Source organism: Prinia subflava, chromosome Z (genome assembly GCF_021018805.1).
Source record: "Prinia subflava isolate CZ2003 ecotype Zambia chromosome Z, Cam_Psub_1.2, whole genome shotgun sequence".
Taxonomy (NCBI): Eukaryota; Metazoa; Chordata; class Aves; order Passeriformes; family Cisticolidae; genus Prinia; species Prinia subflava.
This window is the reverse complement of record NC_086283.1, coordinates 2,627,831-2,749,726: the sequence shown is the minus strand read 5'-3', so window position 1 is coordinate 2,749,726 and position 121,896 is coordinate 2,627,831. Positions and strand designations below refer to the sequence as shown.

General features: G+C 39.1%; 3 protein-coding genes across 4 annotated transcripts; all 3 read left to right on the top strand.

Annotated features, from left to right (window-relative positions):
• The first annotated feature begins 1,203 nt into the window (after positions 1-1,203).
• Positions 1,204-59,673, top strand: LOC134563824 (uncharacterized). Its single transcript, XM_063422141.1, has 20 exons — positions 1,204-1,453; positions 1,701-1,801; positions 2,127-2,196; positions 3,230-3,360; positions 5,021-5,109; positions 6,269-6,368; positions 7,679-7,722; positions 8,870-8,947; positions 17,574-17,770; positions 20,023-20,087; positions 20,360-20,466; positions 23,579-23,690; positions 26,984-27,083; positions 37,810-37,849; positions 38,823-38,874; positions 45,069-45,180; positions 49,831-49,914; positions 51,441-51,564; positions 56,494-56,584; positions 57,465-59,673. The coding sequence occupies exons 1-20, from the start codon at positions 1,288-1,290 to the stop codon at positions 57,537-57,539; spliced, it is 1,938 nt and encodes a 645-aa protein (XP_063278211.1). The 5' UTR covers positions 1,204-1,287; the 3' UTR covers positions 57,540-59,673.
• Positions 59,674-61,500: 1,827 nt separating this feature from the next.
• Positions 61,501-95,143, top strand: RBM46 (RNA binding motif protein 46). Of its 2 annotated transcripts, none has more exons than XM_063422734.1 (6): positions 61,501-62,520; positions 81,667-81,828; positions 85,468-85,935; positions 87,148-87,927; positions 92,260-92,319; positions 93,626-95,143. In XM_063422734.1, exons 1-6 carry the CDS (start codon positions 62,238-62,240, stop codon positions 93,649-93,651), a joined length of 1,779 nt encoding a protein of 592 aa, XP_063278804.1. In that variant the 5' UTR covers positions 61,501-62,237; the 3' UTR covers positions 93,652-95,143. The 2 variants fall into 2 exon arrangements, with proteins under 2 accessions (XP_063278804.1, XP_063278805.1); XM_063422735.1 differs by lacking the exon at positions 61,501-62,520 and adding an exon at positions 79,320-79,430.
• Positions 63,085-66,417, top strand: LRAT (lecithin retinol acyltransferase). The gene is made up of 2 exons (XM_063422736.1): positions 63,085-63,885; positions 64,379-66,417. The coding sequence occupies exons 1-2, from the start codon at positions 63,343-63,345 to the stop codon at positions 64,529-64,531; spliced, it is 696 nt and encodes a 231-aa protein (XP_063278806.1). The 5' UTR covers positions 63,085-63,342; the 3' UTR covers positions 64,532-66,417.
• Positions 95,144-121,896: the final 26,753 nt, after the last annotated feature.

Sequence of the window (121,896 nt, the reverse complement as noted above, 5' to 3'; positions counted from 1 at the left end):
GTACTCAAAACCTGCAAATTATCACCATAATAAGGAAATACTTTCATAGTGTAATAATAAAAATCTGTATAGGGAACCAAATTTTCTTTCTTTATGACCTCCTTGGTTCTGCCTGTTTAATAGATTAGGACAGGAATTGTTCATCACTCAGGCACTGAGAACATAAAATGGTGCATTATAGCCATTCTTTGCAGTAGGAAAACATTGTACCTCCCTAAATAAACAGCCAAATTGTGAGATCACAGCATGACTATTTCCTATCTGCTCTCAACTGCATTATTTCTAATCATAATTCAAAAATAATCTCACTGGAAGTCTTATCAACAATTTCCAGAAGTACTTACTTATTTTCAACATGGCTATTTTTTTACATCAGTAAAACCTCTCATCATCACCACATACTTAGCATTTCCAGTGTTACTCCAAATGTTTTATTTTTCATCACTCCTGCAAAGACTCCCAATTTCATTACTATATCATTTGCAAGGTATAATTCAAACCCACTTAGAATAGAAGTGTACTTATTAAGGAAGGCCAAGTTGTTACGGTATCAGAGCAGCACATAAGACTCTGCTTCAGGCACAGTTCTTGTTCATGTCAGACACGAAGGATTTGCTCTGGAGCATCTGTACATGATTAGCTCTCTGTGGAGATGTCCAGAGACAGCCCTCCAGCTCAGACGTCAGGACTAGGATATTGTTCCTCCTTATATAGGAGGGCATTTCCTGGCTTGGTGACATTTTCCTCACGCCCACAACCTAGGAATTCAGTCCGGGACCTGAGAAACCCTTTCTCCCAGAACAGAGAAGTGCACCCCCACACAGAAAGCCTTATTTTTTAACAAACGCATTTTGTATTTAGGAGAAGAGGAAAATGTTTCGTAAGGATTCCCTAACCGGACTATCTGACGCGCTTCCGACGTTATCCCGGAGCGTGTGACGGCGTTTCCACCGCCCAGGTTTTGCCCGCTCACACGGCCGCACGCCTCGGGGGATGCGCCCGCCAAGCCCGCAGCTCCCGGGGCTGCGACAGCCCCGCACCGCCGCCACCGAGCCGCGTCCGGCCCGGGGCCCGGGCACGGCCCGAACGCGCCTCGGGCTGGACCCACCAGTGCCCCACAGCGCACTATAGCTACGCGTACGCCCTGCGCTCTCTCCCGCGCACTCGGCGTTTATAAACTTTTTCCCGCCCCTTTTCCCAATCGCCTCCGCAGGCCCCAGCTCCTCCCCAGCCCTGTGTTATGCGGCCGCAGCCGGGGCGGTGCCCGCGCTGCCGCCTGCCGCCACCATGAGCTGCTCCGCGCTGCTGGCGCTCCGGGGGCCGCGGCTCCTGGGGGCTGCCGCCCGCCCGGCCCGCTGGAGCCGCCGGCGCAGCGCGGGCTGCGAGCCCCCGGCGGGCGCCGCGGTGCGCATCGGCTGCGCCTCGGGCTTCTGGGGGGACACGGCGGCCGCAGGTGGGCGCGGGGCGGCAGCGGCTGCCCGGAGGGCGGCGGGGAGACCCGGCGGGGGCACCCGGCGGGGGCAGGGGCACGGGGGCCTGGCGAGCCCGGCGGGCGGCGGCCCCAGCGCCATCGGCGGCCCCGTTGCGCAAGCGGCCGGGCCGGGGCCGGCGCCGCACGCCCGGGCGGGGCGGGCTGGCACCGGGGTAGGGACGGGCGGGGCTGCCCCGTGCTGATGGTGCCTTCTTGCCTGCCCCGCCAGTGCCGCAGCTGCTCTACGGGGGGAAGCTGGATTTCCTCGTCTTCGATTACCTCTCCGAGATCACCATGTCGCTGCTGACGGCCGCCAAGGCCCGGTCTCCCGTAAGTAAAGCCGGTGCTCGGCCCCAGCGTGCTGGGAGTGCCGGGGCGGGTGCTTTGCTTTACTTTTCGACCTCCCGAGCTCTCCTTCAGTGCAAATCGGGCGCGAAGCGTGTTTAAGTATACTTTCTACTCGCCTGTATTTATTTGCATCTATTCAGTTTCATATAGTGATCTGTTCAGTTGTATATGGCGGAAGTGTTCATGCCATTTCCCATCGTGTTACCCAAACATTTTCAGACGTAGTTGCTCTTCTTGTTTTCTGTGTTAAGGAAAGGGATTGGGACGACCTACCTATAAGAATGTTTACAGTTCTTAATTTTTTCAGGTTTTAGGTTACACTCCGGATTTTGTCTCCACTGCCATGGCTCCCTATATAAAAGATATTCACAGAAAAGGTATGCTACTCTTTGCATGAGTTTGTATGTAAATTCAGTACACCTGCTTATGAAGGCAGGCTGACAGAGTTGGGACTGTTCAGTCTGGAGAAGAGAAGGCTCTGGGAATGCCTTACAGCACTGTCAGCACCTAAAGGGGGCTTGCAGGACAGCTGGACTTTTTACAGGGATGTGTGGTGATAGAAGGAGTGGCCATAAGGTGAGGTGTATTTAGATAGGGTGCTAGAAAGAAATTCTTTACTGTGAGCGTGGCAAGGCACTGGAACAGGTTGTCGAGAGAAGTTGTGAATGCCCCATCCCTGGAAGTGTTCAAGGCCAGCATGGATGGAGCCCTGAGTTGCCTTGCTCAGAGCAGGGGACTTGGAACTAGATGATGCCTAAGATGCTTTTAATCCAAACCATTCTAGGATTCTATGAAAAATCACGTTGTAATTGATGTGGGGTACAGAACAGGATGAAATTGGGTTGATTTAAGATAATTGTTATAATTCTAAATATATACTTATATTTCCATGTATGTCTTACTATAGCTTTAATTTGTGAATGGCAGATTGCTTTACAGATCTTTTATAAAATGTGAGATCTAGATGTTTTCAAGGTAATACAAGTTTTTCAAAATACCCACAGTTCTACAATATGACTTTTTACTCACTTGTTTTTTGGTTTTTTTTTTTACATTAGTAAACCTTCACAGTGTGGCCTACTGTTCCTGTCAGAGATGTTTGATGCTGTCTGTCTGCCTTGTTATGTGTGTCTTTCTGGTCACTTTCTCTTTCCATTCATAAATAATAAATGAGAACTATCTATAGCACTTATTTTCCTCTAAACAATTTTCTGTTGGCTTATTCTGATCCTTTCACAGGTCAAATGTGGTTCATATTTTATTGTGGTTTTTGTATTTTGCTGAATTGAATGTCTGTTGCCTTGCGAAGGTGATACCTTGCTTGTGTTTCAGCACACATTTTGTAAAGTACAGGTGGTTGATTATTGATGCTGCTGAACTTTGTCCTTTTTTTTTTTTTCTTCCTATTAGGTGTTCGTGTCATCAGTAATGCCGGAGGAATTAATCCACTTGCTTGTGCAGCTGCCCTTCAGGAGGTGGCAAAGAAAGCAGATGTTGATTTGAAAATAGCTGTCGTTACTGGAGATGATCTGATGAGTGAGGTATTTCACTTTGTTTTAAGCCTTAGTAGCACAAAGCTGTATAGTATGAAGGTGGCATTTACTGTCCCATAGGAATTTTGTGTGTCTTCATGCAGTAGTCTTCTGCTGTCAGAAGCATTGTTCTTCATTAGCTTTTAGTTTTTGTAAATGCATAAATACAATTCTTGGCACATCTGGTGTTTGGTATGTAGTAGGGGTGAAATTTATAAGCTTCTATTTAGCTTTTTGAAGCAAAATGTAAATCTGCTATAAGGTCTGTCTGCTCTTCAGGAGAAGCTATTACATGCTGTTACTTACTGGTTCTGTCCAAACTAGATAATCATGTGTGTTAATTCTTCTGAATACGGTGTAGCTACCACAAATTCAAATGTTTGTCCCCTCTAGCTTTTTTTGTGGTTTACAGGCATTTCCTGATGTTACTTTGTTTATAGATAGCTGTTTTCTGGTTTTAAGTAATTAGTTTGCAGCTAAGGTAAGGTAATCTTCAGTGAAAGGATTGAAGTTTAAATATTTAAAAAAAAAAGGAAAGACTAAATACATGGGATTTTTTTATTACCTAAAGAATTACACTTTATCTATGAAATCTGCAGAAAAAAATGCTGGCCATACCTGGAAAGACTTTATAGATAATAGTAGTTAAGAGAGGAGAGGTTTGCACTGTGGTTAAATCTCTGCCTGTAACTTGTAAAATTATTTATCTGCATAGGATCTGTTACTCCTTGCATGCTCTTGAATGTGGAAGATCATCAAGTAAGAATCTTTATTTGCAAGTTATGTGTGGTGCTTGGACTTCCTTTTAAGAAACTTCTGCCCTACTGAAATTACTTTACTGTCTGTGGGCCAGAATTTTATTGCTGGTACAACAGTAAAGTGGTTGCTATTTGAGCTTGTTATGGACACGTCTGATCTGAACTGCATTCTTTGCTATGCTGTTGTCAGTACGTAACTTACAGGAACAAAAAGCACACAGCTTTTATGGTCTACAGACAGCTTCTACTGTTGATACATGAAGCATGCTAAACATTACTTGTGGTTTGGAGGATTTCAGTCATTACATAGAATACCAAATTAGTTCAGACTGGAAATTTGTTCTCCACCCTACAGATCCCACTTGTAAATCAGTATTTACAGCTTACATGGACATTGTGTCTGTGGAGTCACTGTCCCCTCGATCCACTGGATTGCCAAGCTGCCTAATTCATGGTCAAAAACACACTCTCCCCCCCACCTGCTTTTCTGGAAAAACAACTTAGAATAAGTACCATATGAAGCTACAAGACTAGCCTTGTTCTCTGGCCACGACACCATAGCAGATGTGGCAGATACGTTTCTGTTTGTAGTGCTTGATTTATTTAGTTCTACAGCAGTTAAAGACAGCCGAAAGCCTAGGAAATACACCAGTTCATTGTTGTTGGTCATATATAAATGAACATTACATTCTTTAAAGACTTCCTTAATTTTCTCCATGCTGGAGAAGTTGTTGTTAAATGTGTATCTAAAGCTTTCAGCCATTCAACCGATTGGTATTGTTAATACTTCTAATAATTATACTTGACTTAGAGTTGCTGTGAAGTGGATCTATTGTTTGAAACTAATTAGACACTTACAGTAAAAACTTCAGAATACTCATAGCTTGGGTGTTCTGCTTGTTTTCTAACAGAAAGAAAACTTAAAAGGAGCTGGTATCACCGATTTCGAGAGTGGCAAACAATTTCCAGAGAATATTCACAGCATGAATGTGTATCTTGGGTGAGTTATTTTAGCAAGTTGTATTTATTATGAACAACTAAATCTAACACGTTGAATACAGGAATTTGTTTTGCTTTGCAATTAGAACTACTTAGTATATGAGGTTCACCTTTGAATTACTCAAGCAACTAGAAAAAAATTTGTTTGTAACTTGTAAATCAGGTTTTAGTTATAACCTTGTAAGTTATGACTCCTTAGCAAGACACCCTCTGTGAATCATCGGGGTTTAGTTCAAGCCAAAACAGTGTTAGTTCAATTACAGCAATTGCAAAAATGGTTTTTCATATGCTGAGTATTCTGTTGCAGAATGGAGTAGTTTACTGTGTTGTCCTAGAGAAGTGCAAGCAAGGAATTCAAGTACTGAGATGTAGTCAAAGTGCCATATGAGGTTCTGTTATGTTGCGCTGAGCTCCGTGCCGGACTTTGTACTCTTGAAATTTTGGAAACCAGTTTTTCAGGGTGGTCACTTGTTCTGAAAGAGCTCCCTTCCCTCCTTTGTGATACTTATAGTTTCCATAAATCTCTGAGTGCAGGTGTTCTAGCTACCTCCTTGTGAAGTCGCATCTTCGTTGTCACCATCCACTTCAGATGAATCAATGTTAGTCAGGTCTGGTAAGGGGAAGGACTGAGAAATGAGACAATGGTCACCTGTATCTCTTCCAGTTGATGATCTTGGTGATCCTGTTCTTGCACACTGCTCTTGAAGTTGGACAATATTGCGAGTTCTTAAATCACTTAGGTAATTGACCTGAAAGGTTTAAAATTGGAGGGCTAAGTCACCAGGATTTATCCATGAAGAATGTTCATCTTTACACAGTCATGTACAAATTAGATGGTTAGTGAATCTCTGAAAAGCACTCTTTTCTGTTGATGATAGAGGTGTCCCTCTCTGCACTTCGCTCAAGAAAGTTTCCATAGACATTAAAGTGAGGTGTTTCAGTTATGTTATTTAGGTACCTGAATTTGATAGTGCCCTGATGACTGCTCTTTAAAATACTCATTATGTACATTCCTAATGACAAGTTGGTTGTTAAAGTAGATTTTATTGATTTCCTAGGCAATTTTTAAGTGGTTTTTAACCTGTGTGTGTCAAGTAACTGTTTTTTAAATGATGCTTTAAAAGATGAAAGTACTTATTGCTGTGTTTTGTCATTTTTAGTGCAAGACCAATAAGCAGAGCTCTAGACCTTGGAGCTGATATTGTTGTGACGGGCAGATGTGTTGACAGCGGGATTGTATTAGGACCACTCATTCATTCTGTAAGTATGAGTTAATTTCTAAATGATAATGAACATATGTGAGTGAATGTTTAGCAGTCATTGTCAGACAATTTTAGTTCCTTATGACAATGTAGATACTAAATTAAAGTAATGAGCATCTATATTTTTTTTTCTTACATGCATGAAACGTTGTCAGCTTCCGCTTCTCCTAAATTGGTAGCAGGGATATTTGTTAACTTGTATACCATTAAGCTGGAAAGCACAGGTGAAGTTTAGGAAGTCTTAGCCTCTTTCACCAGTATTTCAGTCTTATCATTGTTTTGGGTTTTTCCCCCTTGCTTTTCTGCAAAATTGGTGTGCAAATTCACCAGAAGGTGTTGATAGTAGAGCTCACTCTGGTTGGGGGTAGCATGTGAGGTGGTGTAAAACATTGGGCTTTTTTGTTCAGTGGGTAAGCAGTTTCATTTAAAGTAGTCAACTTTCAATGCAACATTTCTGAAATTCTCTGAAATTCAAAAAATTATACAAGCATGGTATGTAGCTTGCTGAAGTATTTTTAATAGGTTGTCATTTTGTGAAGGATCACACATGGTGAAATATAGATGCTTTCTTTTGTTGGATATTTAAAAAATAGGGTATGTGTCTAGTTAAAAACATGCTTTGAGACGTCATACTTTGTGCATGTCAGACGTTGCCTAATTTAACTTTCCATTTATGATTTTCATTATGGCTTCTTATTTTATTCCTACTTCTTTAAATTCTCAAAATAACAACTGTCAGTATTACCTACTCCAGCGAGATCTTATCTATTTTATTTAGGAAAGATTAAAATTTCTCCAAAGTGCTAAATAAGAAACAATTATTTTAATAAACTGTATTGCTTGCAGGTTGAACTCAGAGAAAATATTCTAGTTCATATTTCCAGTAAAACAGAAAGCATACTTCCAGTTTTTGAGGGTGACTGCTAGTACTCCAGGAACTCAAAAGTTGAAGACACATGGTGGTTTGTACAGGTGACACAAGATAGGTACTATGCTTTTAAACCTGTAGGTTGTGCGGGTTTTAAGTAATATGGATGTTGCACTTACAGGTTTTTTTTGAGGAGGGTATGACTTTCAGACTTTTTAAATTTGTTGGGCTGTACCAATAGGAAAACTGAACTGTGTCAGAGGCTTTTTTCTTAATTTGCTGTAGAGGAACTCAAATCCATGTACAGTGCCTGTCAATTATTGTTATTTAGATTTGAGATATCCCCAGTGCATTGTTATTCAAAGCAAAGAACATACTGTGTTCAATTTTTTGTACTGTATGAAACTTCTGTGTTTAAAATATTTGTGTTTTTCTTCTAGTTTGGCTGGAATAGGGATGACTATGACTTGCTAGCTGCGGGAAGGTAAATGATATAAGACGAAATGGGGTAAATCTGTATTTCGTATCATAATGTCAAGATACCAACTTTTTCAGCACATACTAATTTTTCATATTATCCTTGTATTAATTTATTTTCATGTTTTTGTTAGGTTTTGAGTTCTTTTTCAAGGCTTAGTACTCTGACTTGGAATTGAAACTATAGAAATTTCTTTCTGGAACCAGCTTAAAATAAGAAAAGGAAGAAAGGGTTGAAAGATTTTATGTAACAGTTTAACTTTCTTTTGCTGTTCATTTTGTGTTGAGAGATGAAATCTAACAGTACAGACCACTGATAGCCAGGTTTTTCTGTTTGGCTGCCTCTGTTGATAGTTGGGGTGGTCACAGGGCTTAGTCTGAAAGATGGGCAAAAGGAGGTTTGGTCAGAAGGCGCCATCCTGGGATGGTTTTGTTGAAGCTCAGTGTCAGTGCTCCCATTTACAAATCCTTGTTATAGGCCTGAGGTTAGGAATCTGATTCAGAAAGGGGTAGAATTATGCCACCAAATTTAACATTGTGCATCATATGTCTGAATTGAAGCCCTCATAAATGAGTGATTACTTAGATAGCCTGAGCACACTCTGCTATTAGTGTTCTTGAACCTCTCCTTGAGGAAAAAACATGGAGAGAAATTCATTCAGGCTCCACTGAGTTTGGGATGATAGAGATGAATATTTTCCTCATAATTCTGTCGAATATTTATGGACTATAACAATCAAAATTGGAAAATAGTAATACATAATCATAATACATTGTATCCTTCACACTGGAGGTGAGATTTTCTATCTCTTCGTTTAAAAATGGTCTTTGTCTATTTAGTTACACACAGCATAGACTACAAAGATACTGAATTTAGATCAAGATTTGAAATGACTAAGGAAACTTGGGTTTAGGTGTGAGGTAATCTAGGTATTCATTTTTTGTAGGAAAATTCTTCTTGTAAAAGTTAGTGCTTTAAACACTATTCATCCTTCAGGATCCCTTGTTATGCTTAATGTGTAATTTATAATTGTATTAGATACTTGTGGAGGAGAATGTTTTGTTATTTAGCTCTATTTCCATGGTATTTTAAAGCAGGATTTGTGGAAACTGATTTTGCATTATACTTACTTACTTTAACGCCATTTTTCCAGTCTTGCAGGTCATCTCATTGAATGTGGTGCTCAGTGTACAGGTGGAATATTTACTGACTGGCACACAGTACCAGACTGGTAGGTAAACTTGATACCAGCATGCGTGTTTGTAGTAGACAAAAGATGAGGTTTTCTGCTTCAATCAGTGTTGTGAAAACTGCTTCTACCTTTCTCTTTCTGGGGGCATAATATGTGCCTCTTGATATTTTGCCACCTCAATGTTACTTTTCTACCAATTCCATTTTTGCTTTTGAAGTTTTCCATTTTGCTCAGTCTTTCTTTTGTTAACTTCAGCAGATTTTGAAAAAAAAAATAGCTCTTCGATTATTTTTTCCCTTTTAAACTATTTTTTCCTGTTTCCTTCAGTGTTCTCTGCTTTTTGGAAAGATTTATTACTGACTTTCATGTATGATTGTATAGGAAAAGACAGTATTAATATTTTGGATGCTGTTACAGTAGCCTTCAGTTAGATCAGAGAGGCTTGGTGGTCAGTCAAAAAATTCACATAATTTGCTTTGGTAGGGATGAATATATGCCATAGTTCTGTCCTGCTGAATAACCTGATGAACACACATGTGTTGGATGGTCAGTCCTTCCAGAAAGTTCTGTCTGTCTCTTGTGTTCAGAACTATTGAATTAGAGTTACATGTAGATGTGTTGTTCTGCCTGCTGAGGGACCCTGCTATTTACCAACCTGTTTTAAGAGTAGTTTAAAAATAGTTGAGGAGAACATTTTCCGTGTAGTTCTGGCTGGAGTTACTGCTGTATTTCTTGTGATGAGAGGGAGGAATCTTGTCCTGTGCTGTATCATGAGAAAGGCAGCTCTTCTTTTACGTGATGGAGGAAAGGGCTGAAGAGCAGCAGGGACATGCGGGAGAGAAGGGTGCTTTAATACATACAGCATGTTTCTGCTCCCAAGCTGACTCTGATGGATGAACCAGCAGGACTGTGCCCTGCTGTCTGAAGAGTCATAGGGCTGCCTGGATTTTTTATTCTTCTCATGTAGTGACTGCTTCTGATTCAGAGTGTGATGCTAAAAGATGAATGCTGCTTTTTGGGGTTCCTGAGTACTGCTGATGACAGGTGAAGGCATGTATGGCACTGAAGCTAGCAGGATCAGACATTTCTTCTCACCTGCTGGAAAGCTAATGAACAAACTACACTCACTCTTCACTCACTCTTTCATGGGAATACAAAAGAGTGAGTTTACAGTAACAAGTCACTCTGTTTGGTTTGGAAATTGATAATTTCTATTCTCATGTCTCTCCCAATAATTTAATTCTGCTATATTATGAAACTTCTTATAATCTTTTGTAACTGTGACTCCAGAAGACCTTGCTTTATAAAAGCATTAAAACAAAAAAACCCATAATACTAATTTTCTTATTGAAATGTTTGAAAGATCTTTATTTTTAAGGATTTTTCTTTGAGGAGTGTCAATCTGGCTTTAAAAAAGAAAGGAAACTTGAATATATTAAGTTGTGAGCTAGTGGAGTGGGAATAGTTAAATTTACAGATGCATTTGCGTATGTGGATATGCATAGCTAATAGTTCTGTATAAAATCACAGAACTGTCCAAAATCATAGTAGATTTGTGGCTTAGAGCTGACTGGTGCTCAGCTGAATCTCTGTTAAAGGACATACAAGTTTAACACCTGATACTGCTCTGTTACCTTGTCCCCGTTGATAGATGCACATACACTGAAGTCATACACTGTACTTGTGTTAATTTAACAGTCATTTATTTACCTTCGGTTTAGGTTTGCTAAAGAATTGATCATGGTGCCTTAAAACTAATCAGTTTGTAAATTTTGAGTCTTAGACATGTAATTGATGAAATTCTTGAAATAAAATAATGGGACACTTCAGCCTGTATGATAAGCCGCTAAAACCGTTCAAAACCAGAATAATGTGTGAGCTTTGATTTTAAGTTTTGAGATGTAGAGTGGAGATCCACTTCACGAACTGAAGTTGTGATCCAGCACATCCATTTAGGATATGGGGAGAAGGAAGGGAGGGAGATGATTAATTGGATGTATTTTTGTTTCCTGATAGACAGTAGCCTGCTATATTTAGGCCCAAAATCATGGAGGGCAAGTACCATGAAAGCTCTTGGGATGCAGAAAAATGTGTTTTCTGTTTAATAGTTCAGTAGTAACCTGTTCTCTCCGTAGTTTAAAGAAATGTGATGGCATGAGATTTTCTTCGTGTAGACAGTCTGAATGTGTTTTCAAGGCATGCAGATAATGCATTCATAATAATGCACAATAATAACTTTGTACCTCAGTCTCAGTAGTGACCAAAGCATGCTATGCCTGCAGCCACTAACACTACCTATAAGTCAGAAAGGTCAACAGAGCTCTGACAGAGTTTGCAGAAGTTACTTGATTGTGTGTATTAACGAATTCTCCCTTATTTAAAAAACCCTGCATTTTTAGCAGTCTCCTGAAAATAAGTGCATAATTTAGATCTCGATAAATAATTGTGTCTGTGGTACCTAATGTTAAATCTAGATCAGCCCAGCTAAATCAGTAAATAGGAGGGGGAAGAAGCCAAGTTAAATCTGTCTTTGTCATTAATGCGCCATTCACATATGAGTTTCCCAGTCCGTGGGTGCATTTGTGCAGCCAAGAGCAGAAAACCTATTCCATGCTTACTAGTGTCTGGTAACTGAACACTGGAGGGCAGTCTCTCTCCTCCCCACACCTTACTGCAGAGGGTGAGCTTGGTTAGCCTTAGACTGGGGTCATGTTTTTGATTTGCTTTGGGGTTGTTTTTCTCCTTAAGAACAGTAGTCCGTGTGGCTCTTCTGTCTAAGAAGGACTGATGGTTTTTGGGTTTTTTTTAACTTGTAAACAAAACACAAAGAATTTGTTACATTTGAGGTTTATAAATCTTATCTGTCTATTGTTCATGCATAAGCAAAAATAATTAACTCTGTAAACAAGAGTACTTCAATTAATCTAAATGATGCCAGGCAAGTTAGAGTTTACATTCTGTGCATATACTGTCATGTCTCAGTGAGAATTGAGGGACTGGATTGAATCCACTTCATTCATCCAACATAGTTTAGTTGGTGGGGTATCGGTGTTTTGTGAGGGGGAGGTTGTTTGTTTTAATTTTCTTGAAATGTTTGATGCAGATACTTCTGGGAACTCAGTGCCACTTCAAAAGGGTGCTTCAAATCTAGGAATATTTGTCTGGGTATATTGTGGCCATTTAATGGTTAATTATTAAAACCTAAGCTATTCTTTAATTTTCTTTGTTGTCTCATTAAAGTTTTTAATGTAAAACAAGTGAAGTGCATGTTCCAGCTTGTGACTCTCCAAGTTACTTCAGCTGATAGAAGCCAAACTTACTTGCTTTCTGTGTATTGATCTAAGGCACTGGGATTTGCGCTGGATGTGTCTCCCTAATGCGTTTGACTTAAAGGTGGGAATCTTGGAACTGCAAGGTTTTGTCCAGTTTTCATGAAGACAGAGAGACAGGTAGAGGGGATAGGTGGTATTTTTCCAGTGAGAAGGTGGCTGCTTGACTGTTCTCTTGTGTGGATTCTCTGCTGTTTAGCAAAGAAAATGCAAGAAGCTGTTAGTTCATAGTCTGTAGAAGAGTCATGTGCATTCTTTAATGTTGATTTTAAGTTAGTGTCGTCAAGAAAGGTACTTACTCCTTTTCTGTTATTTGTATAGTAATACACATCAGCAGATGGTCAGCACAAGTGATAATACATCACTGCTCCCTATTTAATGTCTATTGCACAGCTTCCAGTGGGGAATTCATGCCATGGGTGAAAATGAACTGTACTGCCAGAACTACATTGATAATTCACAGCTCTCTATTTGACTTCATTTGTCCCCAGACATTGCTATTATTTAGTGCCAGTAGGTGATAGTACATTGTTTTGTTTTGTTTTGAAATGCAGGAGAGGATAAACTAAGGCTGATCAGTAGAGTAATCATTTTGAGGAGATGATAAACACTGACATTTTGCCCTAAGCCAAGAGTGTGCAATGGTTGAGACTGCATAATCCTCTGTCCTGGGATGACCAAAAGGGTAAGTCAATAGCTGTAGTCTCTTAATGGCTGGATCCAGATTTCTTCATTTGGGACTAGAACAAAATCCAGCATGCAAGTCCCTTTCAGCGGTGTGGAATATCTTCTCTGCAGCACCCCTACTTCAGGCAGCTGGTCTATTTAGCCTGCAACTGTCTGGCCATTACAAGTTGAGGTGCAAGGCATAGTCTGAAATGCCTTAGTCAGAGGAGATAAGGGATGCAATCAGCAAGTCTTGCCTAAAGCAGAATTGCATGTCAGGAAACATTTTGGTACCTACATGTAAAGAGATGCTTATACCTTTCCTTTGTAAGTTTGTGCTGATCTTGCCTGATGTATTAGCAGTTTTGAACCTGTTGTCAAAACTCTGCTAGAAGTGGTAGGAGCTTCTGCTTTCTGGCTAATAGCATTCTGGTTAAAATGCATCCCTAAGGAGTTGGGAAGTATGGCTCAGAGCTCTCCTTAGTGTGACATTTCACTGAGTCACGTCCCAGGAAACTGCACTAGCTGTAAAGCTAAAAGTTCATATCACAGCTTACTCAGATCCTGGGTCGTTCCACATACATGAATTGCTGTGTGTTCTTGTTTTCATTCTTGCAGCAATTTCCCCTGCAAGTAAATGTACTGCGCTCAGAGTGCCGTATTCTGTTGCCAGTAACCTTGATTGAGCAGTGGTGGCTAGAACGAGGTACTTGAGGGATTTGACACTTTTGAGGGGAGACATACATGTTCTGTCTCAAGTAATGTCTCTCTCCCTGAGCCAAAGTACTGGTCATGGATTTTACTTTTCTTGTAGTTCAAATGGTGTAAGAAGTACGGCAAAACAAGAAGGAGGTTTATCTGATGGCTCCTCAGAGGCTTCTGAATAGTGTCCTAGAGTAGACAGGGAGGAGATCCCTCCTTAGACAGCTCACTTTATCACCTGTGATGTGCCTGTAAACTCTTAACATTTCTGAGAGCCAAGCTGAAGAAAAACCAACATTTTACATGGAAAAATTTAATCCAAGAGTAAGTTTTTGGCAGGTGGAGAACTTGACAGGAGACTCAGATTCTTGAGTGCTTTAGAGTAGATTGATGAGATGATGGCTTCAAGTTTTGTAACTTGTTACTCCTGTGCTGTAGGACTTCACTAGGACCTGCTTTAACTGTTAATTCCCATCTAGGCCCAGCTTGGGGTTTTTTTTTAAGGTGTAATCTTAGCTTGATCTCATTCAGTGGTCTGGTTTATTAATGTGTATATTATATATAGATTTATATATAATAGAGTATAATATATTTACTTGCTAATTAACAACCATGCAACCTGAAATGGACCTTTTGGATTAAAAAACAGTAGTTGTCATCTCCCCTCACAAACTGATGTGTATTACTTGTGTATATTGTCCCTGTGCTAAAAGAATTGCTTTACTATTTTAAAAATAGTACTTGATATTTACCTCTGGTACTGTATTTTATTAGTTCATATAATTTAATTAGAATTGATTATAATAATTTCCTTTCGAAATTGTTTGCATTGCTTGCTACTGCCTCATCCTACATAGGGATTTTGTCACTAAACTGATAAAATTCTTTCATTGTTGAAGGATGGCACTTAGCCATGGTACCTTTGGATACCATGACCGTAGTGGCTGCTAAAGTTCATAGTTCTGTGGTTACCCCCCTGCTACTCTATACAAAAGTACAGCTTGGCTATGGGTTATGGACAGCCCAAAGTTGGCATGTTCCCCACAGAGCAGATGTCATGTGGTGTGTTGTCATTCAGCAAAACCTACAAGCGAATCAGGCAGAGTCACTGTTTTAAAAGTGGAAGGGCTGGTCAAGGTGGTAATGTGATTATACTACCTGTGGTATACCTGAACCAGGCAGCTACTACTGCTAAAGAGCTTTTTGTGCCAGGTTTAAGTAGCTGTCATTGGACTGTATTATAGGAGTGACAGACCAGTTTATTTCCAAGATAAAAATTAATTTTAAGTAATGTCTTTTAGCAATTTACAAAATACATATGTTTTTGTCGTAAGTGTGTGTATGTTATTGTGGGTTATTACTGCCATCTGTTACAAGATTGTACTGGGTATTTGTATTTTCCCAGTCATCCAGTTACAGTTAGAATCCAGGAGCTTCTTACCCAGATCATTGCATCCCTGTGTTGTGAATTGTTAGAAAAGTGAGGAAAACTTTCAGAGCTGGTGTAACCTGGGGGAATACACATCTCCTGCAGCTAACACACCACACAGAAAAGTTCATTGGGTGGTGGTGTACCCTGAGGGGGAACAGTATTTGCCATATTTTGACCATATTAGGAGAGGAAATTTCTCACTTTGTCTCACTGTTGTATTTGGGTTTTGTTTTTTGATGGTTTGGGGGTTTTGAGAGTAGAAGCTGGGCGAAATGAAGTTGAATCAATGCTAGGTTCAGAGTAGGAAGTTGAGTATCTACAGTTTGCTTTTTCGTTCAAAACAAAGAAGGCTGGGCAGTACTGTAGGAGTTGCTTGTGCTGATGGCTGAGATCAGAGTGGGCTGCAGCAGGGACACTGGGTGTCAGTGCAGGGAGAGGGACTGCTCTGCGTGCTCTGTCTTCATGGAAGTGGTCTCTCTTCTGGGTAGGTGGTCTGAATTGATCTGCATTGAGCCTGCTAGAAGGACACTTGGTGCTGTTGACTTAGGATGGTGGTAGGGTTCAAGCACACAAACGTGGCACTGAGAGGGCAAAAGCTTCTTAATTCTAGCCTTGTTCAGTCACTGATCCTGCTTTGTTACACTGGCCAAATCACGATGTTTCCTCTGTGAATCTCTTTGCATCTAAAATCGGGATAATTGCATGTTAATCTGTTTACATTAATGTTCAATACATTAATGTTCAAAACCAAGAATTGAGGGGTTTTTTGAGTGTTGTTTTTTCTGTCACACTTCAGAATTTTGGATAGTACATACATCGTACTACCACCTTTTCTCTCTCTTCTTCCTCTCCAAACCCCCCCCACTAGAATAGCCTGTATATAAAATTTTTGATTCCATTCATTTCTTTGTGTTCACCAGGGCAGGCTTTTTTTTGTTTCCTATATCTGTTTAGTGGTGTAAATAGTTTCAAAGACCAGTCAGATGAAGTATTACCTCTACTGATTTGATGTGGCTTTTCCAGGTGTCCACCAGCTTTTCAAGTTTTCAAGTTTTTTTCAACTTTTCAAGTTTTGTCTGTTATAAGTGTTAAAAGTTGCTGATCTCTGGTAACAGATCTTGTGTCTTAATCCTTTTTTAAAATAGTGGAGTTATGTTTGAATATTCGTGATGATAAGGAATCTGCTCAATCTCCCATGAACTTTTACAAATGTCCCTTAAGAGTTCACTGGTATTTTTGCTTACTTTCTTCCAGACTTTGTGGATTTATGTTATACAAACTGTTTTCATGTAACCTTTGCTGATAACCAGTTCAGTTGTATGTTCAGCACATTGTTACCACTATCACCCAAAAATAATTAAATTGAGGGTAGACTGGTTTTAAATTTGTATGAAAGACCTGAAGGTCATTGGCTTTAATGAGCGTGGTAAAGTTCACCACCTTTCATTATTACGACTTTTTTAGAATGGTTTAGCTTTTGCAAGCTTTTGTATCTCCTTAACTCCTCTTTTTGTGTTCCTTGTGTATCTGTGGGATACTTGTGCAAATTTCAGACTTCCTAAGAGAGGGAAGGGAGCCAGGTCGCCTCTTTAGAAGAATCTTTACACTCTTATTTTCATTCTCAGGTACTTCCGAAAAGTTTTACATTCTTAATTTTGCTCAAATTCTATGTAAATAAATGAAAGCCTTTCAGCTAGGAAAGCAGATGTCTGGATCTTGTCCACATAATCCTGTGGACAAAAATTCTGCTGCTGTAATGATCAGTATGTGCCTCTTATGAGTTATTTGATCACTTTTTGTTTATTTTGCTTGTGAGAATGAAGGGAGGAAGAATATTTTAATTTATGAATATGTCCATAATTTCACTGGTTTTTAGTTGTGCCTTACAATTTTCTATTAGTTTTATCTTCTGTGTGCTGAAGATCTTAACTTTTGTATGTCTTTCTGTTTTCAGATTATGAGTTTCCTGTGTAGAATTTATTAACATGTGAAATTATCCTTTGTAGGTGTGATTATTCCATTCTTTACTTCCCTTCATCTCTGAGGTTCCCAGCACAGTTTGTTCTTCCATCTTTGAATGCCTTTTTACAAATCCCAAATGCAAGATGTATTTAGGTATCTTCACATCATGCTGTGTGTGCTGCTGTAGCCAAATAGGGCTAGAATCAACCATCGTTTATTTTACTCCAAATTTACATCTTTAGTTAGAGTCCTCTAACTCTTTCAGCTTCTTTTTACTGGAACTGTTCCCGTTAGTGTCCTTCTCCATTCCCTTCCCTACATCCATGTTTTCAGGTGATATCTCTTGTTATACCTATGTTTCTCTGCCAGACAATAGACTACTAATAGACTTGTATTATTTCAGTTGAGCTGTTTGTTCAGGGCTTTTTTTTAGTGTATGTTTCTGTAGAAACAACCAGATAAATCATAACTCTTGATTAATTAACCATTACTATAAAATTCTGGTGTGTTAATATTTCTTTTCACTTTTCCTTTGTACTTACAGGGTTTTTTCTTAATGTTTTTCACATTTTAGGCACAACATAGGCTTTCCCATTGTAGAATGTTCCTCTGAAGGAGACTTTATTCTTTCCAAACCACCAGACACAGGGGGACTAATCTCTTTTGGCACTGTAGCTGAACAGTTGGTGTATGAATTGGGCAATCCTCAGCGTTATCTTTTACCAGATGTTACGTGTGACTTCTCCCAGGTTTCCATCACCGAAATTCCAGGTTAGTCCTCTCTCATGTAAAGATATCTGTGTCAATGAATTGTTTTATCAAACAAAAACAGCTACTTTAATTTCCATGTAGCCTTTGCATATTTCTTTTTAAACCAGTTCCTTAGAGTCATGCTGTATTAAACTGATACTTTCAAGGACTTCTGCTAGAAATTGCTTTAGAAATTTTAAACATAATCTTACTTATCTTGCTGGGTGACTAATTTATATTTTCTATCACTACTCCTTTTGCTTTACTTTTTAATGCATGCCTTGCACTTGTGAAGTCCTTAAACTATGTATTCAGTGTGAACAACATCGACACAGATTCACTATGATTTTTGGGTTTTTTTAAACTGCAACTGAATTCCTTTCTCAAAAATAATATTTTGTACATGTTTTTACTTAGGGCATTTGAAATGTTAGTAACAGTGAAAGGCGGAGTCTTTAAAAGCACTACTTGGTAATGGTGGTTTTTTTAGACATTTAGGTGGCTCGTAGTAAGTGATAGAAGCATGATTAGCTACAGGATTTCCACCAGAGAATCTTTCTTTAAAAAGTCCATTTGCAATCCTCAAAACACTTAACAGCCAATAGACTAAAGATGGATATAATGTATATTCAAGATTTAGCTTCAAAAGGAAAACAAAAAAACCCCAGGCTTAACAGATTTGAAGGGCTGTAATTTGAGTAAGCTTGAAAAAAATTTTATCTACTGTCATCTGAAGTTTGCTTTTTACTGCATCTGTATTATATTTTTTCCTTCTAATGGACCTTACTTGTGACAGGATGCCAAGTGTCTTTCTGAAGCTTAGAACAATTGAAATCTCAAATTAAAAACTTGGTGGGATGAAACTGAAAATGTGGCAACATAAAAAATATTTTGCTTGAGTAATAAAGTACCATAACATGATACAGTGAGTCTTCTGCTCATGCAACATAACCGTATGGCAGTCTGATAAGGCCAGCTTGCTGCTCTTAGCCCCTAGACTTCTTTTTAAAAAAAGAAACCCTAACCTTCCTATGAACTTTTAGCTTGCAAATGACCTGATATGACATGTTTGAACTTAAAATGAACTTTCACATGAACTTTCAGTTAGTCCTCTTAGAAATATAGCAGATGGAAAATGGGCAGATTGCTTAAATATTTTAGTTTGAAGTGCTTTGACATGTACACCAGTAAAAACAGGCAAGCTATCTAATTTTGCTGTTTATGTTGCCAGTTTTATTGTCCTGCTGGATTACTTGCAGTGTTTGAGCTGAGAAGTGCATGTTTTCTTTTTGTCAATGGATGCTATGCATTTGGTTTTGTGGTATTTTTTTCTTTGTATTATGCTTTCACCTGGAGCATCAAATTTTTCCAGATCTTCACCCTGAATGGAGGGATGTAGGTCTGTATTGGGAGAGTTAAATTATCCTCATGTCAATCTTGAGAGAGAGTGATGATGTAATTTAAGTAGTGTGTAAAATTTGTACTAGTGACATTTGCTTTTTTAGTTACATTCTGATCTGATCTTTTCAGAGTATTTGTGTAAAGCTTTGAATTGCTTCTTAAATATTTGCAAACACAGGTTAGGCACAGGTGAACTACACTATAATTCTGTCTCTCAGACGTGAAGTGCCAATCCTGTACTGCTGATTTTCAAGCAGTAGCACCTACTGATTTTTTCCAGCTGAAACTTGAACCTGATGCCATCACAGCAGTTTTCGCCATTTATTTTTGGCATTAATATTCCTAATTCTGAACATGGTTGTTGCCCTGGAACATATATTCAGACTGTTTCTGTTATTGACAAGAAAGCTGAAGTTAAGTCACCCTTCACTTGCTAAGCTCTCAGCCGGTAGCTCTCACTCGTTTCTCACCTTGCTCTGATTCTTTACCAAGTGAGGGATTGCAATCCACTCCAGCCAGCTGCAGTAAATTGTATGCTCTGTGTGTGTGCAATAACTGGATATTAAGAGGAAAATAACTATTGAGTCTAATGTCCTAAGGCTGCTTTCTTTGTTAAGTATTTTTTAAGTGCATGAATAAACATTTCAATTGCCCTTTTAAAAGACTCATGGAAGTCATAAATTCAGTCACCAGTTTGCTGCTGTCTGTTCTAAGGCAGGAAGGACTGTTTTCTGAAAGGTTCTCTCTTCTGTGGCAGTACAGCTATCAATGATTTGCTTTTTAATTAAGCACATTTGATTAATATGTATCACAAAAGAATGTCTTTGAAGTTATATTGAGGAAGCTGAAATACTGATTTTTAATCACTATAGGTTTTGATGGTGGAGCAGTGAAAGTTTGTGGAGCAAAAGGATTGCCTCCTTCAGCATTTTATAAGGTAACACCTCATTTTGTGGCATGAAAGATATATTTTGATTTACAAAATCTTACATTTTGGAGAAAATGCTAAAACTTAGCGTGATCCTCATCTTCTCTGCCCCAAGAGTAAAAGAAAGAGGTGGAAAATATGAAAAGGCAAACCTTATTTGATACATAAAAACCTGTTACTTTGTTAAAAAGTGTGTATTTGTGTAGATAATGATTGCCAGAGGGCATTTATAGCCTGTCAGTACTGAATTCCATGTAACTTCATAATCCCTTTATCATTAGGTAAATGCCACTTATCTTGATGGCTTCAGAGCTACTGCTGTCTGTCCAGTGGGTGGCCCAAAGGCAGTAGAAAAAGCAAAACGCACTGCAGAAGCTATTCTGCAAAGGTTGGTATTTGAGTCTTGGAAGGGGTTCTGGCTTTTTTTTTTTTTTTTTTCTCTCCAGAGGTGATGAAAATAGAACAGTGGCACATGAACACATGATGGCAACATTACTAACCTTGTAAGAATCCTAGAAGATTATAGTTTTCCTGTTGGGATGACATTTCAAGACTTAAGTAGCCTTTTCAAGAAACCTGTTTTCAGTGTATAACTGCACTTCAGTTACATTTGACAGAGTGAGAAAAGTCCCAAATACATTGGAAAATAGATGGGTGGAGAGAAACCCAAGTTAGTGAGGAACAAGCTGTGATGGAGATTAAATTTTATTAATGCCAGAGATAAACCCACGTGAGACTAGTTTTCAGCAACTTTCACAGAACTTTTTTGTGAAAGGTCTTGCTGATACGACATGTAGGAAGTTTTCTGAGCTTGTGTTTAAAATACATGTATTTTACTGTCTTCTAAAATGTGATCCAGTGATTGTTTTTTGGTTTTTTGCTAGAACAGAGTTACAATTCCAGGGCAGAGTGATAAACTTTCAGTTGTATTGTCATGCCAGTATATTTTGGCAAGGAGGGATTCCTCTTAAATATAATGCCATGTCAGGAATCTTTCAGTGCTTACTCCAGTAGCTCCAGTCTTTCTAGTTAAGAGATCTATTTCCTTGTGCCATGTTCTATATAAAACTTCCTCCCCATCCTGTTGTAGACCCATGCAGAAACAATACTTGGAAAGTCAGAAATCCAAGGTTTTCTGTGAACTTGGAGTGATTGTTCACATGCCTGTGTGCAGCACAGTGGTGAAGGAAGAGTTGTCTAATTTCCCTCAGGAGACAGGGCAGATGAGAGCAGGCTGATAGGGGCTGTGTAATTGCAAATGCGAAGAGCTTGTGTCCAAGAGCTATCGAGAAAATCAAACTATGGAAAAACCCTTCAGGAAGTGTTAAATACAAGGACTCAGAGACTCAGAACCTCTGAAAAGCCATCTTTCTGGAAGCTAGGTGATTATTTCAGAAAAAAAAAATTAGAATGGTGTGTTTTCCATTTCATATTTGCTCTTGGACATTATTTCAGACTGGACTATGTAAATCTTGGATTGAAATGCATTGTGGTGCTGCTGCTGTTGCTGTGACATCTGGAAAATCATTTCAACCTGTTTACTGTGTGCTCTTGAGTAATCATAAGAGAAAAGCTGATGTGAGGTAGTTGAAGGCTGATTAACTGATGTGATAAGAGGCCTCTAGCCCATTCAGTATGCGGCTGGGCAAGTCTCTGTTTTGAAAATTACAATATACAAAAACACATGCTCCATCTCAAATGTAGTCTTAAAAACTTAATGTGTAAAATTGTTTCTTTGACATGTTAAAAGATTGGTGTATGTCAGCCCACATAGAGGATAAGAATTAACCTGTTCTGATCCCTCTCAAAGAATGCTCTGTCAGCAACTGTAACTCTTTTGGAAACATTGACATATTTTTTTTTACCAATTTCTGTTCATAAAATCGTAGAATCGTCAAGGTTAGAAGAGACCTTGTAAGATCAGCAAGGCCAGCTGTCAACCCAGCTCCATCACTATAATCCCTAAATCACATCACCCAGTGCCAGATCCAAACACCTCTTAAACACCTCCAGGAATGGTTACTCCCCCACCTCCTTGGGAAACCTATTCCAATGTCTGACAGCTTGAAGAGTGTAATTTTTTTTTCTGATACCTAATCTGGATCTCCCATCTCAGCTTAAGGCAATTTCCTCTGGTCCTTTCACTGCATGTGCGGTAGAGGGAACTGGCCTCATCCTCATACACCCTCCTTTCATGTGATTGTAAGAGAGTGATGAGGTCCTTCCTGAGCCTCCTTTTTCCAGGCTAAGCAACCCCATCTCCCTCAACCATTCCTTGTAAGATGTGTTTTCTAGACCTTTGAAAAGCTTTATTGCCCTTCTCTGGACATGCCCAAGCACCTCAATGTTCTTTTTAAAATGAGAGGCCCAGAACTGGACACAGCATTTGAGGTGAAGGCCTCACCAGTGCCGAGTACAGGGGGACAATCCCTGCCATTGCTGATACAGACCAGGATGGCACTGGCCTTCTTGGCCGCCTGGGCACAGCTGGCTCACGTTGAGCTGGGTGTCAGCCAGCACCCGAGAGTCTCTTTCTGCCAAGCAGCTCTCAGGCCACTCTCGCCCAGACTGTGGTGCTGCCTGCAGTTGCTGTGACCCAAGTGCAGGACCCCAGCACTTTGCCTTACTGAGTGAGCTTCATGAAGTTGTCTTTGGGCCATTGATCGAGTCTGTCCAGGTCTCTCAAGAGAATATCCTAAGGACACTGTCTTTCAGCTACCCAGCTTCCCGTCTGTTCTAGGTTAAGTTTTGTCCAGTAGTCTAGTGGCAACAAGTGCAGAAAAAGGTGCACAGATTTAATGTGCTTCATTTATACAGGTCAAATTAGTTGCTAGCCTAAGACATTGAGCAGTTTTAGCAGCTTGTAAGATAACTGCTTTTGCTTCTTTCTTGTGTCCTTCTCCTTTACTTGTTTATTCGTTATTGAAAGCAGAAGCGATTTGCCAGTATGTGTGTGAAGAAGCCTTTCTGAAATAGTCTCTGGTGTCCTTTTATTTTGATGATTCCTTGTTGCATTACTGACACATGAAAGGTCTAAAAATGACCCACAGAATGTATTTTTAACTGTAGTATCTGTAACTGTAATGTTTGCAGATAAATAATTTAAAATAACTTAGTACAGACACAGTTTGCAAATGTAGTTACCTTCAATGAGGTTTTCTGTCTTATTTTTTTTATCTCATCAAAAATAAAGGTGACCTCATTTGTAATAGACACCTTTCCGTCTCTTTACAGCAATTAAAAAATTGTATTTTGCGTTAATTCCTGTGCATTGCTTCACTGTTTCAAGTTCTGTGATTTATGATAATAATGATACACATTAGCAGTGTCTTCTAAGTGTTCCGCCAAGCAAAATATATCTCCTAACAGAAGTCTAATTTTTCATCTGATAAAATCTTTTATACAGCTACTTGACAGAGTTAACCTCTGTAGACCACACAGGGTTACTTCAGAGAATGATTTCAAGACAAGTTACTAATAAAAAAAATCATTTGTTGCAGGACTCGTCTTATTTTCAGTCAGCTTGGGTATGAAGATTACAGTGCAGTTAACATACAGGTTTTAGGGTCTGAAGATACATATGGACCCCATGCTAGAAGGAGTATAGATGGTGTAAGTATGCAGTGGCGTGTTCTTAAACTTTTACTGACCTCTTAATCTTTCCATATTGTTATCTTTTCCACAACTTTAAAGGAAGTAACTATCATCTTGGGAATTTCACCCCTTCACTCACTGTCACTACTTAATGTACAAAATTAACACTGACAAGGTCTTTGCAGCATTGGGTCTTCCAAAAGCACTGATACCAAATCTTACAAAAATGTTGTTGTACACTGTTCTGATGTTCTCATAAAGAATTACCTTATTATAATAACTTCTGTGGCATAGACTTAAATTCCGTTAGATGTAGTGCTAAAAGACCACATTATAAATATTGCAATCAGGAAATCTCGTCATTAATGTTGCCTGCGCAACTTTAAAATTGTCTGTGAGTACTACTTGAAAATAATCTTCAACTATGTAATTTGCAGTGTGACTGCATATATAAGAATGTCAATGATGGCCATAGCCACTGCAGCTGTGATATCCATGGTCTGCTTTCCTAATTTAGAGAAAGTCCTTTTTAAAAGACAAAGACTGTAAATCATGTCCTCACTTAGATGCAGTTTAAATATTTAGACAGTTTAGTTTGTTCCAAAACAGTAGCATTTAATTCTTCTTAGTCAATGGCAGTTTCGCAAAACTCTTAGGGTGCATGTGGCAAAACTCAACTCTGAGTTTGTTCTTACAAGTGCAGACATTTAATAGCCAACAGTTTGTATCTAAAGGAAATAAGAATGTGATGTAGAGAAGGACTTGTTAATAGTGAAATAGAAATTGGTCAGGTTATATCTGCAGCTATTCATTTGAATACTTGAGTTTCAATTTCCTTCAGCAAAGCAGCAAGAGTGGCTTCCTGAAGATTGATCTTTATAATGTGGTCTGTTTTATTGTAGGGCCATAAAACCTGCAATTTTAAGTGTCTTACTAAGAGTGCAGAATCAAAATTCTGAAACATAGAAACAGATGTTCCAGATGTTCAACTTGTCTGTGTTCTGTTTGTACCAACTCCTTATCATTACACATTGTAATATATTCTTTAATTGAATTGTTACATAGGAAGTTTTCTGTCTCATTGTACAAAGTGAATAATGAGTTGAAGAAGAGCATTGCACTTCCATGAAGAGAGCAAAAGCACTCCCTCCCGATTGTTCAGTTTGCCTCTCTTATAGTACATTAAGAAATACTTTAAATGAAAGACAGTATTTGTAGTACTTTCTCTATTTCCAGCCTCGGTTCCCAGGTCTTATATTAAAAGTAAACAGTGTTATCACCATTGTATGTGCTTCTCATACATGCCTGAAACAGGATGTGAGAGCTAATGCTGAAATACAGGAAATCGCTCTGTTGCCTTCCCCCTTCATATTTCCTCCAGCATTTTAGAAGAAACTAGTTGAGGGAGCTTTTAGCTGGAAAGCAGCCATGGTAGCTTGAGAAAAAGGGTTGGGGAATGGAGTTTGGTTTTCCATCTAAAATACAAAGTCATAGAATTCCAAGGAAAACATTTACCATTGGGGCTTCAGGTAGGAATAATGTAGTCCCTTAAACATTCTTTCCTACCATGTCTTTCCATGCAAAATTAGACCTGGTTATTTGGGTTACAAATCATAGTGCTCAAAACCAGAGCGATACTACACCAGACACTGTATTAACACATTAAGGAAAATAGTTCATGCTTTGAGAGTTCTACTACATAAATTCGAAGCAAATAAGCAAATACGTAAGTGAATACCAAGATGGTAAGTTGAGCAATAGTTGGAGCTCATTGTAGATATATGGTGTGGCTCGACTATGTCCTGTGTACATCTGTCAAACTGGTGCAATGGTTAGCCTTTGCATCTTTGAAATCATTGTGTCTCCCAGCCTTAGGTAAGCCTGTATACTATAGTCTGAGCTGCTGTGTGGAGTCGTGACTGTTCCCGACAACACAAAGTAACCTTGAGAAACAGGAAAGAGTGGCAAGCACTTTTTTCTCAGGCTTCTCAGCCTGTTGATGTGGTTGCTGCCTGTCACTGATAGTTTGCTTTGTCAGCACCAGCCCAGTGTGAGCTAGAAAGGGACCTGAATCAGCACTGAGTAATTCTAGTGGTGTTTGATTTTTAGTATCTCCTGTTCTGTTGAGGAGAAAGGAGTTAGGACATTGACACAGCATCAGTGAGTTTGTGGTTTGGAAATCTGGGATGTATTTCATGTAATAGCTATTTATAAATAGTACATCCGGCATGAGAGTTTGCTACATAAAATCTGTATGTGCTCTGTTAGTTTTCTGCTAACCCTTTGTCAATTGATTTCCAAGACATTGTTAAGACCTTGTTTTGCTGTGTTTTTTTTGTTTTAATTCTGATACTGTAAGATTAATAGCTTCAACCTATATACCCAGTTTTAATACTGGGTTCATCCACTCAAAACAGGATTCAGCTTATTTTCATAGATCATTGTATCCTGCATTTGCAGGCAAGGAGGTAAACATGGAAGTTTAAATGGAATGGTGATTATATGGTACAGTTTAGTACCAGAAAGCAGATGTGAATGCATGAATATGTTTTTTGCAAGAATATTTCTGGTTGGTTATTATTTGTAGTAATTTAATGAGTCTTGTGATAGCTTTGGGAACACTGAATGTTTAAATTGTGCATTTGTTGGGTTTGTTGTATGGCTGCATATTTTTTGTGTATTGATTCCAATGGTAGATCCTTCAGTGGCTGGAAATAGAATTTTTGGGGAAATAAAATTTGAAGTCAGAGACAGTGCTTATCTGCAAGGACAGGTGCTTTGATTAGAGTAGGGAGTACATACTGATTTGGTTTACCTTTAGAGGGAGTATCTGCTCTTCTCTCTGAAAATGTGGTGGTTTTTACAAGTTCTGTTCTCACATTTATCTCTCAAGGATTAGGTTTGAATTCTTTTCTGTGGACAGTTCTGCATCTTTCATGATGCTAAGAGAAGTGAACCTGGCTCTAATTTGGCCCCAGAGTACTGGCAGTGCACTTAAAATAAGAGCAAAGTTTGTTTGCCAGTTCCACTGACAGTGAAGCCAAGTATTTGGTATTGTTAGTACAGTACTTGATTCTTGGAGAATGCTGTAGAAAGGACACAGTGCCCTAGTGACTTGAAATGCCCAATAGTTGATTCCATGGTATGCCAAAACAAAGTTAATGAGAAGTTAACAGCAAATTATAGTGTTGGTGGATAAAAAGTCATGGAATGATTAGACTTGAATGTTGAGCTACAGTTATTTTTCAGTTTTGTAGATTTTAACTGATGTTCTGCATCTAAGCAATCTAATTTCAGCCTTTTTGAAGCAGGGTCCTCGGGAAGCTGTTATTTGGCTTGCTGTACACCATAAACAAAGAGAAGCCGCAGAAATCTTCTCCAAAGAGATTGCACCAGCTGGAACTGGCATGGGTAATTATTCATATCATCTTCCAAGAATTTTAAAGTTGCTTTTTATTCTCTGAGCATGACCAGCACCCAAAAACTTAGTCATGTTAAGCTTCCTTGTGTTGTTCATAGTGAAATAATAATTTTTAAAGGTTTATAAGCTTGGTGTAGAAATGTGACAGACATTACCAGAATAGTAAAATGAAAGTCCTGGAAGTTCACCATTTTATTCCTTTTTGATTCTTTATTCTTCCCTTGCTGCTACTGTTCCTCCCTGCTTCTTTTTCCTTCTCTTCATCGGTGCATTTTTCTTCATGTGACTGCAATGATGTGCAGTGGTGATTTACTTTTTTACCATGTTCCTAAAACCTAATAATGCTATTAGACTTCTCTGGCAAAAAACACTGAATGTAACTCAACTGGCAGAAATACACCTCAGTGTCCAGCTATAACACTGCAGTTTATGAAGAGATGTGCAGTTTGAGAGTTTTGAAGAATCTCTTCATACTTCATTTTCTGGTGTTACTACAAAGGATTTTTACTGATGCTACTATAGTTCTGACTGTTTCATGTATAGCTGCTTGTGTATGTAATTACAATGTTCAGGTAAAATTTAAAAAATTGAATACTGCAGTGATGGTGCTGACCATCTGCATCTTAATTCATAGTATGGATTAAGTACCCAACTTAAATTCTCATCCTGCAGTATTAAGTCTAACCTCAAATTATTCTGTCCTCAGCATTTGATTTTGTTATGTATTGAAACTACTGCAAGATTTATGTTTTAACTGATGTGTGAGGTAAAATCAAACCACTGGAATTTAATTAAATTTGTCTTAGTTTTGAGGGTATATGCATATATGTATATGTATTTGCTTAAAGGTCATGTAGTGTGAAATGATCCATGCTTCTATTGCTTGCCAAATGTTTGTTCCAAAAGTAAGCACATTTGGTTTTTGTAAATGTCATTGGTTTCTCTAAATTTTCTAGGGGGACCTACTGTTTGATTACTTTGAGCAAAATTTTTTTTTGTGTTCTACTCCCATGTCCCTTAGGTGTCACCACTATAACTATGTTCTAAGCTCATTCATGTGTTTTGTGCATAAATCATGAGTACTCATCCCACTTCTATTATCTATTCTAAATTAAATAATAAATTTAAATTTTGACAGCCTAATTTGAGAACTAGAGCTTAGATATTTTGCAATGGCTTCTGCATACCTTAATGAACACTGTATCTGGGATTTATATAGATCTTCAAAATTAAATTCCATGGCCTTAACCTGAAATTCTGAAGTTGCATAGCAAATCTAAAATCCTGATTAAGAAAGGAATAGTTAGGCGTTGCCTTACAATTAAGGAACTAATTTTTTTTTCCAGTGGGTTAAGAATTGTGTAGAAGTGTGCACATTCTTGCATTCTGTGCTGTGTGTTGTATTCTTTACAGTATTCGCAGAGAACAGTTTAATGCAGGTTGGTTTTTTTGTCTTTATTAATAGTTTTATAAATAGTTGTATTTACTGAGACAAGGTCATCTTTTTTTTTTTTTTTTTTGCTGTCCCTACAATATAGATATGATCATGTAGAACTAAGTGTAAATATTCACTGAGATAATATTTTAAAATTCTGCAATTCTGAAGGTTGCTCAGTGGTCAGGATTTACCGTAGATGTAAGTTGCTTCTAAAGACTTGGAGTTTTCCTTATGAATGAAGGATAGTATTTTCAGGTGGACCAAACTATCATTTCTGTGACTAGTTAGGGAATCATAATTGAAGTAGTTTTCTTAGTGATTTGTCCATAGCAGACTACAAAAAGTAAAAATCTATTCTTACTATTTAATCTGTGTGTGCATAGGCAGTGCCCTAGAAAACATCCTTTTGAATTAAAGAAAGCTGGGTGGATTTTAAAATCATTGCTTATTTATAAGGTCCAAAATTAATGGACCTGTACTAATCTCTCCATTCTTAATGTGTTCTTCTTTTGTAAAGCAATTATTGTGTATATAAACCACGTTCGAAGTCTGAAAGTGTTGGTTTTATTAGAGGTTCATTTTTTTTCCCTTTTAGCAGTGATCTTTTTAGAATGAAAAAGTGAAAAATCTGCTCTAGGTGGGTTGGTGGAATATTCATAGAATTGAAATTGAGTTACTGTAACACGTGAACATCTGTGCCTTGAGGTGGCTGGCAGACTTTCAGTTCTTGTTATCAGGGCTTTCAGTGATGAAAATATGCATTGAAATATGGAATAGGGTTAGGCAGTCTGTGTGGATGGTGGTTGGGATGCTGGGTTTGTTTCCTAAAGGAACATTTTAAGCTTTTTAGAACATCCTGTAGAAGTTTTTCTCAAAAAAACCCAAATCTGTTTCAATTCATAGAGCCGCTGCTAATGAGCAGCAGTGGGAGAGAGGCTATTTCTGGAATCATCTGAGGCATCTGGTGATAAATAGCACTTTTCCTTGCCAGGTATGGGACTGCAAAAAGGGTTTTGGCCTCCATGACATAAATTACTTACTGTCAAAGGCTATCAGGGCTGTTTACTGACATGCTTCCAACTGCTTGAACAACCACATAGTCTTTTTTTTTTTTTAATTTGTGGAAGATATACTGGGACTGCTTCATAGAGTCACTTCTTTCAGTGCTGTTGTGTGGTGAATTTTTGTATTACCTGTGCCCATGAACTCTTACATAAGCAGAGAAGGGTCAGATTTGGGATTTAAATGCTTAGTAAGCTACTTGTTGATGTGAAATATGTTTACAGCCGTGATTAAGAAGAATGTTTTTTATTTTCTTTCTTCAGTGAGATTTAGAATTTTGCGACACTGCCAAAGAGTAATTAGTGGTGTACTAATAACAGCATCAGCTTAACAATGCTTAGTTTCTGACAGTATTGTAGAATTCCAGACCTTGCTGTGAAGAGCAAAACAAGGAATTCTTGATGCGTAATTGTCTTAAAACAGGCATATCCACAGATAAGACTTGCAGAGATGGGAAGTGATCTTGGGGACAGAAGCCAGAACTAAGAGTGTTGAAATTGTTGTTGTCCTAGGTGAATTCTCGAGTAACAGCACTTGGTGTTCATTTACTTCCTCCTTTTCCCTGAGCTTTTTCCCTCCCCTCCATTTCACTGGGACATTTCTGCAAATGACTGCAGTTCCCCAGAGTGTCACTGCTTCAGTGATGGGCAGAGCATGCTCCATGGTAGTGTGGTCGCCCTCGTGGGAGGGTCAAAGCGTCCCCAGGCAGAGAACCCAGAACCTGAGCCCTGTGTGCCCTCTTGAGTGCTCTGGGCAGTGAGTGCCTGAGGTCTCATTCTGCACCACTTTTTCTCACTGGGCACTGAATAAAAATAGCTGTGTTTGCTGTCTCTTATATGGATAGAGCATGCCTATCAAATGTGGTTCTGTGCTTCGCACATGGATATGTATCATGTAACTACATGTGGCTTTGTTCTGCCCAACTGGCAGCAGTTGTGGGGATACACACCAAGAGAGATTTTAAGCATGAGTGGCTTTTGCTGCTGAAAGTCCTTGGAACAATGAAATCCTGTGTTTCAAAGATGGTCAGCTCGGTCACACCTCTCCCAACTCTCCTGTGTTAGTTCACTTCCAGGAGGTGAGATAGTGACCATGAGAGTCATTGCAAATAACCCTTCCTTCTTGTTCTACATGTTCTTTTAATGAAGAACAGAAGAAAAGAAGGAACAAATTACAAATCTTTCATAATGGACACCAGGGAGGAAGGAGAAGTTACTGACTTGCAGAGTGATGTCACCTGAAATGAAACACTTCATTCTGTTATTTTTGGACATTTAAGAGTGACCTTTATAAAATAAAGTAGATTTTTAGATCAGTATTGGACAAAAAGGAAAAAAAGAAAGGGACGTATTTTCTCTTCTGCTTGGACTGTACCTAGTGCTTGAGGAGTGTTGTTTTTAACTATATTCTTCCTTCCCCTCAGTAGCAGTCTGGTGCTTACTACTCTTAAATGATGTGTAGGTACAGATCAGATGTCAGCAGTACAGATAGTAATCTTCATATGTAGTACCTTTCATCCAAGAACTTTTAGCAAGCTCTGTAAAGATAATCAGCTAAACTTTCAAACATCTAGTAGCATTGGAAAGTATTCTGTCTGCTTTACAGATGGTTTCCTGAGATAATGAAAGAAAGCATAGCCACAAAAGAAGGTAGATCAAGAGTCCTTGGTTCTGCTTTCCCTGTAAGAAATACTGAAGAGCAACTCCACCAATATTTAGGGGGACCAAGTTGGCTAAAAGTTAGGAATGTGGAGTAGAGGAGAAGAGAGATTGAGAGAAGAGATTTGATGGTTCAGAATAAGGATGGAGAGTCACAAGAGCTCCTGCTGCATCTTTTGGAGTGAAATCCAGAAGCACTGTCACTTCTGGTGTTTCATCAGGTGATTTTAGCCTTCTAGTCACTAATTGTGGAGCTGTCAGCTGGAGTTGGTTGGCAGTTTTATTTTGTCAATATCATAATACGAAAATTACAAATTGTACGTAAAATAGGTGTTAATTTCTTTAATAATCAGTAATAAAAGCCTAGTTTTGGTGTTTTCACTTAGGCTGAATTTAAATTACTTGAGTCAAAATGTTTTACCTATTTGCCTGATAGCCTTTTGAGAGAGTTTTCAGTTGTGGGTTTTCAGATTTCACAGAGAGCAGCAGTAAAATGAAAATACCTTATTTTCCTTCCTGTAATTAAAAATCACATCACAATAATTTTGTTGAGGAGGGATCTTCATAATGCTTCACTTCAGAGACTTAAAACTTTGGATGTTACGTCTTGAGTATCAGATGTGCTTTTTAGCAAATTTATAGTCTTAATGTCAGTATTTAATAACTTCTTCCTTTGCAGCATATGATTTTTGGATATGATAAAATTCTTGGGCATTTGTATATGTCAAGGATAATAAAATTTAGCCCTTGTAAAGGGAGAGCATTGTGTAGCTTCTGATCAATTTGAGAACTCTGATTCCTCTCCCCTCCCCTTCATATCAGTAGAAGGACCACCTTCTAAAGGAATTGTGCTTTATGCAGTTCTTATGAATCACATCCTCTGCATAAAGAGAAGGAATGCTATCTATATGTTGAAGTGGACTGAAGGCTGTGTGTGTTTGTGCTCTGCAATGTGCAAGGAGTTGGACCTGCAAGAGAGAATTTCGAGATGTTTCAGTTTTTAAGAAGCTTCCATAGTCAACAATGATTTGACTGAGATTTTCATAGTTATTCCCTGGCTTTTTTCCCTAGTGCTTTTTAAGTTTCCATTGTTTTTCTTGAAGGCCCAGCAGGACACATTAGCGTACTTCCACAGAAATCGGTTTTAAGTATTATTAAAACTGCAGATGAGATTCTTAAGCCCAGAGAAGAATTTGAAGTTACTGTATATAGATATGCCATGTTGGAGAGTGATTTGTTGTTTATTTTCTGTTTGGAATGGGAAGCATTTACTGTAAACTTCTGTTGAGTATTGTATTTAGTTGACAAGTTCAAACCCTTATTCAGTTTTCATTTGGATTATGCTGTTCTGATGAACTTAAAGGGGTACATACTCTAAAAAAAGGCCAAACATCTCTTATGTCATCTTTTAATGTTTTTTTACAATTAACACTTGAGTTTAACCTTTAATTGATAAAATTATTCTTTCTGTTTAGTACTCAGTAGTCTGAAAGTTGATAATAGCCAGGATTTTTTTTAACAGCAAGCAACAAGTTTGCTTGGCTTTATGCATGTTGGTCTCCTGAAAAAAGAATAACTTTCTATCTGTCTGTACTGCTCGGTCCTAATAGTGGGGTCTTCACAGCTGTTTTCCTGTTCTGTAAAGTGAGATTCCTGTGCTTGGCAGTGAAGAATCCTGGACACATAGACTCAGATTTTTAAATCTGTAGTAGCCTATGAGAGTTCACTGCAGTTCTGCAGTGTTCACCCTCACTTCATAAAAGCTAGCAAACACGGACCTGGTTTGTATAACTCAGTGAAAATCTCTTCATTATGTACAGTACAGTCGGCCAAATGGTTAGAATTTAAATAATTTCTGTTGATTAAATGTCTTTATGTTGTCTTCTTTAATTCAGATACTTTATTCTGAATGAAATGAGGAATAGGAGAGGCTCCAGAAGAGCCTTACTGTGGGAATTCAGTGTTTATAGTTTGACAGTATAGTTCAGTAGCTAGGAAATGTTTTACTAATAGCTGAAATCATGTGCTGACCCTTATTTCACATGAAAATGACCGGAGTTTGACACTAAGATGACAGCTGGTTAATACAACTTGAGATTTTAAAGTGCTTGAGTATATGTAAATATTTTGACTGATGTCCTAAGTGTGTTGGAAGATACTTTTAGAAATGTCCTTGTTGCAGCAGATCACTGCAGTCCTCGTTTTTTTGAGAATAATACTTCAAAAGATAAACTATCTGCTGTTTTCAGAGGACATAGATAGAATAATTAAGAACATACAATTGACCTCTGTAAAAAAAGGTTGCATGCATTTTGTACTGGTGCTCAACCATATTATAAGAACTGCTGAGTATAAAAACTGAGATTTCAGATTTCTCTCGTTTGATCACTTAAAAAATAATGCTTGATAAATGGAGTACTTTGTCTGGTTTTATGTATAAAAACATGTATCATTCCTTAGAATATGCAGTAAATACATTAAAAACCTATTGGCTGAGTTAATTGAATCACTAGAAATACAAGAATCAAAAGCTGAAAGCTGTTCAGCAAGAGACATTGCTGTACCTTAAAATTCTGTGAAACTTCAAGAAAAACCCTTAAGTTTTATTAAACTTAAAGTGCTTAAAGTTTTTTAGGTTTCAAGTAGTTGGAGCATTTTTCAGGCTTTTTACTCCAAAACAATTTCCAAAAGGCTTCATGCAGTCGAGCATTCTTTGTATATTGCATAATGGTTTATTCTGTTGAAAAATATACAAAAATGTACAATGGGGGGGCGGGGGTGGGGTTGACAGAAGTAGATTAAAGAATAAGAAGTAATAATCCAAAATTAGGTGTGACCATTCATGTAGGATTGGTATAGGATAGAGGGGAATATTAAGGAGGCAAAACATCAGGCTTTTCTACCATTTGTAAATCCAGTGGGGAATAATGATGTCTGGAAGGAATTATTTTGCTGGAAATTTGCATCTCATAGGTTCATGGCAAGTTCCAACCAGGGTTTTTTCTGCTGTGGGGCATTTTACAGGGTGTGGTATATATGATATAGATTATAATGTATTAGAACATGGTGGTTCTGCATATTGAAATAGGTGTTTATTTGGGCTGATTTTATGCATCTTTTACCAGGGCTGGTTTTCAGTGGATCCATTCCCTGAATTGCCCCAGCTGAGAGCAAATTGCCTGTAGTCTTTAATTTGCCTGGTACCTCTACTCATGAAATTTATCAGAAACTTGCTGTCTTTTTCATTATATCATACACGATTTTTAGAAGAATTTGTATTTGCAAGTTCATCCACAGATGGGTTTTACAGGGTGAGAAAATAAAAGATCAAGAGGCAGCTGGAGAGATAAAACATACATGGGAAACTAGAAATGGTCCAGCTGCTTTAGCAATGAGTGTATCCTGATGGGGCTTTACCGTGTATTATTTATATGAATATCTGTTCCTATGCTCTCCTCACAGGAGAGTGCCAGTCATGGGGTGTTAGTGTGCTTTGGTATTCTTGAGATTCCTCTCCATCCTTCAAATTTGGATCAAATTTGTCACTGGACCCAAAATTTGGGAGTCTGCAGGTGTGCTGAAGGATCATGGACACAAAGGAAGAAAACCTGATAAATTAATTATACGTATGTGTATATATAGAAGATGATGGTTTGTTTTTCGTAGGATACTTGGGCTGAAAATAAGTAAGACTTAAAGTAGGCTAGAAGAAGGGGTCATAAAACGAAAAGACAGGATAAGACTATATGAAGAATTGTGTAGTTTATCAAAGAAAAGCACTTTCTGACTATTTAGTTATTTAATAGATTCAGTGTAGATTTAAACCTTTAAACATAGCTTCTGAAGGAAGGGTCCAATACCAGACCTTAGTCACCTAGAAAGGAGTAGATTTACCATTCTTAGTGCCTGAAGTTTTTCCAACCATGTCATATGTTTGGGAGTTAATAAAAACAGTGGAATCCCTGTGCTGCTCATTGGTTTAAAGTGCCCAGCCACCTGGAGAATTTGCAGTTCCCAGCTTAGTCCCCAGCCACTATGAGGAGATGAAAGGCCTTTGGATCAAATGCTTGAATCAAAGTAAGTGTCATGCTTATTCAGTTTGACAACAAACAAATACTGTACCTACAGATGAACAGGATATAGATGCATTGAAAGGAGAGTGTCCCATCTAAAGGTAATCACCCCATTCTGCAGTGCATCAGTTTTATGCCATTTTGAGGCACAGAAGCTGGCAGAGAGTGGTGGTAAGTTCATTAGCTTGAAGTGAAGCAATTGTTCAAGAAGTTCAGTGGTAGCAGGTGAGACAATATGTTTATCTGTTATTGAAGCACTAAGGAATGGAGCTCTGATGACAAAAAATGGTCATGTGAAGTTTCTGGGAAAGTAGATCAAGAGTTTCAGTTTAGCTGAGAATCTTTGTGATCTGAGACTGTAGCCTGATTGATATTTTCTGCAAGTATGACAAATTGTTTGTGTCATTGTAGATAAAGATAAGCCTTCGAGAACAGAGAGAGAGCATCTGTACAGATATTTAAGCAAGCAATGCAATGTAAGCATAAAGTACATAAAGTATAATTTTTTATAAGATGTTTTCTTGAGACAGTTGTTGATCCAAGGAAATCATAATTTAGTTAGCAGAAGGTAGGTTTGGCCACAGTGACAAATTCACTATTACTTGGTTGTACTGCACCTTCCATTGTCTTCTTTTGGTTTACTTGAGAAATGTTATATCTGAGCCCTTGGTTGAGGTCAGGTGTAGTACTCTTGAGCCATCTACAGAATTAACAAACTGGTTGTGGCTTACAATCAGTAATTTAAGATTTGCTTTGTCTTCTCTTTTTGAAGCCTAACTAGGAATTTTGTAGAGATAAAAATTAAATTGGACTTAAAATTGCTTCCATCATATTTATATTCACATAAACAATAATCACAGCCTATAGCTTAATAGTGTTGCAGCTGGGATGTTGGTGTAGCTTGGCTCTGCAGTTGCAGGGATAGCTGTAGTACTTCCAAAGACGGATCGGCTGTTACAGTAGCTTGTGCTCGTGAGGTTCTGGAAGGTCAGCAGAAGTATATCTTAGCCGCAAAGTGTGAGCAATTGTTGCTTTTACTTGGATTGTGTTCTTGTCTATGATGAGAACTACTTTGTTGTAGGAATCAAGATCCCTAGTGTGAAAGCAAGCGAATGAAGAGCTTTTTTTTAAAGCTTTCAGGAAGTTGAAATTGATGTTGGAGGAAAATCTGGTATCCTTAATGAGCAGTTCAGCTGCTTAGCAGGAAGTGGCCCATATGACAGTCCACAAATAATTTAACTAGCTTTATGGACCTATATTTTCAACATGACCTTACCAGATCCACCCTCCTTCCCCAGCAACCTAAATAAACAAACTAGGCACATAATTCTATAAAATCGCTGCAGCTGGTTTTCTTGCTGAGCGGCAGTTCTGTTTGAATGAGTGCACAGGTAAGATGTATAGGTCTGAAACCTCACTGCATCATCTAAAATTGTGTAATACATACGTAAGGGATTCTTTCATATTCTATCCACCACCATGTTTTTAGCAGTACTTAGTGAGTAGGGGGGTGGTTATTTGTGATGCTGTTTCTTTTGAAGGATTTTTTTTCCGGTGTGCTATAAAAAATCATAGACTTTTTTGGGGAAGTCCCTTCTGATAAGCAGGAATATGGCAAAGGTGTGTAATCTTTGCTGCTGCTGGTATTTGTGCACATTGACAAGGTACAGAATCCGAGCTAGAACAGCCTGCTATGGAGTAGAGTTCATCACTGCTAGCTTTAGTGTCACAGCAGCACAGTTACTTGGCTTTTAGTTTGCTTGTAGCACAGACTGAGGGAATTCACACCTGCAGAAAGCATGAAGCCCTTTTTAGAATTAATTTGGCCAGATATGCCATGTGGGCAGCTTTCTACAACAGTTATTTTTAAAAGGGACTGCTTAACATAGTTGTTAATTAATTCCTAGGCAGATGTAATATATGCATTTTACTGTTTCTTTCTCCTGCAGTACTGTTTGGAGCTGTGATGCACCTGAATTGCCTCTGTATCACAGAGAGACAATGGGATGTGCAGTACCCAGCACCTTAAAAAAGCAGTTAGGTTAAAGGCTGGAGAGTGTGATTCAAATTAAATGGTTAATCTAAACAAGCAGAGTTACATTAAACAAATATTAAAAGAAGCCATTGTCGATCAGAATTGTTTTTCTGCTCTCTTTGAAAGTAAAGAAGAATGACAAAAGTGAAGTTCTTTTTCTATCAAATGTATTACCTCACTGGCGTTTGTATACAAAGTATTTGGAAGAAGATTCTAAAGATGTAGTTCACACTTTGCATGTTAATTTTTTTTTTGTTAAAATGCATCGTTAGGTGTTTTGCCTTTTAACTTGTATAAAATGTTCAGTTTTGTTAATTTATGAGAATGTATGTAATTTTCTAAATATTACCCTGCATTTATTAAAAATAGATCAATTCAAGCTATGATAAGTCGCAAGCTCTGATGTTTTGAAGAGGGCTTTAACCATTCTTTTGTGAATTTAACTTCCAGCTCCTGGTCTCACTGGAATTGTTGGAGGGCGCCCCAGAGTGTAAGTTAGTGCTTGATCATTAACTTCTTGTAATGTGTGACGATAATGTTCCTACAAGTCACCATCACAAGCTTCACCAGCTTGGGACAGCAACCACAGAAGCACCTAAATCTTCCTTTGTCACTCTGTGCTTAGTAACTGATAACAAGATAATAGTGAGAGCTATATGAATGCATGCAAACAGTAAAATTCTTTCTTGAATTAAATGTGAGTTATGCAGGTTTCTGATCAGTTCATAGCAATCTTTGCCTGATGAGCTGTAGGAAAACTTGAAATGCGACTTCATTCCCTGCAAGGCAGAAGCTTGACCACATTAATAAATGCAAATTTCTGGACCACTTTTCTCTTGTAGCTGTTAGTTTGGAATATGAGCCCACCAAATTTACATCTGTATGAGCTCACATCACCTAGAAATGTAAAATTTTAGCATGAAACCATTTCATACTGAACATAGCAATGAATATGTTTTAAAAAAACCCTGGCCTGATGGAGTTTTTTTCTAGATAGGCTAAAATCTTGTGGTGATTTATATTGTCACCTTTTCGTGCTTGTTCATCTAAAACTCTCCATTTAGCAAATAGTGCATGAAGATGGGAAAAGAACCTGTGGCTGTATTTCCAGTAGCCCTCTGTAGCTGGTCTAGGTATCAGTGTGTGGCTACTGACCATATAGTAGACTTCAATGTCAAGAAGCACATCCTTTGTCAAGAAAATACTTTTGCTGTTTTGGCTACCTCCTCTCAGTAAAATTTTCTTCAGTTTTTTAAACAAAATCTTACATTCTTAATAATGCAATTTAAGGAGTTTTTACACTTTCAAGCTTTCCAAATTTGTTTGAAAAACTGTTGCTAGTCGTGTTTGAATGGATTTAATTTCACAAATGTTTGCTGTATGAATAGTCCAAAGGTGTGTGGTCTGCCAGTTTCATTAATTTCTAGGTAAATGCATTTATGCTTGTTGTTTTGTGTGTCTAGGTCTCCAGTTTTCAAGCCATTTTTCTTCTATTATCCCAAAAGCAATGTTCAGGTAAGTCCTACTGCTTAAAGTCTGAGTTCCATTTTCCCGGCAGTAATTTGAAAAATCCTGCTGATTCTGGCATTTTTTTGTGACTTTCAGTAATAAAACTGCAAAGTAGTCTGATCACTTTAAAAAATAAAGGGTTTTTTTTTAATATGTCCTGAGAGACTAATGTTATTCACACGGGATGTTTTACAGCAGTTGAACTTGCCAGCCTTCCATTTTAATTACTGCTAATTTTGAAATATCTTACATCAAAACTGAGCTTCTCTTTTCAGGTTCCTGGAACTGTAGGTTTCAATTATTTTTACTGCATTTGCAAAGAGTGTTTAAGAAAATTGCAGACTTTTTTGAAGGTTAATGGAGTCTCCTTAAAGAGTAGGCGGTTGGGTGTTCAGAGAGTGGAACATTAATCTTGTCAACTTGAATACATCTTCTGAGGTTTTGGGGAGTGATGTATTTTGTGTATACTACTGGGAATAAATACTAAAATCATTGAATTTCCTCTGATTCAACAGATTTTACTTAACAGGGAGTTGGGCTTTTTCCTTCCATACACCATTTATAAAAATAGAAGTAGTCATTTCTGTTCTTGCCTGTATTACAAAAACTGTCAAATTATGAAAGCCTGTGGAACTCTTGAGCTGTCCTGGAGGAACCTGTGATTCTGTGGCCCTGTTCAGTTCATAGCAATAGTTTGTTTCAGTCCAAGAATTGGCAGTTCAGATGTCTAGGCAGCTCTAGGCGAGAAATTACAGTGCCAGGTGACATGTTCATCTAGAGCTTACTTCTTTTCTGTGATGCATGTATGCCTGTCTAGTTCAAAGTTTTCAAGATAGACTTGAAGAAACCGGTTTTGCTGAAACCATAAAGTGTTTGGATTTATAAACATTGTCTCTGCTGTTCTGACTGCCATCAGATATTGAATTTGTCCTTTGGAAACTGCAGACAAGACTGCATATATGCCCTTCTTTTTTAAATAACTTGTAACTACTGCATCTCTCCCATACCAAGGCATCCTAATACTCAGTAAAAGCCTTCTCACCCATCCACCATCAAGAAAGTGGTCAAAGGCTGGAATGTTGGTCTGTGTTAGGCCACAGGTATTATGACAGGCCTCTGCTTAGGGTGACTCAGGGAAGCATAGGCAGCAAGTGCAAAAGTGGGCAAGGGGGAACAAAAAAACTTAATCAGAAAGGCACTGTTTTGGTTTCGTTCTTTAACATTCATACAGTGCTTAGAACAACGAAGCCCTATTCTTTAAGTAGTATTCTTCATTAAAGGAAAATATTCTAATTTCACAGTTTTACAGAGAAGATGCCATTTACTTATTAAATCTAAGTTGATTGCAAACTCTTCGCGGTGAAAAAGCATTTATAAAAGCCCCACCTTTTGTATCTAAAGTTGAAGTACTTGCTTTTATCCTCATTTACATTTTGCAAATGGCTTGTCTTTGCCAAGTTTAGTGTGAAATCATTATCTTTATGGAAGTTTAGCCTACCACTGTGTTGTTCAAATTCAGTATTAACTTACTTAATTAGCACTGTGTTCCAGACTTGGTAAAGTGCTGTTGAGATTAAACAGTAACCTAATTTAACAAGAAAAGAAAGCAGTGTCTCATTTACTCTTTTCAGTACAGAAAATCAAAGTCCTTGCTCTGTGTAACTAATCTGATAGGGGCACTGATATGCTGTCAGCACAATGCAGTGTGTCCTATCCCTGTTGGCCTGCAGTAATACTGAGGGTAAAAATGGTGTGTGATTCAAGTCCTTAATTCAAAATTTCAGCCATGTTTTAAAACTATTGTCCACTAAGAGATTACAGATTGAGTAAGGTACGAATTAACTGATTTTCTAAATTAGAAGTTCAGTTACAAAGAGTCTAGTTGCTCTGGGTCAGCATTTGACCTCAAAACTAAAAAAATTCCATAAGCAGATTATGAGTTATGTTAACATTGCCACAGTGGGTTCATTTCTTCTATGTTTGGTAACACCTTTCTGGGTGTCAGTTTGGATTCAATGTCTTGTTTGTTGTTTCCACTGCTTTTATGCAATTGTACTGATTTTATCATAGATCACCAGTGGTTTTACAGTTCAAACAGTAGTTGCTTTCCATATTTGCTTTGAAGGTAACCAAAAACTTTTATCTAGGGAGAAATTGCAGCAAACCTACTGAAGGCAAGTCACTATTAGTTATTCTTTAATGGCAATCTTAAGAAAGAGTGCTGAGTAGAGTTATTTTGCATTTGCTGACAACTGAGCACTAATATCTGCTGCAGCTAAGTTAGTTTATATTGTTTTGTTCTGGAAGCTTAACTTGATTATGTCTGAATCTTTCATATTGGGAATCCTCCAATACAGATGAAATGGATGCCACTCTTCCATCCCACTTCCTTATAGCCTGTCAGTGGTCCCACAGGTAAAACCGAAGGGTAGCCTGCTTTGTGTGTACTTTCTACATCCTTCCTGTTGATCAAAAGATTGCTTACTGTTAAAAGCTGAGATACTGGTCCATGTATAAATCAGGGAGCAAGACTTTTTTTCGTCCCTGTTATTGGAGGAGTTGAGCCACTTGATCCATGGCTGCTGACTCTGTCTCTCCAGGTCATTGCTGCCAATCAGTTGGGATACAGTGATGATACACCGCACACAATTTGGTGTTGTGTGGGTCACGGGAATTGGGCTTCATCTGGATCTGTGGGTAGCTGCACATTAGTCAGGTCATAATAAATAATTTCCAGCATGGCTAATTCCTTCAAGAACTGGATACCTCCTTGCATTGTGGTCCTCTTGTCTGGGTGACATACGGCATTTTCCTTGAAGGGATACCTTTCCTTCAGACTTAACAGGAGTCATCTTCAGAGGCTGAGGACCTAGGCCCCTTTTTCAAATCCACTTGTCAATGCTCCCTTCTCTAGAAAGTGATATAGCTACTTGGCTTCCATACCTTCTAATTATAGGCTACTAGCTCCATTATGCCAGTATCATAGCAGCCAGGTGATAATGTGCTGACCTGGAAGACAGGTGAAATATTTTTGCATATCCCACATCTGATTCAAAGATAGCTATCTTGTTCTGCCTCTTTCTCCTGTTCTTGTGATGACCCTGCTTCATCCTCTTTTGCAAGCTGAGTTTCCTGTCCATTTCTTGTGTACAGGAGTGACTGATAATTAGGAGGAGTTAGTTCTCATTCCTCTGCAGTGCCTGTCACTGGGGTTGGAGTAGCTGCAAGGTTTTTGTTTCATCATCAGATCCAGAGGCCTTCTTTTCCACTTGAGAAGAACTGTCAAACCGAGCTTGGTAGGCCCGGGCCAGCTCATTGCAGTGATTTGTATCTCTCTGGAATTGCCAAGGTGACAGCATACTTTTTCCAGTATTTTACTGTTTTTTCTGGATTCTGCACTTGTTCAAGGGTGAAGTTCCAAAATGCAAGCTTCTCACAGTCCTGTGCACTTGCCCATACCACCCTATGCACCTTCCTGCTCTTAATGATCCAGCCTCAGGGCAGATCATAAACCTCAGACAATCCTAAAATGTTAAGGGGTTGGAATAGACCCTGATGATCATCTAGTCCCAACCTCCACGGCCAGGGGCAGGGATACCTCCCAGTAGACCAAGTTATTAAGGGCTTAACCAGCATGGCTTTGAGCACCTCCAGGGATGGGGCATCCCTAACTTTCCTGGGCAGCTTGTTCCAGTGTCTCACCACTCTCACAGTGAAAATTTTCTCCTAATACCTGACTTAAGTTTCCCCCTTTTTAATTTGTACCCATTACCCGTGTCACATCACTGCAGTTCCTGACAAAAGAGTTCCTCTCCCGTTTCCATGTAGGCACCTTCAGATACTGGTAGGTTGCTACGAGGTCTCCACACAAGGTTCTCTTCTCCAGGCTGAATAGCCCTAACTCCCTCAGTCTGTCTTTGTAGGGAAGGTGCTCCAGACCTTTTATGAACTTCATGGTCTCCTCTGGATTTGCTCAGCAGGTCCTTCATTTTCTGGGGACACCAGAACTGTACACAATGCTCCAGGTAGGGTGTCACAAGAGCAGAGTAGAGTGGGGAAGAATCCTTCAGCTGTCTGGCCACACTCCTTTTGATGCAGCTCAGTATGTGATTGACTTTCTGGGCTGCGAACATACACTCATGCTGAGTTTTCCATCAAACATCACCCCCAAGTCTTTCTCTGCAGGGCTGATCTCTGACAATTAGTCTTAGATAGTTGTTAAACTTCAAACAAGACCTGGAACGCATTCAAAAGACAGGAGCCAACTGTGTGCCCAGGTGGCCAAGAAGGCCAATGGCATCCTGGCCTGTATCAGCAATAGTGTGGCCAGCACGACCAGGGCAGTGATTGTCCCCCTGTATTTAGCACTGCTGAGGCCACATCTCGAGTCAGTTCTGGGCCCCTCAGCTTAAGAAGGACTTTGAGGTGCCAGAGCACATCCAGAGAAGGTGGCAAAGCTAGTGAAGGGTCTGGAGCACAGGTCTCATGAGGAGCAGCTGAGGGAGCTGGGGTGTAGCCTGGGGAAAAGGAGGTTCAGGGAGGACCTTATCACATACTACAACTACCTGAGAGGAGGTGGAGTCACCATACCTGGAGGTGTTTAAGGAAAGACTGGACGTGGCTCTTAGGCCTAGTTGACATGGTGGTGCTGGATCATAGGTTGGACTTGATGATGTCAGAGGTCTTTCCTGATTTCATTGATTCTGTGAAGATATAAAGATAGGAACATGTTAGTTTGAGCATCCCAGGATATTAAAAATTCTCAAGATCTATTGTAATTAGCCTGGAGAATAAGGGGAAGAGGAAGGGAAATGTGTCCCTTCCATGGTCTGAGTTTCCAAAGAGAGAAGGTAAAAGGTGTAATTAGCAATAGTTTCTGATAGATGACTCCCAAGTACAGGGGGTGACGGCAGTGCTGAGTGCAAATACCAGATTAGTTTCACAACCAGCAATTATATCATATAATTAGCCAGCGTTACAAAGTACAGCTTGATAACCTCAGCCCAGTTTCCATGGGTGATAAATATCACAACAGAGAACACATACTGCAAGTAAGGCAGTACATAATTGAACCTGAGGAGCAAACACGTCAACTTTGAGAGCAAATAAGTCATTGTGACCTGTGAATATTAAACTAATACAATGAATGCTTGTAAGAAATTTGTTCTAACATATTCTAGTCAGATCTGTTATTATCTCAACCCATTAAGCCCCATGTTGGGTATGAAAAAGGCTTGTCAGGGTTTTTTCCCAGCTGGAAACTACGTGCCACTCAGCCACTTCTCATCTTCCCCCTCCCCAGAGGAATACAGAGAAGAATTGGAAAATGGTAAAAAACAAACCACACAAGTTGAGATAAGAACAGTTTAATAATTTAAACAAAGTAGTAGTTGTTGGTATTATTAAAAGGGAGGTGATGAAAAAGTAAGAGGGGAATAAAACCCAAGAAAGACAAGTGATGCACTGTAGACCCACTGACCCCCAGCAGGATCAGCAGCTTCCAGCCAATTCCTCACTCTCCCATTTATATACTGGCCATGATGCTCTTTGGTGTGGAATATCCCTCTGGCCAGTTCAGGTCAGCTGTCCTGGCCATGTTTGCTCCCATCTCCCTGAGCACCTGCTTGCTGGCAGAGCATGGGAAACTTAAAGGCCCTTGACTTAGAGTCTACTCTAAGTGTTGCTACTGAGCAGTAGTCAAGCCCAAAATTCCTGTATTGATGTATTTTTTTAATCAGCTTTCACAAAATATATTTGAAGATAAACACAGAATGCAGACAAAGTTTGTCTTCATTACAGACAGCAACATTAAGAAGAAAAGGGAGTTGCATCATGGAAAAGATGTAAATGTTGAAGTTTTGGGATTCAACTGTCGAGAGTTGTGACACAAAATTCCATGGAGTGTTGCAGTATATAGTGTGAGATGGAAAGAGATTTGTCTTCCTTTAAAAAATACCAAACTGGATGGAGCATTTCTTGGGAGTTTTTTATACCATTTTTTTCCCTGAACTAAGATTTCATCTAGGTTTATAATGAATTGTTATTGTATTGTGACCTTTTAAAAGGGAACAACAGAGCCTTATCCATAAAGCTATTGCTGAAAGTCTGCTAGATCAGTACTTAACTTAGGAATATGCTTTATTTATTCACATTGCAATGGATTTCTGATTTGACTTTGAAAATGTGTGTTCTTTGTACAGGTCAGCCTATTTTTAAATGGGCAGCAAGTTGAGATATTTGAGGAGGATCTCACGTTTACATCAGATGAGGTGGTTTCGTTTGATCTACCCAAGATTAGCAGTGAATTGAAAGGTATGTTCTTCTTTGTGAATGTATCATTTACTATCTTCGTCCTGGTAAATCTTGTTATATTTTGTCTGTGAAATGCATTTTGCCTCCTTGAGTGATACATTTTTGTGGCTGTTGCTAAACACAAGCTTTTTTCTTGGAAGGTGGCTAGTATTGTGCAGTATAACATGTATTTGAAACCATAACAAGTGTGGAAGTAAATTTTTATTAAAAACCTCTAAGCCTTAAACACAACTGAAGACCATGTAAAGCTGGCTTGAAATTGAATTGTGGTTTCAAAGTATACTGTAATCTTACTTTTGATGAATCCTGGGAATAGTTGGGTTTATCTTACGTCAAAATAGTGTTCAGACTAGAGGACAGATGAACAGAATGACTAATGGATTTACAGCACTTAGATAATTAAAATTTGCTCCTGTTCCATATAGCAACTTTCACAAAATTAACAAGAAAAGAATCAGCCTGGAACTGGTGACTTTTAAACCATACTGGCTTAATTATCCAGCATGATAGTTCCTGTGCTGCTGCTAGACTTGTCTAACCAAATTCTCTGAGAAAGGAAAAAACCTTGAGAAGGGCTAACCAGAGAGTTGAATGGAGCAGGTCATTATGTCTGCAATGAAAAGGAAGTGTTAAATCAGAGTTGCTCATACAAGCAATTATTAAAAGTGCTGGACACCTGAAAATCTTTGCTATTTCTAATGGCTGAACTATATACAGTATTCCTTAAAGTATAGCATATTCCATAATTCCCTTTTGGTACAAACAGTCCTTGTCATCTTACTTCTGTTTACCAGAGAACTGAGAGAATTAATTTAAAGCTGTGGATAGGTATTTAAAAATCTGTATCAGGTGACTCTACCTAAAAATTACAAGTTAGAAAAATTTCTAAAAACAATACTGATGATGAAAGAGTAATTAGGTGTTAAACTCTCTGTATAATTAAAAAAATCAATGCTATTAAGGTATTTACATGTTAAGCTTTACTCTTACCCTATCTGGATTCCAGATGAAGTTGAGTAGTGTTTCTCAAAACTAGTAATAACCAGTGTAACAACTAATACCAGTTAGTAGGGAATATTTGTATCACATAGAGACATTTTGAAATACATACATGACTGTTTATTGCCATTTGAAAGCCACTAATAGTGGATGCCTGATTGCCATGCATGCGTTGATTTTCCCCATCTGTTCAAGCATCTCTTCAATGCAATGATTTGTGCCGTGCAGAAACAAGTTAAACTCTTAAGTATGGTTTCAGCTGTTACGTCCGTTGAAAATCCGATGTCACACCATCATCTCTCAGCTCCCTGGAAGTTCTCAGGAGGGCAGTGAGGTATTTGCACAATCAGACCAGGCAAGTTGAAGCATAGGAAGTCATTGTTCTGCTTAATGAAAGGGTTAGCAAAGGTCCTATGTTTGGGGTTTTTTTTGAAGGTGACTACAGTGCTAAATATTGGAGAAGCAAAAAGCTGTTGGACTCCCTACTGCCTTCTTAAAATTTGAGAAAACTTTGAGGTGCCTGACACCAGCATTTAACTACTGAATTCTTCAGGCCTCTTTTCAGGCAAAACCCCACTTTTGAGAGACAGCAGACCTTTTCCAGTTGTTTCCCCTGAGAAGGATGTCTAAACTTTTGCCCCTGGTTGTAAATATAAATGTTTTCTGTATGTGACTGAATACTTACCTACTTCTGTGGCTTAATGTAGGACAGCATGGATGAGAAAGACAAATGGGTTAGTCTGTAAAAGAAATAACTTCTGCTAAAGCATCTTCTGTCAGTATTTAGAAAGGAGGAAAGTATTTTTCTTAGTTTCATGGTTATCTCAAGTGTAAGGGACTGTTGTCATTAAATAGATAAGAGAAATATGTGAAAATGGATTTAAAATATGCTGCTGGATGTGCTTCTGGGAGGGTGGAATTTGAATTTACTATTTTCCCTAGCTTTGAAGGGAATTCTTTCATAGATTTGTTTAAGATGTTTATTAAATGAAAACAATTTCCTGATAAACGGATTATGAGAGATAAATCAATTAGAGTAATAGTAAATGAGAACATCAGAGCACTGATTTGAACTGGCTTTGTTTAAAGGGAGATTGTCAGAGACCGACTGTGTAAAATATCTGATGAAGAAAAAATTTCTACAGCGTAGGCAATTTAGATATTGTCAAATTTAAGCCTATGAAAAAGCACTGCATTTTGTCTTGAATTGTATATTGAATGAAATTATTAAAATTAATGTGATTTCTCTAGTGTATGAAGTGTGGTAGTCTTATCCAAAGTGAGCAATGAGCTCATTTCAGATCTCTCAATGGGGATGTTTAATCAAAAATAATATTCCCCAATTAAATAAATACACACTTAAATATTTTCTCCCACATTTCATGGCACATTTCTGCTTGCAAGTGAACATGGAAAAGATTGTGAGCTTCAAGATCAAAACAAACATCCTGTATTACTCTTTTTCATTGTATGTTTTAACCTCTTCAAATTTCATGTTAATGTCACTTTCTACCACTGAGGAGCCATTGTGCCAGATGAAACTATAATCACTCTTTCAGCTCACCTTTCACAGTAACCCAATAGATATTATAAAACATATATTGTACAAGATTTTCTGATCCAGATGTGCCAGTAGAAGAGGTTTCTGTGGTAAGCCCCTAGTTTTTCATTATTGTTTCCTCGTTATTACCGCCCACGTGTGCCAGCAGAGCTCCTTTTGTGAGTGTTGACTGATCTGCTTCAACCAAACACAGATACACTGTACAAGTTACGTGTGATGTGGTACTAAGGCATTTTTGTTCTCCAATGTATCTCCCACCCCATACCTAAATGGGCTTGGGGGATCTGTCCAGCTGCCACTGCCACAGTCAGGGTCAGTGAAAATTACAGCCACTAGGATTTAGACATGGTTTCTCTCTTACCCAGGTCAGCCTGGCTCATATCTTTGTCAGCAATTTTCTGTGGGCAGGAAGGAATTGAAAGTAAGGATGATAAGGCTAGGGCTGGGTTTAACTGATTACCTGATGCAGTTCACAGAGTACGTATTTACTCATGTCTGCTAGAAGTGCACTGTGCTCTAAGTGATGCCCCTAGCCAGTATTTGGAGCATAAGATCTTTAATACTGGATCTCCTGCTCCCTGAAATGAAAACAAAATTTAAAAAGGAAAAAGAAACCCCAAATAGTTTGGTATTCTCAGCAGAATCAATAATAGTACGAAAAGGGCAGACTGATGTATTTTCAAATTGCATTGTGCCTTGCAACATGAAGTTAGTCCAGCATAATTGATTTACAAGATCCTGTATATTCAGTTCCTTTAAATTTGGGACATTTGTGACTTCTGTCTTTTGGCTGCCATCAGCAGTTGTACCAGAAGCTGCCACACAGCAGGAAGGCTGTTGCTTCCCTGCTCTGCATATTCCCCTACTGGTGTCTAAGGAGCAGAGAGAGGGGGAGAACTTGTGTCCAGAAGGATGGAAAAAGGACAGGATGTGGGCAGAGGAGAGAAGGACTGAGGGATGAGAAGTTTACTGGGAGTCAGGAGTGGATGTCAGTCTGTTATTGATGGTGAGATGGAAAAGCCAAGGAAGCCAGGAGAGTTGATATGGCTATAGAAAAGTTGAATCAGAAGCAAAACTGACTGAAAATTACTCAATTCTCACCACGTAAAAGCTTGGGTATAGCCCATGCTTCAAGTTTCTGTGTTGTGCTGTGATCAATGACTAACTCAAACTCAGTAGCAAGGGGGGTGCTTCATCCCTCCCTTCAGAGAACAGGAGCAAGATGGTGACAGCCTACTACTCTCAGTAATCAATAATTGCAAGAGGTCTGTGCTGTGTAACTTTACCATGAAACTTCAGGTATACACTATGTGAATCCCACAATATTGAATTTCTGGATTTGGACAGAAGTGGGTTTGCTTTTTGATACACAGATGGATAAAAATATTTCATATGAAATTCATTCAGTAAAGTGCAACAACCTCCGTGTTCCTTGAACATCCAATACTCAGACATGGACAAGTTAAAAAATAAAAAAAAGCATACATTTATGTAGAAAGCATACATTTTCTTATATAATACTAAGATATTTACAAAAACAGTAACTGAAAGAAGAAATCTTATGTTTCTTCTATACAGCTGAATAAGAAGCTGTGTAGTGCAAGCGCAAGTGAGAAATGCATTGTATGGAAAAGGAATTTGTTACTGTTTTCTACAGACATTAGCATATTAAACAGATGTTACAGAATTATCAGGACAGTAGCACCTGCACCAGAAGCAGAGATCTGTGTGTTAAGGGGACAAAGGCAAGACAAGACAAGCAGCTGCTGTGCCTCCTTCAGAGGTACTGCATTACTAAGGCCAAGATAGAAGTCATATTGAAGGGTGACGGAAGAGGGGACGCCTGGTACAGCATTTGGCTGTAAGAAAGTAGAAGGGGTTTGGAAGATGGAGCAGGTGGAATCAACTTCCTAATTTTAGCCCGCAGCCTCACCTCTTTTTCTCTAGGTACTCCTGTGAGAAGAAAGATTGGAAATGTTTTCACAGTACAGCAAACAATGCAAAAAGCGTGCACTTAAACTGACACTTACTCCATCAAAATGTGCGATTATTTGTAGCACCATTAAAATGAATTAATTTTTGTTGCACAGATCTGCCAAGTGGTCCACATACTTACCGCTTAGAAGATCTTGCCTATACTAGAAGTGGAGACAAGGGCAATTCTGCAAACATAGGTATTTTTCTTTTTCTTTCTGAAGTGATGTAACATTTTCACGTAAGAGTTACATATCAATTGCTAGTGTTAATTTTTTTAATCATCACTTGACCTTTATTTTTTTTATAGTTGTTCTGAAACAAAAGAGAAGACTTATTGAAAATGGATTTTACTCATGAAATATCTGTAGTCTTCTGATAAGCAGCTGTGGTAATCTGAGCTACTAAGAAAAAATACTAGCATGTCATACGAAAAAGAAAAGTTTTTGTTTAGGGTTGGAAAGTTGGGCTGCCAGAAGTTAAGAAATGCCTTTTTAAGGTTTATTTTACACATCAGTTGCTACTCCTTCATGCGTGTATGTTATGTAATATAATTCCTTGGGTGTCTGATCATGTATAATATTTTCATACAATAATTTTGTAACACATCTATGGCTAAAATTGACCATGTTAGGAAGTACTAAAGTTGTTCTCATATGTGCAAGAATGTTTTTATTATATTGCTAATGCAAATGGTATATTTCAGTATGCAGTCTCTTTGCATTGATTGTGCTGCTTCTTGCATTGTTTAATAATTCCTTCTATTCCTTACTTCTGCATGCAACAATTGGCTCTCTTACTTGTTGGAAGATGAGAGCGTGTGGTGTTCAAAGCTCAGTATGAATTAAAGGTGCGTTTGGGATTTGATTTGCTATTAGCTGTCATGCTAAAACTGATTAATTTTGTTCATTTGTATTCAGGAATATAGTTTTCTTGTCCTTGTTTATGAAACTGGTTTTTTTGGGTTGAAGAATGAAGCAGTGTTGATTTTTTTTTCCTTTTTCTTGTTTTTATTTTTTTCTACGTGATAAACCACTATTGCAATGTAGCATTTCCAAGTCATGAATATGTATACATAATAGACTTTCAGATACAAAGACACTACTGCTTTTCTAAGGAACAACACTAACAACAACAAACTTAACCTCTAATTTAAGTTCAGATAGAAAGGTCCCTGTGACACAAAGCTGTTTTCCTGACTCTGCTCTTTAACCTCAGCTACAGCATAAAATTAGCTGAAGCTTATAAAGCATACTTACAGCAATAAAAATGTAATTGTGATTTGTCACACATCAGAATCCCGTGCAAGAGGTGGGGCAAGGACCAAACCTTTGGTCACTGATCATGCCTTGTTGTGGTTAACTGTGATTACTGAAATATCTAAGTGTTGTAAACCATTTAAGGGAAGAGAATTGCCTGTTGGTTGTTTGTTGTGATGTTGTTCTTTAGGTGTCTTTCAGTGGCGGGGACTGTTGCAGCAGAAAAAAATCCAGTGATCACTTGGTGGTCACTTAGCATTCTTTGGTGTCATGCTCCACCTTACATCTCTGCTGATAGAGGGAGAGCTGTTACACTGTTGTGATTTTTGTTCCGGAACTCATTAAAGGGCTCATCCATATGTACAGTTTCTGTTAAGCGGAGGACGTCCACTTAAGGTTTTGAAAGGATAAACATGACCTGGTTTTAACACTTCCTATTTAAACTAATGCCACTTAATGCCTAACAGGTGTTATAGCACGGCATCCCCTCTACTATCCATACCTAAAAAAAACTTTAACTGCCCAAGCCCTGGAGAATTACTTTCAACACCTGTTGGAGCATGAGAAACCAGAAGAAGAACTAGTAACAAGGTGAGTAGCTGCACAACCCACAGTTGTATGGTAGATGCATGACAGTATCAGAAGTTACCTTAAAATATATTAACATAAATATTGCAAATTTGTGTATATTTTCTTTAGGATTTTTTATGTCTCTTCCTTTGTCTTTTTAAATAACAACTTGAGCACAGTCAGTGAGAAAGAACATGAACTTGGGCCTCTCTCGAAACTGGACAAAGGCCGTGAATCCGTTTAGTGAAGGCATTTAAATTCTCAGAATTAGCATAGTAGTGTTGAGGCTGTTCCTTTGTTTTGTTTCAGTACAGAATGTCTTTACCGACTAGAAATAGCTTTCAGTGCCATTTGAAAAATTTATCTTTCCACTGGTTTTGAACCATTTGGAAACTGCAGGAGCCTTAGGAACTGAAGCTTCCCAAGCCTCTGAGCCACTGCTGAAATGAGAGTTAGAAATCTGTAAAACACTACCTGAAAGACATTTGCACAGCCAGTGTAGTCTGGAGCCCAAACTTACCTGATGATGCATCAGAAAGGGGCCTCGTACTGTCCCTGTTTCTGCAAAGCATTTTAATATTTATGATGTTCACTCACTTTAGAGAAAGTACCTCACTTCTAGTACCTCACTCTCACCCACTTTTGTGCCACATATACCAAGCCAGAATTTAAAGAGAAAACATAGCTAATTTATCTTAAAATCTGGAAGATAAAACATGCTAAATGGGACACTTCTATGTGATACTCATCTACTAAAGAATATCCTCTGCCAGCAGATAACATACATAATATTCTTATTTTGTATGGCTGATGCTCAGAGCCCTTCCTAGGAACTGAATGAAACATACACTGTTCTTGTTGTAGCATGAGGTAATGAAGCTTGCTCTCCTGAGGATGTCCAGTAAAACAGTTAACAGATTTTAAACCTTTTTTCTTTTTGGAAACAAGTAAATGCTGAATACTGCCACAAACCATTCAGTCTTCTAAAACATTTTTTGATACAAAGTCAGTTATGCTGGGTATAAGGAGATTTTGCCAAAATCCTTTATGTATTTCCATGGGTAGTGGATAAACTGTTAACTTTCTGTTTTTTAAAGAGCTTGAGTAAGAAAGATACAGCTCAAAACTCAGAGAGAGGTTGGAATTATTTTAACCCCTGATCTTTGAATCATAAGTGCTGGTTTTGTCTTCATAAGCAGCTCAGTGCAGATCTCCCTCACTGTTTCGTAAGTGCTAACAAATCTACGTATCTAATAAATTGTGATCCTAAGAATTGTGATTGAATCTGCTCTCGGAAACAGAGCAGAGAGGGGAACAAATAAACTAGGTCATGCCTCCTAATGATACGTCTAAAAATTGATTCACTGCAATTCCTTAAAGCTGTTTATGTTCATAAATAAAAGTAGAAATTTGCTCTTCTGGATGAAACCAAATTAATTTGATTAATTAGATTATCTGTTTGTGGTTTTGGCTTCCTTTAATTACGTGATAATGGAGCTCTGTGAGTGAATTGGAAAGCTACTGGGGAAAAAGAATAAAACCTTTTGTGGAAATATTTAGGATTATAAGGATTATGCTCATGTGCTTCAGATTGTGTAGTTTCTTTTTAAATTACTTGTTCATTTTTTAGTTTTAACTGTCATGAAAAAGAGCTGTCTTACTTACTGTCTGATTTTTCTTCATTTCCTTTATTTAAATGGTGAGTAGTTAAAAACTGTGTATTAGTTTTGCTACTGTAAACATACCAACCATGGCTCTACCTCACTACCTGTTGCCTTTCATGCTTTTTCACTAGAGGCATTAAATAGGTGTACTAAACAGAGAAAAGGTGGGATTATTTTGGTAGAGAACACTAAAATTCATAAACTTCCAGATCTGCAGGTAAAATTATAGCAAAAGAGGATCTTTCAATTCCCAGGTGTTTGCTTTCCACAGCTAGAGCAAATTTTTAAGAGATCTGAGTATCTTAAGATACAGAATAAGAAATTCTCTGTGCAATGGTACTAGGTCAGTCATTTAAGAAGGATAGTAGAACTATCCTATGAAATTTTGCTATTTTCATCTTCTGAAATGTGGTATATGTAATGTTTTGAGATCATTTCAATGCTCAGCAGTATTAAAAAAATGACAGCTGATTTCTTCCTATGTAATGTTTTCACCAAGATCTGAAGAACAAGAAATGTGGATACTGATGCTTCTGGATTTTTTTTTGTACATACATTTATTAGAGAGGAAAAATAAGTATTTCTCTACAGTATATCTCATATGTAAATACTTACTTAAGCCTATGGACTTGGTACCTGCTTTCCTGTGATGAAAAGAATCCTGTCTTTTTCTTGATTCAAATGCATTAAACAATTACATATCATTTTTATTTCCATGCATTTTAATGGGAAATTCACCAGGAAACCTGATTTCTCTGAATATTATGGACAGCACTTTAAAGGAGGTAGTTAAGCAGGCACCCCATTGTGCATAAGCATAGGAATTCAGCTAGAACAGTGAATATTCCTTGTCTTACTGGTTTCTGTCACAGATAGAGTATTCTTGAAGGGTTTATTTGTTTTCTGGTTTTTTAAAACAGCTCTTAAAACATTTAATCAAATAGTACAATTAGATTTTTTTTTTCTTTAGATCTCAATTAACAAAGCTTAAATTGTTTAATTATGCTGAGTAAATGTCTGCCAGCATTTTGGTCAATGTATTGTTGCTGCTTAAGACTATTCTAATGGTTATAGTAGTTTTTCTTCCTTATATTGTGCATGTTTTTCTGTGTGGAAATACTTTGGATGCTCAGGTGCTTCAGACAGGTGTTAAAATAGTGAAACTGGCCTTCATGTATTACTAAAATCCTCATTTTAGCTAGATTATCCCACTGTAAATATTTTCTCAAAGTAAACAAAATAAATGTACTATGTTATAGTATTCCAAATTAAGATCTTTGCTTAAGATCTTTGTTGCTTGTATTACATACTTCGTCTGCCAAAATTACTGCAGAAAGTGAAATGAAAATCTTCCACTTAATTGTTTCTGCTTTTATATGCTCTTCAGTTTCTCTCCTGATTTGTTTCTCCTGATTGATTTTCATGACATTTCTTGTGAAAGATGAGATACTAGGAATTCATATTACATCAGTCTAGTTCTTGAGGAGACATCCTCCGGTTGTGAAATACTTTGCTGCCTGGAAATCTTTGCCAGCTTTTCAGAGTAAAATTTATAGTGTAATACTTTGCTTTGGTAGATCTCTGACTTCCATGGTCTGTGGTGATTGGAAATTTTTATTTAGATTTTTAGAAAATTTTGTGGAATCATCTGATTGTCCTATATAGTTGATTATAGTACTAAATTTAGTAATTTAATACCTACCTCATTTAGTAATTAGGTAGGTTATTTATTGTAGAATTGCTTTATTCTTCATATTCATGTTGTCTAACAGAGCACTGGTGGATTAATCTACTTTCCTGCCTTCCCAGTGGATTTGCCTTTAAGCATGGTAATGTTGCCTGTCAACTTGTTTTTGAGAAAGGGCAACAGAATGCTGACACCAATTTTTTTTCTTAATAGCAGCTAATACTAATACTGAAGTAGAGTGTGGCAATGAAAAAGTAGAAGGAACTTGAAATTAAAACTTTTTGCCTGGGAGACAGACACAGACAGTCCCTGACTACTTGCTTTCCAGAAGAACTGAAGTGACTGCCAGACTGCTCAGCAGAATCATCTTCCACAAGAGGTTTGGGTCCTGTGCCCAAGATAAAAGGGCAGACAGGGCTGTGAGCACCAGCAACAGCAAAGGCTTTCACAGTGGTCAAAAGGAGCTAAGAGAGATAAACCTCCAAGTAACAAAATCAGCAGTGTAAGAGCACTGCAAGAAATTCCACCTGTGTCAGGGGAAAGATTTAAAGAATCTGTCTGAAACAGATGAAGATCAGTAGGTGACTAAAGAAAAATAAGTGACATTGGAGGAAGCAGGATTTAAATTGCAGCAAGCAAACATCTGGAGACAGAGTGAGAATTTGATATCATCTTTCTCTGTTAATTCCTCATGGCTTGATGATGTTCTGATTTAAATCCTTTCCTGTGGAATTCAAGCAAAGATGTCCAGTACTTAGATGAAGAAAATACTGGAGGAATGCAAAAGCAAAGAAAACCAACAATAGAAGGAAGATGACAAACCACTGAAAAACTGCAAGGAGAGGGAAATGGAAATGTACTATTAATGTTACTTGAAATAATAGGAAACCACAGATCCATTTGCCAAACTGCTACAGAAGTTTCCAAACTGGAACTGCACCAGTCAAAAGCAAGAATGGAAAAATGCTTGCAGTGGCGATGGAACAGAAACATAGGTCTGTCACACTAAAATAAAATTTTATCTGAACAAAGTACATGGCTGCAGGAAAGCTCTGATTTGAAAGTTATCTGTTCATTGGAAGAGTTGATGTAGTGATTCATAGATGTTTCTCAGTAAGGAAGAAGGGTGTCTTTCCAATTAGCTGGCAGCATTTGTTAGGAAAAGTGAGTTCCAGGAACTGAGTGATGGCACTTTTCAGTATCAGAATTAGGAATTAATAAAAATGCTTTCTTTTGCCCATCGTGTTGTCTGAGTTCATACTGGATCTTGAACCTCTGGCTTACAGATACGGACTTAAACTCATAGAAAGAAAGAACTCTTAAAACAACCATATTAGAAATGGATGAGTTTTGAATAGATGAGAATGATTACCTTACGGTCCAACTTTAAAACTATTAAGGGCTGTTAATTTGGAGTAAGAGGAAAAAACAAGAAGGCAGGTAAGGCCTTGTCTTAATCTTGTTACCTTTTAGACTTTACTCAGTAATGGGATGTGATCAAAAGCATGAAAATTTTGCATGCCAGATTTTGCTTGAAGTTCTTCACAGGTGTTTCTTCCAAAATCTCCTGAGAAATAATGTGCAGTTTTTGTTTTACAGATACGAGTTGCCAGGAATCCATGGATTAAATTTTGTTTTGAAGAATTCCCTTGGTGGTGGTGGTACAGCATCCCTAAGAAGTGACCCACAGGCATGTATCAAAGCAATAATTTTAATGTAGTCATCTTTTAAAGTCTCTTTATAACCAGCTTTTTGGCTGGAACTGAGAGGTTTGAGGTTTGACTCTAGTTCCTTTTAATTTCCTGTTAATAGATATTGTCTGTTTAATTTTGTAAGGTTTGAAAACAAACACAGGAAAGTAAAAAGTGGATTTAGAATGTTTGGTGAAAAAGAAGTGTGCTAATAAGATAGCACGTCATAAAGAGCATAACTGATATGAAGACTTTGATGCACCAGCAAAATTAGTTTATCAGAAAGGCTGTCACATTTTGAAAAATGCAGACTTACTAGACAATTCTGATTGTTTCCAAGTATATACAGGAACCATGCACTCTAGGACAACTCCTCATTTAGTCTATGCCTTCTATAGTTAAAATACTGATAATAATGTAAACATGAATAACAGATGGATATGAGGTCTTGTGTTGCTGATATGTGAATCTGAAAGTAAGAAAATTTTTTGCAAGTAAAAAATATCTGAGTATTAAATATTTTAAACATCTAAACCTGAAGGTGAGATCCTGAACAATGCTGTGGGTCACACAGCTGTGCTCATAGGCTCAGAAATGCTGATGTGCAAGTGAAGACTGCTCACAAAGTAAGGTCATGCTATGTATGAATAGTTAGAATTGAACTCCAAATAAATTGATTTTAGCACTAGGTACCAAATAAATGGAAGGAACAGTTCAATCTATTCAGATTTTGATGCTTGAAAACTCAAGAAACTTAGATGGTATTCTCACACTGATTATAAGAAAAACACTCATATAAAACCATTTTTAAAAAAACCTTGTTTTAAAAATATGGCATATTAAGATAGTAAAATAAAATGTTGGGTTTTTTTGTTACAGGGTAAAGCACTTGGACAGATGCTGTTGGATTTCCAGATTAAAAATGTTCCTGATTTAAAATCACTGATAGAATAACAGGTGTTTAATATATGTGCTTTTAAGTGGTATACTAAGTGGTATAAAAACATGTTATAAACAAGAACTGGTTTCTTGAATGAGATTTTTTTAAGGTTAAAGAGTAGAAACTTGACAGTTATTTCTCAGAGGCTTAGCTATATGGCACAGCTTAGAAAAAGTTTTGAGTAATACCAGACTAATAGCTTTGTCTGTGCCTGATAACATTTCCTGTCTAGATAATACAGTGAATCATCAATTTATTTCCCACAAAACTGAATTAATCAAATTGCAGTGTAACATTTAATTATGAGACGAGATAATCTTTGTTTCAAGATAGAAATTACCTCCTAATCGGTCCATCTCTCTTTTCCTTCTCTCATGCTTTATTTGAAAATTGACTGGACTGCTGTCCTGTCAGCTGTGTCTGTCCTGTGCAGTGAGTGAGGCTGGGTAACCTGCTCTGCACTGCTGGGAAGTCAGCTCTGTTTGGTATCGGGGAACAGTTTTCCCTGCTGAGCAATAAAGAAAAGTAATAATTGGTACTGTTATACAGTGACTGGTTGTAAATGCTGACCTTTGGTGGTGATCCACCAAACTTCCGGCACTTTGTCTGGTTAATGACAGACTTTGTTATTACATTTTTCAATATCTTTTACTAATTAATCCTTCAGTTGAAAGCACTGAGTAGTAGTAAATTGCAGATCTTAGTGCGGTAATAAATTTGAAGATGAGAACAGGGGAGTCTGCCCACTCACTCCTTGTGGTGGTGCAGTCCTTGCAGGGATGAAGCAGGGCTAGGTGGTTTTGTTCCAGGGCTGTTAAATCCTTGGTTTGTGCAGCAGAGTCATGCCTGGATTAAGTTTATTTGACCGTCATTTGCACTGCCCGTCCCACAAAAAGGTGTCTTCTGCTGTGAAGGAAAACCATGTTGAATGCAGTGTACCATCTTTCTTCTGACTCCCAGTTGCCACCTCTCCATCTCCCTTCCTGCACAGTATGATTAGCATGTTCAAATGGGGATACTTGTAAACTTCTTCAGCGCATTAAGAAGAGACTTAAAAATCTGTGTCATACTACGTGGGACAATAGCAAGGTGAAAATTCTGACAACTGTGTTTTCTCTGCAGAAGCCATAAAAATACTACTCCACATGTTCAGGCACTTTATATTCAGAAATAAATCTTTTTTGTGTACTTTGGGGATATTGTATTAATTGATGAATTAATTTAGTACTGATGAAATGAGGCATTACCAATACAAGACAAAATTATGGAAATAAGTAGTTTTTTAATTGTCACCAAACCTATCTGTTAGTTCCTAAATTCCCAGTGGTGTCTATCACTGTTACTAACTTCCTAGCTCTTGCTTGCTAATAAGGACTATGCAGTGAATTGTTCCCACCTTTTCTGTGGTTTTGTTCTTTTGAATTGAAGGTATCATAATTGCTTGCTTTATTCATCTAAACAATTACTGCCTGAGCAAGACATAGGTACTATCCATGTGTGCAACATGATCGTCAGGTTGTAAAAAATGAGTCATTACTTCATTGCAAAAAAGTAGCCAAGTTAATAACTACAAAAGGAAAATGGCATGCAGGTTTTACTATGTTTACAGTCATTGTTTGTTAAAAAATTCTCCTTAATAATTTGAAAGCCTGTTGAGAAGAAGTAAAAAAGGAAAAGTGATAAACATCAGTAGCACACCTACAAGGATAAAAAGGCTACAGTAAGTATTTGCAGTTCACTCAATATGCTGCTTAAGTGACTCTGGAAATGTCTATGCAATAAGTTTCTGAATAAAAGTGAACATTTATAAGGTATGAGTTTGTTTTAGTCATTTATGTGGTTTCTTCTACTGGAATAGAGTGATACTTAGTTTAGAGGTTCTTTGTTTGGGGTTGTTTCACTTGCCTGCCATTTCATGCATTGTCTTGCCAGTTCCCTTCTTTGTTCAGATTTTTCTGTTCTGTCCCTAGTCTTTGTTTAGTAAAAACCCAGGAAGTAAATGATACTGTTTTCTGGAGAGCTGGTCACTTACAGCTCTATAATGGAAGCAGTGATTTGCAGAACTGAGTGATACAGTGTTCAAATGGATTGGACATGGGAATACAGAGGTGTTATTTTTTATCTCTGGAGTAGCCCTTTTGGATGCTATTAAACCATCCTTCACAAATGTGTCTTCTGTCCGTTATTTCTTTCAGCACATCAGCTTAAACCAAATGGCATTGCTTTTCAGATACTTTCCTTGCTGTCTCTGTCCAAAGATGTTACTCTCCTTGAATGCCTTAACATGTTTTGAATTCATGAAACTATGCTTCAGCAGTCCCAGATAATCTAAATGTAAAGCCCAAGTAATTGAGAGAGGTTTGGTACAATATAAATTATACACAAAGGTGAGCATGTATGCAGTCAGCATTGGTTTAACTTCAGTCAGTTAAAAAATCCATTTTGCCTGCTTGTTAAACCGGGTCTGTTCCTCATATAGGCAAGAACATACCCTTCCAATTCCCTGCCTTTCCTGCTTTTTCCCTACTGTGTTAGCTGTGAGAGCACGATGGAAATAGTAATGTCTAGTGCATAAAATAAGGTTCCTTCTAGTACAGGAGTTTCAGTGTAATGGAAACTGGCTTACACTTCTTAAGTTTTTGTACTTTGGCTCATCTGTACTACTAAACAAAGGCTGCATTCTTACCTCACAGCTTTCTTACTGCATCTCAGCCTAACTCTCAAAAATAAAGCATGGGGTTTATCATTAAATTATTCCACAACAGTTAACAGTCCAAACAAAGAATTTCTCAATGTTTTGGGGTATATTTAATATTTCAAAGTGATTTTCCCACTGAAATTTGAATACTAAAAGACAAAAGTTATTATCCAAAGTCACCCAAGAGGATGTGCCAGTGTTTGATGCATAGTACATACTTCTAGTTTTGCCATCTCCAGTAGAGTTGTTTTTCCACTGAAGTACATGTTCTCTTCCCCCTTTCAGATTAAAAGTTGTGGTAAGTGTACCTTACATTGGACAGTGGAAGTTTGACAATAACAGAAGTGTAGCCCCTTGGGTTTGAAAGCAGAAAATGTTGGTTTGCAAATTGCTTTTGAAGAATTTGAATGGTTTCATTCAGGATGTGTTGTATTGAGTGCTTTGGACGCAGTAATGCTCACAGCTGTTGCAAGGTAGTGGTGAAGCATTACCTGGGTGGATTCCACAGACCCGTCTGCTCTGTAATGCCTTTTGGGCTTCCTCACTAGGGTTTCTGGGCTTGAGACTGACTGAGTGGTTTGGGGGGGAGGAGAGAGGTTGCTCTTCAGTGCCCCAGTATGAGGAAGTTACACTGCAGAAATGGCACACCTTTCACCTTACTGCTTTGAAACCCTCCCATGCAATAAGACTTTGAGTCTCCTTCTCATGGCAGTTCCTTTTCTTCAGTTTCATCCTGGTTTCCTTTCCAGATTTACTTGAAATGGACCCTGCTGATTTTGGCATTAAAGCTAACTGGCATGAAGAAAGCAAAGAAAGGGTGTGTCCATGTGAAAGATTCCATTAGGAAGTGTGTATCTACCAGAGAATTCAGCTGAATTCCTCTACCTTCCTGGGGACAAGGAAGAAAAACCAAAACTGTAGGACTGAAACATCTTCACCACCTATTTCAGCAGAGACCATTCAGACATTCCCTAGATAGTTTTAGGGGAAGGGGAGGGTGGGGGAATCTTGAGATGGCAGCAGGCAGGAATGGTGCTTACCCACACAGGAGGAAATAGGAACCTTTCTGTGCCAGGACTTCCATAGAGTCTTTGACAACCTTCTGTGGCTCCAGCTCTGGACCAGCTGCTGTGACCATCACCAAATGCATAAGACCTTTCTTGAGGATGAAGTGTTTTAATTTTTTTTCCTCATCCATTAAAAAATGCACTCATTAAAAATGAGAAGTTCCTCCTTCTCCCCCCCCCCCCCCATTTTTATTTACTAAGAGAGAAAGCTTCAGACCTTCCAAATACGTTTTTTAACATCTGGATTTGAAAATATGCTGGTTTAATTATATAATTATGTCTGCTGATGGCTAATCCACAGAGTTCCTGTATCAGCATCATAAGCTACATCTAAAAGGTATTTTCTCTATTGTGAAATAGGGGGTTTGAGAGGGGTAAGCCTCTGTTGCATAAAAATTTGGCTGAGACTCCAGAGAAAAGCCTGATCACTCTGTTAGTAGTGCTGGGTCTCTGGCCGGGAAGCTGCTCTCTGCTCCAAGCAGGACAAAACTAAAGGGTACCAGCCATTGTGTTTTGCTGACAAAAAACAATGAGGTAACCCCCTCCCCTGAAATATTTTATTTATTGAGGAAGTGGGGAAACTTGCTTTTGGTTCATCAATAAGCTTTCATGTTTACAAGATCATGAACCTGGGTTCAAGATCTAGGGTGGTAGAAGGCTCTCACCTGCTTGGTCCTTTGCATCCCCTTTGGCTTCTGAGTTATACCAGAGTTGTTTGCTGACAGAAAGAAAAGGAATAGCAAACATTTTCTCTTTTTTGCTGGTGTGACCAAACGGATTCTACAGCTCTGGGGTGGTCTAGAGATCTCATTCGTGTTCCACAGAGTTTTAAGTGACTGAGGAGAGAAAAATAACCTACTGTTTCAACGCAGTTTGCCTGTGGAGAGCTGCCAAGCTGGTACACACCAGCGCTCCTCTTCCCTCTTCCCCGTTTTGTATTTGGCATCATGAGGTTGCAGTGTTTGCCCAAGTTTAAAGAAAGATGCTCCACCAAACTTCTCCAGCATTCTTACGCATATCCCTTCCTCCTTCCCCCTCCCTTCGCCCGTTCCGCGTTTCTCAGAGGCGAAAGCTCCCTGCTGCAGCCGGAGCGACAGCGCCGTGCCAGAGCGGCTGCGGCACGAACAAAGATCCGTGGCAGCGGGCTGCGGCGCGGCGGCGGCCGCGGGGCTGAAAGGCTGCAGCCACGGCCACCTCCCCTGCCACTCTCCGCGCCCTGTCATCTTCCAGGTAAGATGAATGTCTGCCCCATCCATCATCCCGCCATCCTCGAGGGGGAACCTGCTTGGTTACTAAAACTTCCGAGCCTCCATCCCGGCGGCATTGTTGACCTGACAGGGCTGCTCTTTTGTGGGCTCCGTTGCCAGGATTTAGCTATTTGCATAATGGATTAGCATGAAACCGAACGCACGGGAATGCCGCTCCGCCGTTTCCCACTCTTTCGTAGCTGGCGGACCTTTGGGGCGAATTAATTTATAAATGTGACTTCCCGCTCTCCCTCGGAGACTGTTTTCTTTGAGGGAGGACAGACGCTTCCTCGCCTGTCCCGCCGTCGTGCCAGCATCCTGGCAGCACGCCCGGGCCCCCCCGATGCGATGCGGTCGCCGCTGGCCCCCCGCGACTGCCGGGGCGGGAACCCGGAGCGCCTCAGGTCCCACCGGCGGGGAAAAGTGCACGAAGCCGCTGTGGCCCCGGGAGCCCCTCGCTGCTCTCCCTGGGGCGGGTGAATGGCTTTACCCGCACTTTTCCGCGCACTTCTACCTGGCCAGCGCGGGCGGCAGACGGGGCGGAGCTGCGAGTGGCTCCAGGCTGCGGGCACCGCGCCATCCCTTGGGCCGAGCCGCCGCCGCGCCGCACCGAGGGACGCCGGGCGGGCTGAGCGTGCCCGCCGCGCCCCCAGCAAAGCCGGCCGGTCCTCGGGGCGGGCGCTCCCCGCACGGCCCTCGCCCGGTGGGCCGGCCCGGGTGCCCGCCCCGCCCCGCCGGTAGCCTAGAAAAGCGGTGCTGGGAGCCCAGAGCTGTTCGGAGGCACTGAGGGTTTCCCCCGCCGACCATGAAGAACCCGGTGCCACAGGCGGCGTCGCTGCTGCTGGAGAAGCTGATGCTCCTCGTCCACATCCGGTCATTGCCCGCGGGCTCCGCCGGGGAAACGCCACCGCCTGCACCCGGCTACTACGACACCAGCTGCTTCAAGCGAGGAGACCTGCTGGAGGTGCCCCGCACCCTCTTCATCCACTTCGGCATTTACCTGGGCGAGAACCGCGTCGCCCATTTGATGCCCGACATCCTGCCCTCCATCACCAGCGACCGTCGGCAGATCCAGCAGGTGGTGACCAACAAGCGGCTCATCCTGGGCGTCATCGCCAGGACGGCCAGCGTCCGGGTGGACACGGTGGAGGACTTCGCCTACGGCGGCAGCATCCTGGTCAACCACATGGACCGGCTCTTCGAGGACCAGGTGCTGGGCAGCGAGGAGGCGGCCCGCCGGGCGGAGAAGCTGGTGGGCGCCACGGCCTACAGCCTCCTCTGGAACAACTGCGAGCACTTCGTCACCTACTGCCGATACGGAGCCCCCGTCAGCTTCCAGACCGACAAGGTACGGCCCGGCCAGCGACGGCGCTGCCCCTCCCCCGGCGACCCCGCTCCCCGGAGCTGGGCCGGCCGCCGCCGCGGGCCCCGGGCCCGGGTGCCGGTACCGCCCGCCGGCCCGGCCGCCGCTGACGCCGCTCCTCCCGCAGCGGGCAGTGCCGCGGGCGCGGAGCTGCTCGGGACGGCGGCGAGCCTGGCCTCAGCTGGCTTCAAGCGGCGAGGAAAGCGAAGCTGAATTAGTAGAACAATTAATACGCTTCTAAAATGCTGCGAAGCTACAGGTTCTAGCCGGAGCCACAGGCAGTACCGGGGTTGATGCCGGGGGTGATGCGGTGCCAGCCCAGCCTTTCCTTCTTCCCCTCCCTCCGTGGAACCCGTAGAGCTGGGGCAGGAACCGCTGCTCAGTCCCGAGAGAGTGGGCATCGCCAGCTCTGCAGCCAAAGCTTTCCTCTTTAATTCTCATCTTTTGCACTTGTTTGTTGTTTTGTTTTGTTTTCCAGTTCTGTGAGACTGTGAAGATGATTATTCGGGACCAGAGGAGCGTGCTCGCATCGGTGCTTGTGGGACTAGCGTCAATAGCCTGCCTAGGTGTGGCACCCTCCACCACACTCCCCACCATCTTCATTCCCTTCTTTCTGTGGATGGCTGGCTAACAGCCTTCCTAGAGGCTTCCATCCAGCATCTGTATATAGGATATATACTACTGTATTTATGAAAGCACACAATACTCACTGGCATCATGTAAAGTTTCTTAACTTTGTGCACCATTTTAAAATGCAACTTTGTCTAGAACACAGTGCACAAAGCATAGCTTACTGTGTAAGCCAAATAACAGATTTCCTGAAAATCTTGGTATATTTTAACACACCTTTAAATCGTGGAAAAAGTAGGGTTGCGATGCAGTTCTGCTCCTTGTCTTTAGCCAAAAGTTATTCTAGTGACATCCTTCATGTTCTTCAGTTTCTTAGCTGCATACCTGGGTGCCATAACTGTTAATAAAAATGGATGATGGAGTTCCACAAAGTGATGGAAATGGAGAACAAACTGCTTACCTATTCCTTTTATAGATATAGCGTATATTCAGAAATTACTGTCTCCATTCCTAAAATACTCCTTGGCGGAAATGCAAGTAAATTTACTCTCCTTTGAGAGCAAAGAAGGAAAATCAACTCTGAGCTGGGTGCTGCAGGAGTACATCTGGCCAGGCCAGTTAAAGGCCAGACCATTTCCCTTTTGGGAAATGTTCAGAAATCTGTCATTTGTATTAATTGTGTAAACACTTGCTACCTTATTGAACAACTTCTTAATTGGGTTAGTGATAAGGAAAGATGGCAATTCCTCACCAATTTCCTTGCCAGTGATAGTGGCTAATATGGCTAATATAAATGGCTACAGAGGGATTTAGGAGCTGTAGAAGATACTTGGTTGCTTTAGTGATGTACAGATGTTGAGACGTTTCCAGCATTCCAGGCCACATGGCAGGGAGGAGGAGAGACACCAATTTAGTTCTTAGCATTCCTCAGCAGTGGAACCTATATAGGTGCTGTAAAGTATCGGGGATCATTGGAGCAGTTTCTGTGGTGGCTATATTGTGATTCTGGATGTTGCCTTAAAACACTTTCTCAGTGAAAGACAGCATGTCTTCCTATACTTATCTCTCGTAAGTATTCACTTTCAGCCAGTAGCTGGTGCTAGAAATGTTTTCTTTTCAATGCTGAGGCCTTTCAGTTTTTCAAGAATTTGTTAAATTGTAAATTTGTAAAATTGCTTTTGCTATTTTTTTTCTTAGCAAGGTTTTTTATGTATGCAGAGAAATTGTTCAGCCACTGGGATGCCCTGTGTGCACACATGTGCTTATTTGTTCACATGCTGTGCTTGCCTTCATTTCTAGTTAAAGGCCAACATGATGGTGTCTTCACCAAGGACTCAGCCTCAGATTTACTTCTATTAATGGTGTGCAGTGTCCTGCCATCAGCTCTGTTGCTGAAATGGCCACTTGCCCATTTTCAGAAAGACTCCTTTTAACTGTGCTATAAACCCCCTCCTCCTTTCTCTAGACCTTACAGATGCTTGAAGTTTGGATTTTTAGAACTGAGAGTCTATTTGGCTACTCTCTAATTGTCATCTTCTGGCTGCTCCATCATAACTGACGAAGAATGCAAAGACAGGGGTGAAATTCCAGCTCATAGGAAAGAGCAGCATGACTCTTACTGCCATCAAATAAGAGGGGATTTCAGCCCAGCATTCACTACATGTTCAACTGGCAGCCCAGCTCTGAGCAGCTGGATATTAATTACTGCTGGATCCTTGTAAACAACTTCTATTCTGCTTTGAAAGACTGCAATGCTCCGTGTAACTGTTTCTTGTAAACTTTTGAAACATTTTGAAATGAAGCTGTTTTTTAATTAACATGAGCTTTTCATTGTGTATGAATTAGTAATATTTACATAAACTCCAGTGTGGTTTTTTTACTGCTGTGAATAAGGCATGAGCTGTAGTCATAACTGTAATTATGTAAATAGATTTTATTCATTTAAAACTGTCTACTGACCTCTTGAAATTGAGTACAATGCTATACCATTACTCTAAGATATCCCACTAGGGCAGTGAACAGGCCATTAACATGCAGTTACATGGTGTCTGATTACAGGTGGGCTTTTCTTTTACCCTTTATTTAATTGGGGTTTACAAGAATTCCAGTAATTCTTACAATACACATGTACAATAAACAACAGGGTCATGGCCAGTAACCGAATCACATGTGGGAGGGACTCTTGGAAGGCAGAGAAATGTTCATGCTCTAGCTTCAGTACCAAAGGACCAGTGCTCCTGTGCTGCTAACTCTGTTGAGCAAAAAGCATCCAGATTGACTAAACTGGGATTTTCATAGGTGTCTACAAAAGAAATGAAAGCAGTTCCTTGTGGGCTTTCAGATGTATTAGTAGAAAATCTTCTTTCAGCATATTAAGTTCTGAACTTACAAAATGCTATGAAATGGTCTAGAATGTCTTACTGTATCCTTTCATCAAAGACAAGTAATGATGTGGGCATAGGAGCAGAAGTTCAGCTGCATATTTAGGTATTTTTCCCACCAACTATAGGTCTAGCAAAGATCTGGAAATTTTGTTAAAATCAGGCATGAGTCAAATCAGTCATACTCTGAGAAGAAAAACAAGACTAGCAGGCATGAATTTTCATGTTCAGCTCAGCAGGTGGTGTTTGTGCTCTGAAATATTTTGGTAAATGTCAGTGTCAACTTTTTTTTCTGTAATTACTTGAGTAAAAATAAGCACTAGCAGGAGCATTACATTTCAGACTTGAGCTCAACTGATGCCATTGAAATGAAGGAGCTAGTTGTATTAAGAAGAACAGAAAACTGTGGAGCAATTCAGCTGTTGGGGAAATGTGTGTGCTTAGAAGTGAAATTGTTCATCGCTAACTGTGAGTCATGGTGATGGGGAGTGTAAATCCAGAGCCACAGCTCACATCAGTGGGGGCTGTTTTGAAAAGCTGTGTGGTTAAACCAGAATACGTCATGAAGGAGTATAACCATCACCCCATGCCACTGGAAAAGGCGAGTAGTGAAGACATCAACAAGTTTAAAGGATAGATGTTTCACTTCAGGCTTTCCAAGAAAAACAAAAATAAAATAAGTAAGGTTCAAAATACTTTTAGAAAACCCTTGTTTAAAAGAAATGAACAAAAAAGGTAAGTTACTAAATGAAGACAGTAGAACAGTGTGCTTTCTGGTTTTCCGTTTGCATTTATTTTAGCTCGGAACATAAATGATTACTCATTCTGTGGTGAAAAGTCATCTGCTGCTTGATTTCATTGCATTCTCCTGTGCTGAAGGAGAATGCTACGTATAAATACCATTTAATGAAAACAAAATCATAGTAATACTTGTTAAAGTCTGAGGGGATAGGGAAGAAGGAATTAAACTTGTGTGTGACTTGACATTGACCAGACAAGTTTGAGAATGCATATGGCAGCAACAAGAAATTAGAACTATGATCTCTAGAAATTATATATGGTGCTGTATTATTTGTTGCATGTTCTCACATTAAATAAAGCATCACATGCCACTTGGATGATACAGAACCATGTTAGACAGTCATTAACTAGCATCCCCTTTATCCACTGAAATTAAAGTTCTCAGGTGACTCGGAGCATTTCCTCATTATGCGTTGTAATAGCTTCAGGCTTGGCTCATCTGAGTACTTAACTGTCATGAATGAGCTTTCCGATGGGAAGTGAAGACAGAAGAGCTTAGTAGTTTTGAGGCTCTTTGCTGTAGTGCATTCCAGTCTCTTGTCAGCCTTACAAAAATCTTTCAGAGCATTGTGCTGGTAGAATAAACAATCTCCTCTGCTGTAGGAATGGAACAATAATAGTATTTGAAGGCTTTTTTTGGCATAATTTCTTTTAAAAAAATTATTCTGGTGTGTTCTGTGATGTAGCTTCAGTTCTGAAGTCATTTAGGATACGGCTCTGAGTGCTCAGCGATTGTGGGAGAAGGGGACAAGTGGAGAGACCTTTAGGAGGCTTAAGTCAGAATTACATTGGTAGCAGTATCACAGTTCTGTCTTTCTGTCTAGGGATTTGGAGTTTCTGTGTCTCACAGGGCAGAAAACCTTCTGTAAGACTTTCTGTAGCTTTTTTATGTATCCTCCCTTTACAAAAACCCCCTTTGTTTAGCCATGTGGCTTTGTTTCAGAAGTTGCCTTTTCTGTATTGTGTATCTATAAACTGCAAAACTGTCAGTGGCTGCTCTGGGATAGTGTGATTTGGAGCAAATCACCTGCCCAGTTCAACTACATCATAACACATCATAACACCTACAACTTGGTTCTTGGTGTGAACAAAGCAGTGGGAATGTGACAGGCAGATAATGCAGGTTTATTTTACTTGCAAGGGCAGGCATATTAAGTGTGGTGAAGGACTAGCCAGTGAATTGCAGAAGTATGAGCCTGAAGACTCAGATGCTACTTAGTTGGGTATGCAGGGCACAGTGTTGTGTCTGCCTGGAGTTTAGGAGGCTTGCAGTGGGGTTAGCACAGAGATTCAAAGGATTAACTTGCCTTCCCTTAAACTGAAGTATGGCATCAATGCCACAGGCTGTAATCTAACCTATTAAATAAAATGAGTGGTGGTTCATCTTCTGACTATATGGTGGTACACTGTGACTCGTGTGTGTAGCTGAGCTACCCCACTGTTTTACCTCTAATGGCTATATGAGTGGCCCTCCCTGGCCTGCCTTGACCCAAGGGATGCTCCATGAGAGCACCAATGGCCAGGTGCTGCAGATGGAATCCTGCAAACATGGATGACCAGGTACAAATATGCAAACCTATCTTGCGACCTTGTTTAGCTGATAAACCTGACCAGAATTTTAAGGTAGACATCCTCATTGGTTGGCCAAAACCCTGAGCCCCTTCCAGACTGAGCAGCACTTTGAATGGAAACAGCAATATCCATTTACAAAGAGTGGGAAAAATGCAATGGTTACTGCACTTATGGGGATTTGGGAGACCTGTTCCTTGAACCTTCTTCGTCCATCCTGCCGGAGTTCATGAGACTTTGGATAAGGTGGTAGAGTTGCTACCCTTCACCTCTTCTATTCTCAGTCTCATGGTTAGGACAGTGATTATTGATTTCTTTTTTTTTTTTTTAATCAAGTCAGGCAACACCTGTGACTTTGAGTTAGAAGGGCAAAATGGCGCTCTGTCTACTCTGTGTTGGAATAGGCTCTGTTTGGGATCTCCAAAGGAGGCTGTCACTTCTCATGGCCCCAGTGATTTTCAGAATGGGAAACGGATCTCTAGATGCAGTCAGAAACTGCTAAGATTGGGACATTTTTGGAAGTAACTTATACAATTTTCAGGTAGAAGTAAGAGACAGACTATTAGGTTTGGTCAGAGGTCTGCTTTTTTACTGCTCTGTTGCTTCCATTATAACAAATCCTCTTAGTTAAAGCAGATAACTTGCTGTACCTCCCAAACTATTGGCTACAGTGTCTCCTTTTTAACTCTTTTTCATTTCTCTAACCAGAACAATAACAATCTCTGATTTCTGGCTACCTCCAGGACTTGGTTAATATTGGCATAAGGTTGTAAGTTTTTTGCATTGGACATACCCAATAAATAAAAAGCATGGTTCCTCCCCAGAAGGCATTTTCTCTGCCTGTGAAACCAGAGTTCTGTGAGGCTGAAAGGCATACTATAGTATGTAGTTAAGAATACATTCAAATGAAAGGCTATGCTCTGCTAAACCTGCCAAGCCACCTTATCTTCTGTTTGTGCATAGGCTGAGACCTAACTTAGATTAGCACCCACATTCCTTGCAGTTTTGCAGAAAGCACCTGCATGTTTCAATCTAGTACTGCACTGAACAGATGGAGGGGTGGGTCTGCTATTCCTACACAGTAGGAAAAGGTTAGTAATTAGTTCAACCAAAAGTGAAGAGAGGTGGATGTGAAGATTATGAGGAGTTTCCCGCACGCCTGCTGGAAATACTAGAGTTAGATATTAAACAGAGTAACTTTTGCCATTTATATTTGCAGACTGGATTGTAGGTTGCTCCAAGTGAATATTCAGGAGAAGAGAGGCACCTGGTTTCAACCACTTCATTTAGTGTCTAAATGCTGTGATTATGCACTGTGTAAGTAGCTTGGAGCCAAAGACGACTTGGTTGCCTCCAGAACCAGAAACAGCATGGCTGTGAAAAATGGAGCAGTGCATCTAGCCCTAGGGGGAGGCGGCTGTTCAGTTCAGTACCAGCTCTGTTGCTTCTGGAGCCTGAACAGACAACATTTCATGACCCTGTCCTGTATTGCAGTCATACCTGCTCACCTGAAGCGAGAGATCTGAGTCATGCAGATACACTCAAGACTGTTTAAATTCCATCCCAAGCCTCATTTTATTCATCGGTGAGTTATACGGGTTGCAGCTCTGACAGTATCTCAGAAGTCCCTTCCAAAGTATTTCAGATTCTGGAAGAGGAACCTGAAGGTCTCACAGTTGCAAATCATCTCAGATGTGTCAAGTGTGTAAAGTTGCAATGCCCTGAAATATACACAAACGTGTAGCCTGTGATATCCACAATCATGTTACCACATCCCATTACTCATCTTTTCATCAGCCTTGGGATGTAGACAAACCTCAGCTCCTCTGGAAATCTAAATGTGTAATAAACTAGGACATGACCTTGACAAACAGGTAAAAATAACATCTCTTCATCCAGTACATCAGCCATTTATCATGGATGATGGAGTGGTAAAGACAGATGTTTGTATTCTTTTAGTTACTACTCCCAATTTCCATCAGCAAGTAGGTTTGGTCGCACTGTGTGCAAGAAAAAACCACTCCACTGTACAAGTAACTACTTTAGAATGACAATTTCATCGTGTATGGACAGACAGGGTGTAGGCTGGGAATAATGTCTTTTCAAAAACTTGCCTGGAGAAAGCAGTAATTCTGCTTGGCTGATGAACTGAAATTCCAGCAAGGAACACAGTATTTCTATTTCTGATGTCTTTGAGCAATTCCAGTAACTAATACTATTAAAGCATTGGGAACTGCACAGGCAGTAGAGCTGATGCATAGTCATGACTGTGTTTCAAAATTACAATGAGGTTTTTATGACTTGCAAAGAGATTTTTACTAGCAAGCTGAAAATATCCACCCAAACCAGTCATAGAAGTTACTTTCCCCCAGTAATCTTGTAGTTTGCATTTTCGTTTTGGGGAATCTTTGCATTAAAAGCTCTCTAACAGGCAGTACTAAATACTGCAATTAAATAGAAATCTGTGCTTTCAAAAACAATCTCTTCTTATGGGAAAGACAGTGGATTTGTTACATTAATTGTAAGCTCAGTGTGTAACTGAGCTGGAAGGGAACATGAGGTGTGAGCCAGGTATCTATTTATACAAAAACCATTTGACTCTAATTAAAAAAAATAGTAAGAGAAATTCTTTTTTAAAAAGTTGTATAATTTGGATTGCACAGTTAAAAGTTATACCATCACATCTGTAATCAAGTGGTTCTCCAGGCTTCTTTATTACAACAACATCACCAGGTTATGTTTCTTCCAGCTAAAACCAACAATAACTTTGTTACTGTCTTCATAGAGAGCAAAATTAAATATGAAATATTGCCACCAATTTCTTGACTTCTCCAAAATCTTGTACCTGTGAAAATATAATAATGATGTTCAGAAATGAACCCCAGTAATAATGAACTTTACACAGAATTATGAAAGAATCCCACATGTCAAAAACCCTGCAGGTTTTTTTTTCCTTTATAGTTTTTCAAATCTTTTCAGGCTCTCTACAAATGGTTTTGCACTGCCACCACTGTTTCTAGCAATTTTTTTGGTCTAGACAATGCATCCTTCAGGTGGCTTCTGAGATTTTTTTATGTGAACAAAGCTACTCCCATTATTATTTAGGATAACTGGACTATCAATCCAGACCTGCAGCAGGACAACCAGACACTGTTAACAACTTTACTACCTTTGAGCACCTTGAGCTTATAGCTGAGGGCCAAATTTTTACTGTAAGAGGAAAGAGGGAATAACCTTGGCAATATCTGGAAGTCAATTTAGCAAAGTCTCATTCTCCACTGATGAGCAACAGTGAAGACTTGAGGACAAGGTACAGGTGCAGATGGATTCTTGATATGTTCTCAGAAGTTTACAATTCACAAATTTCCAGCTTTAGAGCTTGCATTCGTTTCATCACACTTAATACTCTTACCCTGTGTGAACTTATCTTACTGCATTTTTAGTTTATCAGTCTGACCTATGACAGGCTCTATGGCAAGATAAATTATGATATATGAAAGAGCACTTTTTAAAAATTTGTTTTCCTTACATTAGCTGTCCCTTCCCTTTTTGTACTACAGGGAACAATGAATAATCATTTGCATTACTTTTTTTCCACTTACAGTCTTACAGCTCAGATATTCCTGATGTGAAAATCAGAGGTTTTTGCTGTTACCACAAAGTTATACTTTGGGAAACAGCTCATTTGGCACCATCCTTCTAGTATCATGGCTTCCCTCCAAAATTTACTACACATTATACTTCTTAGTCCAACAATATCATCCTGGATCTTTAGAGCTGAACACACACATCCTTCAGTTGTTACTTGGAATTTACTCATCTGTTGTACTGTCAGTTTAGGACTAATGCGAGGCTCTGTTCCTTTAAAAAACCTCAAAAAACTAGCTTACTTTGAAAACTGCTCTATCATTTTTGTGTTGAATATAGCTACAACTTTTTGTTTCCCTATAGCCTAATTCCTCAAAAGACCCTTTCTTAGAATCACCTTCCAGTTCTCTCTCTGGCAAATGCCTGGCTTTTAATATATTTTAACAAGGTGCCTTTTTTTTTTTTTTTTTTTTAATTATTTATTGTTATTATTAGTTTTTATGTAAGCAAGGTGATCCTCTGAATCTTTTTTCACCTGGATCCTTGGGGCTTCCTACATAATTAGCTTGTGCTCCTTGTCTGGATATGAGATAGACTTTTTGAAGGGTGGCACTTGTAGTATTATTAGAGAGTGTCCCAAGAAAGGTCAGGAAGATGGTGAAGGGTCTGGAGGGAAAGTCATATGAGGAGCAGCTGAGATCACTTAATTTGGCCTAGAGAAGAGAATGAAGGGAGACCTCATCTCCCTTCATTCCTGACACAATGAAGGTGTCATCTACACCTTCATTGTGACACCTTCAATGAAGGTGTCATCTACACCTTCATCTACACCCTGATCTCTCCTCTGTGGTGACCAGTGATGGGACCTGAGGCAATGGCCTGAAGCTCTGTCAGGGGAGGTTTAGACTGGATATTAGGAAGAGGCTCTTCACCCAGAGGGTGGCTGGCCACTGGAACAGACTCCCCAGCAAAGTAGTCACAGCACCAATCCTGACTGAGTTCAAGCGGCAGAGTTTGGACAATGCTCTCAGGCACAGGGTGTGACTCTTGGGGTGTCCTGTGCAGGGTCAGGAGTTGGAATCAATGATCCTTGTGAGTCCCTTCCAACTCAGAATATTCTATGATTCTATGAAGTCAGAGGTGCAGGGAGACAGACAGTGTCACCCCAGTGCCCAGTGTGGAGATGAGCGTTGTAAAATCCCAAATCGATCACCACCAACTCGACATGCTGCGAAGAGAGTTGCAGCATCTCCTGGCTGCCGGGAAAAGAGGAGTGGAGCTCCTCCAACATGTCAAAAGCCGTGGCTGACCAAGGGCCTTTTAAGATAACATACTCCCACCTAGTGGCTCTCTTAGAGTGAGGAAAATGCACAGTCTCCTGCAAATTGGGAAGTTAACTGTGGAACTCGCATTTAAAGAACGAGCAGGTCAGACATTTACTAAGTCGATATAACTGTTTAGAAATGTTGATTTTGAATTCCTGTTTCACTGCTGCAACATCTAACCAGAAATGAAAGGAACAGTTAAGATGCATTACACTGATTTTATAGTTAGTAATACAATTATTACTATACTATATAGTTGCCCACAATGTAGTTAGTGATTCTTAGTTTAGATTTTCACCACAGTTTTGGTTGTGTCACTAGTCTTCATAGGAAAGACGATATCTAGATACAGAAAAGCATTTAAAAACCATTCTGTTAGCTGTACTTAATACCATAGGAATAATCAAAGAGAAATTGCAGGATTTTATGCATGTATAAGTGACAAATATATAAAAATGTGTGTGTATATATAAATTAAAGAAACCCCCCAAATTACAGGTAACATTGCATCAAACTTTCTTAATTGTGTCTCCAAGCAGAGCACTACACCCCTAATAAAGAAAAGTACACAGAAGCACTGTAAGTTGTTCAATTACAAATGGTATTGACAGAACACAGTTTCCTGACTTAAAAGCTAGCCAGCAGCTTACCGCAACTGGACTGCAAATTAAGAAGATGTGAACTGGATACATCTACGCCTTTTAGGATTCTCAGTACAAGCAGGAATTCAAAGCCAAGTATGAGCAACCTAAAGAAAGACTGAACTCTTTCCACTTTCAAATTACTCAAAAGGTATTTTAAATATTTAAATTTAGGAAAAGTGGAATGAAATATTTTTGTCCATTGTTGCACTCAATGTAATTTATATCCAGAATTATTTAATATTCAAAAGCTAATGTGATATAAAAGTCTTCAGACTCCCTGATAAACTTCCACTTAATGTCTACATCAGATCTGGTATGACCAAAGACTTTACAGTTTAACACCTATTTGGTTTCAATGCTGAGATATGTTCTAAGATTTTCACAGAAACTACCATAAATTCAAGTATTTTTGGCAATATTTGCAGAGAAATAAAAAACTGAGCAGGACTGTGTCTGATCTTTCCAAGCCCTTTGGTGAGGACTGAGACACCAGAGGTGTGAGGAAGGAAGCCTGCTTTACGGTTCTTTGTGCTTCACATCTTTCTGTGAAGAAAACTCCCATTTCAAGCTTGTTGCAGCAGTAGCCATTTTCTTGCCAATCCTCTTAAATTCCTCCTCCACTGAAGTTAATAGGATCTATCTCTGTTTCAGAATGCTTTTGAAACATCTGCCTAAAAAGCAGACTGGAAAGCATTCTGTGATGGGGAACATCAAAAGACTGTAGGAGAGGATTTTCTGTCTCCCTTGGCCCTTCCCTCCTTCCTGTCCTTTTCTCACTTCTCTTTCCTAACATTCACCACTTCTTCCACCAACCCTTTGTGGTGTTTCTTTTTGAGAAGTTCCCTTCTGCTCCTTCCGTTTCAGGCTTAGCTATACTGCCAGAAAACTGCCATTTTGCTCAGTGAAAAAAGGCATGGCTTTGTCATGAAGGACCCAGGTTTTTAGAAAGAGCAGAAAGCAATAGTTCTGGATGTCATGAGGGGAAAAGCAAGAAAAGACATTTATACACTTTGTTAATGCACATTTTACATCACTCCACACTCAGCAATATTGGCTTAAAGTTGATTTAATTCAATTTACATCAGTGCAATTGTTGACATTTGTACTCACTGAAGACAGAACTTGCTCCAGATCCATTTTTTCATTTTTTATTGCATATCTTTTAACTTTGTGTGTTAAAATCATGTGTCATGTGTCTCAAAGTGGTTTACCAAAAAAGAAACTCTTTATTATGTTTTTTGTACAATTAATATTCTGTTCCTCCAAGTGCTCATTTCAGCAATATTAGGTCTCATAATTTTATAATTAAAAAATTATAAAAACCACCAACTTTTTAAGGCAGAAAGCTGAACGAGAACAAACCATGCTTTTCAAGAAAAAAAAAAACCTTTAGGCACTAGGATGCCTTGTTAGGAGGATCCTAATAAACAAGCATTGCAGTGCTTGATAAAGTGAAACACAAAATAAAATGGACTGATTGATTGAAATGAAGTCTTTCCCGATAGATTATTATAATTAGATTTACAATCATAATATGTCTGGGTTTTCTACAGAGACCTTTGTCTAAACTTCAAAGGATGTCTGCTTCCTTTTAAAGTATTTCTACTACCTACAGATCAAACCTGTCAGAGTCTAGAGAAATATAACATACCCTCTTTTCCTGCTGCAGGCCAAAACACCACTAATGCTTCTATTAAAGTATATTACAACTGCAGTAATAGCCCACTCCAGGAATATATATGGTGGGACCTGCTAGCATTCCAATAAAACAGAAGTTAAATATCAAGGGCTTCTGTGTTACAGCTACCTAAAACAACTTAGAAGGAAAAGCACTGTCTGGTACAGTACTATAAAACAAAATGTGTAAGAAAAAGGCCTCTTTCACATTTTCAAATCTAGCCAAAGGAATCTATGTCATAATCTTGGCAAGACGCTGTCCTCATTCCTCATCCCTCAGATTTGTGAGAGTTTCAACTAGACATTAGTGAGGAAACTAACTCAGTGTTAATAGGAACTGTATAAAGCTTTGGGGCAAATAGTATATTATTTGCAATTTAAGGTAATTTTCTAGCCAGAATTGGTGCCAAATGCTTTCTAGTAAATTATGCTGTAATTCTTGTAAAATAATCCTAAAATAACTTTCTGTTTATCAGGTTTGAAAGTTAAACAGCTATGTCCTAAGGTACTGATTCAACAGAGCAATAAAAAAAATGCTGTGATAAATATCAAAACATGTTTTGGGCCAGGTTCTTTTTTCCCATTCTTTGATAAAAGTTCAGAAGGGAAAAACAAGTGAATAAAACTTCCAGAGTGTAAACACTTTCAGGTGTGTAAGATCTCTTCTGAAGACCTGAAGTTATCTGATATGGTTCTTAATTTAATAAAAAATATTCCATTCCCTTGTAAATCATGTCTTATTAGGAAAAAGATTTCAAATATTCAGCATGGATTTTATTATGAATCATAGCAAAATCCAAGAAAAATACAGGTTATAAACAGTTGTTCTTAGTAAATCCTAATTATAGTGAACAGTCAGATCATCAAAGAAAAGCAGCTTGCATCTGTGGGCACTGAGAACTGATACCCAATTAGCACATGGGGAACAAAGGAAGAAAAGGATCATTAATTTCTTTTAGAAAGGTGGGGGTGTTTAGCTCCTATGTTTGTTTTTGATGTTTAATAAGAGATTATAAACATTGATTACTTTTTGGTTATTTTTATATTCTCTGTTATTCACGCCATAAAGTGAAAAACCTGATTACAAAGTTTTATGTTTTCCTTGAGACCTTCTACTGTACTCCAGAAATGGCTGTACATGGTAACCTATCCAGTAAGGTGTCACTTACATGAAATACAAAGGAAATGCTGAGGAATTGTGGGTTTGGGTGGGGGTTTTTTTCATCTAAAAGAAATTGCCTGCATTCCTTCAGTATTTCTCACCACCAACAGCAACTGAGGCACATGGAGTTTGCGGCCAAGGAGTGAGCAGTCTCTAATGCAACAGGGACACACAGCTGCAGTCAAAATGTCACAAACTTTATTTGACTTAATATACCCCAAACTGTTTCCTATGAGAGGCTTTGTGGCTGTTTAAGGCGTAGGGGGAAAATAACCAAACAAAAAACAAACAGGCACCTGAAATGAAAAGGTAGTGAAATTTAATCTTGAAGACAATAGCTTTGGTATGTTGGCCATTCAGAACTTTAAAATAAAGGCATACTATCTCTAAATTACATGATGAGTGTAACATGCCATTGTTAATGAAAGCACAACATGCATTCTCTTTGAAAAATAAGCAAACTCAAATAACTAAATGTCAAATATGACAATGTGGCAATTCTGTGGCAGTACAGATTTAAAGTGAGATTGCTAAAAGCTCTGGAACATATTCATAATAAAGATCAATTTGCATGTACTGAAGGTAGAATTTCAGGGATTCTTTGTCTTAGTAATGAGTGCAGTTGAGCATGTAAACCTTAGGAAAAGGGAGGGGGAGAAGTTTTTGGTGAAAGGATACTGGTTTTGAAAGACTTTAATTTCCTAGATGGGAGAAACGAGCCTCAACATTATGATAACAACTTGAAGAACTTGCAAGCTAATCCCACACCCTGTATTAATCCTGGTACATTTGATATGTGCCTTGCTATGAGAACCCTAAGGCGTTGTGATGGGAGTTGAGGAGCAGTGCCAGAACGGCAGGGCTTCCAACCCAACTGGCTTGGCAAGTGGCTGCAGTTGTTGTGAAGCTCCTGGGGTTCATTTCTAAGAGACTGAAATATTAACTGACCCAACAGGGATTGAAACCAGACGTATCTTCTCCCAGGCAACCACGACAGGACAAGAGGACGTAGCCTTGAGCTGCACCCAGGGGAGGTTTATATTGGATATTAGGAAGGATTCCTTCACAGAAGAGGTAATTAAATATTGTGATGTACTGCCTGGGGAGGTAGGTGGTCAAATCACCATCCCCGTGTAAGATGGGAGGCAGCACTTAGTGCCACGGTCTGGTGGACATGATGGTGTTGGGTTGTTGGCTGGATTTGACTTTTTCAGAGGTACTTTCCAACCTCGTTGATTCTGTGATATTACACTTTGGTATTACTGGCCAACGCAGACATGCACAAGGAACTAAACACTCCCTAAAGCACGACTGCACGCCGGAGCACACCCTAAAAGCCCAAATATGCCATTTCGGAGCAGATAAAAGCCCAAAGCAGCAAAAAATACAGCAGCCAGGCTCTAAGAGCGGCAGGGTTCTGCCCGGCGGCGGGCACGCACGGGGCACGGAGCGGGCACGGAATGCCGCCCGGCTGCGGCGCCGCCGCGTGGGCCCCTGAAGGCGGGAGCAGCGCGCGCCGCCCCAACGGCTCCAGCGGAGACCGCGGCGCGCGCACGCCCGACACGGTCCCCCCCCCCACCCCAACCGTCGCCCGCTTTGAAGAGCGCTCGCGTGCCGGGCACGCTCACCCCGCTGTGATTGGCTGAGGCGGCCCGTCAATTGTGTCCGTGCCCGCCCTCCGCGCCCGCTGATTGGCCGGACGGGTTGAGAGCGAGGGAAAGCAGGGCCGGCGGCTGGTCAGCGCTCGGTGGCGTTCGGCTCCCGACGGGACAGCGGGGAGTCATGCCGTGGCCTCGTCTGCCTGGGGATAGTGGTGGGTTCAGGTCCTTGCCGTGGGGAAAGGTGGAGGCGGCGCCTCCATGAGGGATGAAGCCGTGTGGAGAAAGGGCTCTCGATGTGCGCGTCGGCGGGTGTAGCGCAGGGAGGTTCCGGGGGGTTGAGTTTGTTCTGTTCCTTTACTGTCCCACATGCAGTCGCGTCTGTGGCGTTTATGCCCGGGCGTGCCCGAGTTTGGCTTGCTTCCTGCATGGGCCTCTTGCAGCTCCTCAGGGCCTCTTCGCCCCTTGGAGCTCCCGGGGTGCCCGTGTGGCGCCCGCTTGCTGCCCTTACAGATAGCGACGCTCTGGCCCGCTCTTTGAACTCAGCGAGACAAAGGGAAAATCAGTTTGCCTCCTCCTCGCTCTAGCTGCGTTGACATCTCCGTACGTTGTTAGGCCTGAAGCTGCCAAAAGATTTCCTAATTACGGAATCTCTGTGGAGCTTCTAGGCTGTGAAACACAGTTAGTGTACTTCACTTGCTGAAAGGAGAGGGAACACTATTTCTAGCAGGTGGGAGCCGTGCTATTTCTGCTCGTGCCTGTCGGGGATTTTCTTTGTGCTCTGCCTTGTTGCTTTTCTGGAATCTTCTTTTGATGAAGCCAGGAATTTTGTTAAAAATTTGGCTTTTTTAGTGCCCTGTGTCAGATGTAATTTAAACTTCTTCAGAGTGGTTGCTTGCATGGATTCCTGCCCCAAAATGAATACTGGCTTGATGAAAAAATAAAAAAAAAAGTATATCCCTGCCCTAAAGTGGGAAAAATTATCTTTTTTCCGTACAGTGGGAAAAATTACTGTTAACACTGTTCTAATTAAAGGATTTGTGGAGTCTGGTAGAATGTCCTGCGAAGGCTGTTGTGAAAAAAATGCACTTGGAAATAGTAATTATATTGATTCAAAGTACATTTGAAATTACAAAGCTGGGGTAGGAGTGGAGGAATAAGCTGCAGCCCCACCTCTGGATAGTAATATCATAGCATAACATCCATAAATGTAGTAGGGGAACAGGCACTTCATCACTCCATAAACTTGGTCTATAATTTATTTAAAAACTTCAGGTTCGTTCAGCAAATAATAGTGGGTTATCAAGAAACGTTTATGTGAACTTTAAGCTGTTTTTAAATGTTTTTCTTATAAAAAATAAACTAGTGATATCTCAGGACATTGTCTTTTGGAGCCTAAGCCTGAAGACAAAGCTGAAAATATAAGAGGTACTGAGGAACAACCAGTGGTACTTTTATTTTTCTGGTGATGATTTTTTTGGCAGCATTTCTTAAGAAGCGGCATAGCACTTGGAAATGGCATTTGGAGAAAGGATTGAAGTGATGAAAAAGATTGCTTGCCTAAGCAGACCTTAGGGCAGAAAATCTTGGGAAAAGAATTAATAAATTGGAGAAGGAAAAAGAGGCAATGAAAGAAACATTTGACTTGGGCTTTTTTTAGTGGCTTGACTAGTAAAATTGGTAATTGCCAAGTGGTGTGATTGTTTTCCATCACCTGGGTGACAGAAACCTAAATCTGTTGTGAGAGATCTTGGTGTGCCAGCGAAATAGGAGATAGGGCAGTAGCAACCATAGTGATAAGGTTTGGTTTTTGAAATTGTGGAAATGGATAAAGCTATGAAAATAGGGATCTCAGAGGTGGGATTATTCCAAACCCCTAGTTTTGCCAGACAGTTCTGGCTAATTTTATTTTATATTGGTGTTAATTAAATTATTTATCTTCATGCATCCTTTGAGTTCTATAACTGGGCATGGACTTCACGTGTTCCTCCAGTATTTTAGTACTAAAATACAGTTTTGAAAGAGCTGGTATTCTTATAAAATATAGTAATAAGATAATGGAACTTGTCACCTCTAGTAGCTTAGTGGTCCCTTATACAGCTGTGATGACATGGTTTATGAAACAGTTCATTCTTCCACTTGACGGGCAGCCCTCTTAAAAATAGCTGTGCTGCTTATGTTGTGATAGGTGTGATAGCATTTAGGAAAGTTTGAATATAGATTATGTAGTTGCTGGGCAGAGTTCCAGATTATCCCAGCTATAGAACAGTGGTCTGAAAGCAAGTACATAGGTGATAGTGGTTGGGTGTAGGATTGAAGCTTCATGCTAAACAAAGTTGTGGTAAATAGTCAAGTGTAGCCTGAGTGGTTTTTCTGTATTTTGGTAGCTTCTGTATGCATGTAACAACTTAGAATTTGCCGAGTGAGAATATTTACGATATTCTGTTGAAGGTGTTGCAGATATGCACGAGGAGAATAAAGCTGCAGCTAATGGATGCAGCAAAATCCGAAGGGGTGCTCAAAATGGGGCTGCTTTACTTGCCCTAATGGAGAAGACTGGATACAGCATGGTTCAGCAAAATGGACAAAGAAAATTTGGTGGTCCTCCTCCAGGTAAGCATTTCTTTTGAGATTTCTTTTGAGACTGAAGGTTGGTGAAGCCTCGTGTTGTGTATCTTGACAGGGAGCAGTAGTAGAAGCCTAAGGAGACAGTGCAAGAAGCACAACACATATGAGGAGGGTCCTGATGGGTTTTACAGTTTCCAGCAATTTAAGATCTCATGAGCTAGACTATGTTGAACATTTGCTTTACGTGGACATAAAATGTCACAGCTTTAAAACCAGCTAAAATTGACAGGTAGCAGAACAAATGTGTAGCTCACAAAGCCAAGTGTGTTCAATATGACTGAGAACACCCTTCAACACATTTAGGGACACAGAAGGGAAAAACAAGTTGGTGGTAGAGGCATAACCCACCTGGTGTCCTCTCTTACCCCTTAGCGCTTGTATTGGCCGAAGCATTCTTTTTACAAACTTTGGTTCTCTGCAAGAGCACCAGTGAAGATTAACACATTTTGTTTGCAGAGTTGACTATAAAATATTCCTTTTATTTTGAGTAATTTTTTGAGTGTTGTTGACATCAGCACTGTACAAGAATTGTGCTACTAAGCCTAGTTGTATGACATGGAGTACAGTAACTCCTCTTTCTGAATCACCTTATGCACTTAGACAAGCAGAAAGGAAAATGCTTTGTGCTGCTGTTTCAGTTCATTCTCACTTGTGGCCTGTGATCCTGTGTCTTTATAAGTTGTGCTCATAAGCATGAACTTTATTTACTTATTGCTATATGTAGTTTAGGTTAGAGCTACATCAAAATTATTTCTCTGGAAGTCTTTCTGTCTTAAATTTTGTCAGTACTTTCACTAAACCTGTGTAAAATAGCAAAAAGAAACCCTGTGAAACTGTCTTGAAAATGGCACTGGAAAAAGAACTGCAGAGCATCACTAACTTCAGCCTATTCTTAAGTTGTTATACATCTTTTACATAATAATGTCTTTTAATTAGAACATTAGACGGTATTAAGTGTGTTTGTTTAGCAAAGTGAGTTTTACTAATATTTTCTGAAACTAGATGGGTTTGACAAGGTATCTCTTCCATCAATCTGTTCATTGACATTAGGTATGTATCTTTCCTTCAAATCTTCATGTATTTTCAGAGGACATTGAAAAAACATTTTTTTTAGGTTGGAAATTACCCTAAGTTACTGTAAATGGCTCTAGACCAGGTGAGACTTGAATGTTTGAGATGGCTTGTAGGAAATTACATTATCTTTTTAAATGAAGAGCTTTACTCTGAATTTTGCTTAAGATGTGATTTCTATAAGCTTGTGTTGCTGTCAAAGGATTGTCTCACTGTCAGCTCTGTTCTCGGCAGATGTGGCTGAAAATTGCCCTAAAAATTACAGGTTTTTTACCTGGCACAATTCTTGTTTATTGTATGCCACTTGTGAAAAATGTATCTGTACAGTGTTTAAAGAAAAAAGATGAAAGTGAATTTTCATAGTTTTATGTTTGCTGCATCTAAGCAGTGGACCAATGATGTCACTAGGCATGTGAGTCATTAGAATTACGTGGAGGTTTAAGATGGCATGGACACTAACAGTGGGAGGATTATAACTAATGGCTGATTGAACTGCAAAAATAGCTCCAAAAATAGGAGTCCCATTTTCTGTTGTCCAGCAATGAATCAAGTACCCACTCAAGGAAACTCTCTGGTCAGCTACTTGTGTAATGATTTTGACTAACTTTCCATGTTTGCTCTGCTAAGTACATGTCCCACATGGGCAAATATGGCACAGACCAGTTTTCTTTAAGTCCGAAGTCAGAGGCTAATTCCAGTTGGAAGCAATGTGCTGTACTACTGAGTTAGTGTGCAGCTTTAAAATTAGAAGGAGGGGTTTTGTGTGGTAAATGGATTTTACTTACTGAGAATCACTGTTCAGTCAAGTTACCGGGCTGAGAAGGATGGTAAAAGTTTGTCTAGTTAATAAATAAATAAAGCTAGTTATTTAATTTTGTGACTCGTGCACAATATTTTCTCGATTGAGGTGTGCAGTTGCCTTTGTCTTTGGAGCTCCTAAGTGGTGTACAGCTGGTTTATTGTTTTTATGGGGGAAGGCACTGGCACAATGTGAGTGATGGCAGTACTGCAAATGGTGTTAGCTGCCATGTCCAGTCAGACTTCAGCTGAAGTGGTTTAGAGATGTTTATAAAGGTGAAAATGATGAAAATGTGGAATGCTGTATGGAACAGAGCCAAGCTTTTTCCTAGCTAAGTCATGCCAGTATGACTCCAACTGCATGTCAATTCTGATGCCTTGGTAGCTTCTCTGTGTGCCATGTAGTTCTTTCTGTACAGTGGGTGTACAGTTTATAGATGAAAAATGATTCTGTGAGAAGGCAAAAAAATCTCTCAATTCTGTTAATTTTTTTAACAAGTAAATCACAGGATCTGCGAAAATACATTAAGGAAAAACGCTAATAACAAAATCATCTAAATGTAATTTATTCTGAACTTCAAACCAAATTACATTATTTAATTATCTTTTTGTCTTAACTTGTCAAGAGTAATTATTTTTTCACCTTGACTTGTTATGCTTTGTCATTTCATTCTTACTAAGTTTTGTGTTAGTTTTTTCTACCATCTTTGTACTCTTTCCATTTTCTCCTGTAGAAAACCTTTCTTGTCAAAAACATAAGAAAAAGCTTTTAGTTATGATTTGAGTGTCTGCCTTTGAACATTCTACCTGAGTTGTCTGATTTTAAAAAAAAAAAACAAAGCCAAACAAGCATTTTTTAAATTTTTTTTATTCTTTTGGGAAAATGGAGTGCCATATTTGAAGACTATAACTACATAATATTAAAACCGTAAAAACAGCTTTACATTATCTAGTGAACATAACTTGCAGTATATATGGCAGAGATATAAAAGAATGTTTGAATGTCCTTGGCTTAAGGAGAGAAGCACAGATGTTCTGCAGCTTTCAGATGTCAACCAAAGGCTGACTTGTTCCGTGGATTTTTTTTTTTTGCCTCTGTTTTTCCTACCATCTACTACTGCCTGTGAAAACTGTGGTCTGTTTTTAGAGTAAAAGTGTTGCATCTTTTTCGACTGCTGCAGAAAGTTTGGCTCTGCATCCTGCTTTCCTTAGGGAGTTCTATTTTATGGGATGAATGAAGGTGGAAGCAAAATGTTTGGACTTTTTGAATGATGTCAAGGAAGAAAAAAAAGTGCTGCTCTGGGAACCCATACCAAAATTTATAAAAATACAGACAAGAAGCGTAGAGAAACATTTTGTAACTTTAAAGCGTTGTAGTAGAAAATAAAACCAAAGTTCTTACCTAGGTATCTTTCTTAGGTATATCAGTTTTATTAATAACTGAAATAAAATCGTAAGGGGCATAAAATGATTGAAATAGAGACTCTTGGTAAACCTGTCAGTGTTTTGGTAAACAGGTTCAGTGTGTTGTCATACAGATTCCATTGGAAAAAAGCCCAGAAGATGGAATTGAAAGAAATGCAAACTCTGGTGGTTTTTTTTTTAATTTAAACATAAAAGAAATAAGGCACAATAGAAGAGAATTTTTGGTGCTAGTTTTCAGTTGAGAGCAAAAATAAATAACTCCCACATCCAAACTGGGTGTGATGGAAATGTGCATTTTTACTAAGGTTGCTGTTGAACAATTTATTTAAGGTTGGGAAGGTCCTCCACCACCTCGTGGATGTGAAGTTTTTGTGGGTAAGATCCCTCGTGATATGTATGAAGATGAACTAGTTCCTGTTTTCGAGAGAGCAGGGAAGATCTATGAGCTCAGACTGATGATGGAATTCAGTGGTGAGAACCGAGGCTATGCTTTTGTGATGTACACCACTAAAGAGGAAGCCCAGCTGGCCATCAAGATTCTTAATAATTATGAAATTCGTCCAGGGAAGTTTATTGGTGTCTGCGTAAGCTTGGACAACTGCAGACTGTTTATTGGAGCAATTCCTAAAGATAAGAAGAAAGAGGAAATACTGAATGAAATGAAGAAAGTTACAGAAGGAGTGGTGGATGTCATTGTTTATCCAAATGCCACTGACAAAACTAAGAATCGTGGCTTTGCCTTTGTAGAATATGAATCTCACAGAGCAGCTGCAATGGCTAGAAGACGACTAATCCCAGGTAAAACTGTTTGTAATTAAACTGAGTTTTTATGGGGAATATCTATTTCCATATTGTGCTGGGATGAGATGGTGGATCATCCCTTTTTTCCATTTTTAAGGTGTTTTGACAGTTACGAAACAAAACTGCAGTGTTGCCTTTTGGCTAATGTTGATTTTATTTTTTATGTTCTGTTGTTGTGGGCTTTTTTTAACTTATTTTTTTAAGAAGCGATAATTTAAGTAGTTCTGACAATTAAAAACCAGACATGAATTTTATGTAATTTAGCTATTTACACCAGTGTGTATTTGCATGGACACACATTCAGTTTTCATTTACATGCACAAGGCTCTGCACTCAAATTCTCTTAAAAGTGAGCTTAGAAAGGATAATGCCTTGAATGTGCCCCATATTTTCTGTGGGTTGTCATGAGTGATGTTATTTTCATCACTATGAAATATGTGAATGTTTCATGTTTAAAAAATCAAAAAGTAGTTCTTTAACATTTTAGTAGAAAATAATTTTGAAGGAAAAATTTGAAAATAAATATTCAAAAGTATATGCAATACAGAAAATGCAAAACATCAAATATATAATAATAAAATAAATTTCAATAGAATACTGGTAATAATATGTAATATATTTACCATATAATTGGTATATTTTGCATATATATATATATATGTTTGTGTGTGTGTGCAAAGTGGTGGGAGAAATACCTCCAGATCACTGAGTGGAAAATAAACCTGTGTGATATGCAAAATGATGGGTTGACATGAGTAACAAAGCAGGTTGGGTTTTGTTGTTTCTTTTAGTTTGGGTTCTGAAATCTGCTGCAATCTGGAGTAAGGGCTGTGCTAGAGATACACATTTAGATTACTATTTCCAGGTGTTGCCCATGCTTTTTGAAGCAGTGATATTATTGAAGAGACTGTCTTTAGTAGCTTTAAATGCATTACTTTTGGTCTCCTTTTGTGTGTGTGTATGTGCATGTCACAAAGTCTTTGTTTTGGCAGCTTATGGTGCTTAATGAACCCAAAGGTAACAAAACACTTGCCATTTTTGCAGAGTCTCATTTGTTTTTTACAATTTCAAGTAACTTAAGTAGATATAGGCAACAAATGCCAGTTTTTTGTGGTATGCATCATGTTTGCTTTTTGTAGAGGTAGGTGATAAGAATGATTCTGCTTTCCGTTGCATGTTTCTTATGTATATAATGCTTCTTTGCTCTAGGAACGTTCCAGCCCTGGGGTCATACTATTCAAGTAGACTGGGCAGATCCTGAGAAAGTAGTTGATGAAGAAACTATGCAGAGAGTTAAAGTATTGTATGTCAGAAATTTAATGATATCTACTACAGAGGACAAAATTAAAGCTGAATTCAACAAGTTCAAACCAGGAGTGGTTGAACGTGTGAAGAAGTTGAGGGACTATGCTTTTGTTCATTTTTTCCACCGTGAAGATGCAGTTGCTGCTATGTCTGTAATGAATGGAAAGTGCATTGATGGAGCCAGTATTGAGGTAACACTGGCGAAGCCAGTTAACAAAGAAAGTTCTTGGAAGCAACATTTTAATGGTCAGATAAGTCCCAGTTCTGAAAATCTCTTAGGGTTTCCTAACAAAGAAGATACTCAAAAATCCTTGGGGAAACCAGCAACTCTTTCAATTCGTCTTAATGGTCAGCACAGTCCAGCCCCCCCTGAAGTTGAAAGAAGTACATACCCCATTTTTCCAGGAATAAAGCTTACTCCAGTTAGCATGTATTCTTTAAAGCTGAATCACTTCAGTTCTGCAGTAATGCATCTGGATTATTTTTGCCATAAAAATAGCTGGGCACCACCAGAATACTGCTTGTATTCAACCACAAGTCAGGATGGGAAAATACTCTTGGTGTACAAGGTGCATATTTCTAGTATTGCAGATGATTCTCAGAGTTACTTCATGCCAGAAAAACTCTGTACAACAGTAGAAGATGCAAAGGAATTGGCAGCACAGTTCACACTTTTACATCTAGGTAAGCATAAACATTTTTTATTATATATATGAAGAATTGAAGTTAGAAAAGTTACTTTAAAATTGTTCTTGGTGTGCATATCTTGGTGCATGTGTGTATTTTCTTCTATAAAGTAGTCTACAGAAGAGTTGGTTCTTCTGTCAGTTGAGTGTGGACCATTAGATGAGAGCTCTGAGGAAACACTGTAAATATCTAAACAGTCCAATGCCAGGATCATTTTTGCTTACATTTATCTACTGGAATGATGTATAAGGAAGAATTAGATGACATATAAGTAAATTAGGTTTAAGGTTATCTGTGAGATGGTTATGGTGCTGAACATTTATTTGAAAGTCTGTGTTCTAGCATTTCATTTATATATGTTGCATTTTTTAGCATCAGAATGCAACTACTGGAAGAGGAAAGTTTTTATATTAGAAAGTTGGAGAGAGGGGGATTTTTTGTTTGGTTGGGTTTTTTCCCCTCACTTGTTCTAATCTTGATGAATTGGAAAAGTGATTGCAGTACACTGTTAAAATAGTGTTGCCATTCTTCTCTTCCTAATCCTGCTACTTAGCACTTGTTCCGCAAGTCTCTTGAGATGTATGTAGGCTGTGGTGAGATTCCTCATTTGGATGAGTTCATAGCAGACTTACTTCAGGCTTGACTAAGATGGGGTTTTTTTGCAATGCAAAAAATGTAAACAGGCTTCTTCTTCTTCTTGCTTATGTTCTTTCTTTTCCTTGAGTTTGGACTTGGCAAGGCCAAAAGGTGTTAGAAGAACCATCGCTGGAGCACAAAGCCTTATACATTTTCTCTACTTCAGCGGTGATGCACTTTGGTTTAAGTTACTCGGCCGCCTCCAGTAACTGAAAGCCTCCTTGGCTTTCAGATGGCCAAAGTGATTCTGAATAATGAATGGCTAAATGTCTGGTTTTATATACACACAGCATTTTGACTGACTTGAGTGTCTTATTTCCGTATTTTTCTAGCTAGGAAAATTAGGGCCACACCTTTATAACCCATGTGATCCTGAACAGAAAAGATAAAGTGATACTAAACTCAAAATAGTGGTGTGAGGCTCTCCTTAAAAGAAGAATAAAGACAGTTGCAGGTTTTATGCTTGACCAAATGCATCTGCCCAGTTTAGTTATTATTTTCTCTCCTTCTCTGGGAAAGAATCAAGATAGCAATTAAAGTTAGATGAAGAGTGATTATTCACAGCTGTGGGCAAATCCTGAATGCAGACTTAAAAAAAAAATGAAGAAAGTATGTGTTGAGATTTTTATCTTCTCAGTCATAATTACAAGTGCTATAGGGAAAAGGTCTTAAAGTGGATTTAAATTAATAGTATTCTAAAGCTTTTTGGCATTTGATTGTGCCATGTAATCCACTTTAATTAATGTGAATTGGTATTTAGTAGAATTCCCAAGTACCAGGTTTGTTTTTTAACAGCTGTCTACCTAATGGCCTAGTGCTAGTAATGCTGTCTTTTTATCTTTGAATAACACTTTTTTTCTTTTGGTGGCCTCTGTGCATTCCAGTCTGTGAGGATTTGGGCCTGCAAAGAGTATACAGAGCCCTAATTTGAAGCAAACATACAAGTCTGACTATTAAAAGATACACATCTTTCATATTGATTAAAACCCCACTTTTTGATGTTGGCATTGTTGTGATGCTGAAACATAGCCTTAAGGAGTCTAAAAGTACAATTTCTTTTCTCTGTCTAATCTAAAGAAGTCATTTCTGTTCCAGTTTAATATATATTCTGTGTTGAAAGAAGTATCTGCAGGTAAAGAAGAGTTGCTAGATGTGACAGAATCCTTCCTTCTCGTGGAAGTGTTGTGTGGTTTGACATGTTGAATGATGCTGATGCTGCTGATGGATGTATGCCTTGTGGTTTTTCTTTGAGATTTGGGGGTGTTTTGTCTGTTTGGGTTTTTTTTTTTCTTTTTGATAACTAGCAGTGATTTGGGAAAAGTCTGAGTGTGTTTCTTGGAAGTAACTTCATATAAACACGAGTGTACAAAAGATGACATAGGGCCTAATTCTTTCTGGTAAGTAACTTCTCTTACAGGAACCTAATTTTTTGGCCACTTCATTTTTGATGATATGTACAGGTTCAGTTCTGCTGGGTTTTTTTTTCTTTTTAAAGCAAATATAAATAGTTTAAGGTAAGTAAATGAGAAAGGGCTGCTTTGATTAATAATCTCAAGGCTTGCTCTCTCTCTTTTATAAAATAATAGATATAATTTATTATATTAAATATATAATATTTATATACTAATAAATTTACCTGAATTTATAATATAATTTATATATTTATAGTGTATATAAATTATATACATAATTTATTATATAATTTATACACTATATAATATTTATAAATAATATAAATATAATTTATTATATTATAAATAGAATATAATAAAATAAAGATAAAATAATCTCTCTGCCCCTCTTTTTGTTACCATTTTTGTGGTATGTATTTCTGTATTTGGTTTTACGCATTACAGAATACTTGGTTTTTACACAAGTTTATATAGTACTGGTACACAGCAGTCCTGCGCAGACAGCAGTACAACTACTAACCACTTGGTGTCACCTGAATATTTTGAAAATGATGGTTCTTTAAAAACACAGAAAAAGTATGCTGTCAGGGAAAGATTAATAGGCTATATTAGATAAATTACCAACAGATCAAGGGAGTGAAAACACTCAGGCTTGGCAAAATGTGTGGAAATCACACGTCTGGATGTCCATTTGTCAGAATGGAAGCAGAGCTACATGTTGAAATTTCAGAAGGGGAATGTTGTCAGGGGGAAGAGTGGGGGGAATAGGGAACAGAATAGGGAAACACCAGAATGTCCTGTAGAAGAATTGATACCTCTACCATTAATTTGAATTACATTTCTGCACAAATAAGTCTGTGCCTTCAGAAGTTACACAACACCTTAATGTCAGTTGCAAAATGGTGCTTGGCTGTTAAATGTGGCATCCAGTTAGAAAACATTTAAGGCTTCCTACTCTGGCTGTGCTGGAGGCTGGCTAAATATGAGGCAGCTCCAGTTTAGAGACGGTGTAGTTGTGTAATTAGCACACAGTTGATATTCCACCTGTGTTCCAGAAGCAGTCTTAGTGCAGAGTCAATCCCAAAATAGCAGGTGTTGTTTTCATTCAGGTCCTTTGCATCGATAATGCAGGTTTGTAGCTTATGGAATCAAACTGGCTCATCCACACGTCTACAAAGTACAGGCAGAGGAAAACATGAAATTGCAGGGATGTGCGCTGAATTGCTGGAGAACTCCTACCTCCCTTTCTTTAGTAAGAGTAAACATCTGAAGCCTGGAAAAGCAGAGCCTTCTTTTGAAAACTATTTTTTATTTATTTGGTTTGTTTATTTGTTTGGTTTGTTTTCACTTGCTGCTGGTGGAATTCCACTGGTTTAAGGAAATACCAGAATATGTCAGAACCTATTTCTAGTCCTTAAGACAACATACTCTGGAGCAAAGGCTAAGTCCTGGGAAATTCTCTCCCTGCTGAGTTCCACTTAAGCGTGATGGGGAAAAATGGGAGAAGTTTCAGTAAAGTTTCCTGCTTCGGGTCTGCCAGGTTTTAAATGGGTATTCCTCTGTAGGGTGTTTGCATTTCATGCATGCTATTTCATGTTACATCTCCCTGACGCACAATTTATGAAATGATTTTTCTAGGTGGAAGAGAATATTTTAAAGCACTTATAAGAAAAATAAACTGTTAAATTCTTCAAGAAAAAGCCTTTTAATAACTAACTATAGCACATAAATAGTAGTTTCCTTCCAGTTCCCCACGTATAAGTTTTATAGTAAATGGTACTTCTATATGTGGAACAGGCATTGTATCTTACTGCTATGAATTCACTTGTTTAAACATCTTGGATACTGCTTGCAGTAGCAATTTACAAGTCACAGATAAAACTTTTATAACCTAGTTCAAGAGTCTGTATTTAGTATCTGTGTCTCAGAACAAATGTATCTGCAGATTGCAGATTTTGGATATCAAAACTAAAGGTCAAGTGAGATGGTTTTCATGTTTTGTTGTAGGAATTTACTTAAGCATTGCCTTGGTTTGCTTTATCAAAATTAATTATATTGCCTCTGGAACAATCAACAGCCACAAATTGTGAGATGTTTGAAAAAAATACAAAAGTTGCTGGCTTTGTACAAGTACAGATGATATGGGGTAATTCATGGTTTGGGGGTTTTTAGTGATCTTTAGAAAGGCTCTGAATGTAGTATAAGAAGTTCTTTAACAGTATGAGTCTAGAAGTCTGAAATATTTATTGGATGAGTTACACATACTATTTTTTCTTAACAGCCCCCGAGCAAGCATATATAACATTGCTGTCCCTGAATGCAGCATGGTGGGATAGTAAAGGTGAGTAAGCCTCTCAGGATTGTTCATTGCAGCTTTTTGCCCTGTCAGAGACGCTATCTTAGCGTTTGCACTGTTAGAGAAGTTGTGCTTTCCCCAGAAGCTCTAAGAAGGCTTGTAGAGGTTCTCAGTTCCTTTTTTCCAAAGGAGACCGTACCTCTGCTGCCCTGTACCTGCTGATGGAACACACAGTCTGATGTTCTTGTTGGTTGTGCAGCACAAAGGAAGGTTACGGTTTTTATACATAAAATGTCTGAGTCATTTTTCATTAATTTCTTAATTATTAGCCTTTCCAGCTTGGATTTAAATTTAAGTAGAGAAGTGGGAGCTCTTACTGCTCTGGACACTTGGACTATTTTTTGGCTAGTCAGTTTCATGTAAAAGATACTATTGTCTCCTCTGAGGTTTTTTTGGATATGCTGTTGTGGATGAATTTTTTTTTTTTTTTTTTTACGGTTGTGAGAATGGTTTTTGAAAGCTAACAAGGCAGTTTGAAAATGACATTAAATCCATGCTCTGTCTTAACTTTACTGTTGGAAGCTTCTAATCTCAGGCATATAGAATATTTCCCAAAGATTCAGTTATTTTTTTGGCTGCTGCTAATGGACAGGAAACATCAATTTGTAAATCTTGGCCTATGTAAGAGACCTTGGAAAAGAAGTAAGAGAGATACAACATTGTTGGGCTATGTTTATCTGTGAAATAACTTGTCTGCCTTCCATAGAGTCAGTCACTTCAAAACAGGATATAAATTAACATTGTTTTTTCTACTCCACTGATAATCACAATGAAGTTGGGTTTTGTTTATGCAGTGTACCTCAGGCAGAACTTGGTGCTTAGTTGAGTGTAGACTGATCTAAAGTGTTAAATATGCAATATTAATGACTGCTGCTAGGATATGTATGATATATATATAGCTAATACTGCTCAGAACAATGATGAATATACACTTGAAAGCTGTCTGTATTAATGTTTTCCATTTGGTGAAACAGAGGGTTATTACTATGAAATTGAGTTAAAAGTGTGTGATTGTATCTATAGAATGAGGAAATGTGTTTAGTACCGAAGAATGAGGTCTCTTGAAACTGTAAGGCTCTTAAGAAAAAAACCCCTTTGGTCAGTTACTAAACAGTTTCTTAGTTATTTTAAGTTAGTGCAGCAAAGGAAAGGGAAGAACACAGCATTGAATGCTTTCGTTACACCTTTATATCTTAAGTTCTTAACAGTTAAGTTCATCTTGAAATTTATAATGCAGTATGTTTGCTGAAATCAAAGTCTCTTTCATCCCCCTCCCCCTCTCTTTCTACAGTCAACTGTACACCCTACTTGGTTTGAATTTCCCCGAAGAAGAGAAGTTTGGAATTTATTGCTTTGGATCTTGTCATGAAAGGAAAAAGAACACCCCAATGATACACAATTACTGGAAATTCACATTCCATGTTCATTGATGAATAATTCTTCAAAGCATGTGTATTAAGCATTTCAGTTTAAAGATTAGAGAAATTGAATGTTAAATTGTTTTAGTTAGTTTGATTAAATTTGGGTCTTAAAAGATAATTTGTTTAAAAGATTTTTATTACCTGTAATAGTCTATACAGTAGTAATTTATATTTAGTGTTGAAACAGTTTGCCACAATTCCTACTCTTGTATTTTCACACAGAATTTTTACAGCTTCTATTGTATGTAATAAATCTTAAATGTTAAAAAACTCACCAACAAAACAGCAAGCACTATTCTGGCACTCTTTCCTTTTCATACATAAACATGCATAATATGAAACTTAAATACCATCCTCAAGTCTGCTTCCGTTAACTTGATGCAAAATTTTATACGAAGAACATGTCCAGTAAAATCTTTGCCTCTGATATAGCAGTACATCAATGAAAAACTGGCATTTTGAAGGTCTTTACATCAATGTACCATCAGGCTATATTACTTAGTCTTAACACTGAGGTTCAATACCTTCATTAATTTTTGGAGACACAAACAGGCAAAAAAACCCTTGACAGATACAGATTACATGTATTTTTATGTACAGCTCATTAGGTTGTATTTCCTGTTGTTGGCACCTCTTTGTTGGGACACACTTGTGCTTTCATATTCATAGAGATCTTACTTTTATGCAGGCTCTCCCTTGAAACCAGCACCTGTGCTTGCCTGTGGTAGCCATGTGGAACAGCAGCTTGCTCACTTTCTAATCAGGCCATGTTCTTCTTAAAAAACATTGTTTAGCATTAAACTGGAAATAGTTTTTGATTTTTAAAATTAGATATATGTAATTCATTTTGAGTGAGCCATCTTTATTTTTGACTATTTCGCATTTCTTGGTCGAGTGCTTTATTAATTGAATGACAAAAGAATAACAGCCTTTTTTTTACCGTTTTGGCAGTCTGAAACTAATACTAATACTGTAGACCATTCTTATTTATGGAATTTTATAGTTACATAGTTTCAGTTCATTGACAAGGAATGGGCCAGGTGGTTAAATATCTAAGGGCCTCACCTCTGCAAGTGTTGTTTGTAAGCTGTTTTATCTGAAAATTGTTTGTCAGAATGGAATAATATGTAGACAGAAAACAATGCAATGGAAAGATTTCAAGTTGAATAATTTTTCTTAAAAGCAATCAATTGTTGTGGTCCAATATGTATTTTGGTTCAGTGTATTTCATCACCATATTAAATTGTCCTTTTTGCTGTTACTTTAGGTGCGGTTGTAGCAGTTTCATTTTATTTTATATTAGCTACATAATAATTATTTTACATGTTGCAATTTCTAATGTTGAAATAATGTGTTTTACTTCTGTACACGAATTAACATTTATATTAAATTTATGCTGTTCATATTTGGTGCGTGTAAAAGAAAAATAAATTATTATTTTAGATTTGGTAACCTTCACAAACTTCCTTTGGAGGATTCACTTCACTTTCTATAATAAGCTTTGGCCAAAGGCTCCAGTGCTTTGCAGAACAAAAGGAAGGGTGATTAAGTGGCTGAGTGAAGACTGGAAAAAAGTAATTCTTGAAAATAAAGTCAGTTGATTAGCTTTTATGGCATGTGAAAGTTGTGAAAAGGTTAGGATTTCGTAGAAAACTCATGTGTAAAGGGAACAGGGAACTTGTTTAATCCATGTTTAAACTAATTGGTTTTTAAGGCCAAGACAAAAATCAGTATTTGAGACAGATTGATACAGTATAACGCTGATAAGACATGGGATTGGTAATTTAAAAGTATTTTCCTGGCAGCCTGAGAATTCTAGTCTACAGAATGCTGAAATAAGCTTCATTTTATTTTTCAAGTGTCTTGACGAAGACTTAGGTTTTTGCATTTCTGATGGAAATCTGAACCAAGCAAACCTGGGTAAAATTGATGTTGTTAGCTAATTAAGGGAGCTGTGGTCCAAGGTGCACAAAGATTGTTTATACTACAGTGAATACTTGAAGAAAAGCTGCAAACAAAAGTACCTCCTCAGTGAACAAAAGCAGGTACTGCCCAGTACTGTAGAAAGCCAGGGGATTGCATTTTTCAGGTGTGTAACATCCTTAATCAGACTTCCAACTGAGGCAAAAAAACCCCAATTTTGCTACAGACTAGTAAATCCCATCATTATTAACATGAGCATGTATCCTGGCAATTATTTTCAGTATTTCCAACGTGTGACAGTACTAAACCATTATCAAAGATTTGAGTGTAATGAGTACTAGGCTGATGCCAGCCAACTACAACCCTCAGGCAGAATTTGCCTTTGTTCTACAGTGAAGAACAGTGGGATAAGGAATAAGCAGCTGAAGCAGCAGCAGTATGCTGTTGCTCTAATTCAGGCTTTTTGCAGTTTATTAAGAATACATCATTAGAAATGTCTAATCACTGCAAAATTGCAAACATATTTTTCATGCTTATAAAAATCTCACTGGAGCTTATTAACCTTTGGAAAATAAACCACCATGTATTTCTTCTAAAAAGGTTGTGACAGAACATGGTGTTGTTTATTTTTTTTAAAGTTACTTTTGTATAATGTAAAAAATAAGTTGGTGTATGACCCTGTTCTGTAACTGGTGTAGAAACTAAAAGTCCCTCTGAAACTAGAGGTCACTGAATTGGTGAAGCCAAGTTGTTATTTTGAGCTACATCCACTGCATCAAAACTTGCCCTAAATAAGAAAAGGAAGTCCTTATTCTTACAGTTACCATTTTCATCTGCCTTTTTTTTTTTTTCAGTTTCTTCCTCTAATGTTATTACTACCATGATTTTTTATGGGAAAGAAACAGTAAATTGGGATTGGGGAACCAAGACCACTTGTCACCCAAAGTTAGCATCCTATATAACAACCAACAAGAGTTAGTAAATCAATGGAAATGCCTTTTAAATATGGAACAGCATTAAAGATCGAGTCACCTGTAAGATACTAGGTTAATTCGCACTCTTGAGGTAAAAGCAATCCTCAATAAGTCAGTTGTTCTAAGTCCTCTCTTCAGGAAATTCCTTGACAGCAGTTGCTGTGTATAACAGAATGATCAGTTTATCACCTCTTCACACTGTTAAGTGAACAGCCAAGAGGAAAGAAAACGGGTCATGATCAAGCAGTCTTAAATACAGCTTTCCTGCCTGGACAGGCCCCAAACAGCCAGACGAGAGGGAAGGCTTGAAGCAGTCATTGAGAGCTCCTTTCTCTACCACCCATTTGTTCACCATACTAACAAGGAGCCCCCATGGCTAGAAATTGTTCCAAGCTGTCTGTGGCTAAATTTGAAGAGACAGAGTAAAATCACATAGTACCTTAATCAGTAACATTTAACCTCCTCAGGAGCCAGGCCCATGCTGCCATGAAAGCAGTGCTCCAGCCACCAGGATGTCCGCTGCTATCAGGAATGGCAGCAGGCACGCGGGACCCAGATGGGACAGTCCTTCTCCAAAAATACAGCTGCTGCACAACTACTGTGGAGGAGCATTTACCAATGCAACCACTGCCAAACAAGGTCGAATTTTTAGAATTCTAGAAATTCAGCAAATAGCTGCTCATAGGAGGAGAAAGAAAATCTTATGTACTGCTTGATGGTGGATGAAATTTCAAAAGTTACAAGAACACAAATATATTTCATAAGATCCCACTTCAGGCTTTGAGCATTTTTTACTACACTGCCACAGGCTGTGGCTGCTGTGGGAAGCTTCCTGCAGAGGGAAGTATATTCACTAGTATATGAAAACAAATTCATGCAAATACTGGTCCCTGCAGCAGCCAGGCTTTTCTGTCTCTGTTCTACAGATCTGACTGCAAGGGAGGGGAAGAACCATTCTTCCCATTTCCCAATACCTTTTCACAGGCAGAATTTAGTATTTGCATCACATTCCTAGGGAAGGCAAGAGTAGGAAGTTGGATGCAGACACATGAAGGAAGATACCTTTGACTCTTCCCTACTCACCCTTTTTTTCTTCCCTTACATAATAAGGATTACTGTGTTGTTTGTAGGTACCTAATTTAACATTGGCAACTTCAGAATAATTAAGGAAGAATAGCATCTCTTGGTAGAGTGTATCTGAGATTGGGGCAGGAAGCTATCACAGTCAATCTTCCAGGAATTAAGTAGTTATGACTGAGGATGAGATGCTTCAGAAACTTCCATAGTGAAGAAGAGCTTGTGTGCGAGCAAAAAACAGCCAACCAGGATCCCTACAGGATGACAACACATTTGGAGGACCACACACAAAGGTCTAAGTGCCAAATTCCAGTTATTTCTTCTTGAAAACTGAAGGTCATATTGTTCATGGAATCCAAAATTTGGTTTGGTTTTAAATGTGCTGGTTTTATGCCAGAGATACAGGTAGGTCAGAAAATGGTTAACAGCTGGTTTGTAGCACTAGCTTTTTAAGGAGGGGTGGTGAGCAGCTTTCAAAGTCTTAGAGTCTTAGAGAAAGAGTCTTAGTCTTAGAGAAAAAAATTATCATAGGAACACTGATGAAAGGGTTAGATTTTTTCTTTAAACTAGACAAAAATGTAAAAAAGGCAATGACCCCATCCTCCAAAAGCTCACTTCTGCTATCTAAAACAACATTCATGAGAGAAGACTACCTGAATATTCTTTAAGGCATGTATTTTGATGAAACTTTCACTACGTATTTTTCCTTAAAAAACCATACAGTTTTCAGCTACCGTGAAACCGTGTTTATTTTATCCATTCATCCTAGTCAAGAATTTAAGATATGGAAGCAGTAGATTAAGGCCAGAGGAAACAGTTACATCACCCAGTTTGTCCAGCAATCCAAAGACATCGTCCTATTTCACATACAGTTCAGGAGCAAGCCCAGTAACAGCCGATGAAAGCACATCTTCCAGAAAGGCATTAGCTCATGAGGAGTTGAATCTTGCAGTATGAACTGCATCAGGGTGTCCTAGCTTTAAACAGCCACAATACTTTACTGCAAAAATACTTGATTCCTCCGGCATTCAGAGGGTATTTCCTAATCTGTTGATATCCACACTGGTTTTAGCTTGATAAATATTCCAAGCCACCTCTTAGTACCAGTAGCTCTGCATACTGGTAATAGCTATCAGCTATATTTTCCTGCTTTTCTTTTCACCACCACATCTGGCACTTAAATATTAGATAAATAACTAGTGAATTACACCACAGGGGGACTCCAGGAAGCCATGGAGCAGATGGAGTTCAACTCTAGCTCTGGTGAACCTGTGTGACAGGGTTCACAAGCTGGTCCTGATGAGAGCTGGGTGTTAGCAGAGCTTGCTCCTGTGATTTTGATTTCTCTCACCTGAAGGAGGGATGTGGCCTCCAATTTACAGAACCTCAGGGGCTGAACTGCTGGTGGAAGCAGTGGTCTCAGGTTTCTGAGAAGAATGAAGCCAGGTGCTCTCGCTGGAGAGTTCAGGATAAATGTGGATACAGGCATTCACAGGATAATATATGACTGGCTGTCTGAGAAAGTCATCTGGACAAATACTTGTATTAAAATGTCTAAGAATATGAAATATTTTCGTCCTAATGCAGAAGAGGAATTCTTTAAGAGCTGAGATATTGTCATTTGTGTAAACAATTCTTATTTAGGCTCATTTAATGCTAGGGAATAAGGGAAGTGTAGTGCATGCTGTACCCGTTAGGCATCTCGTGAACCCTCAAATGCTTCTTTACACAGCTGGCCGACAGGTTAATGCTGCAGGCTTTGGGAAGCTCAGCTTCCAGTTTTCTTCAGCCATATTACAAACCCTGGTAAAACCAAGCAGGCATGGCTGCTTTTAAGGCTGGTGTAAGGCTAGCAAAAGATTCCTGCTGCAGTAGAGAGTTTGCTGAATTTTGTTGTCCTACCCTAGAATTCTTTGCCAGGGAAATATGTTGTTCCATTTCATGCTGAATTTGTGCTTGTTAAATCCATTTCAACTGCATGATATATCAGTATTTCGTAATGAAGTTACTCTACTGTATGAGGTATGATTTCATTTTTTCTAAGCTATTCTCTACGTTATCAGGAACCCACTGAGATAGGGAGATATCCGACAATTATGGATAGTGAAAGCCTTCAGTGCAGGGTACAACCTAATCAGATACCCCACAAGGTTTTAACAACCTTGTTATTTCATTATTACAAGCTAACCAGCAGTAATTTAACATACCCTCCTTTTTTTTTCCTTTAGCCAGCCATAGTGAAAAGATTTCTTTTATATGTGTTCACATCCTAGTGTACTGTTCGTTAAACAGGAGTTAGAAAAGATAGGAGAGGCATCTAATGAAGGAGAAATATATGTACTAGCAGCCTGAAGAGGACAACCAACATAACTCAAGGAAACTTCATGTCAGTATGGTGTTAAAAACCTGAGAAATTATTTTTGTGAAACATTTTCAAAATTCCACTTTAGTTAAATTTTACTCATATTCTTGGTAGTTTAACAGTTAATTAAAAAAGGCAGTTTAATTAATGTTGCGTGGGAGGGAGTTGCAGAGAATATGAGAAGAGTAGGGATAAAGTTCTAGAGTACCAGTAGGCATTATTAATTGCATTACATGGGTAACTATTTTATACATTTGAAAACCTGTTGGATTATGAGGATTCATAATGTTAGGATAAGCAGATGTTTGACTATAAATGAGAATATCCTACCCAAAGAATCTAAGTCAGTGTAAATAAGACTTGGATATATTATATCTTCTGAAATTGAACTATGATCAGCTTTTTCATCACATTGCACATTTTCTCTTTTTGGCTTGATTCCCAAGACAGTTCACCAGGCTGAATCTCAAATGGCCTTTCTCATCAGCTTTCTCTAAATTCTCCTCTCCTCATTGCTATTCATAATACTGTGGGCCTTTCTTGGCTTTTCTTCCCCCCTCAGATATTTTTCTGTGTCATAAATTCATGGAATACTTGGGGTCAGAAGGAACCTTCCAAAGATCATCAGTTCACCCTGCCCTGCAATGAGTGGGAGCATCTTCAATTAGATCAGGTGGCTCAGAACACCATCCAGCCTGGCCTTGATCCTTAATTATTCTTTCACAATAGGCTTCAGTCTACTGCTCTATTTAAGTGCAAACTATTTGGTAATTTTTCCTTGTCAACTGACGTTGTTTTTCTTTAAAAAGAAAACCAAACCCCAGCATAGTCCTCAAGCATATATATTCTGATTCTTTAACTTAAATCAGTGCCAACTTCTCTAAGTTACACTGTTTCATATCAAAATACTCTCTTGTGTTTCCAGACTAATTCAAACAGACTATGTCCATCTTTAAGAGTGCTTTTGAGATAAGGTACCAGAATATCACTTTGAATATGAATTCAGCACCACTAGCACATGGGCTCCTGCCAGTTCTGCTGTGCCTGTCACTTGTTATGTTTTCTCATATCCTTGAGAGCCTGCAACAGAGTGCTGTTGGAAGCTTACATTACAAATTTCTGCAAAATATCAGATGTAATCTAGTTCTTTTCATGATGAGTAATCTTTTACAGATGTTGTTTTACAAATGGAGGGTCTAATCCGTCTACCACTTCTGTAACTCTTTGGCAAGTGGAAAAATAGTCCCATGTGATCTTTGCATATATTTTGTATTAGTGTGTGTTGCAAACAGGTACTGTGGTAGTACAGTGCCTGTAGAATTATTTTAAGTGTGCAAAGACAACTGATTGAGCTTGATAATTGATGAACTTTCAGTGTTCATTATCTGGCCAGTTCTGTAGGATACAAGGAGTGGATGGAGGAATGTATAAAACAAACTCAGGTCAAAGGCAGCTGAAGTCTCTACTGGAAATGAAGCAGGGGATGGCAAGGAGTTAGAATCAAAGTATAGAGGAAGTGTATGAAAGTTCATTGTTAAACTGGTGTCCAGGTGGTAGAGGTATACTGGGTAAAAATCCCCAAAGTGAAGAACAACTTTCTGAAATGAGATTTCAAGCAAAAAGACACAGACCATACAAGTCCAGTTCGCTGCTAACAGGCCCACCTGCATTCCCTAACCCAGGACACACACAGTTTTCCACAATGTTCAGGTTAGCTGCTCTCACTACTAGCTGCACAACAGAAATCCCTTCTCCAGAGAAGAACTTGATGAAGGACTGTAAAACTTTAAAGAATTTGTAACAGAAAGAAATGGCCACTTAGTTTTATGTTCTGAACTTTGCTTCCATATAATCAGCCTCTAAAAGTGGTAGTCATTGAAGCCTTTCAAAAGAGATGCAGGGCTAGGACAGTAGGGCAAGATCTTTCCTGTTTATGACAGAGGGGAAGCTTGGTGGTGACTTCTTTCCTTCACTGCAGACTTCCCTTCCATCCTGCAGAGCTTCACCTGCCTGAGCTGTCCTCACCACAGTGTAAATGCCGCTGCTACTTCTCTTGCTTAGCCTGGGTGAGAGCAGCAATGCTCTCTATCTCCATGCTATTTCACATCCATTCCTGCATTATGTCTAATTATTCAGAGTTGGATTTTATTTCTAATGTACAAAATGATAATTTAGTGCACATTAAAACATGATCTTTTTGCCTCTGCATTTTCATTCCTTTTTAGCTTCCAGACTTCTTGGACATGTCTGATGCTTCCTGGTGCCTAGAGGCATTAGACTACCCAGACCTGGTTAAGCGCAGTCCTTAATGCACCACAGAGTTCAGAGAAACTGGGAGAGGTTTCAAATGTCTGACTGCAGGAAAGACAGGGTGTCAAGGAGTTGGGATAATTTCAGATCCCCTGCTGAAAGAGATAACAGAGGACCTGCAAAGCTCTTGCCAGCCCTCAAGGTAGATCAGCCTCTGTAATTTTTCTGCTAAGCAGTGGAGAACCAAAAGGGTTGTAAACAAGCAAGATTTAAAGCAAGCACCAACCCAAATCAGACATAAATATTTTGTATATTTATTTGTAACACATATCTAAAATCCTGACTTAAATGAGAAAATAAATACATTATTAGGGCCACAAAGTTTCTTCACCCTGAAAATGTTCCAGTCATCAATGAGAAAAATTTAAGGTTGCAGGAGAGACATGATGCCTTGGCCTAAAAATATGAAAATGTTACCTCTGAGGAAAAATAATCCAAAACAAAGACATTCATACATAGCTTGGAGAAAAGTGTCGAAAGAGTGGTAGTTCTAGAGGGACTGGAGAAAAAATTATGAAAGCTAAGCATGAATATTTTCTTAAGCACTAGTAAGTAAGTGCTTAAGTAAGAGATTAAGCACTAGTAAGTAAGTGCTTAAGTAAGTGCTTTAGTAAGAGATAAAGAGATAATTCTGCAACTATTTTTTCCAGTAGATACATTTTGGAGAGCAAAACAAAGACACTGATTTCTTACATTTCCCACCAAAACATAAAAGCGAGTTCTTAAGTCCTATCTGAATCAGATCCTAAAATCTTGAGCAATTATCCTATAACATGGGAAAAAATCCCTAGGCTTGCTTGTGACTTCTGCATTAGGTTCTTCCAGAAATTTCTACTGGGTTTGGTTTTTTTTTCTTGGAACTAGAAGTTTCATGCCACGTGCTGACTTGTGCTGAAAATGCACATTGGACCTCAGCTGGGAAGAATGTGAGCGCAAGCCTGACAGGGGAAAAGCCCATCTTCTAGTTTCAATCAGCATAGCTTTCAAAACGTTGTTACTTTTAAACTGAATTTCTGATATGACCACACTACTCCTATCAAAAAATCCTGATGGCAATCATGGGAAAAAGTCAGTAGCTCAAGCTAGGCTTTGAAAGGTAGCTGAGCTCAGTGACAGGACTAAAAGTAGGAGTTATGTGAGAGATGAAACAGGGTATCGTAATGAATCCTTGCATTTGCGAAGTACCAGACTGAGAGCAATATGTAACAGTCATTGCTCATGTCAGCCAATGATGACAGGATGACAAATGGGAATTTAAATTAGGGAGACGATGAAAGCTCTGATTATTCAATTAGCATACAGATTTATGAAATGAAAGGTACCTATTTTTTTTAATGTTGGCTACTTTTATCTCCAACTTTGCAATTCGTGATACTAAGCGATGAATTTTAGAAGCTTTCAAGAAACAGATTCTCATGTGAAAATGACCTTATTTTATATTTTTTTTTCACAAAGTACTTATACTATCATAATCAAAGACACTCACTGAGATAACATTTCAGAATAGATTTTCATTGGACAAAGCCTCTGTTCTACAACAAAAGCATCAGCTTTAGCAAGTGAATGGCTATCATTCACTAAACCTAAAGGATGACATAATCAGTCTCAAGTGTGCCATGGCTTTGTTCATCTGTGATAGATCAGAGCCTGCATGCAGTAGAACACCTCCAGAGCCAAAACTCAATGTCAGATGTTCAAAACAACGTCTGGTTTTGAAAAAAGTGCACACACGTATGCTTATGTTTTCATACCCTGAAATATCCAGGCAAAGGGCAAAGAGACAAGGCTTCACTTGAAGATTTTTTAATTATTTTTTTATTTTTTCTGTTGAAGACAAATTTAGTGGAGGAAGCCAAGGGACAGAACAGTGCCAGTAATACCCTGACCTACACAGGTGAAACCCAGGGAAATACCTGCCTTAGTGGGAACACCAGGGACAATAAATACGCAAAACCTCACAACTGTACAATGAATGCTCATAAGGTGAGTGATTTGGTTAACTTAAAGTTTCAAAAGGAATTATGACTGCCTTTCAAGGCACTGAGGCAACCAGGTTCTATCAGTTCTCACTACATTTTGAATAACTCCCTTGGCTTCTCTCAAGCAGTAACAACTTGTTACATTGCAGTTGCTTTGAACTGAGGTCTCAATACACAGGCACAGAAAATGAACTTTTGGAAGATTAATGTGAAAAGTAGTATTTCTAACTCTTTGGCTAAGAGATTCACCTGACTAAGAAAACAAAACAAAACAAAACAAAACAAAACAAAACAAAACAAAACAAAACAAAACAAAACAAAACAAAACAAAAAAGAGTCATTCTAAATATCAGACTTAATTGGGCCAGACAGATGAACTGTAATTTTGCAGTAGCCTGGGATGTAAAAAATGAGGCACACCTGGGTGCTGGGCTGGGCACCATTGTGCTCAGAGTGCCAGCTTATTCCAGTCAGGGGCAGGAAGCAACTCCCAAGGGATAGCTCTACAGCATCAGCACCATCTCCTGTGTCTCTTGCTCCTAAGATTTAATCAGGGTTTGGTTTTAATAGGTTTTAGCACAGATACTGCAAATTCAGCCTTTAGATGTAAGTAATCTTGGCTAGTCATAGCTCTGTGCCCTTAAAAATTTACCTACTAAATGTGTAGTCTACTGTAAATAAGTTACCAAAGACCTATCCAAGCTGTTGTACTCTCAAAGACAAAGCCTACCCCTGCCTCTTTTCCTTTCCCAAATTCTCAGCCCACTCTACTTAGTGAAGTCCATTCATTTGTGGAAGAAGACAGCCGCTACTACAGCATGGAGGAGTTTACTCCTGAGATGCAAGCGACAAGGAAAGAGGAGTAAGATTGCTTCCAGTGGCAGAATCCATCCTGCAATATTTCTCTGCCTCCAGACACTCCCCTCTAACTTGTTAAGGGAGTTGGAAAAGATCCTGCCAGCCTGATGGAACCATCCCAGTGGTGACAGCCATGTTTACTCTTGGAAGCATCCTATAGTCTAAGTAATATTGCTGCCATGGAGGTGTTTCTCTCATACCACACTTGCATAATCTCGGATCATAAATGCAATTGAATAGGCTAAAAAATGGATTCAAAAGAGGAGGGAAGACATTATTCTGTCTCAGGGAAGGATTTCACTGAATTAAACTGATTTCCCCACAGGCATCATACATTTCTTATTCAATCTTCTTCCTTTAATGATAAAGGAGTGTAAAAAAAGCTCAACAAGAAAATTGCTGCCATTGACTTCAGTGAGCTGGTATTTCAATCTTGAAATTTTAATTGTAATATTTTTTAAAGAGATGTTGGGTTAGAAATATGTGCTTTGGTTTTTTCTGCCTCCCACCAAAAAGGAAAGAAGCGACTATTTTAAACTTCCCATGAAAAAAAAATTAAGAGGAACCTACTGGAGAGTATTTAAAGTAGTGTTATTTTTATCAGTAGTCACATGGAGTTCAGAACTAAATATTAAAACAATAAGTAAAACTATAAATAGTATGCATTTGCAGCAACAACCTGTCAAATGTTGGCTACATTAGGAAAGACATTAAGTCACAGCCTTTTGATCTACTGAGGGAATGTCATCAAGCCAGAGTATACACAAAAATGGTAGGTCAAATGCATATTATTCACACACTGAATGCCAACAAGAAGGTGGAGGAGGTCACTCATCCGAAATTACCCCAGTATCACTCTGAAGTACTGCTCTACTGTCAAGTGTCATCCTTAGCATGATTTAGGCACTGATCTTGCCCACACAGCAATGTAGGGCGTGACTGAGGAAAATGTGGGTCACGCTAAAAGGGATTCAGCACATGAGGGAAAGGATTGCACATAAACCAGGATACCAGCTATTCCTGCTGGGTAGCTGCAGCACGCTGTCTGTGCATGCAGAGGAGAGAGGGAGTTCAGTGGGGAGCTACCGTGGTGGGTCAGGTGCTGGAGCACTCCAGGCACGAGGAGCCACAGAGAGAGCTGGGCATGGTCAGCCCCAGGCAGGACCTGAGGAATGGCTGCCACCAGCAATACGATGGGGAGGGCTGGATATAAGACAGGCAGATCCTTCTCAGAGATGCACAGGGAAAACACAAGGAGCAATGGTCATGGGTAGGAGCAAGGGAAATTCCAACTAACCTTTCTTTCCCCTCCAGGGAAGCTGGTTAAGGATTTAAAAGGATGCCTGGGGAGCATGGCAAATCTATCCTTGCAGATACTCAAAATTCGCCTGGACAAGATCCTGAGTGCCTGATTTGACTTAGATGTTGGTCATGTTAGGGCAAAGGTTGAACTACAGATCTCCAGAGGTCCCATCTAACTTGAATGAGGACACACAGAAGAAAAGCCTAATACAATCCATTGGTTATCCAAATGGAAGACAGCAATGGCTGGCCATGACTGGCATCACCAGCATTTCCAGAAGGTAACAAAGTTTGGAAATAAAACATTTGTGAAAGGTGTGAGATTGGAGGATATCCTCACATCCTTCTCTTCAGTTCAAGCCACAAATTACAGGGAGGGGAAGCTATCAGGCACCCATTCGAGACACCTCCCAAGGCTGCTTCTCAAGGACAAAAGGATATTCAGTACAGAAGGAGTCCTGATAATGCATGGGGAGTAACTCAGCTTTTCACTGGGCTGTGAGAAGAGAAACCTTTAAACTTTGTCTCATGTGACACCTTGACTGCATGCAGTTTCCTTTCCTTTCTGTCCTACATCTTCAAAAACTCTGTAAAAAGTATGAGTTTCATAAGTAAAACATTTGTTTGCTTTAGTCTGGTTTGAATTAAAATGAGTCTCACAATATTTAACATCAAGACACCAAGTATAATTGCATTTGTGTACTCCTCCTAATGTATCTGAAAAGGTATAAATTGTATTCCTGACTAAGTGCTCTGGGGGTTGCAGAGTTGGCAGCATGGTAGTGCTGCTGTTTGTGTGGAATTTTCTGGTGGAGGACGAAATGTAAAGTGCTGTAAGGGTGTCCCTGCAGTAGGCTGGCATGCCAGCAAGCAGGACGCCTCAACCCTGAAGCTTCAAAGACCTGCACCATTTTTTGTAATCTGTTATGGCTTGGTGACAGCTTGGCGTGAGGACAAATCAGCTTATATTTTTCACGTTAGTATGTCCAGCAAATGCATTAGCTTTTCAGAGCAGTACATTTATGAGAGCAAGCCTATGTGCTGGAAACTAGGAAAGGTCACTTCTGAGTCACATGACAATATCAATTACATTTACGACACTATAATTTGTAGCAAGTAATTGTACAAGTCTTCATTTAGAGAGCATAACTGAAATCTAGATTTTTCTTTCACAAGCTATACCAAAGAATTTTTTCTGATATGACCAGAGAAAAGAAATCTGTAAAGTATTTTATGATTTAAACACAGAACGACAGCCGAGCCACAAGCTAGAATTGAACAAGTTAAAATTATTTTTCTTCTCTCTTTTTTACATGTCCTGATATCATGCCTGATCAGAATCCCAGATCTGGGACATACTAACAGAAGAATCAATCTAACAAACACAATTATTTCTGTTATTAGATACATAGTTAAGTACTGTATAGATCATTATTGGTTTGTATCTCAAAGAAACGATCAGTCTCTTACTACGGAGATAAAATAAGACAGTTGAAATACTTTGGGCTTGATTTAGCAGCTCTTTGCTCTTTCAAACAAGCAGCACCAGGGGGCTGCCACAGTAGAGGTTTCTCTTTTTAAGACCATGAAACCTCAAAGGGTGCTAGTGAAGGGAGTGGAGCACACAGTTCTGTTCCCTCCACGACCCAAGTCCTCTTCCTCTATCTGACTGCCACTGCTCAGTTACTATGACAAGGGTTTGTCCCAGAGCTTAGCTCTTCTGAGTTAGGACTTCCTCACATTTTCTGACCAAGGTTTAATTATGGCCAGTTTTACTCCTATGTGCTCTTCCTGAGACAGTTTACACAGCTGTCTATTCACTGAAGTTCACAGGCAGTAATCTTGCCCCCACCCCCTTTTACTAAAAGAAAGGGCTAACCTTTTTTTTTGTCCCTAATACATACATAATTGATTCAAACCCCAGCACCACTAGCTTTTATCGATATGTTGAAACTTTTTGTTGTGAGGTTTGCTTTAAGCTTTGGCTGCTGGAGCTAAAAAAACCCTCTGTAACCAATCAAGGAATGTTTTCATACTGAACTGGTTACAAAGGAAACTTGTATTATTTTAGTGCAATTTGAGCTGTCTCAGAAGTTTGTAATATTGCAGTAAGTGCATGGTTTGATGGACACAGGACTACTGTCTGGGCATTTTTCATCCACTTAGTTTTCCTCCCACCTTTCCAAGACTGTTTCTATTTGTCTTTACAAGTTGTCTGAGCAGAGCCATCTATCAAATGTAGCAGCAAGCAAAGATACACAAAAACAGGGAAAGTTCCTAGGCTCAACCTGCCCCAGTCATCAAGGGCACTACTTCTGACTTACCAAACCTACAACTCCCTTCAGCCTGTCCCAAGAAAGAGCAGCTGGCCACCACCGGACCTTCTCCATCAATGCTGTCCATCTCATCTCAAGCAATGGCTCCCACTTTCTTACAGAAAATCTCAAGAGGAGACTGGTGGTAATGGTATATTAGGTGAGCTGTTCTGCAGTGCAAACAATTTCCAGCTTTTCCTCCTTCATGACTTCCTCAGTTTCCCCACTCCACAAAGGGATGTGCCCCTGTGTTTGTACAGCCAGAAGCCCCCAGGGTATCCTGCTTCTCCAAAGGTGCCACATGTGGCTCGGAGCCTATTAGTGGCAGGCCCAGTAAAACTAGCGATCTATCCTGGATAATTGCTGAGGCACTTTGTTCCAGGAGACCAGCTATCAATCTCATTTATGGGCACAGTGCTGCACTGTAATGTTGTAAAAACCACTAAAAGGAAAACTGCTTGAATGGAGTTACCTGAAATATGCTTTTCAGCTTGTTTCTGTACTCCTGTTCACTGAACAAAAGTGTTGCAGAGGAAGCAGTAGCAATTTCATGCCATCACTGTCCCATTTGCACTGGGTGCCCCTAATATATTATCCTCTTCCTCTGTTCTCCCCCCACCCCGTCCCCCCCTCCAACCATTTCAAGCCTCAAATCGTAGTGGCATTTTTAGTAATATTAGCAAACCCCTGACTATGACACATGCCAAAGCAGAGTTCTCACCATTTTCACCAATATTCTGTACTATCAAGTGGTGGGGGCTGGCGACACCTCGAGTGGACCAATTTCTGCTGTAGTTACACTGCATGACTCATTCAACACTGCTGTTGAAATCCCAGGTTTTTCTATGCATGTGATTGTTCTCTCGTCCCCACCCACGACTGCCAGCAGGACACAGACACCTGCAGATTTTATCTCACTTCCTCTTATACAGTGCCTCCTGAGACGCAGAATTAGTTGCACATGTGTGAGGCCCAAGTGAATACACGAAGCAGAAACCTCAATACAGACATTCCCCCACAGGCTCCATGCCCAGTGAAATCCGCTGCAGCTACAGCATCCTTATCCAGCACCAACATCAAAAGAAATGCAATGAGCTGTGGGCCAACTTAGAAGAGACACTGACTGCATGTAACCAAAGCCCAGATAAGAGAGGGCAGAAGAGCTCTGGCTAAAGCAGGCGGCTCAGAAAGCAGGAGTGATACTGGAGCAGGACATCAGTGGTGGTCCACATGGGCCCAGACACTCAGCATCTTTTGGATCAGGTGCGTGGTGAGCCTGACATAATTGGAATGAGTATTTATACTTTATTATTAAAGCAGATGAAATGGAATGAGCATTATAAAATCCTACCTAATCCTCTTTGCAAATGAGTTTTTTTAAGATGTAAAACTTGTATATGATTTCTAACATTCAGAATTAAAGACAGTTATTTCTGATAATGTTTTATTACTACATTCAAAATGAACTTACTCATGATGATTTTTTTTGGTTCTAAAAAAGACATAAAAATGCAAATCCAGGGATCTTCTTCAGCTCCTTAGTATTAATGTCCAACTATGAATTGAACTGAGCTAAAACTGAGTTAAAGGTCACTCTTTCAGGAAAAAGAATCCGCAGTTTTGGGAAGATGTGTCTATTCTTGTGTAGCACAAAAGCTGTTATAACTCTCTTGGCTAGTGCAGCTGTTATTTCAGATGCAATAACTATTATCTCAACAATCATCTTCAAAGAGATAAAGGCTTGAAAACCACTCAAACATGAAAACAATTAAAAGAAAGACCTTAACTTTAAAAATATATATTTATTGAAGTTTGTTTATTTTGGCTAAACTAATAATGATTATGTCTGTCACTAAGAGTTTAAATGGCAAGGTTAATGTTACTTTTTCATTTTTACACTGGCCAGCATCTGCTGTAGAGCAAAGGTAATGTCTGCTGGGATTCAAACCTGCAGCAAAAATCCCTGTTTAGAGTTTATGTCTTCTCACACATCACCCAGCACAGTGAGTCTGAGGTGGCACCAGGGAGAGATACAAAATGCTGCAGCTTGCTCATCCACAGTCCATCTTGTAACACTATCAGAGACACCAGTACATGCCATTAATTTTCAAGTTTACTTTTAAGAAAAAAAAAATCACCACCTACCCTTGGTGTTGATTGGTCTTCTAGGGTTTTTTTAACTTTGTTTACTAGGCAATGAGTTACAAATGAAGATTAGCTCATTTTAACAGAGGTGAGTCATAGGGATCTGCAGGAACCAGCCAAATTCAGCACTTGACTATGTTCTTTGCTTATTTCAGGCTCTAAGGGAAAGTGATGGCCATTCACATGGCTATCCAAAAATAAAAAAGTTTCTCATGTCTGTTGTGTGACTGAGCTAAGGACCCCATATTTGCTCCTGTTCCCTGCCTATTCTGTGCCACCAGTTTAAACAGCTGCATAAATAAATGCCTCAGACACACATTCACACAAGCTCCTTTATTCCAGAAAAGTCTTAAATGAAAATTTAAACTTTTAGGTTTGAGGGAGAGGGTGTGATGTTGCTGAAAACTTCACCCTTCAGACTAGTTTTGTGTCACAGCCATCAAAGGTCTTAGGTATTAAAAGTTTTGTACAAAAGCTGAATTCAAAGCATTAACATTCATCTCTTTGAAAAGAGTTTCATGAAACTGTCCAAAACCACTGACTTCCTTCCTTGCTTGGGAAGAAACTTCACATTCACCAACAAATTAATTATCTGGCTATCTGTGTATTACTATACACAAGTCTTCCAAAATGGGAAGACTTGTGTTTAGTAATAGCCAGATAAGTTTTCACTTATAAACTGAAACAAAGGCCCAAACAGTGCCACTTTTAATCGTGAAAACCGCCATGCAGCAGCTAATGAAGAAAGCCAGACAGTGGCCTCCCATAAATGAGTCACCTGGCCCAAAACACAATTCCAAACATTACAAAGTTCAGCCTCATTTTTGACAGACTATTTCCAAATAAAGCAGAAGAGACATGCAAACATATCTTGCTATAAATCTTTCCCTCTCCAGCAGTTTCCAGAAACTGTAATTCAAACAGGGATCAGATCTAGCAGACCAAATTGAAACAAAATACAATTTTCATTTAAATCAGCAAGAGCTACTGGTGACTAGCATTAAACCACGTGTACTTATTAGCGTCCTAAGAGAAACATGAATTTAAAACAGATGGTAGAATTTGAAAGAAATTGAATCACAAAATAAGATCATTAACATAAATGCTTCCTCTTCTAATCAGCTACCACTGTGGTACTATCAACTGGAGTGTTGGGGAATATCATTCATTTCCTCATCCCAAAATATAAATATATGAATTGTTTCACTCCCTACTTTCCCCCTGCCCCCACACACCCTTTGCACAGACACTTTCTTTTCTCTCAGTGTTTCCCTCAGTTAGAAAAAGAATTAGGGTGGACCATTTTCTCTCCTCCCAACCAGTGAACTTTTCTGCACCTACTGAAATACCCCTAGATACTGACAGAGAGGGATATTCTGGGACAACATTTCAGACTTATTGCTCCCACACTGGAGTACAACCTGTCAGCATAATAACTTGGCCAAACAGCTAAAAAAGTACAACCGTGGAAGAAAAAAATCCCAGAACTTGGGCATTCATATTTATCAGATTATATAGCAAGTAAGCAACCAAAACTGTGTGATCAAACAATTCAAATAAGCTACAAATAAGTTGGTTTTTTCACCTTCCCCAACAGGATTTCTGCAGCCAGAATTTAAATCCCAGTTTAACCACATCACGGACCAGAGCACTGGTTAAAATCCTCTTCACTGGCAATGGCTTTGAGAACTGACTTGGTGGAACACAACACAAGTGGGAACCAGAGCACCAGTAAAACCCAGTCTTCATAAGATCCAAGAATGCTTAAAGTATACTAGCATTCTACAAGGAAAGTCAATGCTACCTCAGAAAAAAAGTCATGTAAAAATGGCATTCCCTTACTCGACAGAGCTTTTAAAAATGCGCAATCATAAATCCCCAAATGCAATAAGAAAATGTGCTTGTGTGGCTTCTTTTCCTTGAAGAACACAACAGCCCAGTGCAGGGTCCTGCCTACCCCGCCTCACTCAGCTGTAAACTGTTAGTGCTGTCAGATCCCTGCCCAGGTCCTGACCTGCTCAAGCCCCAGCTGACACCAGGGGGTACCTTGTCCTTTAGACCCCTAGGGAACTTAATTTTGTTTTGGTGCTGAGGACCTGGCATAGCGCTCGTTTTCTCGGGAAAAGAGGAGTACACTCCTGAGATTATCACAAAGTTCCAAAAGGGCTCTCTGCAAGGGGGCTGCTATGCCTGAGCTGTAGGAGCACTACATGCATAATTTTTTTTTGAGCATGCTTACACTGAGCCAAAACTCTGTGAAACTCTTACAGGCATCACCTTAAATTTTTGGGCAAGACAATCATTTGCTCGTTTTGCTTGTTTCCAGTGTAATTCACAGTGGCTACATAGGGTTTTGACCTGCAGTAATTTAAACAGATTGTAACAGGCCATGGAATTTAAACCCAAAGCTTTTGTTTCTCTTTCTGTCTAACTTTAGGGGCTACAAATGCTGCAGCAACCTAGAAATAAATTTTCAGATAAAAATGCTTACTGTGGCAATTTCTCTGCTCTTCTGGATTAAAAGAGTAAGGCTAAATATATATATGAGGCCAAAAGATTTAAGCATACTATATTGCAGGTACAGGGCTGAATTTCAAAATCATTACCACTTTGCCCTACATCAAGTTATCATCAATTATTTATACACAGAAAAGAAATTGCTACCATTTTATGTAGAAATGTCCATGTATTTGTTCTCCCATGAATAAAGGTACAAAACTTCTACTTATTATTTTCCCAGCTGGAAGCTAATCCATGCTAAATCTTGCTTGCAGTGCTGAAGCTTTCTGAAAAGCTTCATAGATGATTGAGTCGCAGCTTCAATACACAGGATCTCTGGCTAGGCAAAAGAGTATCATCCTCTGTTTGTCATCAGCCTTTTTAAAGCGGGAAGAAGATCAAGAAAAGAACAGATGAACCTGTTGAGAGGTTCTTACAGCATTAGTTTCCCCAGCAGTGTTAATAACTACCCTACAATTTTGCACGGCTATTTCAAGGCCTTAAGATTTGGGGACTGACTTAAATTCAGCTCTGCTGTGCTGCAAATGCAAGTGAAATCGAGTATTTCCATTCACCCTGCAAGTCTGTGTGGGGCTGCTGGCCTCTCCATTCAGCTGTTTCCACTGACACCTGATGTTCAAGGTGGGCCAACAGGCTCTCACTGTTGCAGGACCTACAAGGCTGACACCTGCTTAGTAAGGACCTGCACTAATTGTTCAGGCAAGCTCTTGTCACGCTTAGTATGGGTATAAACTGAGTCTGGAATGGATTTGTGGGTTTTTCTGAGGCTCTCTAGCACAGTTTTGAGCCGTTTGTCCACTGGAGTACTGATTCAACAGAACAGAAAGAGATGTTTGCAATCTAATTGTATGATTTTCTTTTCTCTTTTGTTTCCAAGTTCATGTGAACTTCTGAACTGGTATCTTTTTTTTTCCAGTTAGCTTAAGTGACTGTTTCATGGCACAGTGATTTGGAAAATGCTCATTTTATAAAGGCTTATATTTCAGTCATCTTTCAGCTCCAGAGACAATTATAACACTAAGTGTTATAAAGCTAAGGCTGTTAACATACAGATGGCAAAAACTGTTGGTGCAGCAGGAAAGGAATGGCAAGTGTTTAATCCTACCAGCTGCTCTGAATCCTGTGCAGGGGCAAGAAAACACACTGAAACCTTCTCCTTTCACAAGACTAGTTGTGAGCTCCTGATTGTAGGAAGTTCAGCAGATGTCCTTCAAGCTGCCTTGCTGAGAGTCCAGTCTCTCCTGTAATCTTTCTCAATACTTTCTGGTGAGGGATTTCCCCCTTTTAGGACAGCAGTTTAAAGCTTTCTCTGAGACTGGGAAGCTGAAGGAAACAGTGGTAGGATGATCTTGTGCTCCATGAGGGGAGCTGCCATCTCCCCAGGGCAGATGTTGCAGTTCACTGCCTGGGAGTTTTGCTGTGCTCACCTTTGCCAGCACACGTTGACCTCTTAAACAGCTGTTTCTGGAAGGCAATAGCTCTCAAAACCAAACATTCAACAGAAAAAATCCTAAAAATCTAACTGCTGCTTTCAATAAAGTTATACAAGGAACGGAATGAAACATTTGCTTACTGATCAAAACTGATTGGAGCCATGATTAATTTGTTTTAAAATCCAAAATGGCAGGTTCATTCCTGGCTAAGCAGAAAAAGCACAGCAGTTGTCTCTCTTCTCCCAAACAATTACAATGGTAAATTGGACATGATGTCCTATTTCTAAATGTTTTGCTTCCCCAACGTCTTGAGCTGACACAAAGAAAAACTGCAGAGGAAATATTGCTGGACACAGACTAAATCCTGTGCAGCTCAGGCCAGAAATCTTTACTTTCCCTGAGTGCTCCGCTCCAACAGGGATTACCTGAAGTACCACTGCAGCTCACACCTTGGGATAAGGCACTAAGGAGAAATGAAGCATCCAAAATTGGGAGAACAGATCAGTTGCATTGTGCATTTTCCTAGTGAATTGCTTTATATTGCTGCATTACATAATACTCTCAGTTTTCTGAGCTTATGAAGTGTGACTGCCATTTAGCAGCACTGAGGTGTCCAGAGAGACACGCTGACAGAGGGATTTATTGCAGTAAGATGGCAGCCTATGTGAAAAAAAAAATAAATAGGTCCTTATTCATCTTCACAGGACATTTCAGACAGGGACCATTCAGGGGCATTTTTTGTCACACAGGGATGCTTGGAGTCAGTGTTGGTCTGAAAAGTCTTCCTGCATTGTAAAATGTCACTGCACTATCTCATTGCCATTATTATAATTGGTGCAGTTACTAGATTTATTCTTGACATGAAATACAGAGCTGTAAACTATATATTGTTTCATAGTGCAGCCACAGCTACTGCTCTTCTCTTTTCTGCTGCAAAACAAGCTACATGTACCAAAGGCTGCGACCTCTTTTGTGGTGAAGAAGTTATCAAGACAAAATAAATGAATAAACCCCTTTCTTCTGGTAAGGCAGAGCCAAGGGAGCTGTCAAGAACATTGTGGAAAATTATAGTAATAGGATAATGGAAAAATTACAATTTGTGGAGAATGAAGTATATTACTTCTACATTTAAGAGTCCTGTAGAGAATAGAAACAGCTTTTCTGCAGAGAGATTTGATGTAATGCCAAAAATTCGAATTGACACCTTAAAATAACCTGCCAAAGGAAGGGAAAAAATAACCTTTCTTCTTGAAATCCTGCAGAAGAGCTAGCTCAAATTAGTACATTTTAGTACTGCTGCCCAGAGTAATGAGTTGGGGGAAGAGTGGTTATGGCTATTAACTGTAGATTTTGGTCCAAGTTAATGGAAAAACTGGAAAGTTATTTAGTAAGGATAGCTGTTCTTGGTAGTTTGTTCGGAAATTCTGTAATACAGACTAACCCCCCCCGAGCTTCTGCTCACATGGGGTTAATTTTACTTTCTTTTACAATCTGATTGCTCTGGACAAGAACTTTTCAAGAAATTCTGGAGGGGCATTTATTATTTTGCATTTATTAAAGCTGAATTTTTAAATTGTATTTCTGAAAAATAAAGATGAAACAATGCATCCGTTTCTGAATGCCTGAACTAGTCTTACACATTTTGATGTTTAGCCCTGAAGTACACCATCAATATATTCATATTTGATTTTTTCCAATAGAGATTAATGTGTATGTTTTAAGACTGATGACAACACTGAAAGTGTATGTTTCTTCACAGTACAAGTAAAAATAGTAATTACAATTACACAGATTGCCTTTATATTCAGTGCATTTGCTTCAATTTGAAACAAAGTCTGTAAAAGAAATATGGAAAGAAAAATGAAGCTGGTAAGATCTATCAACATGAGCTTCCAAAAAAAAAAAAAAGAAAAAGTCTGTAAAATGGTACCATCCAGGTCTGATGAAGACTCAGCAGATAAGTGGACCTGTAGTCTTTGAATGAGGAAAAACTAAAGAACTTTTGTTGTGCAGATCATGCCTACCAATGCTGATACAGGGAGTTTATCTTCACGGCATTTGTTACAGAGGAAAATGATTGCTTAAGACTATCTTAATCTACATGAAAATACATGAAAATTGAGAAATCAGTGCCAAATTCAGAAAGAAATGAACTCAGAAAGTTTTCTATTAGTCTAAGCTGTTTGCCAGCTCTGCCACAAGCACTCCAAGCTCTTCTCCCCGACTGAGAAACAGCTCCAAGATGTGTCCAGGACTGCCACACCTCTGCCAGTGGCTGCAGAGGTTTCAGAAGATCTACACTGTGTCTGAAAGGTCTTCTGGCATGAGAAGAAAGTCCCAGGTGCCCCATGCAGCCAGACCATGGGCATGTGTTGGCTCCTGCAGTCTGCAGAGGTGCTAAACGCTGTGCAGGAGGTGGGAAACCTCTGCTTCAGGAGATCAGCTCTGAGGCAGAGCCAAGCTGCACTTTGGTGCCATCACTAGAGGGAGATGTCTGAAACTATCTGTGAGTAGCCAGCAAGGTTTACTTCTGCAATGGTTTCTTATATTAAGATGAAATCAAATTTTTGGAGAAGCTGTGAGTGGCACTGAGTATAAAGTCAGTCATAGGGTGCTGTGAATCTTCACCAAAAAAACCCAGTTTTGAACAATATTCCCTTTTTCTTTTTTTATGACTCCCTTGCTGTGAGTTGATTACACATCCTCATCAGATATCACAAATCAGTCAGACTAATGCTGGAGAACAGAGTGGTTCAATAATAGATCCTGGATTTTCAAAAGATGCTTTGTCTCCTGAGACCTCACTTGAGACCCATCACAAAGTCTCCTCGGCACATCAGAAAATGCACTGGCTGACACAAGATGTGCAACAGCCAAGCATCGTTACTGCTGTCTCTTGGTTACAATTAGAAAGTCTTTGCCAGTTTTCATCACTTAGTAAAACTTTCAACAAGTGTGTAGATACAAAACTGAATATTTTGGCCAGAAATTAATAGGACTAATTACATTGTGCTATTTGCATTTTCCCTGAGGTATCAGTATTTCCTGCTTTCTTCCAAACTGTAACATAAAACTACTTCTACTAGTTATGTAATTTGTTATGAATTTAAATAATACACAAACTATATTTTTGTTTCTCTGGGGGAGAAAGCGTCACCATCTTCTCTGACATAGTGGAAAACCCTAAACTTCAAAAATTTAAATTTTATATGTGTTTATAGAAAATCAGCATTAATTTACCTGTTAGACTAGTTTTTAAAAGTATGGTGAAAATGTTCCAGATGTAAAGTTTCTTTATCTGTGTTATGTTTGTGACAAGGTTTTGGTTGCTGGGGGCTGGCTAAAGAGGTGACTTCTGTGAGGAGGTGCATGAAGCTACTCCTTTGTCCAGTGGAGCAGCCAAATCCAAGACAGACCCACCAAGGATCCTGGCCAAGGCCAGGCCCATCGGGGGTGGTGGTGCTTCTGAGAGAGGGTGTTCAGGAAGGCGAAAACCCCATCAAAATATTGACGAGGGAAACATTGGGATTGACCTCAAATGCATTTTGTCTGCTTTCTATTTGCCCCAGGAGCCCAAAATCAATCCCCCAAGCCAGGGCAGTCCTCAGGAATTGCAGCATTGTGTGTCACACTGTGGTGCCCACTGCCACTCTTCCACTGTGGTGCACTCTTGTACTTCCTGCACACAGATAAAATTACGTGGGAGGGTTTGCTGGTCTGGCATCTCCTCTGAAAAACCTGATGGGTTTAGGATTACAAAAAGCTTAGGCAGCTCAGTTGTTACTGAGTGGAAGAGACTCGCTGATATGCAAGGAGACAATTCCTCCTGTGAGTGACTCAGCTGAGGCAAATTCACCTCAACAACAGACCTGACCCCAAAATTTCAGTGACCAGAGAAGCTGCTTGTAGATTTTGGCTTTTTATTGCTAGAACTGCTTAGCTGAGCTAAAAAACAAGGACCTAAAGTCAGATGAGACAAAGGTTCAACAGAGGTTGCATTTGGTGAACATCTTCAGCCACAACGTAGAAAATCTGAAAGACTGATGTAATGTATAGTTTTGTTTGTTGTCTGTCTGCTAAGTGTGGTGTCTGTTTGTTAAGGTCTATTGCTGGGGGAGACCTAAGGACAACCTAAGGCTAAGTTCCTTCCTGTAACGAAAGGTTTGATTTCTTTCAGAGTCCTGTGCTTTTGGAATGGGCTACTGATAAATGTGGGACATCATAAAGCCTTGTAACGCCATCAGTATTTGTATTCAAATACCTGGAAGTGACTTATTTGGCATATATATTATATAATGAATTAATTATTTTCAAGGATTTGCTGCTGTGGCCATGTGTAGAGTTGTGTCTGTGGTCACACAATGTTTATAGCCATGATCACATGCTGTGTTCTTTGCCATATTACACCATGCACTTACCATATCATTAGCATGGGAAGGGCAGTGAACTCCTGTGTTTGTAGCATTTGGAAGAGTGTTTGTAATTTATTCATTTGAGAACTGGGAGGAGGAAATGCAGAGGAAGCACACATCTATGATCTGTAGTCTCCCAGATTTTCATATAATTAAAAAGCCAAGAGCATCTTGCAGCCTGTGGGAAGGTTGACCCCTTTCAGGTCTAAGTCCCTGGCACAGCACAAGATTGCCTTTCCAGGGGTACTGTAAGTTTTTTGGGTTCTGTTACAGAAAATCTAGAAGTGCTACTATTTTTAAAAAGTACTATACAAATAATATAAATGCTATATAAATATGAAAATGTAGTATTACCATTTATCACTCTTCAACAATTTAGTTCAGACTGCCAAATCAAATTACTTTAGTGTGTGTTACCTTCCTACTAAGCTCCATCAGAGGTCCTATGAAAATGCATTTCACTATGACAAACCAAACAATCTGTTGCCAAGAAACACAGAGAGGTCTTTTAATAAGTCTTTTTCTATCTTTATGCAGTTTAGACAAGAATAACTTAAATATTTGATTGAAATAGATCATTAATCAACAGTTGTTTTGAAAAGTGGTCTCCATCTTTGATAAAAGGATTTTATTTCTAGCGTTTTTAAGTCCACAGAACTTAACCCTTACAAATTTCTTGTCTTGTCAGCCCTTTTGATAAAATGTTCTGTAAGTAAGCAAAGGGCTTTAGAGTCTTAGTCCAAGGTAAAGGTAAAGCCCAAGCCCCTTTGCTTGCCTCCCACTACTGCAAATAATTTTCTTCATTTGGCAACAGGTCTTATGTGAGGACTAACCATAATCCAAGCTAAAATATGGATCTGCAGTGTTTTAATTGGTCCCTGGTAAGTGCTTGAGTATGCTCTTGACCCAGCAATGTGTGCAAGGCATGCAACCTGCTCTTCACTATCTTTTCCTCTCCCTCTTCTGAATTTCAAACTTCTGCAGGGTAAGAACAGATGAAATCCTACAGTCACTGTTGCTGGTCATCAACAGTTGTGTGGGGAGTTCTTGTTCTTTGCCCTCCAGGTTATATCACTCCCTTTCACTGAGTTTATCTGAGCCCTTCCCGTCTGTGGATTTGTGATGAGACCAGTGAAAAGGCTAACTTGCAGGGACCTCTGGATGGATGGATGGATTCTTTGGCACTGGATTGCAGGAGGGGGCTGCATATTAACTCCTGTTTTAGTTTAGTTGTAGTAGGAAATATGCAACAAGGGGGTATAGTTTTCAGCACAGCTCGGAAATACTAAAGTTTTGTGTCTTATACCAAATAATAATTAAATAAAGGTATGGTTTAAAATTACTAATATTTAAATAAATGTAAATGTAAATGTAAATGTAAATGTAAATGTAAATGTAAATGTAAATGTAAATGTAAATGTAAATGTAAATGTAAATGTAAATAGAAATGTAAATAGAAATGTAAATAGAAATAGAAATGTAAATAGAAATAGAAATAGAAATAGAAATAGAAATAGAAATAGAAATAGAAATAGAAATAGAAGAAATAGAAATAGAAGAAATAGAAATAGAAATAGAAATAGAAATAGAAATAGAAATAGAAATAGAAATAGAAATAGAAATAGAAATAGAAATAGAAATAGAAATAGAAATAGAACACAGATTTGATGTAATGTTCTCTTTGTTAAGTGTCTTAGTCTCTAGGCTTGCCTTAGGCTTTTGTTATTGCTAATAAGTGATGTGGCCTAGGCACTAGATGTCAGAGTTAGATAAACTAAAAAGTGTTCACACTGCCAGCTCAAAATAAAAGAGTTAAAAATAATCTACAACTTGGTTTGGCAAAAAAACAAAAAGGAGAAAAAAACAACTACAAATGTCCTCCATATCCCTGGGATGCAGAAAAGTGCTTGCATATCCAACGTCCTAGAGGCAGCCCCTCTTTCTCCACAGCCTTTCAGAATGGTTAAGCATGTGGCAGTGGTGCACACGCTTTACTCAAAGCCACAGGGCTCAAGCAGAGCTTCTGTACAAAAAGCCAAGTGACTCTTAGTGGTGTTTTCCAGCCTGTCCCCTGCGGAGTTTACAGACCTTTTTAGCAGCAGTCAGGGAAGGCACTACTGGGACTGGGCAAAAGAAATCATTTAGTGAAATAATCTTAATGCACTAATTGTATTTCCCTTGCAAATTACTGCTGGGCCGAATTTTTCCTGCTGCCTCAGATGTTTTGAAGCTGTGTCTGGAGCCAGGAAGGAAAGGTGGGAGCTAGAATATTTCATGGCATCAGTCCTGGTTGCACCACTGCCCAGCCCTGCCTTTCCTCTCCTCTTGCTGGTATCCCACTGCCTCCAACACTGTCCTTTACTGAATAAGAGGACAGATAGTTTCAGTGTGGACTTAAGACATGTATAAAACTTGGAGTAAAATTCCACTTTTTCCAGTCAATAACTCTTCCTTGTCCTGTTGCTTCTGGACTGAATCCAGCCTTCACATCAGGAGGTTTTGAGGGAACGGAAGACCAGAAGTGTGTGTGA

What these genes read in the sequence shown, in the direction of transcription:
- LOC134563824 (XM_063422141.1), top strand. Translation starts at nt 1,288, where the DNA reads ATGAGCTGCTCCGCGCTGCTGGCGCTCCGGGGGCCGCGGCTCCTGGGG. An exon ending in GAGATGATCTGATGAGTGAG is followed by an intron (nt 3,361 to 5,020) that starts GTATTTCACTTT and finishes GTTTTCTAACAG; the next exon opens with AAAGAAAACTTAAAAGGAGC. An exon ending in GTTGGAGGGCGCCCCAGAGT is followed by an intron (nt 37,850 to 38,822) that starts GTAAGTTAGTGC and finishes TTGTGTGTCTAG; the next exon opens with GTCTCCAGTTTTCAAGCCAT.
- RBM46 (XM_063422734.1), top strand. Translation starts at nt 62,238, where the DNA reads ATGAGGTTGCAGTGTTTGCCCAAGTTTAAAGAAAGATGCTCCACCAAA. An exon ending in CGCGCCCTGTCATCTTCCAG is followed by an intron (nt 62,521 to 81,666) that starts GTAAGATGAATG and finishes ATTCTGTTGAAG; the next exon opens with GTGTTGCAGATATGCACGAG. An exon ending in AGCATGGTGGGATAGTAAAG is followed by an intron (nt 92,320 to 93,625) that starts GTGAGTAAGCCT and finishes CTCTTTCTACAG; the next exon opens with TCAACTGTACACCCTACTTG.
- LRAT (XM_063422736.1), top strand. Translation starts at nt 63,343, where the DNA reads ATGAAGAACCCGGTGCCACAGGCGGCGTCGCTGCTGCTGGAGAAGCTG. An exon ending in TCAGCTTCCAGACCGACAAG is followed by an intron (nt 63,886 to 64,378) that starts GTACGGCCCGGC and finishes TTTGTTTTCCAG; the next exon opens with TTCTGTGAGACTGTGAAGAT.